The sequence below is a fragment of the Crocuta crocuta genome, unplaced genomic scaffold (assembly GCF_008692635.1).
Source record: "Crocuta crocuta isolate KB4526 unplaced genomic scaffold, BGI_CrCroc_1.0 scaffold264, whole genome shotgun sequence".
NCBI lineage: Eukaryota > Metazoa > Chordata > Mammalia > Carnivora > Hyaenidae > Crocuta > Crocuta crocuta.
Genome location: NW_027529597.1, coordinates 2587961 through 2732139, shown reverse-complemented (window position 1 = coordinate 2732139; position 144179 = coordinate 2587961).

Genomic DNA, 144179 nt, shown 5'->3' with positions numbered 1-144179 from the left:
GTTTCGGGGTGAAAATGGGTAAGAACTGCCATAGATTTGGGGTGCCTGGGTGGCTCAGTCAGTGAAGCATCAGACTTTGGCTCAGGTCATGATTTCACAGCTCGTGGGTTTGAGCCCCATGTCAGGTTCATGCTGACAGCTAAGAGTCTGGAGCCTGCTTTGGATTCTGTGTCTCCCTCTCTCTCTGCTCCTCCCCTGCTCACACTCCGTCTCTCTCTGTCTCTCAAAGATGAATAAATGTTAAAAAAAATTTTAAAAAGAACTGCCATTGATATATTACTCATAAAATAAACATAGAATGAAAAATATAGAAAAATCCTTAAGAAAGATCTCGGTTCTGGAACCCAGAACATAGTAGAAGGAAAATAATGAGGTTGCTCAGAAAACATCTATAGAGATGACTTAGTGGCTAAAAGACAAAGCAAATGTTTAGAAAAGAGCGGAAATGAAAAAAATGGGGATTTGTATTGAATTTTGCTGTGTAACATTTAATATAAATTCTCTTTTTCCTTTCAATGAAATCTTGAGCAAAATGCACATTTCTCACTAAAGGCTTGCCGGAGTGAATTTGTTTTTTATGGCTACATGAGGCACTGAATTCTGCTAAAACACTGAAAGGTTAGCTCAGGATATAACCAGTGGCCGCTCCAGACAGGATCTGCGTTATTCGTATTCCAACATTCCATTTTTATGAAGTTTACTTTGTTGAATTGGAAGGAGTTTTCAGTGCAGTTAGAGAAAGACATTCAACTCCCAAACTCATGTCTTAGATTCCTAATGACCAGAAATGTCTCATTCCCATTTGCCAAGCTTGGGCTAGAATGTTGGCATCACTCTTGCCTTCTAAGTCCAGACCCACGGACACTGGGAGCACTAGATCCTCAGTGAAGACCCAGAGCTTCCCTCCAGCATCTGAACTCTTAGAAAATAAGTCTGTCATTACACATTTCACGGAATCATGTTACCCCAGACATTGGACTTTCTTCTTCATGAATCAGACTTCTTTGCTAATCTTTTTGAAACTTACACCATCAAAATGAATATATGCTGTCTCTCCTTCTTGAAAGATACTGACAGGAAAGGAACAGGGCTCTAGTTATAGACCAGAAATAGGAAATTAATTGAAGAACTGAGGAGGGAAGCAGAGAAGAGAAGACAACAGAAAAGAAGAGGAGCAAAGAAAAGAACCAGAGTGATTGAAACCTATGAGGAAGAAAAGAGACGTGAGAATTGAAAATAACTCATGCCGAAAAGTTGCAAAACTCTGGAATCTCCATGTAGAGAGGTGTGCCTTGGCCATGGTTTTCTGGAAGGGTATATGGTATAGAGGGCTATGTGGAGTCTATAAGATTAAAAAAATTATCTAGACTTGTTGGAAGTTAGTTGTATAGAAGACTATTTCTAATATTTCAGTACTCATTGAGAATCATTAAAAGAGGTTATGATTTTGTTATGCATATTATTCTTATTTTCATAGTCTTCATTTTTATAATATTTTTTCTGATAAATACATAACTATTTCTAAGATTAAAAATTAATGTTACTTATTTTATCATAATTATATTGATACAAAATATCTGTGACCTATAGGTAGTTTATTGCTTTAGTAAGCCAATAGGCCAAATGTAGTAGGAGTGTGTGTGTGTGTGTGTGTGTGTGTGTGTGTGTTCTAGAGCATTTCAAAATGTAAAAAATATACTCTGAATTTAATGTTTTATGATTGAATTGATCAACATAGCTCTCATAGAATATATTGATTCCAGTATGCCGAATTCAAATAAAGAAATGGAAACAATTAACCGACGTAGGATATATTTTGCTAATGACACACATACAGCTTTTACTAAAGAAACATCATTGGTGTCAGTGTGTGATCATAATTGATATCTGCCGTTTAGTACTTTAAAATCACTTACTTAAATTTTTACTTTTGTTATTCTTTCCTAGGGGTACAACAACAACAAGAATACAGAATCAGTTGATTTTCTTTTATGTATCAAGGTCAGTATAAAACATTCACTATGTGGGGTCTAGTCTCTCCAAATTTAAATCAGCAATTCTTGCATCTGTACAGGATATATCAGGTTGAGATTTCCTGATGCTCCCCTTTCCCTAAATCCTTCCACATCTTTTTTCTGTACCCACATTCCTTCATCTGTAGTTAGTTGAAAACAAAGGTTAATTGAGAAATACCAACTTCATGCTATTTATCTATCAAAGTCGAATATTGAATGAAACACACATGTACAAACAATAGTGCCCTTTTCCTTGTGTAGTATAGGATGTGGTCAATCATTTGGCAATTCCATTTTGGCATACCATGAACTATTTATTTGTTAAGTCCAGTACTCTGGGCTGCAAAAGCTTAGAGAGATTTTTTCCCCCTTTAACAGGAAACTATTAAATTTGCAGGACCTAATGTTTATTTCACAGTCAAACTTGTACTATTGTATTGATAAATATTTAATGTCATTGAGCTCAGTGGTTATTGTCTTGTACATTTCATTTAAATGATGTTTTATTGCTGTCAAAATGTGGTGTGGTCCACGGAGGAAGGAAAAGAAGGGAGAAAAATATTTCTGACCAGAGATGACATAGAACTCAATTTCAATTTGGAGCAGAGAGAGGAAAAGGAAAAACAACCAACCAAATATTTTTTGAGGTCCCGGTAGATTATGGTTTTACAAAGTTTCCATTCAGAAAAAACATCTGGAAAACTCTATGAAAAATTTCAGAATTGTTTAAGCTAAAAGACTCTTACAATGCCACAGATTCTAAATTATTTCGAAAGAGAAATATAGACAGATGATGATGTAAATTCTGACTTGTCTACAAATAAGCTTGCCTTAGTTTATTCAGTGGGACATGGGTGGGGTAGGAGAGAAAGAAATGTCAAATGAGAAGTGACTTCTGTAATAGAGAAAGTGGGTATTTGGGTAAATGAATAAAATGAAAGAGCAATCTCTGAATGAAAAAAAACCCTCTGGATTCTCTCATAAATGAGATTGAGCTTATAAATAAAAAAAAAATACATCCCACAGTAAAATAAAAACAGATCTTGCTTTTGCAGCTCATAGCTTTACAGTTCAGTACAGTAGTTTACACATTTTCATGTATGAGGACCTCTTTTAGATGCCAAAAAGATTTTAGAGATCCATGATGTGTTAACATCCTGTCAGTTTTCGATAAAATGACTAAAAGCTATTGTAAACGCATTACTACTTTAAAACATTAAGTGCACACGTACACACACACGCACACACACACACACATTATCAATTAATATAATAAGCAAGCAAACAAACAAAACAAAGAGCGGTACAAATTAAACAGGCATGCCAGATACTGACCAGAGTGCAAATCTATAAAAATAACTAAAATATTATTGAAATCAATGAAAACAGTTTGCCAGTTAACTCAGGTTAAGATTGATATGTCAAAACCTCGTTGAAATGTAAATCAGTCCTACTTCTCGGCTTGATGCAGATAGACCCTCAAGCGTAAATTTTGTAACTAATTTCAAGGGCCCAAGGCCCCACTTAAACTAAATAGATACTGAATAATTGATAAAATAAAGGCTTGAAGAGGTGTTAAACCCTAGGCTCCCCAGGGACATCAATTGCTGCTTCCAGTAGAACTATATGAGTTAAATATGGTAATGCTTTTCAGACTGCAGTACATTGTATGCATATAGATTCAAAGATGCTTTATACTTAAGCCTTTGTTCACTTCTGATGGACCTGCAGTCCACAGATCAGGAATAAACTTAATTAGCCAATAGACATTTAGAATTAGAATGGCCCTCAAGAATTCATCCACCCGTCTTGACGTCAAAACTTCTCTTGGTCTCGTTTGACATGAGATCTAGTTATGACCTAGTATTTAGCTTCAGATTCTCAATGACTTCATACTGACATCTTGTAACAAATCATTCTGTTCATCAGGTAGCTTGAATTGGCCTTGGATCTGCTCCGAAGGAGACTTAACTCAGTCAGTCTCTATGGTTCTTCATACACAGAGCCATTCCCTTAGCAAACTATAACGTGAGTTCTATGCTTGTGCCCAGTTACATAGTATTCAGCGTTTAGTTACCCAATTAAATTTTGGCTACCATATTCAATCCAGAAATCAGAAGCTACTTTTCTGTCTTTTACTTGTTTGTCTCTAATCTCAAATCGACTTTTATCAAAATTGAATTTATTTTCTGTCTTTCAAATCATGTGGATTGACTTCCCCTCTTATGAATTTCTGAAAGCAAAAGTAAGTGTTCTAGTATGTTGTCATTTAAGAGTATATATGTTAGGGTCTCCTGGGTGGCTCAGTTAGTTCAGTGTCTGACTTCAGCTCAGGTCATGATCTTGTGGTACATGAGTTTGATCCCCACATTAGGCTTGCTGTTGTCAGTGCAGAGCCTGCTTCAGATCCTCTGTCCCCGTCTCTCTCTGCCCCTCCTCTGCTCACACACTCTCTTTCTCAAAAAGTGAATAAACATTAGAAAAAAGAGTACCTATGTTAGTCTAAACATATTTATGGGGACTGTAATACACATTAGTCAAGACAGGTTTCTGGCTTAAGGCCTCAGCAGACTATCAGTCTTATAAAGAGTGTCCTCATTTTGCCATTGCTTTATAGGCACTAATGTTTTAGTTGCTAAATGTTATCATTTGTGTGTAGAAATGCAGCAAAATAGTAAATTCAGAGAATGGTGTGAAGATGAAATGATACATAGATTATTAGTCCCTGGCCTTTCCAATTAGCCTGGCTATATTTTATAGTTCCTGGACAACAAAAGAGTTGGAACTCTGAATGTTAATTGGCAACATTTTCAGAAGAGAGTCAAAACATGTGAAAGGATTTTTTTCCTTCAAAATTAGAAAAGAGATTTAGGAAAATTAACTATTCTAAGTGTATATACCTCAAAATTCATATAACAAAATTGATGGTACAAAGGGGGAATAAGGATAAATCTGCAATCCTAGTTTGAGATATTAATACTCTCTCAGTATTTGAAATAACACCCAGACAAAAGCATATATATATTTGGATTTGAATAACACTGCCAAACAACTTGAAATATTTAATATTTATAACATATTCACTCCAATAACTGAAGAATACATATCCATTACAAATTTTACATGGAACATCGACCAAGATAGATCATACACCTTTGTATTAAAAAATATCTCGGGGATCCCTAACGTTGGGANTCAACTTCGGCTCAGGTCATGATCTCATGGTTGGTGAGTTTGAGCCACATTCAGCACTGTGTTAACACCTCAGAGCCTAAAGCCTGCTCCAGATTCTGTGTCTCATTTGCTCTCTGCTCCTCCCCCTCTTGTGCTCTGTTTCTCTCTCTCAAAAATAAACACTAAAAATATTCTTTAAAAAATCTCAATACCCTTCAAAAGATTAAAATTTTGTGAACTATGCTTTCCTATCAAAGAGGAATTAAATTAGAAATCAATATGTAAGATATACAGAAAAGTAAAATATATTTGGAAATTAAACCAGTCACTTATAAATATTTGATGAACAAAAAATTACAAGAACTCATATATAGTAATGAATTATAATTTAAATGTAGCATATCACAATTTATGAGATGCATATAAAAGCATAAAGAAAGTGCAACCTGAAAGCTATATCCAATCAGCTGCCTGTTTTTATAAAGTTTTATTGAAACACAGCCTCATCATTCGCTTATGTATTGTCTATGATTCTTTTTATACTATAGCAGCAGAGTTGAGTAGTGGTGACAGAACGTATGGCTTATAAAGCCCAAAATATTTTCTATCTGAATCTCTACTGAAAATGTTAACTGGACTTTGATATAAAGCAATGTTTAAGGGAAACAGTCTTAGGGACTTTAGAAAGAAGACTCCAAAAAGTTATCGATCAAAGTATCTTCTTAAGTTAGAAAAAATAAAGAGAAAATTAAATCCAAAATAAAGAAGGAATGAAATGAAGATAAAAGTAGATCAATGAAGGAAAAAAATCAAAATAAAATTATAAAGTCTCATTGCTGCTGAAAACGATAATAAAATTAATAAACAGGTTAAATAAAATAACAGTATGTAGTTTCAGTAAATATAAGTACAAAATTTATTTATACATAATATATAAAATGATGTATAAAGTATATTATATTATTACATAATATATAGTATACTAATAATATAACAATAACCTCATAGCTAGGAAATAGAAAACACACAAATCATCAGAAAGAAACTGCAAATAATAGATGAATTTAGTAAGATAGTGTTGTACATTATCACTATTCAAAATTCAAATTATTTCTACATGCTAGCTGGAAATAATTAGGAAGAAGAAATAAAATGTTCACATTATCAGGAACATAAAATACCTATAAACATATTCATCAAGATATGTATAACCTCTATTTTGAAGCTATGTAACGTTGCATAGAATAATTTTAAAAAGCCAAAATATAGGAAGAAACATGTTGTGTTCTTGGATTAGAAGATTTACTACAGTTTAGACAGTATTCCTCCTAAATTGATTTACACATCCAATATAATTCAAATAATATTCTCCAAAATTTAATTTTGTAGAAACCAAGAAGAGAACCCTAGTCAGATCGGGCTGGGCCTGAAATCCTCCAAATGTCAAGATGGCGTCTACATTATTTGTCTGATGCATCAGCTAGTATGAAAGGAACACCTTCCTAATGGCTGGACATCTCACTGAACATATGGCATGCCCCCCTGGCTAGTCTGGCTTTTCTCATAGCCTGGTTTTCTCATGGTAGTCAAATTTCTGAAGTCATATAAGTGATCCAGAAAAATACAGGTGGAAGATGCATGCTTCATATGAACTAGACTTAGAAAGAATACTGTGTTATCATTGCCGAGCTCAATTGGTTAAAAAAGAAAAAAAGTGTATCACCAGTCCAGCCAAAAAACAAAAGGAGGGGCTATGTAGGCATAAGGAGCCTGAAAGGAGTGGCTCATGGGGCAGGGGAGAATTTTATAGCTGGCTCCCACATTTATAAAGCTAAAAATAGGAGAACTAGAGTTTTAACTTTGAACTGATGACTTCCAAAGTTGATACTTCTAACCAGTGTATTTTACTTATTGGTTTCTTTTTAAAAGTTTTATTTCTATTACATTAATATTAAGAAATGTGTCCATCTTGTCTAATTGCATTTTGGGTGGGTATGATGGCTAGTTTTATGTACCAATTTGGTTAAGATATAATACACTGTTATTTCATTAAACATCAATCTAGGTGCTCCTATGAAGGTATTTTATAGATGTTGTAAAGATCCACAATCCGTTAACATTAGAGAAAGGTTACCTTACATATTGTGGGTGGGTCTTATCCACTCAGTTGAAAAATCTGAAAAGCAAAATCTGAAGTTTCCCAGAGAAGAAATTTCCTCAAGACTGAATTATCAAATTCTGAATTTCAGTCCCTACAATCATGTGGGTCAATTCCTTAAAATGAATTTCTTTATATATACACACAATAATTATATATGTATATGTCATATATAATACATATTATCATCTATAAAGTATATTATAAAAACACATGCATGTGTATCCCTACACATTATACATATAGACACACAAATGTTTATATATAATGTAAATATACATGTTATAAAATAACATATTATATTATGTAAGTGTACATATATATGATACTTGCATGTATGTGTATGTATAGATAGATATAGACACAGATATCCTACTGATTATATTCTCTGGAGAACTCTGACTGATACACAGGGTTTATAGGTCACCTATAAGGGAATAGCATTTAGTTTGGGACCACATAAAAGAGGTTTAGCTTTGTGGGTCTAACCTGACAGTAGTTTGTAAATTTTACTGTTTCAGAGGACTCTATCTGTGTATGTAGTCTTTCAAGTGCTTTTATTCTCTGAGGCCAAGTCTGTTTAAAACTTAGAAAATAAAAGAAGATTATATGCTATTGATACAAAAGACCATTTGAATGTGGTGATATCTTTATTAAACCAAAGCATCCAAAATTCCATTGTGTGTATAGCAAGTTGAACAAACAGAAATGATACACAACAAAACGCAAAATATGTGCAATTTGGCATTTAAGAAAACATGCATGCATGGCAGCATCATATCATATCTGTCTAAAACTGCTTTTATGCATAAGGATGCAGCCATGGCAATATCGTATCTGTCTAAAACTGCCTTTGTTGGTTTAGGCAAACCCATTCAAAAGCTTAACCTAAATAGAATGTATATTTGTATGGCTTTTTGGTGAAATGCACTAGAGGGAAGAGAGGGTACTGCTAGAGCTATGGGGCTTTTGTATTAAGCTCCAGCTGGGGCCAGCAGACACTGTCCAAAAGAGGACCTCCAAATAATTAAATGATTTCTATATGTTTTCTCATGTATACTCTTCTAATTCAGGTTTTGCCATCTCTTTCAAGCCCACAGCTTCTGACTGCTGGCTGGTACTTAGAAGAGACACACAATTAGAAACCATTAAATATCCTACAATTCGATGATTTAAAAATATATATAAAACTACAACAGTCAGTTCTTTTCATTTGATCTTCAAAATGGAACCCTTCCTAAGTATGATACCATTAGATTGATTTTACGTTAGAGAAATCTCATTTGGTTTGAGGGTTTGGGGAAGCAGTTTAAAATAAAATTGAAAAAAAAAATTGGCACTTCATAGAAAACTAAGGGGAAGTAAAAGAAGCTTTCTACTGTTCAAAAAAAGCTTAGGTATGCACTGGCTCTTCATAGTAAAATACATTTTCTACTTTGAGCATACTCAACATTAAATCTGAACATCTTATTTGAAATTTCTTCAAATAGAGAATGAATGATTATGTTTTCAATCAGCATTTATTGCATGACTAGATAGACTTTAATAAAAAATATAATAGATTTGTTGAAACATATGGTAAGAAATGCTGTATCAAAGAGGTTGCAAATCAGAGCTTTTATCTATAAAGGATATGAATGTTATATGATCATCCAAAAATTTATGTACCTTACTCTCCCACTACCTCTTGCCTATTTTGTGCTGTGACTCTTTTTCAAAGTCTACCTACAGTCAGTTTAAGAACCATGATCTCTCCTTCCTTTATGTCAGTGATTGACAAACTAAGGCCCAGGGACAAACTTCACCTGCCACTTAATTTTATAAATAAAATATCTGTGGAACATAGCCATGTCCATTTGTTTATGCATTGTCTTTGGCTGCTTCTGCTCTACAACACAGTTAACAGTTGTGACAGACATGGTATGGCCTGCAAGGCAGAAAGAACTATTTACTATCTGATCCTTTACAGAAAAAGTTTGCCAACTCTTGCTTTATATGGATGAAATAATAAATGGAGGATCACATAATTCAATCTGCATATTTATTCATTCTATAAACACTTATTGACCATTTATTATGTCTCAAGAATATGTTATACAATACTTTTACAAAAATGAACATGACACCAAAACTGACCCTAAGGATCATATGTTCCATGGATATATAGTCATGAAAGTAAACAATTACAACAGAGTGTAATGGATACTACAAAAGGCACGTTTAAATTTTGCATGAGAGAGAATGGGGCAGGGAAGTAATGATAGGTATAGGAGCTGGGAAGTAATAATATTTGATGAGCATTTAATATAGGAACGTTCATTCACAAAGTTGGGTGAGAATGATATTCAGACTGAAAGTAATACCTGTGTCAAGCCCTAGAAATCTTGCCATGTGGAGAGGGAATATCACCTATAAAAGAGCTGTGACCTGAGAGGCAGTAACAGCAAATAGGGCTATGTATACAGACCGGGGTCTTATTCAATATGAAAGAAGTCATTGAAAGGTTATGGGAAGATACTGAAGCCTTTTAGGAAAGGAAACAACATGATCACATTTATATCTCAAAACAGCTCAGGCAAGCATTTAAGAAATGACAGGAGTGAAGAACAGAAAAGAATAAAATGAAAATACACACCAAGAGAAGGTATTAATATTATTTTATCAGGAAATTATAGAAATCCATCTTGAATTGACTTAATCAGGCTTATTTATTTGGAATGCCATCCACAGATCTAGATCTGTATTTCTCCAGCTCAATGTCCTCAGTAATGGAAAACTTCTGCTTCCCAATTGTTCTAGTAAAATTAACCTAACTCGTTTGCCAGGCTTTGACCTCATGCCACATCTAAACCAACCACCATGTGCTGACCTGAAGGAAAACAGAAATTATTTTCCCATAATTTAGTTTGAAGTAATAATATTAACATAAATTAACTCTGTAAAGTTTAATGAATGTGTATTTGAGTTCAGCCTGATTCTCTGCTTATTCATTCATTGAGCATATATTGTTTGAATGTTACTCGGGGCCAGGCATTGAGTAGGTGGAAATGCAGGGATAGAGACGCTGCCTCGACCTTTAAGGATATTTTCATCTAGTAAGTGAGAGAAAAATCCAGTGAAAAAAAGAGAAATAGTAGATGAAATAAGAGATAGGTAAGCTTGGGGTGCTATGGGAACACAGAGAATCAAATAGGGGAGAAAGGATTTAAGAGGGCCGTCCATCAATAAAACTGTCCAAAGTGAGGCTTGCAGGGGTATAGAACCCAGGCTGGGTAGAAAAAAGAAGTGAGTTGTGAATAGACAAAATGAAAATGTACAAATCCTTGGCAATCAGGCCAATTCAAGGGGGAGGGTAGACATGAAGAGAGATGGAATCCAAGGCATTAGCCAAAGTCAGGCCATGAATGTTAGAGACACCATGATAAAGAACTTGATTTTGAGGGAAATTTGGATCAAGTGAATAATTTTAAGTTGGGAGAGTATCATGAATCATTTTACTCTTTAGAAAAAAACCACTTTCTATCTAGAGGTTGGATAGTGTCTCTTGGCCTCTCATTTCAAGTGAACAATAGCCATGTAAAGAGCTAGACTGTTTAATTTCAACTTAAAGAATGGCTAGATTCGGAACAAGCACAGTACAGCTGTTCCTTCTCTCATACTGCAACCACTCTGAAACTCAGTTGCTTTCCCTTGTATCAGAGGAATAATAATATTTCCTGCTTTATAGGATTGTCATGGAAACAAGTGAGATAACATAGTGCAAAAAACTCTACAATAAAGCCAATTGCATAGGCCTTGCTCAACAAGCTGCCACTATTTTTATCATTATTATTATTATGAGTAGTGGTTCAATGAAGCTCATAGGCACTCTATCTCATAAAGTTAGACAGACACTGAGATCGTGTATAAGAGGGACAGGGGACAGACTGAGAAAGAGCAAAGGTAAGAGCAATAATGAGAGCGATGTTGGTCCATCTCAGAGAATGGGGGGATTTTATCTCAGTTGATACTATGATCTTTACAAATTGTATCATAAATAAACATTACTCTTACAGTTGGCAAAATGTAGCAACCTCTAGGGTGAAATGAAACAGCTGCTTAGCAGAGCACAGCTCTCAGCAGGGGAAAGACTACTTTAGTCAAACGAAACCATAGGTACTGGTGTTAATCAAAACGTGTTTCAGGTAAAGATCATAATGTGTGTTTTCACAGCATTAATTAAGAAAGCAAACTATTATCTTGAGGCAAATTAAAATGAGGAAGCTGTTCTATTAAAAATTCTATGGAGCAACCATTACCCAAAACTAGTCTCATAGACTCAAGAAGGAAATAAGGGGTAAGAGAAAAGCAGATCATATATACCTTCAGGGACACAAGCTTGCATAGTTTATAATTTCCACTAATGAGAAAAGAGCCACTTGGTTTTATAAAGCAAATCAGGGAAGCGTATGGATCATGCAAGTTGTTTCCCAGTCCCCGAAGTTTCTAGCAAATATTATTTTGGTTTAACAAGACTTCTTTAAGACACAAATGGTTTTAGTCAAAAGATTCCTTTCTTGTCATTCCTGCTTGTGTCTGTATGGATAAGTGAAGAGACTTCCCCCTTTAAACGAGATGCCCAAAGACCTGTACAGATGTGTGGCTGGTCTCACCTGAAACAAATGGGGGAAGTGGTGTGTGTAGTGATTTAAAATATGTCACAATCCCTTAAATACACTGAAATCCCTCTATTTTGGTGGGTTACACAATGAATAGTTTCAAGGATTCTTTTCTTTTCCCTTTCCTTAAAAAAATGGTAGGGGTGTACCTAGATGGTATAGTAGGTTAAGCGTCCGATTTCAGCTCAGGTCAGGATCTCACAGTTTATAGGTTTGATCCCTGCATTGGGCTCTGGGCTGACAGCTCAGAGCTTGGAGCCTACTTCAGATTCTGTGTCTCCCTCTCTCTCTGCCCCTTCCTTGTTCGCGCTCTGTCTGTCTCTCTCTCAAAAATACATAAACATTAAAAAATAAAGATGTTTCCAGGAATATCATGGAATAATATATAATTATCCCTGGAAGAAAAGTTAATAAAAAATTTCATAGGGCAATTTTATTGGTTAATCTCTCTCTCTCTCTCTCTCTTTTCAGAAAAGACTGTGGGTAGTAGTGGGCATATAGACAAAGGAAGAAATCAAATTAGATGAAAGACCCAGAATGAGGAAGCAGAGTTTTTGGGAAAGAGGCACTAATAGCTCCTTCTCTACAGTTAGAGATGCCTGACAGGACTCTTATGAAAGCACAATTGAAGATGAAAGAAAGAGCAGGCAACAATACGACTTGTTTCTTGCCCATGCCTGTCAAGGGATTTTATAAATTTTATAAATTTTATAAATCTCCACTGGGGTGGAGATTTGAGAGAAAACTCTTAACTTCAGATATCCCAAGGGGACTCTCAGTCTGCTCATTAATGCTTAATTTACTCATTCTTTCTGGTTACTTGTCTTGGAAAGTAAATTTGTCTTTGTTTCTTTTATATTATCCTTTACCACACCAAAGAAACTCTTAAATTATTATTAATACCCTTACTATGTTTGATAACTCCCACATATTTCATGTGAATTTCTCCTTGACTTTAATTCTTCTGTGTTATTCCATGTCATTACCAGCTCCCACTTTGATTAATGTTCTCTCCAGTGGTCACATGAGAACAGAAGTCAGAGGTGACCACCATCCTCACAAGGAATAATCTAACTTTAGATTTCTCTCATCGCTTTAAACAAATGCAACTGGCCAAGTCGTTTACAAACTTAAAGACTTGCACCATCCTCTTGTATCATGAAGCATGACACATTTACAAATATAAATGAAGGAATACACAAAGAACCTAGAAATAGTGTCTAGCTCCACTTGGTGCTTTTCAGCTGGTTAGAAAAAAGAACAAAGGCTTCCGGTTCCTAGGGTACTTGTCTTAACTAATACACACAACTACATTAATACATAATGCAGATGAAAACAATAGGAAGAAAGGTCAATATAGCCACCCTTCCTTCTCTGGTTCTGACACTTGGACTGGGCACGGATCCACCTGCACCACCATATGTCGGCACAGCAGAGAGCTGAAAAGCTCTTCTCTTTGACCTCCTGGGATTTCTACATCAGATGGGATTGAGCTGAAGGCAACAGCTGGCTTGCAGATGTGCACGATTACCCACATCTAACCAGCTGGGGCAGAGGCAGAGATATCTTTGAGTGTGTACCCAATTCCATGTGGTCAATCATCAGCCTTTGGTCTATTTGGATGTCTCAGGAACCTGTGTCTTTCCTTTGCTTACAGGCCGATGGAAAAAGACTGAGGGGGATTTTACATGTGGTGGAGGTGAAGTGAGGGTTTGATACTGAGTCAGTACATAGAATCAAGACAGATGGATAATGGGTGGTGTGATGGTCCTGGAGGGTGAGCTTAGACTGCTATTTTACAAACATACTTATAAAGGCATAATCTCATTGAAAGAAAATGAGACAAGACCTGACTCATGTGGCTGGAAATTGCTATGAACTAAGAATTACATAACACAGGAGGCAAAGCTACACACCTCACAATTGCTGGAGAATGAACAGAGTCTTTTTTTTAATGTATGCACATAACTTAGTCCATATTGTCTTACAGCACACATGGCAAAAAGTACATTGTGTTGATCTTTTCTGGAATCCTATTGCCTGACCTAGACATGGGCAGGCTCACCAGACAGAAAGTTGAAATCCAATATTAGAAACAGGCCACTTTCAGTTTGTATATACATTAGGATTTGGATTTAAGTTACCAGAAAGTGATAGTTTTTAACTTTTCAAACTAATTTCACTAAGATGGATTCAGAAGCGACTTGGAGCACAAGTGAGTGCAGTGCTAGATAGTGCTGTATGCCATGTTCCAGCATCTGTGTGCTTGATGCCAGTCTCTGGTCAGCAGTTGACCAGTCACATCAACCCCAACATTGGTGAGAGATTTGATTTAGCCCAACAAGTACTTAGGGGGACTGACAGGCTCTCCCAGGTGCTTAGGAAAGGATGGTTCTGAGCTGCTCTCTAATCTTGAAAGCAATTAGTTACACAGCCCTCAAGGGTGACTTATAATCCCGACTTTAATACTTTGCAGTTGAAGACAGAAATTCCATAAAAGTGAAAAAGCTATTTTCAATTTGTTCTCTTAATTTCTATTAATGACCCCCTAAAATTGTTACTCTTCTACAAGAAAAATTTAAAACATATAGCTTGTTGTTAAGTATGAAAAATCCTAAAAAGTAGTTTTATTTAAAATTTTCAAAACAAATGTATTAATTTGAAAAAATCCATAAGATACATGCATTCCAAAATATTTTTTAAAATACTTATACAAGGAACCCACTTTTCTGTACAGCGGGCTCCAAAATTGGAGGCAAATACGATTTGGGAAAACATACAAAACGGGAAATTTACATTGGAAAACATAACAAAATGGCTAATGCCATTGCTATACTAAATATTCATGAAATACCGTAAAGATAAAAATATATTACACAATTCAATCTCATGGTGATGCCTATGAGGTATCTTTACACATTGCAGACTTATAATAATTTGTTTTTGTCTAATTAGATGCCTGCAAATCTTTGAAAGATCTACTAATGCTTTTCATGGAAACTACAATACCATTCTCTCACGTTGTCCTTACCCATGCCTCAAGATATCCAAAGCATCTCAAAAACAACACAAAGAGAAATGGAATTGCACAGCATGACAGGTCCTTTCTATGCATGGCTGGTTCCCACTTGAGTGAAGGGAAAGAATACATAGCAATGTAAGTCTACACGTACAACTTCTGATTTGGCCCATGAATTATAGATGGACTTCTGAGGGGCCTTTTCCCTTATGGTTTCTAATGCAAAAACAGTCTGTAAATTTCTAATGCTCTTGACCCAATATGTAAATCAGTCAGTAAGGCAGACACCCATGTCCTCGGTGCTAAGTTTAATTAATGGCATATATAACCATACAGTTCCCTTCTCCTCCCCTTAAACACTACATAATGGGATACATTCTCCCACAAGGGCCCGGAAGTTTATGTTTTCTAGTCATGAAGTTTTGCTCACTATTGTAAGGTCAGCACATTCGTTTCTCAGTACTCTCAGTTCCCAACTGCTATTTAAGCTGTTAGTTCATTGAGTTCATCTGTCATGGGCCTATTTTAACAAGCTTGCCAAAGGCTCTGAGAACTGTTTCCATCCTGCGATTTCTTTGTGCTAATGAATCACTTTGAACTAGTCAGATATATCCTCACCATTGAATGGAATCCCTTATGTGGGTTCAGTGTAACAAGACCAGGCCAAATGCCTGCACCTGCTCACTCTGCTATGTCATCTACTCATCTGTGACATGTCAAGGTATCTACAAGTCTGGAAGAGAAGCCTTCTTGCTTTGTCCACATGATGAGATATGACACAAGGCCTGTGTGTAAAAGTGCCAAAATACATGGGGTGCCTCAGTGACTCAGTCAGTTAAGCGTCCAACTTTGGCTCAGGTCATGGTCTCTCATTTCATGGGCCCGAGCCTCATGTCGGGCTCTGTGCTGACAGCTCAGAGCCCAGAGCCTGCTTTGCATTCTGTGTCTCCCTCCCTCTCTGCCCTCCCCCACTCATGCTATGTCTCTCTTCCTTTCAAAAATATATAAACATAATTTTTTTAAAAGCGCCAAGGTGCATTCACAAAATGCGTAGAAACAAGAACTTACATATTTTTATATCTATTCATGGTTCTCAATGGATACATCAAACTTGGCTTTTGAAATTAAATACTCTCTTTAAAATAATTAAAATTCTGATCATTATGATTATGAACCATTTAGCATTAGAATTCTCTAGAGTTCTCTATCTAAATGGAGGTAGCTCTGGTCCAGATAAGATTTGTCATGTCCATGGTCATGTCATTTAGGAGCTTAAAAACAGTATTTCTGTTTACTTGGTTATTACAGGAAGCAACTTACTGTCATGTTTCTGCGTAATTAGAAAATCTGTTGTTATTTAAAGTTTCAAACAACAAGTGTGTATTCCCACAAAAAGCGGTCTGTATGCCTGTCCAGACTCAATAAAAGGAAAGACCCAGAAGTTATATAGAAAATATATTACTTGTAGCTATATTATGTTTAGCTTAAGCTAATTACTAAAATCATAGCCAGGATTTTGCCTAGCTTCCAGAAGATGTGACAATTCTTTACAACAAGTGAATCACACAAATCTCAGTCACTTTGACTTAAGTCACAAGATAAAGGTTCTGGATTTTGTTCTATATTCTCAGTGCAATCAGGACATGCTCCTTTGACTATGAGAATGAAGGTCTGGCAGACAGTTTTTTGCTGCCTGCTTCCATAGTAGCTACCCTTTTATAGCTTCCTCTATGAGACACTGTCTCCAAAGGTAGAAGGGATAAAGCCTTTGGCCTGGGAAGTGCACGCAATATCTTGGTAAACACTGACTGATCTCACTAGAACCACCTGTGGCAGCCTGGTTCTAGCCAGAGAGTGCAGGCAGGTGCAGTGATGACACACGTGTGAGCTCTATAACGTACACAGATAGCACTGGGCCACCTATGTGTATTTGTTCATGCATTCATCACTTTTCAGCACCTACTCTGTAATAGGTGTTACAAAAAACACTGGGAAGCAATCAATGAATAAGACAGCCCCAATCTTCAAGGGGCTCCAATCTAGTAGTGGTCATCTGCTCAGTAGTGAAGAAGATGGCATTGCTTTTTCCATTTTCATCCACTATGCATCATGTTGATTTTTTTCCATTTCAGTTTCATTTCATTATAGAAAGATTGACAGCAGGAAATTTAATCCAACAGACATCTATACCTATTGGAAGCAAAGCACTCTGTTAGGTGCTGTAGGGGTTGCAAACATGGCTGGGACGCTATGGGTGCATTACAGAGTGAAAGAGGAAAAGGAAATGCATATAGAAGAGTGAAAATAAACAGAGCATGGTGGGGGCAAAGTCTATCGCCTTAGCAGTGGCTGTCACAGGAACAGGAATATGATGGAATCTTTTAAAAATATTTTAATATCAGAACCTTTGTGAAGAAAAGGGTAACTAAAGGAAAAGGCAGAGTAGGGATTATTGAGTTAACTCCTGAGACTGGAAAAGAAAGTTCAAAGAAGAGTTTCCGGAAAGATAAGGGAAGTTACAGAATACCATAAAATGTGTAGTAAATACAGAGAGAAGCTTAATGTGATATATATCCTTAGGGCGCCTTTATCTTTGAAATTTCCCATCTGAAGAATGTTCTCAGATTTTAAAGTGTCCTCATCATTCAAGGTCCGTGTGAAGCCTTACTTGCTCCACTTAACTTCCCCCAACTGCTGAACCAAGATTGTTCTCTCTCTCTCTTCTTGGAATGCATTTAACGCATTTGCCTTCTAAAACAATCATATGAATATAGCTACAAGAGGGTTTGTTTTGTCTCCCCAGATGGTGACTTGAAGGTAGTCGTCTCCTTGATCTTCTGTCCTGCCTTCCATGGTATATACCAAGGCACATAATGATGTCTAAAAAAATAATTGTTGCTGTGACTAGACCATATGTCTTTGAGCTATAAAAATCTCTTTCAAATCCATATCAGCAATGAGTTTTGTTAACTTATGATTTTAATATTTGTATATGTTTATTTGAATGGGAGAGGGGGAGAGAGAGTGAGAGAGAGAGAGAGAGGGAGAGAGAGAGAGAATCTCAAACAGGCTCCACACTGCCAGTGCAGAGCCCAAAGCAGGGCTCAAACTCACGAACATTGAGATCATGACCTAAATAAAAACCAAGAATCAGACACTTAAATGACTGGGCTGTCCAGGTGCCCATGATCTTAAGATTCTTAATAAAATTTCTTACCTAGTATTTATTCACTATATATGTATGCAGAGTACTATAAAATAGATAGAACACTGACATAACCCTGACCTTTAGGGATGTGACTCAAGATCATTCCAAGCAAGGTTTTGGCTCTGAGTGCCAGACATAAGCCTTGTTTCTTGCTCCAATAAGTTACTTGTACCTTCTCTTATTCAGAAATAAGTGCAATGTATATTTGGGAGTTTCTTTCTTGGGAGAAAAAAAATGTGCCCACTGGATGATTTTTCATTTTTGAAATGTAAGTGTCTGAATTTGAAGGATAAGTCTACTGTTCAGCATCCCTAATTATCCCAACCTCACAACCCATACTTTAAGATAAGGCTCTTAACCAATCACCCAAGCAAGCAACGAGGGCATGTATTTTAAAGAAACATTAAGTATTATCTTCATATGCAAACTGCTCACGATCTTTCTGTTTAAGTGAAAAAAAAAAAAAAACACAGATTTTTTCCCTTGACCACCAAAATAACCGTGCAAATTAGCATTTGAAAATGCTAAAATAATTATCCCATCGTTTGAATGTAGAGAGAATCCAACACTTCTTTTTTTCCTGACAGAATGACAGTGTATTATAAATTCCAACAATTTATATTTTAAGGCCCCAACTTCCCAGGCCTGCCAGCCATGTCATAGCCTTGAGGAATTATGGCCATTTAATCAGGGTTGAGCATTTCCATGCTCAACCTTCAGGCAGTGATGCTGTGCCCATGCTTTCACCAGTGATAGATGAAGCCACTTACTCCACCGCCTCCTGCATGACAATACTTCAGGAGCCCTGCTAAAGTTCACGTTTCTCAATATATCAAACTTTAGCAGCACAATGACCTTCTAATATTTGTTTTCAACTGTTTATAACCAACAGTTCATTACCTTGCCACGATGGAGAGGAAGGAAGCTGGCCAGTGCTCTCTTACAGAGCAGGTAGTGCAGCCAGGACTAGGCTTGGAAATCCAATTGTAAGGAATCCCATAAAGGAAAGTCTAGGAGAATGTTAGCCTCTTAAGCTGCTGAGGTGATGAGAGGCAGTCAGAATTACAACAGCCTTATCTGTCTTTTAGTGTGTTGTTTAAAACATGCATGAATCCCTTCCCCGACAGTTTTTTCTCTGTAGGGGAGTTAATCATTATTCTTTGAAATCATCACTCAGCCACTGCTCCCCCTTCCCCCCACTTGGTCACAGCCATTAAATCTAAACCCTCTGGGATAATCCCGACAGGCAATACATATTCTCCAATGCTTGGATTTAGACTTTCCTCGCACTTGAGCTTTCCTGCTCTGGTAAATGGGATATGATCATATGTGAGCTAAGTGGGATTCTTTTTGCCACTCAAGCTTAATGTCTAGGAGGGGTAAAAAAAAAAAAAAGAATAACAGACTTTTTTTTGGGGGGGAGACTGGTTTTTGCTTTTGAGTTTTGCTTTTTGGGTTTGTTTTATATATCTTTTTAAAGTTCATTTAGTGAAAGAAAGAGAGAAGAGAGAGAATGAGAAGGGGTGGAGCAGAGAGATGGAGAGAAAGCTAGAATCCCAAGCAAGGTCTGCACTGTTAACATGGAGCCCAACTTGGGGCTCAAACTCACAACCCGCGAGATCATGGCCTGAGCCAAAACCAAGAGTCAGATGCTTAACTGACTTAGCCACCCAGGTGCCCCTCCCTATGCTCTGATTAGTCCTTCTTGGTCTCAATATTCTAATGTAGAAGAGAAGCACAAGTAAGTATACTTGCATTAATTAATAATCACTAGCATTCATGTGACAGACATTATACATTATTTCAGTTAATCCACTCAATATATCAATAAAGAAGCTAGCATTATCACTTTCATTTCACAGGTGAGGACATGTCTACCTGAACCATGTGAGCTTATCCATCCACACTCTCAAAGGTACAGAACATGGATATGACCCTTGCAGTCGGACTTCAGAACCTGTCTCTTGATCACCACCTTATATAAGAATGTACAAGTATTTCTCACCAAGATTTATCAGAAGACTTGCCTAAACCATCCACAAAATACTTCCCTAACTCAAGACCCACTTTGAGCTTGATAACCTTCTAAGAATGTATGCTTGTACTTTTAAGACAACTGACCCCAAATGGCACATAGGCTCACACCTATCTTACACATCAGGTACCCTCAGATATGCCTCAAAGGTCATTCCCAAGGAAGAACTGGCTTTTTCGCCTGTTTGTTTCACTGAAGGAGACAGGGATAAATGGTGCCTGCCTCAGGGTGGCAGGGAGATTTCATCAGCCACAGCAACTCCATTGGCTGAATTTGGTTACATGGAGGGATATGCTGGTACAAGTTGTGAGATAGTGTTAGGCCTCTGCTGAAAACTGTTGTTACCTATAAAGCTGGGACCTGGGGGTGTGAAAAAAGACACAAGTGCTAGCTATTTTCCATCCATGCCATAAATCCTTGACATATAATTAGAATGTCTTCTCAAGAGTTGAGTGAAGAAGGGAGATACTAAAAGTTATTCTTGGAACTGTGGCTGGATGGCTCAGTAGGTTCAACATCCAACTCTTGATCTTGGCTCAAGTCATGATCTCATGGTTCATGGGGCTGAGCTTTGTGTCAGTCTCTGCACTGACAACATGGAGTCTGCTTGGGATTTGCTCTTTCCCTCTCTCTGTCTGCCCCTCCCCTGCTCTTATGTGCTCTCTCTCTCTCTCTCTCTCAAAATAAATAAATAAACTTAAACAAAAGTTATTCTTGAACAATTCATTTTTCAACTCTTTCCATAATATATTTTACTCTTTCTCCCTTTCTTACGTCTACTTTACATTTAATTAAGTTTGGAAGTACAGGAATAGAAAAAAGGCACAGGTAATTTCCATTTGTAATCAAGACTCTTGAAGAAGTCACACAAACTTTTGTAATGTCATTCTCTCCTGTATGTGACCTTTTAAACTGTAGTGATCATAAGAATCAACTGAGGACCTTGTTTCAAATGCTGGCTCTGAGTTTCATCCCCAAGAGATTCTGATTAGAACCTTAAGGCAGATACCACAGATCTGCATCTAATAGACACTCAAAGTAACTAGGAGCCCAGGGGTCCTCTGGGCCACAGTTTGAGCAAAACTGCCCTAAACCTGGCTAAGACCCCCTCTTACCTGTAAGATGGGAGCTGAATTAATGCCAGCATTTTTTTTTTTTGCCACTTCCAGCCCACTTGGTACTCTCCCACCAAAGTCATTGAGATATGTTTTAATAGGAGCCACAATCTTATGTTTCAAAATGAAATTGGAGAGACCCTTTTCCTGGGCTCAGTACCCTACTGTCTGCTCTCCATTCTTTCTGTCCCTGGTTTATCCCTTTTATTATTTATCTATGTGGAGTTCCCTCTCTTCATCCCCATACAATTATGCATTATACTGAGAATGGATTTGTGTCTTACTCTTCTTTATATTACTTAGATAGAGTAAGCTTACATAATAAGCATTCATCAATGTTCTTTAAAGGGAATAAAACAGATCAAACCCTTCACTGATTCAATTGTCTTCAACAGCCAGTCCATTCATGGCTCAAGATGTCTATTTATCATGGTTATTTGTGATATTGATGAAGATAGCAGCAATAACCATTAACTGGGCTCCCTTACCAGATGCATAATATTGTGTTGTGCTGACTTTCACCTTTGTTCTTCGCTTCATTCCTCTTAGCAATCCAGGGAGGGTGTCCAAGGAGGCAGACCGGAAGAAGGTGGGCAGAGCTTTAATATACAAGGTCCTTTTTCATCTTGTGGAAAACAATGGCTGTTGAACCCACAACCAATCGAACCATATCCTCCGGAGCTGCTGAGTGTAAAGACTTGGCTCCTGGGCATTAATCATTTCCATACATGAATGAGGAACTTGTGTGGAAAGGTAGTTATGTTTATAAGCAGGCACACACACTGAATCCCACTTCCCCCACACATACACACAAGCATTGAACTTTCTAAAACACAAGGCTGTCTTTCAATTTATCCTTTTTTTAAAAACCTGTGTGGATATAAGGATTACAGGTTTCCTGCCTGTCCAGGGAGAGTGATAGCTCTGCTCTCTAAGAACTTAACTCCCAGGCTTAATTATTATGCAAGTGTACCAGTGTAGTAAACATGTAGGCCAAAAGCAATTTAATCTATGTCACATTGACTTTCAAATCATTTCATTTCTAATTCAGACACATGCTTTTGTTCAGGCATTTATCACTTTTACATAATCAACCAGACTGTCCCATGGCTATCATCCCTCAAAAGCCCCCAGCCCCGCCAGGTCTACATCAGTAACAATAATTGACATTTCATACCCTTCTATGTTGAGTCAGGCTCAGAGGCTCCTCCCCAAGTGCCTCACTTCATCTTTCAATGTAGCTCTTACTCACAGAAAATTTATCAAGCAGTGCAGACCTTGTCAGCAAGGCTGTTTGTTCTTAATTACCAAGCCATTGTGGGGTTCTTGGAAAGGTGGACACTGTTTGTTCCACAAACACACTCTGAATTCCTTGAAATTACTCAAATGGCTTTTGTCAGATCAGTAAATCAGATTTATTACTTCCTCAAATGTGTCAAAAAAATTTTTTAAAACTTAACAAATACAAACAGTCTACAGCGTTAGAACATGAGAAATCAACGGATCACCAAAGAATGCTAAAGTCATACCTAATGTTAATAACCTATTCCTTGCATACATAAGTCCACTGAGGTATATACAAAGAGCCTCAAAGGAGTAATAGTCAGTCCTCCCCCATCCAGATCTCCAAACTGCAAGGAAGAATGTTCCCACCATGCATGTCACATATTAAATCTGAACACTTTTGGAGCAAAGGGATAGAGTCAGAGATAGAGAAGGAAAAAATTCCTGGAAAATAAGTGAAATCAGGAGGCATCCCAAAGGGGACCAGGCTAATGTGGATGATGTTTCTGATTAGCTTGATGACTAAGGTTTCTTTTCATCAAAGGAACTTTAGATCAAGGAAAAGCATTGTAGATTTATAATAAAAGATGACTGTCAATGTACTGAAGGAAGCAGGTTGACCCCTTACTATCAGAAAGGGGACCGTGATCCCTGAATAATAGCATTTTCTGGAGCATCAGCCACAAAAGTATACATGACACTGTTTGGTAGAACTGTAAAGTAGCATGTTCATTATTGTGGATAGTATTATTTTTTTAACTTAGTGCTTAAATAAGCAATTTGGTCTATGAAAATTTTAATGTTTTTATCAGGTTTAAACAAAACTAACCCTAGTCAGTTAAGTGTCCCACTTTGGCTCAGGTCTTGATCTCACATTTTGTGAATTCCAGCCCCATGTCAGGCTGTGTGGACAGCTTTGAGCCTGGAGCCTGCTTCAGATTCAGTCTCTCTCTCTCTCTCTCCCTCCCTCTCTGTCCCTCCCCTACTCATGCTCTGTGTGTGTGTGTCTCTCTCTCAAAAATATACATTAATTAAAAAAAAAAAAAACTAGGGGCGCCTGAGTGGCTCAGTCAGTTAAGCATCTGACTTCGGCTCAGGTCATGATCTCACGGTTCATGGGTTTGAGCCCCGCATTGGGCTCTGTGCTGACAGCTCAGAGCCTGGAGCCTGCTTCAGATTGTCTGTCTCCCTCTCTCTCTGCCCCTCTCTTGCTCATGTTCTGTCTCTGTCTCAAAAAGAAATAAACATTTAAAAAAAAATTAAATGTTTTTAAAATTAAACAAAGCTAACCCTATTAAAAGATTTAATTTTAGCTTAAGAGAATACACACACACACACACACACACACACACACACACAGAAAGAGAGAGAGAGAGATAAACATTAATTCTATATTTCAACTATTTTACTAAAAAGGTGTTGTTTGTTTTTATTTTATAAAAGAGAGGACACTCATAAATACCTGTGACATTGCATCCTCTCTCTCCGACTTTCACATCCCTAAAGATGGGATGGAAAACTATGCAATCACTTCCAGTCAACAGCTGAAGAAAAATCTGTGATCTGTGCTCTAATTTGGGATGACCCTCTCTGTTCTGATTTGTCTTGAGTGCTGCCAAGGAAACCTACATGCCTCTTCTCACTGCACGATACCCAAGGTAGCTGGAAAAAATTCGTCAATAAGCATACTTGGGTTTAAGCCCATCAATTAAACTAAAGAAATAAAAGGCATGAAAAGTAGACTATATGATTTAAGGGTAATGTGAATAACAAAAGAGTTTTGTGTGTAGCTAATGGAAGCTTGGCCAGTTCCTCCTTGCTAATGAGTAATATTCTGACAAGTTGAGAGCTAAATATTTGGGTGAAAGTTTAGCGATTCCAGGAATCTTGAAATTAATTAAGATATAAATATGAAGGATCCTGAAAAACACAAGGATGGACCTGGAGAGACGAAGGCCCCAGCAAGATGGCAGCACTATTCAATGAATAGCCTTCAGTGAGATGGGACATCCAAATGGAATTGGGCACCTGGAAGACAAGAAAGAAATTTCAAGAGTGTTCATGGGAACTAAGGAAGAGGAAATTTGTATTTTTGTGCATTTTTAGCTTGCGATCTTTATGTTGATTGACGTATATCAAGGAAACTAGAATAAGTCAGGTTGATATGAGAAAAAATAAAAGCAACTTTCAATGGCATGGGAGGGGGCGAAGTGGGGCCCAGGAGAAAGACCGTTTGTGGTCCCTCCTGAGACAGCAAATAAGACAAGAAGCCCCAAGAGTGTTAATAAAGCCTGGAGCGCGGTGTGCGGACGATGAGTGTGCTCATGCTCAGAGATTTGCTTTTGTGTTCCATCTGAAACCAATCAGTGAGTGAAAACGCAGAAAGCTCTCTTGGCATCTATTTCACATTGATAGTGGGGGAAGGGAAGAGGATTTACACATAGAGACCCCCATTAACACTAATAAAAAGTAGGCGGGTAAATCCCTTGTGCATGAGGAGCAAACACTGCTCTTTGTGTGGGGGTAATTAAGAGCCAAAGAAGCTTGCCTTGCTCAGAACTGCACACATACTCTTGGTGAAAGCCTCTTCACAGCAGCCTTGCAATTGCTTTCTTCAGTTTCAATGGCTGAAACCTAACAGTTGTTAACCACCTCTCGCCCTAGTTACCCCATAGACAAATGAAAGGGAATGATGTACTGGAAATAACATTATTTGACACTATTGGCAGAGGGCCTTTCAAGGAGAAAGTACAGGCAAACAAGCAGAGAAACTGAAAAGGAATCTAAAATTAAGCAGAATAGGATAGTAAGTGGATCAAGGGAAATAACCCTATACTCCTAAGGTCCTTGCCAGCACCCAGTCCTCAGGAACTATGGCAGAAAGAGAAGCCATGAATGGACCGCGAATATTAAATACGAGTGAGCATGGCGCCTGAGGTTCAGAGCCATAAATCCAGGAAGGAAATGCTCTAATAATTGCAGGAATGGAGAAGTAAAAGCAAGAGTTACCAAGTCTTCCCCTTCTTACCCCTCTGCTCAAGGCCTGGCAATGCATTTTGGCACATTCATTCCGAGTTCCAGAAATATCTGAGAGCAATAAAAGTACGTATCTCTTCCCAGGACATGTCTGAGCCTCTAATCCAATCCCTGATCTTAATTCCACAGGTTGGACCTATGTAAACAAACAACACAATGAAATTTTAGAGGCATGAAATTCATGCAGTCTGTTATTTATTAATTTCACTGCTAGAATGTGGGAAAGTTCTGACTGAGCAACAGGTTATAAAGACATGTTTCTTGACTGCAAATTCAAGAAGAATTCAGAGCCTATTCACCTTTGATTACTCCAGCTTTCTGCCCATGGCCTATCTCATAATATAATCTCAGCCTAATTACTGACTGAATAAATAAATGAGGTTGTTAGAAAAGCTAATTCACAACTGAACTGCCTTCTTACCTTGAGAGGAATCAGTCTACTCTATGATTCTCAGTTCAAATGAAGAGGGGTCTTTTCCATTCTAAGCAACAACATTTCAGAGAAACAGTGACAAAGCAGGGCTCCTGGAAGGTGAGGAGTCTATGAAAAATGTTGTATGAAACCCAGTTGAAGGAAACTATCTAGAATAGAACACACTTAGGACAAACAATCCAGCAGCTTTTGCATACTAAAGGGTTGCCTCAGAGAACAAAGACCTGCTGTGGATGAGGTAGTTCCCTTGTTAGAATACAGGTTCAGTTGCGGCAACAGAGAGACCCAACTTCACAGACCATGAACTAAGCATTTCAGGCCTGATACGGCACCTTCAAGGTTTGGGGTCTTTTTATCTTGCTTCTCCATGTGTCACAAAACGTTGCTGTCTATCTCTTGGTCTAAAATTACTACCCTAGGTCCCCCTTCATAGCTGCAATCCAGTCAGCAGAAAGCAAGGAAACAGTGAGTGAAAAGTATACTCCTTCTCTTTTGAGATTAAGACCTAAGAGTTTCAAGCATACCACTCACTTCCATTGACTAAAATTTAGGTAAATGGCCATAACAAACTGCAAAGAAGGATGAAAACATGTGAAGATTTAGGCCTCTATCACTATATGTGGAAAAAGAGACCAGATATTAGGAGGAAACAGGCTATTTCTTCCACAGGCACATGCTCAGTATGAACATGGAACATTAGTTTATGAGGATGATTTCAGGCAGGTAGACAGGTCACTTAACATCTCTATTTTGACTAATTTTGAGCAAGTATTTCTAGCAATTGGACACAGTCTGTTATATAAAATAAAATATGCATGTCCCATATAAAATATAAGCATATAATATACATAATGTGTATAAAATGATAAATATTACACTTTATGTGAATATATAGGGGACATGTAACCTATATCTATATATGAAGCATGTTAAGTAAGTGATCATCAGAATAATAAAAATAATAAAAAATAAGAATAATTATTATTATTGGCTCTTTCATGTTTCCACATATGTGATCTGATCCCAGAGGTCCTGCTCAGATACAAGTCCTCTCCTTCCTGATTTGAAGACCCTGCCTTCCTAGTTCGGCCAGGGGGACTCACATCTCTCTTCTCACTGCACTACACCCAGGCTACAGAGAAGACACTCACCAATAATTCGACTTAAGAAGTTTAGGTCTAACCGAATAGCAGTATGATTATTATCATCAATAAAATGGAAACAATCAAGATGCCTCTGTCTCTATTTTGCAAGGTTGATGGAAGGAAGAACAGAACTGTTGTGGCATCAGATTAAATAAGTGTAACATGAAAGGAAAACCTAAGAAACTTTATATGCTATATTTACTGTGTTTACATATAGTATATTAATAATTATGTTGTTACATCTTATGTATGAAAAACACTTCTATTTGATATGCAATACATATATTAACTTATGTTATATAGCATACTATAGTTACTTAAAATACTTACTTAAATGTAGATATAATTTCAAATATCACTTTCTGAAATATATCCTAAGTAGATCAATGAATTAATCAAATCAGCACATGAAAACATGCTAAACAACATTACTTATCAGGAGAATGTCTATCAAAACTATAATGAGATACCACTTAGCATTCACTAGGATGGCTCTGACAAGTGCTGGCGAAAAAAGGAGAAATTGAAATGCTCACACATTGTTGGTGGGAATGTAAAATGGTGCAACCATTTTTGAAAACAGTATGGTGGCTCCTCAAAAGGTTTAACACAGAGCGACCATCTGATTGAGAAGTAGATATTAATCTACTCCTTGATATCTAGCCAAAAGAAATACAAATATATGTCTATGCAAATACTTGCACATGAATGTTCATAGGAATATTATTCGTAAAAGCCCAAACTGGAAACAACTCAAATGCCCAACTAATTAACCAACCAACTAATAAATGGTAATGAAATGTGAAGTATTTATAAGGGGTGCCTAGGTGGATCAGTTGGGTAAGTGTCTGATTCTTGATTCTGGCTCATGATCTCACAGGTTTGTGAGACCTAGCTCCATGTCGGGCTCTGTGCTAAGCATGGAGCCTACTTGGGATTCTCTCTCTCTCCTTCTCTCTCTCTCTCTGTCTCTCTCTCTCTCTCAGCTCTTCCCCTGNCTTGGGATTCTCTCTCTCTCTCTCTCTCTCTCTCTCTCTCTCTCAGCTCTTCCCCCACTCATGCTGCCTCTCCCTGTGTCTCAAAATAAATACATAAACATTTTAAATGAGATATTATTCAGTGATAGAAAAGAAATGAAGTACTGACACATGCTAAAACATGAACCTTGAAAATATTGTGCTGAAGAGCCCAATCACAAAAGACTACATGTTTTATGATTTCCTAGTGTTTGCTTTAGGCTGTGGAGGAGTTGGAGGGAAATGGAGTGAATGAGATTGTTCTAAAATGGATTATGGTGATGGTTGTACAAGTCTCTGAATATACCAAAGTCTATCACATTGTACACTTTAAATGAGTGAATGCATGGTATATGAATTTATTTCAATAAAACTATTTTTAGTAAAAAGTAAACAAAAATGCTAATGTTTTATACCAGGATTCTTCTTTTTTTTGAGAGAGAGATAGAGAGCAGGGAAGGGCAGAGGGAGGAGAGAGAGAGAATCCCAAGCGGATCCATACTGACAGTGCACCTGACCTGGGGCTGGCACTCACAAACCATGAGACCTGAGCCAAAATCAAGAGTCGGACGGACACTTAACTGACTGAGCCACTCAGGTGCCCCAACCAAACCAGAAGTCTTTAGGATACAGTTTGACCTTGTGTGGACTCTATCTCAACACTGCACATAGATAAATATTTTTAATTAATTTGCTTACATATATGAACCATCTGGTTATAAGAAATATGAAGATTTGGCCGAAACATGGAAAATGCGAGCTCATTTGCCATCAATCGACATTTGAAATGAAAGGTGTATAAGGGTGTGTGTGTGGGGGGGTATGAAAGATACAGAAAGAGTATATTATGCCCAGTTTATTTATCTTTTTATCTGTCTATTCAATTATAATAAGACTAGCAATTTTGGGAGAGACATGTACCAAGAATTATTTCAAATATATTACCCCATTTAACCTTCACAGCAATCTCAGGAGACTACAGATTTGAAGACTAAAGAAGCTATACTTCTTATACAATGTTCTTTAGGTAGCAGATTATACAGCTGGGACTTACACCCAGATTCCCTTGAGTTTAAATTTTTATCAACATGAAATATCACCTCATCCAACTTCCATACTTCATAGTGGGCAGCAGACAAGAATTACCCACCCCGACATCCTGCACCAGAGTAGTACATTTGTTAATGTCCATGAACCAACATCATCATTATCAACCAGTGTCCACAGTTTACATTAGAGTTACTTTTTGTGTTGCATAGTCTCTGAGTTGTGGCAAACATGTAAGGACAAGAAACTACCATTATACAAAATTGCTTTACTACTCTAAGAAATCCTCTGTTCTCTACCGACCCATACGTCCCTCCCTCCCCCTCAATCCATGGAAACCACTGATCTTTTTACTGTCTCCATAGTTTTGCCATTCCCAGAATCTCATAGTTGTAATCACACAATATCTATCCTTTTCAGATTGGTTGACTTCACCTAGCAATATGCATTAAAGATTCTTCCAGGTCTTTTCAGTGCTTCATAGTTCATTTCTTTCTTTAGTTCTGAGTAATAATTCATCATCTGGATGAGGCACTTTTTATCCTTTCACCTACCAATGGACATCTTGGTTACTTAAAAGTTTTGACAATTATAAATAATGCTGCTATAAACAATTGTGGGCAGGTTTTGTGTGGACACACATTTCAGTAAATGACAAGGAACATGATTACTACATTGCATTTAAGATTATGTTTCATTTTGTAAGAAACTGCCAAACTATCTTACAAAGAGGCTGTACCATTTTGCACCCCCATTAATAATGAATGATACTTCCTCTGGCTCCACATCCTCACCAGCAATTGACTTTGTCAGTGCTTTGAATTTTCACCATTCTAATGGTGGTTAGTGGTTTCTCATTGTTTTAATTTGAAGTTCCCAATGGCATATGACAATGAGTATCTTTTAATATTCTTATTTTCCTTTTGCATCTTCTTTGGTGAGATGTCTGTACAGATATTTTGCTCATTTTTTAATTGGGTGGTTTGTTTTATCCTAACACTTTTTTTATTTAAATGAGAAGCACAATTTGTTAGACTCTTCCTTAACTCATGAGACCTTGGGTCAGACAGGGAGTTTAAATATTAATTCTTTGGGGTACTTGGGTGGCTCATTCAGTTGAGTGGCTGACTCTTGATTTCAGCTCAGGTCATGGTCCCAGGGTTGTGAGGTCAAATCCCATATTGGGCTCCACACTGAGTATGCAGCCTGTTTAAGATATTCTCTCTCTTCCTTCTGCTTCCCGCCACCCCCGCTTGCACTCTCTATCTTTATCTCTCTAGAATAAAATAAATAAATGAATAAATAAGAATATTAATTCATTTCAAAAAGAAAATGTTTAAGATTTTTAATAGAAATTATATTGCTTATATGGATTGACAAGGTGGTAAATGGAAACTACACTGATTTAATTTTCTTTGGCAAACTCCCAGACTTAACAGAGTAGCAGATGTGAAGGCAAGCCAATTATCATAAACCTGCCCTATCAAAATAACTTTGTCATGAGTAATAATTAAATTTAAGCTGTGATAACCAAGACAATATAGTGTCTCTTGAATTTTACTAGTAATCAGGGGCCTTTTTTACTCTCAAGATGAGCTCTTAAGGGCTCAGAGCACACCTATTTTCTTTGAGCACAAAAACCATATTAAAATGCCTATATAGTCATCTGTCTATTCCAAGGAGTTCACGCAGGTCTTGTCCTTATACTCTGTCCTGAACATTCATAGTAATTAATTTGAAGCAGCTCATTTTGCTCTATTTGTATATTATAAATATGCTTCAAAGAATTTACCTCAGAAACACTGACTTGGAAACCCTTCATAATATTTTGCCACTTTTAATTTTTTCTAGCACATGCCATGAGCAGCTCAGCTTTGAATCATGCCCAGCTTAAATTCTAGGCCATGGTACCATTGCTGGGTCCAACAGCTTCCAATTATGATTAAGAATTAATCAGTGATGAGCCTGAGTCATGGGATATACTATTCATGCTATTAACTTTTTTTAATTAAAGATTTTATTTTTATGTAATCTCTACACCTGACATGGGGCTCAAACTTACAACCTTGAAATTAAGACTTGCATGTCCTACTGACTGAGCCATGCTATTAACTTTCAATAATCAGTATTCACTTTTGGAGAATAAGTTATTTTTTTTATTAACTCCTAAAGTTGAGCCACCATTAAAAACATCAACTTGAGAGTCAGAGTTTAGGTATGGCCTTATGGGAAGCATTCACTACTTTTAGAATAACTCTGATATTTAAATACTGGCATTGTCATTGACTTGATCAAAACTGATCAATGATTAATATTAGATCTATAACTGTTATTGTTATAAATATACATTTAATGTCTCTTGTGGGCCTACTCATGATTTCCTGCAAGAAACTCAAACTTTTTAATAACTAAAAAGCTGTACCCTCTCCTTATTGTCAACAAAAATTCACATTCTTGTACCTATATTAAAGTGCAGTAGCTCAGCCAACTAGGAAAGCACTTCCCTTATCCCCATTGGTGCAATATGAAGTTCGCCCCCTGGTGGCAACACAAGACTGAATTATTACCATTTGCCAGGTACTACTCACTTTCTACTATTCAAAACACAAAAACTTAGTTATAAAAACCTTGGATGTCCAAAATTTCAGTAGTCTTTGCCCTAATACAATGCAAAATATGTCCATCTTGCTTTCTACTCTCTGATTTAAGAGATTCTACTACAAGAATGTATAGGAAATCTCCTGAATAATTGTTCTAATCTTCCTGTTATTATTTCCTGCAGTTTTTATTCCTTTTCTTTATGATTTTAATTAACCTCTCCTGTCTTTAAAAAATAGTTAAAACCTTTAATATTTTTTATTCTTTCCATAGCTACAGTTTCCCAAGCACTATTTTGTCAGATACAAATGCATAATACAGAGAGTAGTTAGTCAAAACACAATACCTTGTGAAACAAGTGAAAAACTCCTTTAACGATGTATCTTCTGTGAAGGTTTTGATGTGTTACCTTCAGGTCATCCAGATAATTCATAATTCTTCCAGACACTCTTTTAATACTAAACACTTTCCTTTGGCTTTTCCTTAATCTATTCTGTGCAATCTGTCTCCCTAAATGTTTCTGTTATTCAACTCTCCTGATATATAAACTTCTGTTCTTAATTATTAGAGAAAATATTAAAAATCATCAAAGATCTCGGTGATCCTGTTCTTATTAGGCAAATCTTTAGCCAGATTCCCTCATCATGATTTCATTCACATTTCAACAGAGGTTAATTTTGCATCTGCCATACCAGCTCATTTGGGGTCTATTCCTTGAATCAATATCAATCATTTAAATGTGGTGTGATCCTGTGGGATTTGAATTAGTCCAAATGATAATTGAGCTGCTCTAGTCCCAGAATTTGGTACCCCCAATTTTGCCTTTCCTCATCAGAGCAGAGACATAGCAATATCAATGATAAAGAGCAATGACTATCCATGCAGGCAGTTATAGGCCAATAGTGGTAAAGTGATACTATATTTTAACAAACGTTTTCCAATAACTACTTGCTGCCTTATCAAGTTAGGCAGTAATTACCGGTAACAGAAAGAAAGCATGCTTGGATTCAAACCTTTATTAAATAAGAATTTGTTTTCCCTTCTCCCTTTATACTTAAACAAATTAACCTATTTATATCTACTTACTATTTCTTGTTCTGGACTCCCTTGTTAGAGATATATGAACATTTACTAATAGACAAACAATGACAATTGTTTTTTTATACTGAAACTGCCTGAAAAACATTTCATATTGAAAAGAAAGATCATGGGGCGCCTGGGTGGCTTAGTCGGTTAAGCGTCCGACTTTCGCTTAAGGTCATGATCTCGCAGTTCGTGGGTTCGAGCCCCGCTTCGGGCTTTGTGCTGACAGCCAGCTCAGAGCCTGGAGCCTGTTTGAGTCTGTGACTCCCTCTCTCTCTGACCCTCCCCTGCTCACGCTGTCTCTCTCTCTCTCCTAGAAATAAATAAAACATTAAAAAATATTAAAAAAAAAAGAAAAGAAAGATCACATTTGCTGATAAGGAAAATACATATTCACAAAAATAATTTTGTGCATGGGACTTCTTGTGTCATGAACATTTAGCATCTTCTGAGAATCATCTAGTCCATGTCTTCATGCACAAGGAAAAAAGAACACATGAGCAGTGGCCTAGTACTGCTGTAGTAAACACTTTTGGCCCCTCATGACCAGCAGGAAGAATCATCTGATAGGGTTGTGGTGGTGACAGGGGTTTTAAGCTGTCAAATAACAAGGTAATGTGAACACAGTCCCCCCAAAATAGCATTTTCCATACAGTGTATGTTTGTTGAAATTGTGACATTTAATGGGCTACTGTCCAGGGTTTTGCAGAGATATTCTAATTAACTTCCATTCCCCCAGTGATTCTATCATTCCAGGAAGAAGTCAGATTTCATAGACTACTACGCCACTCTGTAGCCAGACGTTGAGAAATCTAGACATACGTTAAACCTTCAGTTCACTATTCATGCAACTACAAAGATACTAAGGCAGGTGGTAAAATGACATCAGTGTCTTTGCCTGCTTAGCTACCACCATGTTCTATTGCTTCTTTTCGCATTCCTTGGGGGAATAAATGAACTGATTTGAATCAACTGGACTTCCAGAGCTAAGACCAACCTTGAAACCATAATGATTTAATTTACCCTTCTCATTAGGATATTGGGACTATTAAATGAGATAGTATGTATAAAATGCTCAGAGTAATGTAGACCCAATGAAAACTGTAAGAAAATCTGTTTTATAGATGAGGAAACAGTCTCAGATATGTTAGTGTTTTCCCAAAGCCACACAAGTTAGTTACCAAAATCACTGAACCCAGAGCTCAGGGGTCTTGTCCTCTGGGAATGTTCTTTCCACCACATCATAGAGGGATATGTAGAATCTTCCACTTAGTTTCATATATAACAAAACAAAAATTCTTATTGAAAAAGCTATTGGCATAGAGTCCTTTGAATTTTTTTAGCTTAATAAAATTAGTGTGACTCCAATCAGTTTGACAAGTCTTTTGATCATTAGACAAAAAATTAAATCTTACAAACGTTTCAGATTCTATCATTATGAATGCCCATATTTCAGCTTTCCCAGATATTTTTAAATAAATTACTTATCCTTATTTCTTTTTAAAAAATATTCTTATTTCCTTTTTAATTTTTTAGTTGGTTAGCCATTTATTTTCAGTCAGAGGGGGAGGGGGAGAGAGAGAGACAGAAAGAGAGAGAGAGAGAGATAGAACGAGGAGGGTTACAGAGAGAGTGAGAGAGAAAATCCCAAACAGGCTCTGTGCTGTCAGCACAGAGCCCAATGCAAGGTTTGAACTCACAATCTGAGAGATCATCACCGGAGCCAAGATCAAGAGTCAAGTGCTTAACAGACTGAGCCACCCAGGTGACCCTACTTATCCTTATATCTAAAGCAAACAGAATTTTGCTTATAATTGTTTAAAGTATTTATTTAGTATAAATTTAAGTAAATTAATCAGCAAATAATTCAGGAACACAATGCACAGTTATTAATCAATGTTTGGATATTTACTGAGTGCCTACATATGCTCTACTTGGCCCTCTAGACATCGTAGGAGCCGGGAGGTTCTCTCTTGCTAAATTAGGGGAATTTGGTATCTAAGGCAAACTGAATAGATGGTCAGTTAATCAAAGGGTAGGGTTCAGAATAATCTCTGGGCTCAAAACCAGGGTTCAAAAAAGACTGTATGTACTTACAACCAAAATCTCTAGTTTAGCCATCTCCACAATAATCCTTGAATATTCATCAAATTGAGTCACATAGTGTCCCTTGCTTTGTGAAGCACATGCTATGAGTGGGTTGTTTTCACAGTAAAAGCCTCACCTCAATACTAAGATCACAACACTCTGTAGTTGTTTGGAAATCAAAAGTGGGTTTCCTGTAACTCTCCTTTTAACACCCCTGTGATACCTTTAACACAACCAGGAAAATTCTCTACAACAAGCCCTAGATACCACCCCATGCCTGTTCTTGGGTCCCTCAGTTCACCTCTTAACTGATTGCACTGCCCCATAGTTTACCTCTAAGTTTTCTAATCCAGTCACTAGCATGGCAATGAGTACCTCAAACACCGCCAAGAAGCCATTGCTCAGTATAAAATAATTTACCTCCAACATAAATAGACTAATGTGACAACTACTCGTTAGGTACATTTGACTCTAGCATTCACTATGAGCTGGCTTTCTGGTTTGCTCTGATCTCACACTCCCCTCATCTCTCAAGTGCTCACACTACTCCAGACTCATAGATCTTTTTGTGTTTCTTGAACATGCCAGGCACAAGGAACTGTGCACATTTCTGTCTTTTTTTTTCTTTCTTTCTTTTTACCTGCTTGGAATTTCTTGACCAGAATATCCATATGACTACATCTTCAGACCTTCCTTAAACATCACCTCTTCAGTAAAATCTTTCCTGACTACTCTACCTCCTCAGTTCCTGCTTTAACACCCTCTTCTCTGCTTCGGTCTTCAAGTACCTACATACGATTAACATATTCCATATTTTACTTCTGTGTTTCAACAATGGATCAATTTGCTTATTTATCATCCCACATACCCCATGCTCAGAGAATAACCTCCAGGAGGTTGCATTATTTTCTGCTCATATAACTGCTAACTGCCCCCCCCCATATGTGGATCATACTAGACATTCAATACATTTTCAATACATTTTTAAAAGAGAGGTTTCTCCCTCTAGGCTTCTCTTATTTCCATACTGTTCATTCCTTAGTTGATATTCAGATCAGCAGATGACACTTCCTGTTGACTCCAACTCATAAGTAAACTTCTCTACTCACAAAACACTCTCCAACCCACTTCCATTTATCATGCTCAGATCCAAGGTTGCCAACAATGTGAAAACAGGAACTATAATATTATCATGTGTAGCATAAACTGGCTTGAGATATATTATCCCTCATATCTTTTATCTATCTATCTATCTATCTATCTATCTATCTATCTATCTATCTATCTATCATTTCCTGGGCCTCTTCTCCACCCCAAACCTAACACATTAGAAGTGAGATTCATGAGAGCAGGCACCTAGTTTGTTTTGTTCACCAACAAATATTCAGTAAAGTGCATACATATGCTGATTTTTCAAGGAATATAGGCTTATCTCTCTGGAATCTAGAAAGAGGTATGGGTAGGTGGTGAGATTCTGGGACTAGATTTGTCATTTTGTGCCATTACTTCTCTAGACAAATTCTATGCTCGGAACAAGTTGATCTTTTCTGAATATAATTCATAATTTTCACTCTGGTGATTCTGCTTATGCCATTCTGCTTTCCTGCAAAATTACAGCCTGACCTTGTAGTAGCTTATACTGTATTTCATATATTTTCTAATCATACCTCCAACATGAACCTTTTTTTTAAATCACCTCCTTATTTAGCATCCCTTGTCTTTTTACTATCGAAACAAGTAGCACTTAAGTAACTCAATGTCTTAAAAGAAGAGATACTAGAGGTTGTATTGGTACAAAAGTGTGAAAATCATGGTAATAACAAAGGAAATGTATGTCCCGTTCATCAACTGATCCCCAGGAGTTCACAGTCTGTCACTCACTGCAATCTGATGTGTGCATTTTTATAAGATCAACAAGTATGCACTGACAATATATTTGCCAAATTGATAACTTCTAATAAGCACCATCAGCAAATAAATGGACTCACAGAGGGAACAGGAGCCAAGTAGTGGCTCCTTCTCACATAGTGGTGGTGGGTGTCCTCTTGAAACATAAACCAGGGCTCATCTGAACAAACTGTACTTTGATTCTCTCATTTCAATTTTCTTCCTGCTTTTACTACACAATGTAAGGATGTTCCAGATGAAGAATTACAATGTCCCCAACAATCTGAATGAATTGTCTTTCTCCAAATCTTGTTCTCTTCTGAAAGCTTCTAAGTTGCTGCTTTATAGTCCCACAGGAGATAGGGACTGCAGGAATTTAGAAGTTTCATACTGGCCCATCATGAGGAATATTTACACTAAGTGATTTCAAAATAAAAGAATTCATTGATTCATGTGGGAAAAAAAAAAAAAAAAAAAAAAAAAAAGTGAGAAGAGTTCAAAAGGCAGAAAGGATATAGACATTCTTTGTTCTACCTTGAGCAGTAGAACCAAATATAAGGTGTAGGAAAAATACATGAGATTGCTTTAAAAACAGAATACAGGGGCACCTGGGTGGCTCAGTCGGTTAAGCATCCGACTTCAGCTCATGTCATGAACTTGTGGTTCCTGAGTTCAAGCCCCATGTTGGGTTCTGTGCTGACAGCTTGGAGCCTTGAGCCTGCTTCTGATTCTGTGTCTCCTTCTCTCTCTGTTCTTCCCCTGCTTGCACTCTGTCTCTCTCTCACTCTCAAACATAAGTAAATATTTAAAAAATTAAAAAAATAATTAAAAATACAAAATACAAAATAAAAACAGAATACATTTACACTTATTCTACTTTGGTAGGGAGACCCAATAGCTTAATCTATGACCCCATTATTATTGATGATTGTATGTATAATACAAAATGTTCATTTAAGTGAATAGATGTATACCAACCCCACTGTGTAGGAGGATGAAAAGATCATACACTAGTAATTATATTGTGCACATACATCTGTAAACATATTCACACACTTGTAGCACTAATACCACTTATATAATTCTCATTGTTTATGATTTCATACTCTAGTTCTTTACAGTCATTAGCTTTGAAATTTCTTGGTGAACAGGACAATGTTTTACACTCCTTTGACTTCTCATTGAACTTAGAAGCTTTTGTAGGTAAATAAATAGATATTGGGTCAGTGAGCAGTTGAATAAGTAGGTTAAAGTAAGGGAAGAAAGAAGCCTTTGGAATTTGACTTTCACAACTGTGTTTGCAAATTTTTCTTGTGCCTCATAGCTGGTTTCAGGAAGGGTCAGAGAATGATTTTCAGACTCTGCTTTTCTTTTCTGATTAAATCTATTATTTTTCATTTAAATTAGAGACATGTTACTCTCTCAATAAGCACTCTGATGAAAGCATAAGAACAACATATCTCTAAAGGTAAGAATTCAGAGAAAATAAAATTTGGATCACATACATTTGCAGAGTACAACAGCCACTTTGACAAACCAATATTTTTTAAGTTCAGTGCAGGACTCCTTGGGCTGTTGACCATACAATGAAATCCTCCACCCTAGAGGAATGTTATATTGTACACATGTGTAATACCCTCAAAGGGCTTCAGCCAAGTGACATTTCTAATACAAGCCACAGGCAACATCTAGCAATGTGTGCAGAATTGCTTTGTGTCTAGAATTTCAGGAAAATCAAATGAGTTAACATTCTCTGACCATAGAAATCTCATCAGTTTTGCTTTTGCTATTTCTCCACTCCATTTTCAATTAAATATAATTGAAGGCTGAACTAAAGTAGCCAGCAGTTATTCAGGACTTCAAAGTTTTTTTTAGAAACCCTTAGGAAAGACATGAACCCGGAATAATTTAATATCATACTAGTATATTTAGAGACATCTGCTCGTTTCTCCTTTCAACTTATTATCTGCCATAATAAACAGTTTTGCTCTATAGCAAACAAATCAAAACCAAGGAAAGAAAAGAGTTCTAAGAGAATCAAACTGAATTGACTTTCATGCAAGAGTAGCTCTTCAAGATTTCCATTTGCATGTGGATGACACTGTGGTGATGAGTTTGGAGACATGTCTCCTACTAAAATCCATCTAAGGGCAATTTGGTGCAGCAAGTAGTATCTTTTAAATGATATGATCATACCCAAATTGTATGGACTAGAGGTCAGTTGCTTTTACAACATGCTTTTAAAATTAAAGACACTGGCCATTTAGCTTTGATCCATAATTTCAGTTTCATAAGAGTGAAGGTTGAAGAACTATAAAACCTAATAATAAAATCACTTCACAAGCTTATTTTTGGCATTAAGTGAAAACCAATTTTGGTTTTGTTTAAACCTTTCAACACCATCCCAGAAACCCACTGGTTCTATGTTCATGCTAAACATAAGAAAATTAAAATCTGAAACTAATAGAGTAAAAGACTACCTACACTGAAAAAGACCTGAGTGTTTTTACTGACCAAACAGAATGAAATGCAAAGAGTCGGCAAAATGAAGGATAAAAAGTAAATGGATTATTTGATTCTGTTCAGTTTTGAGGAGCCTAAACGGCTGTTGGCATCACAGTGAGAAGGCAAGATAGAGTTCCTACAAGATCCTTAGCTGACCATCTGTCCTCCAAGGTCATGGACCACAAATGTTGGCTCCTATTTCTAGAACTCTATAAGGATTGCAAATGGGAAGGAATGTGCAACAAAATAATAAACTGTGTTTTAAGCTGTTTAGAAACTAGATATTCTTGAAGATGTTAGTAAGTTAAAGTTTATAGTTATAGTTGGTTTTTTTACATAACTGTTGAATGCAATCAAAAGAACTATATACGGGACATTAACTCTTATCCAATAGCTGGGAAATCAAAATATATATTCAGCTGGTTGCAGCACATGCATGAGATGGCTGATCAAAGATTTTTTTCATGTAAGCCAAGTTAACCGTTAGAATCTATAAGAATAAAATAACAGTATTCAAAATGCAATGAATTTTCAGTTACGTGCTTTAAGATAATATACTGTTTACAAAACAGTTTCACCTTGTTTCCCTGTATTTAGGAAATGAAAACATTTTAATATAAGCCCTAGCAAAATGCTACCTAAAAGTTAAATGAATATTTAAATATATTTAAAGCTAAATATTTTTAAAAATCTGTAATGATATTAACAAATTGAAACTGCTGCTGCTTCTCTCCTTCATTAGCTCAAACAATTGAAATTTAACCCTCCTATGTTGTTTTAGATGTGTAGAAACTATGCATTATATTTCTTCAAAAGACATCTTCAACCACATGTCTGTGAGGTCATTCTACCCCTGATTTTTGTAAACTGACTTGCATATTTCAACCCCATAGCCTTTGTCACACCTCATGTCCTTCACAAAATACCATGTGATTTGCTGTTTTCTTGCCTTTCTCTTTGCTCTACTCTTCACCAAGCCATGTGTGCAACTCAGCCCTACTCTCTGATGTTCCTCAAAAGCAAAATATCTGTGTGTTGAACAGCCTTGTTCCAAGTTTACTGTTGTAACAAGGTATGTTATCACAAAACCCAAACAGATTAAAATTAAATAATAGCTATTTTGAATCTGAAATGGCTTTGGCCACCTACCTAAATTGCTTGGCCCCTTCTCTATAAAGCTCCTGTACCACATGCACCCCCCCACCCCCGGCTCCTCCTTCCTTCATTTTGCTCATCTACTTAGCTTACTATTGCTTAGGCTACTGAGTCCACCTTTACTTTTCCACTATGATTTGAATAAAGCTCATTTCTAAAATTCTAATAACAGACTTAATTAGAATAATGAGCCTACTGAATAATGAGCCTTTTCTTTCTACTATTCACCAGAGTCTTTTTACAAAATAATATAAAACTATTTTCCAATGAAAGAAATTTGTGACATCTTCCCCTCCTTTTAAAAGGCAGAAAATGTCAGAGGCACATGGGTAGCTCAGTTGGTTAAGCATCCTACTCTTGATTTTGGGTTCAGGTTGTGATCTACCAGTTCATGAGTTCCAGCCCTGTGTCTAGCTTGGCACTGATGGTTCAAAGCCTGCTTAGGATTCTCTTTCTCTCGCCCTCCCTTCCTCTCTCTGCCCCTAACTTGCTCATGCATGCACACATTCTTTCGCTCTCTCTCAAAATAAATAAAGAAGCTTCATTTTAAAAAGGCAGAAAATGGGGCACCTGGGTGGCTTAGTCGGTTAAGCGTATGACTTTCACTTAGGTCATGATCTCGCGGTTCATGGGTACGAGCCCCGCGTCGGGCTCTGTGCTGACTGCCAGCTCAGAGTCTGGAGCCTGTTTCAGTCTGTGACTCCCTCTCTCTCTGACTCTCCCCTGCTCACGCTGTCTCTCTCTCTCTCCTAGAAATAAATAAAACTTAAAAAAAATAAAAATAAAAAGACAGAAAATATCACAGAGAGTTTTAAATGAAAATGAATCTTATTCTGTTACACATATATTCAAAGACAATTGAAGGACATTTAGAATTTGTAGGATGAGTTGTTATCTATGAAGATGGCTGATAGCACTCAGAGCATAAGGGAACATCTTGGATCACAGTCTTCTATCTCACCTATCCACTACTCATTTGCCACAAAGTGTCCTACTTGTGATTATAAATCCCCCATGCTCATGCCAACTAGTCCTAAAATCCCTCAGACATTAAAATTTAGTGTAGCTGTCTCTCCTTACAGGGGACCATTCTTTATTACCAAGTTTGGATTGACTGTTCTCCCTGAACACTTCTATATTCTGTGCATATTTTTCTCTTGGTCTTTGTCACAACTTATTTTAATTACCCTGTTTACTTATTGTCTGTCATTTCTCTTTGAAATTAGATGTTGGCTGGTACTTAACTCATACTCAAAATAGTGGCTGCAGGAGTGAATAAATAAAGATATAAAACTAGGACATGAGAATGATACAATAAAGCTTGCAATATGTAAAATAACCAAGAATAAAATGCACATTGATCATTATTCATTATCTAGCATAGATAGCATAATTCAAGTAATCATTGACTATTCCCTTAGACAGATTGTGTCATACCTCTGTCTTTCCAAAAATGTTATCACTCCACTGTTTGAACTCTTTCAGCAGGTGAATCAGAAGTAGACAGGGAACGGAAAGTTTGTTTGCTTTAACTAGAATATCCACATCAAGTAATTTCAGCCAGCTTCATCTCTCCATACCATCTTTATGCACTAAGTAACTGAAAATCTTGTCTATTTTACAATAGGGTCTATCATGAGACTATTAAATTGCTGTACAAAGATATTTTTAAAGTAACTTTCTGAAAAATATTCATGTACAGAAACTAATGGTCAAGACCATCTGAAATATGTCCAAAAGCTACAATGAAAAAAGTATATAATTGAGAAAAACATTGCAGTGAAATATTAAGGTCTGTCAAGTTTCCCATTAGAGCACCAGGTGAAATGCTCCCTTGGGCATCACTTGGCATGAAAGAAATCAAACAAGGAGGGAAGCTAAACATTCAAATTGGTTCATAGCTTTGTGAGTTAGAGAAATAAATTAAAAGAAAAAAGATATGGAAAATTGTAATTCTTCTTGTTTAAATCAAATTCCTATTATTTCAGGGAGTTTATTTTGATACAAGACGTGAATCCAATCTACTGGCGGACATCACAAGACTGTGTATGGTTCGATGTGTTGGGTAAAAATAAAACCAGAGACTTGGATGGCTTGGGTTTTGAGACCACCATGACTTAAGAACTACAAAGCCATGTTGGAAAATCAACAAAAGCTTTTAAAAATATTTGTGACAGAATTAAGTGTGGGGAGAACAATAAAATAAAAGGTGTTTCACAAACACACCTGAAGGAATGTGATTTATAGATTATTTTGAACCAAATGCAGAATTGAACATAACCTGGTGAGTTCTTTGAAGACTCTCTCTCAGTCTGGAACTAAAATCACAATTCTAGCTGTCAAAAGTGAATGTAGCAGAAGTACTTTGACAAAATTGCCATCTATCCAATTCATTGAAAGGAACAACAGTGACATCTCTTCTCTGGAGATTATTGACATTGTTTTCTATGCTTTAGGGTTTCAACGTTTAAATGAAACATTTTATTTTATTTTACTTTCAAGGTTTCAGAACCATCTACTAGTTGATAATCTCTTTTGCATATTATGTTAGTATCGTTGGTATAATTTTGAATTCATCTAATGTCTCTGGTTTGGTTACACGGATTTCTCTGCATGTCTCCCTCTTATAGTACTTTGATTTCATTCCCTTATTGATTTTCATTCCCCTTATTTCATTCATTATTAGAAAAATAAAAGTGCTACAAACCATTAAATATGTGCAGTATTACTTTTAATCATAATGGCCAAATTCTTCAAATATGTAGGGATGTATTGACAGGCTAAACATGTACATATAAATAATGTTTTGGAAACACTGGCTAAATATGAAGTGCAAGGTAATAAAATCCAAATTGTCTCACATCTCAGTTCCATTGCTGAATTTATCTTTGAGTGCTTTGGAATACACTCACATTTTTTTGCCTCAAGTTCCTACCTACAAACCAGTTCCTTTGAAAGGCCAATCAGCCTGCTGCTTTATTACTGGCTGTTTAGAAGGAGAAAATACAGCCTCTCTTTGAACTGTATGTGCCGCAGGACGCATGGATGATAGCTCAAATGTAAATATCAAGTCTTCTTTCCAAACTTCAGCCCCATCTGACTAGTTTCTGCTGACAACGAATGGCAACATGACACTAACACCTGCTAGCTGAGAATTTGGAGAATTTTGAATTCCGAAACATCACAAACTTTCAACTCACAGAAATCAGAACAGCACACTTTTTGTTTGGGGGTGTGGAGAATGGATAAATAATCTTTATTCCCCCTCTCCCTGTGCCTTGTCTGTCAGCACGTGTTTTTTTCCCCAGTTTTGCCTATTGGTCTGGACAAGAGGAGGAAGGCAAACTCCAGATGTGGAAATGCAAAGAGATCTATTTTTTTCAGATGGTATTCTACAATTGTGTAAGCTCTGAGAGTCAGGAAAAAGGCCATCACAATATGAATTCTGAGCTATGAGCTGCAATTAGTACCAGATGCAAAAGGACAAGGAAGGACATGTCCTCACAAAGGAATGAAGAAGAAAATTACCTACAGACCCTGTACCTATGGTTTACCTTGTATCCTGCTGGTCAAAACTCACAAAATCCAGACTCACCAGGCAGGAGTTTTTATTCTCATTTTGAAGGCTGGAGAGTTTCAACATTTATGTCATGTCGCATGGCCAGCATCAAAGCACGTTAGAGAGTCAGAGGTATTTCTGAGTAGAAAGACTTTATTTACTCAAATATACCCTATTTCCCTGTTCCTGTAAGGTTTTCATATTTGTCTTGAGCTTTCATTAATCATTCACTTAAATCATGTGTATTTAAGGCACGTATTGACAATGTTCTACCTAGATGCTTGGAGAAAGAATACAGATAGAGCCCTGTCCTCAATGAGCTTATACTTCAATGGGAGAAGAAAGAAACTACACATATTAGAAAATAAATAAGACTATATCTCTTTTTCTCCCCATGCTCTCAAATGAATTGAGATGGATTCTTTCAATTATAGCAAGCCAGGTGGCAGCAGTAATGTTCTGTCATTGCCTATGCCTGGGAGAATCTGGCTGTTACTCCTGATGGCACTGAAGGCCAACCTCAACCCCTTGTCATTTCAATACATGGATCACCAAAGACCATTTAAAGAAGGAATATGAATCCTAGTTGGCATCTTAAATCCTTTCATTGACATCTTTTGGGAAGATTTAGAAAGCACCATTATCAGGGTGCCTGGGTGGCTCAGTCAGTTGAGTATCTGACTCTTGATTGTGGCTCAGGTCATGATCTCACAATCATGAGATTGAGCCTTGCATAGGATTTGCACCAAATATAGAGCCTACATAAGATTCTATCTCTCCTTCTGCTCCTAACCTGCTCATGTGCTCTCTCTCTCTCAAAAAATAAAAGCACCATTATCAAAACTGTATTAACACCTTCAAAAAAATCCCAGAGACAAGGGTGAAATGTTTTTTGTTGTTGGTGTCATTGTTGTTCTTCTTTTAAGAAATAAATGTGATTATATAGTAGCACAAAGAGAATGCTGTTGTTTGGAAAAGGATAGACATGTTTATGTTACTTACATGATAAAGTATCAAACTGGAGAGGTTTTGAAAATAAATACTTAAAAACCTAAATGCAGCAATATAATTGGTAATTTTTATATTATAAATATAACACATACACAAAATAAGGAAATGTCTCATAGCTGAAGAAGTTATAGATCCAGTGAAATATTCAAACAATTTCAGTTGGTGATAAGTACACTGATGATGAAATACCAGGTGAGGAAGAGTGTGGAAGGTGAGGCTGTGTGTCAGGGAGGAGTTATTTCTGCTGGAACAGACAAGAGTCTGTTCTGCTGGAACAGTAAGAGTCTTTACTGCACTTGGAGAAGCCTCCCTAAAATACCACTGATGGGGCCTGAACCTAAAGCAAGTGAGCTACAACCTGCCAATAACTGTATTTGTGTTGTGTTTGATTCTCTGATGCTATGACTCATATCTGACATTTTTTAGTGGTGTTTAAAGTGTTAAAACCCAGTATTTGCTCCTAAGACAATGAGAGGGGTGTTTTTACTGGGCAACAAATCACTATTTTGCACATAAGAACTACTTGATCATAAATTAATTGCAGAATTGTCTCCCTGTAGAAATTACATGAACAAAAACTTAGAGAAAACCAAGTCAAACAAATCTTTTACCATTGCTTCCTGGTGCATTACCACTTTGCCTTGTTCTTTTCCATATAGAGTGCTAGATGAGATGTCTGCATATTTTATATGCAATAACTTCTTGAAGAACTGTATTTGCCTATGCAGACCATACATAGAGTGTATACATGACACAGTAGTCTGCACATAAGAGTGATCTGGTAACTATCATTTATGCATTTTCAAGGATTTTCCTGTTGCTTTGGGAATGACATTCTTTAAACTAAATTCTCTTGTCTAGCCACTTCTTACCCAACTTCTTATTTTCTGCATTGGCCTCAGCATTTAGAAGAAGTATTGTGACATAGAGGGAAACTTATGGACAACTGGGTCAAATCTCAGAGCTGACCACCACAAACTAGGAATTTTAGTAAACAGTAAAGGCACAATAGGTAGAAAAGTGATTACTACTGTGCACGGGCCATAAAAGATACTCAAATATAGATTTTATTAGTAGTAACAACAAGAAACCAATAAGTATTTTAAGAAGACAAAGACAAACACAGAGACCATTATGCTTTCACAATTCTTTTAGAGCGATGATTTCATTTGAGTAAATCTGTCCTTAGAGTAAATCTGTCGCCATCAGAACAAATGTTATTGCCCCCACTTAACAGAGAAGAAAACTGACACACACGGGAGGAGGTGACAACTCAGAGAGATGTTTCTACCAAGTGGCAGAGTAAAAATCTCCTACTGCATTAATTTCCCTAAAAGCAGTTCCCAATCTGTGTTCCTGGATTCTCAAAACCCACTGATGGAGTTCACAACGTTAAAAACAATTCTGTAAAAGTATGTAGACATTATCTGTTTTTTTTCACTGTGTTGACATTTGTGCTGGTGTCACAGAAACAAAGGTGGATTACAGTGCTGGCACTTTCCCACAAATTAGGGCTGTGACACCAACAATAGTAGTAGGTCTTGCATTCTTCTCCACTACACAGATAGAGTAAAAATTAAAGCAAGTTTCACTTTAAAATACAGTAAAACTTGGGACACCGGGGTGGCTCAGTCGGTGAAACATCTGACTTTGGCTCATGTCATGATCTCATGGAATGTGGGTTCAAGCCCTGCGTGGGGCTCTGTGCTGATGGCTCAGAGCTTGGAACATGCTTTGGATTCTGTGTCTCCCTGTCTCTCTGCCCCTCCTCTGCACACACACACTCTCTCTCTCAAAAATTAAAAAAAAATTAAAAATTATAGTAAAACTTGATACTATTAACTTTGAACCTTCCACCCCTGCCCTTTTTATATTCTGTGTGACAAAATGGGAAGTGTGAGTAGAGCACTTCCATGGCATACCCAGGCATGATGGTTATTTGAAGAGAGAATATTTGTGTAATTCTTTGAATTGCCAGCTAAACTAGCCTCTTTTTCCTTGGTATGTAACTTTCATTTAAAAATGACTGAAAGAGCATACTCATTCAGACTTAGCTCTTAGGAAGATATTTCCTCAAAAATGAATGAGGCATCATCCTGTCATTGCAAGGAAATCAATTAGTAGAATATTTGTTGTCAATGATAATGTTTGAGTTTTAAGTGAAATTATTACAAGTTGTATTACAACTTGTATCAGTCACTGTGAGCTGGACAGCTTATAAAAAGACTGATGGTGATAATAAATATTATCTGAGTCTTGTACAATGAAATGCATCAAAATTTGTAATATTTGAATAATTCAGGGATCCATTGTTTCCCAATTAACAATGCATCATGGTAAAAAGAAAATCATGTATAAGTAAAAATCCATTCAAAATTCAGGATAGCCAATGGCTTAAAATCTAAAAGAGTAAAAATATGAATATGACATCAGATTACATATTGCCATTAACTTATAAGAAACAACCAGCTACTGAATTTTAGTATAACTTCAAATAAGAATATCCACAATTTATTGAAAGGGTTGTTAAAGTCATTCTATTTTGTCCAACTACATATTTGTGAGAGGCCAGATATTCTTCAAGTACCTCAACCCAAACAATATACTGCAACACAATCAATACAAAAGCAGATATGAGAATCCAGCCATCTTCTATTAAACTAGATATTAATGATTTTAATCTTTAATATTATTTGCAAAAGTAAAAAAAAAGTCCCTTTTTTCACATTTTTGAAAACATAGTTATCTTTCATGAAAATATTTAATGAATGGGTTTGTTATTGCCATTTTCAAGGCTGGCTTCGTGGGTATGTGGCCTCAGCCGTGACACAGAGTCCTGTACTCAGAAGGGTTCCATTCAGGGGGTACCTGGTTGGTTCAGTCGGTTAAGCATCAGACCCAGGTTTTGGCTCTAGTCATGGTCTCACATTTCGTGACTTCGAGCCCCATGTCAAGCCCCATATTGGTTCCACCCTGTCAGCTCTGGGCCTGCTTGGGATTCTCTCTCCCTCTCTCTCTCTCTCTCTCTCTGTCTGTCTGTCCCTCCCCCGCTCACACTTTTGTGCATGCTCTCTCTTTCAAAATAAAGAAGCTTAAAAAAAAGAAAGAAAGAAAGAAAGGGTCCATAATTGGTTTAATGCTCTGCTGTCACTGCCTAAAATTCTTTCTTTTATATTTGAAGTTCAATGGGACAATGCAGTATGTGCTTGAGCAGAAGAGACACATTCATGGCTACCTTTCCTTGCCACCCCATTAGTATAGAGCACTCCCAATGCCACATACACACAAAATTCAAGGAGGCTCACAATGCATGGAAGTTCAGCAAGATTCAAAGCAAGTGTGAAGTAGGCACATTACACCTAAGATTGAAATAGAGGAGGATTATCAGCCAGCAGCTGACACCTGAGAAGATATGTTTTCTCTTTGAACCTGAATTGATTATAAATGCAGGCAAAAGGCAATGGCATTTTAGGAAACACTAATAGCCAAAGAATGCCATCATATCTTTTCACACTTGTATTATTTCCCTATAGTATCCAGAAAATCACACTGAAATGCCATAGAAGGAGAAGGAAAGTTGAAGGGACCCATCCATATAGCTAACAGACACATGAAAGGATGTTCAACATCACTCATCATTAGGCAAATGCAAATCAAAACCATGATGAAATTCCACCTCATACCTGTCAGAATGGCTAAAATGAACAACACAGGAAACAACAGGTGTTGGTGAGGAAGCAGAGAACGGGGAACCCTCTTGTACTGTTGATGAGAATGCAAAATGATGCAGTCTCTCTGGAGAACAGTATGGAGGTTTCTCCAAAAACTAAAAATAGAACTATGCTACAACCCAGCAATTGTACTATTAGGTATTTACCCAAAGGATAAAAAAAAAAAAAAGATTTGAAGGGGTACATGTACCCTGATGTTTATAGTAGCATTATCAAAAAGAGTCAAATGTCCATCAACTGATGAATGGATAAAGAAGATGCGGTATATATAACAATGGAATATTACTTAGCCATCAAAAGGAAATCTTGCCATTTGCAATGACCTGGGTGGAGCTAGAATGTATTATGCTAAGTGACATAAGTTGGGCAGAAAAAGACAAAAACATTATAACTCCACTCATATGTGAAATTTAAGATATAAAACAGATAAACATATGGAAAGGAAGGAAAAGGAGAAAAAGGGAAACAAACCATAAAAGACTTTTTATCATAGAGAACAAAGTGAGGGTTGATGGAGGGGAGGTGGGAGAGGGGATAGGCTAAATGGGTGATAGGTACTAAGGAGGACACTTATTGTAGTGAGCACTGGGTATTATATGTAAGTGATAAATCACTAAATTCCACTCCTGAAAATAATATTACACTATATATTTTTTTAATTTTTTTTTATTTTTTATTTATTTCTGAGAGAGAGAGAGACAGCATGAGCAGGGGAGGGTCAAAGAAGAGGGAGACACAGAATCTGAAGCAGGGTCCAGGCCCTGAGCTGTCAGCACATAGCTTGACGTGGGGCTCCAACCCACAAATGGTGAGCCACAAGCTGAGCCGAAGTCAGATCCTTAACCACTGAGCCACCCAGGTGCCCCTTATTAAACTATATCTTAACTAACTAGAATTTAAATAAAGTTTTTTGGGGAAAAAAAGAATGTAAAAGTGTCCTTGTGAACAAAAACTATGAGGTCATAGTTTTATATACCATATTATAAAAATAATTTTTAATGTTCATTTTTGAGAGAGAAAAAGAAAGAGAGAGCATGAGCAGGTGAGGGACAGAGAGAGGCAGACACAGAATCCGAAGCAGGCTCCAGATTCTGAGCTGTCAGCACAGAGTCCAACGTGGGGCTCAAACTCACAAACTGTGAGATTATGACCTGAGCCAAAGTCAGAGACTTAACCGACTATGCCACCCAGGTTCCCCTATATACCACATTTTTTAAACTGTATCAGATTTGTCAGTCATTTATTTCTTCATATTCTAAATCATGTAGCATTTCAGGGTCAAACAGGGAAATTGTTACTTTCTTTTTATTTCAATATGTAATTCCCAACATATGTCTTCGACTACTCCAAAATACACACATGTGTGCGCACACACACACACACACACACACACACACACGCCTGCATGCGTGGACATTTTCCCTTCTAAAAATGTGCTTACCAGCAGGTAAGACGGCACACGTTCACTGCAGGAGTAAGGAGGGTGAGATAAGGAAAATAGGCCCTTTATTAGGCAAAAGTCTTCTTACATAGTGACACTCATGTAAATACTTAGTGATTCATACCTTTTCAGCCTTTAACACCTGTGTCATTCAGGTAAATACCTCCAAACTGAATAGCAGGTCATAAATTCTATGTGTTTCGAACTCGATGCAAGAACCACTTTGTCAAAGTTTTACAATGAGTGTCTACACATAATGACTTCTTTTGCTACTCAATGTAATAATATTAATCACTCAGAGTCTTTTCATTTTTATAGCTTTGCTTTGAAATTAATTACCAAATTTAGTGCCATTCTTGATAAAAAATGGAGGCCCTGTATATTTTTAGTAATGTACTTAAACCATACAGATGACGTCAGAGCCAACAGATTCCCCTCCACATGTACATCTGTAAAATGTAAAAATCTGTGTAATCTATACACTTTAAAAAAATAGATGAAAATTGGGGGAAATGTACCATGGTTTTCAATTGCTTTCAATTACCATTAAACCTTTCGGAGAACGATTTGCATAATGTTTCATAAACATGTAGGCAGATTAACCTTTTTTAGTTAATTTATTCATTAGCAGTAAAAATTCAAAGCACCTCTTATGAGAAAATAATGTCTTGCTGTTAAATTACATGGAAACAAAGCAATTGGGACAGACTTGCCTAAGTTCGCACTGTGTCAGAGCACAAAAAAAGTAAAGAAGAAAAAAAAACTTTGCCTGTTAGCAGAGTGTTGATTAAATTGCTGGTTTGTGAACAATTAGTGGTATTACTAGAAGATTAGGTGAAGTATTAATTAGACGTAGGCCAAATGGCTTCTAAGGGGTAAAGATTCCTCCTACATCTGCACGGAAGGTAACGCAAGGTGGCTGCAGTGCAGGGAGCCCGTCCCTGGGCCTTCTCAGGTGGGCATGGGGATTGCTGGACCCCAGCTCAGGGCTGGAGTCAGTATATATATTTATGCTTTTTGAAAAGCTTGGTTTTTTTTGTCATCATGCCTCAAAAATCACAAAAAATATATTTTATACCATCTGACTCATTGGAGGTCAGAACTCAGCCCTGAAATTGGTTAAATTTGGAATCAAAGGTGGACCAAGCACATCTATGTTTCAAAAAGGCTGTAGGAGGCCAGTGGGAGTTCTAAGGGTTGCTTACCAAAACAATATTGGAAAAGATAAAAAAGAATTTGCCCATACGCATGGGGCGTATCTGAACGATCCATTGACCACATAAAGGTAAATCCAGGCAAGGCAAAGGGAATGTGCTTCCTACCCAGGGAATGGTGACTGGGGCCTCTCTCACATAAGAGCCGGGTATGGAATTCTGGCCCCAGGGTTTCATGCCCAGGGACCTGCTGATTCCAGGAGGAACTTCTGAAAGTCAGAGGGTACTTAGGTGGCTCACTGGGTTCAGCGCCCAGCTATTTGTTTTGGCTCAGGACATGATCTCAAGTTCGAGCCCCAGGTTAGGTTCTGTACTGCCAGCGTGGAGCCCACTTAGGATTCTCTCTCCCCACCTCTCTCTGACCCTCCCCTGCTCTTGCTGTCTCTCTCAAAATAAATTAAAACTTGAAACAAACAAACAAACAAAAAAAACAGTCCTGTCTCAAATGTAGACCACAATAATAAGTAACAACACCAAAAGAACCACTGTAAGATCAGATCTCCTCTTGTTTCCTGACTCCCCCTCTACCTTTTATTCCCCTAGTTACGCTTTCTTCCTTTCTTCCCTGCTTGCCTCCCTTTCTTTCAAAAGCATTCATTGCAGGTCTGTAATAATAAAGACCTGCGTGTCAAGCAGAATTGGTCTGAAATTTCATATCTTCCATTCGCATAGAAACCAGAAGGGTTTTTTCGTATGTCATTTGCCGAGTCAGAAGTCTGTTTAATCATTATGCAACCCGATGTTTGTATTTTGTTCAGAGAACATCTTCCTTCCTCGCACTGCACTCCAGCAAACTCCCTGAGGAGAGGTTAAGTTCCTGGAAGAGTGAGTTTTTGTTTTATTCAAATTGGTGTCTTCATATGTCGATCAGGGTGTTTTACACAGTTGTGTTTAATATATGCTTGTTAAAGTAGATTTTCAAAAAACTAACAGGCTCAGACATCATATATCCTGTATCTGTTGAGAGAAGGAAATTAACTTCAGCAAAAAAGTTTTGTTTTTAAATAAATCTGTAACTCTAGCTAGCTAAGTAAAATAACCACAGTACTGGGATAGGCCAGTTGTTTCTTCAGACAATGTGTGACTTATTATTTTAGTTAGTTCTATGTAACATCAATTTGGCCTTCAGTGAGTATCCATGTCTTTGTAACAAGGAATACATATTTACATATGTGTATTGCAGGTATATATTGCATATATGTATACATGTATATGTATATATGTAACATATATATGGTATAATTATATTGTATAATATATATAATATATCTATTTCTTTGTTGCAAAGACATCGATACTTACTGAAAGCAAAATTGAGGTAGGGTATGAATAAAAGAAAAATATCCCATAAATCAAAGTGATTTAAAGAACAGTTGAAGTTATTCTGAAAATGTAAAGGTAAAGGTGGGTAGATTCCAAAGCTGAGCAATGTTTTTAAAGGTGTGTTTGGTGAGGCAATAACAAACCCATAGAGAGACATGACATACAGTCTTAGTTACAAAAGAAAGATACTCCCATATATCTTAGATATACATATTTTTTTAAGTTAGGTATCATCTAACTTGTATAAGCTTTAAAATTAATTCTGAGTAGGGTTCTGACAGTTAATTTCTGGAGAAGGAGATGGATATGACAGTGGACAGCTTTTGAATATCTATAATGATGTACGTTAAGGACCAGAAAACTTGTGTTGCCTGCATCATATCCAATACTATTTTTACTTGGAAAATATAAATATGTCGATATTTATATCTATAGCTATCTCTACATACACATATTTTTCTATATCAGTGTATACGTATATATACATGTATATGTGCACATACATGCAAATTGTGTATATATTTCCATATATATGCAAATACATATAGGAGGCTGATGAAAATCATGAATCATAATAGCGCTAACCAACAACCTTGAAGGGTGAGACCCACTGACCTTTGAGATGGGATCATCAAACCCACAATACAAGAAAATCAAACTCCAGTTAGGGTATGGTTAGATTTTGTGAACACTCCAGGTCTGGCCTTCCACAGATACTGACATCTGCGAGGTGGCTCTCTAGATATTCTAAAATCATCACCTGTCTTGAAGAACAAGGAAGAGACCTTAAAACTGGGCACTTACAATATTGAGAAAGGCTGCTTCTTTGCACACTACTTTTTAAAAAATACAAAAGAAATGTGGATCATTCCCCACAGATGGACTTTTAACCCCCGACACAATTTTCTCTTAACCACATCTATATGAATTCACAACACATGCCTGTAAATTCAACCATTTAATCAGTCACGTATAATTTTCCTAACCTAGAGACAAATTTTAGATATGAAAAAAAACTCCATAATTCCTGATTTATACATCAACTATGTACTAATCAATGCCCTGGCTTACATATAGTAATATCTTTATTTTACAGATAAGGAACTGAAGCAAACAGAGATTAGATAAATTTCATATGATCACAAAGCTAATAACAGCACAGAGAGGATTTGAACCTAGTACATTTGGCTCAAAAGTCCACACATAAGGGGTCCCTGGTTGGCTCAGACCATTAAGCATCTGACTCTTGGATTCCATTCAAGTCATGATCTCACAGTTTCAAGAGTTCAAGTCCTGCGTTGGGCTCTGCACTGGCAGCACAGAGCCTGCTTGGGATTCTCTCTCCCTCTCCCTCTGCCCCTCCCCCACTTGTACTGTCTCTGTCTCTCTCAAAATAAACTTAAAAAAAAAAAAGCCCATGCTGTAAAGCGTTATAAAACATACTACCCACCATAGTCTTAGAGAGGTAACCTAGCAAGGTGGATATTCGCAGGCATGTCTGAGTATATCTCCTTGGGTTTTCATCTCAAATGCACCACTGACAGTGTGACCATTGGACAAATTAATTATTCACTTGCTCTCTGCCTCAGCTGCCTCATCTCTGAAATGGCAATTATAATATCAACAATTTTATAGAATTGTTTTGAGAAGTAAATAAAGTAAACTTTGTAAAGTGCTTAGAAGAGCTCCTGGCATAGCAAATTCTATGGAATAATCTTACTAAATAAATATAGAGCCTGACCTCACGGAAAGCACTTATCAGTTCAAAAGATCACTTCAACAAAGTTGCTGAATTCGGTGTTTAAAAAAATCTAACTGCCTGAACATTGTGTTCTGATAGAGTTATAGTCTAACAGATCACACTATATCAGTGTGGTAAGAGAATCCCATTAAATGTGCTCTCTAAATGACAGGTCAGTGTGTTCCAAACTTTGAGATTGTCACCAGTGTTCCTCAAGTTTTCCTCAAAAGGTGTTTCGAGTTGCACCAATTCAAGGGGTACTGTTTTGGTTACAAACTTTACTGTCTTGGGAGAAATATATTTCATCAATAATGGGTTAAATGAAAATTACCTACAGTCTATACATTAGACAAAACAACACTAAAGTGATTTGTAATCGAGAAACAGCAAACCACATAAAACTTAGCATTCACCTTTCTGAGGAACACTCTAATACCTTCACAAACCTACTGTGAGCATCTTTTATTAGCTCAACAACTTTAGGCTGCATTTTAATAAATTAAGCAAGTGTTAAGCACAGGAGAGTAATTTATTTTCCAGAACAAGCATAACTTAAAGTGGAGACATTTAACGGGATAAATGCTTTCAGATCAGAGGTAATTCCATGCCTTAAAAACTATTCAGTGAAAGCAATCATGCATTTTAAGATAGTTTTATATGTGGCAAATAGAAATATTTATTCAAAAACTTTCTTAAATAAGAGCTATTCCAAGGATGGCAGGGAGGAAAAAAAAAAACAGAAAACCATTTAAAACTTGCTTTAAATGGTATACAGGGAGTTTCAAAGATGAAAGGTAGGTAGATAGATGATGATAGATAGATAGATAGATAGATAGATAGATAGATAGATGATAGATAGATGATAGATAGATAGATAGATAGATAGATAGATAGATAGATAGATAGATGATAGATAGAGATAATAAAGACTCGATACACACATGCAGATTAAACATTTTTAATTTTTTTAACTTTATTTATTTATTTGAGAGAGAAAAAGACAGAGAGGACAGAAAGGGAAGAAGACAGAGAGAATCCCTAGCAGGCTCCACACTGGCAGCACAGAGCCTAATGTGGAGCTCAAACCCGTGTATCTTGAGATTACGACCTGAGCCAAAACCAAGAGTCAGACGCTTAACCAACTGAGCCACCAAGCACCCCCTAAAAAACAACTTGATCACTATTTAAAGCAAAAATTTTTAAAAAATAGGTAAAACTCCTACTCAGGCAGCTTCAAATTTGTTTTTACTTTGATGAAGGAAAACACTCAAACATTTATTCTTCTAGCCCAAAATGTAAAATCGTGACACTAAAAGGAGTTGATAAATCTTACTTCTACTGCAAGTTCTGAGATTCCGGAGGGCCTATGAGCAACAGATTAAAAATCATCTTGCCTTATTTTCGCATTTTTGAAGTTAGATACATTTAAAGCATTCCAAACCTTCAATTATTGCGTCTCAAATTGAAATACAAAAATATGTACAACTTCTTATGACTGAAAATAAATTACAAACTGTGTTCAGTGAAAAAGACTTAATGGAGTAACAGTCAGATTTGAACAGACACTTAGAGTAGGTTAGATACACGTTTCCCACCAACTCCCATCATCTCCAGGAGAGATGATTTTTGTTTCATTTGTTACAATAGATCAGCTATCCCTGCTGCGTTCCCTCAGCCTCCACTTCATAGCAACACTTCAAAATACAGTGAAACCTTGGTTTGCAAGAATAATTCATTCTGGAAGCATGTTTGTAAAAGCACTTGTGTATCAAAGTGAATTTCCCCATAAGAAATAATGGAAACTCAGATGATTCATTCCACAGTGCAAAGATATTCATACAAAAATTATTACAATATTGTAATATAATGCAAAATAATAAAGAAAATACAAAATATGAAGAAAAAATAAACAAAATGTCCTGCACTTACTTTTGAAAACCTCCATGGCTGCTGTGAGGGAGACAAGAGAAAGGATAGTTACTGTGTGGGATGACTTTCACTATCATTAATGGAATCACTGCTTCTATTGGCTCAATGGAATCTTTTTCTTTTCATGCAACTTTAACAAGGAGCCTCTCCAACGATTTTGCCTCCTTTTGAGGATTTTGCAGAAATGTGATACTGTATTGACAATCACCCACAAACCATCAGAGAGAGAGAGAGAAGAACCATTGGCTCATTTGTAATCATGTGACATTTGGCATCACATACTACCCATATTGCAAGACATCACTCATTTATCAAGTTAAAATTTATTTGAAATGTTTGCTTATCTTCTGGAACACTTGCAGAACAAGTTACTCATAATCCAAGGTTTTACTGTATTTTGTCATCATCTCCAATTCCTCACCTCCTGTACTCCTAATAATGTTCAATTAGGTTTCCATCCCTCCCCCTGCCATTTTTTCTTTTTTTTGCCTAAATTCACTTGAGTTAGTCATATTGCCATTGAAATTATTCATTTCTGTAGTCAGTTTCCAGCTCTCACCCCAGCCTATCCATCAGCAGTGTAACATAGTCTGTCATTCACTCCTCCTTAAAATACTTTCTCCACTCAACTTCTGGAACACCATTCCAGTCCTAATTTTCCTCTGAACTCTTGGCTTTGATCTCCTTTGCCAGATCCCATAATTTCTTGATGTGTAGATGTTCGCATGACTCAGAACTTGGCTCTTTCATACTGACTTCCAGGGTGATTTCATATAGTCTCATGGCTTTAAATGCCATCAATATCTTGGTGGCTTATGAATACCTGTCTTCCTCCTCAATCTCTCCTTTGACTTTGGCTCACATTCTGTTGCCTCTATGATGTCTTATTTTGAATATCTAGATTCTGTCTCAAACTCAACAACGCCTGCACACAACTCTGGATACCCTGGCTGTACTGCCTCTACACCAATGGCACTTACATTTACTCATCCATTCAGGCCCCAAAAAGTGAGGTCCCTTCATAACTCACTCCTTTCTTTCTTTCACACCCATATTCAATACATAGCAAATCTTGTTAGTCAAAACTCCATAATATATATTACAGCTGTATATACCTGCAGGGGATACGTTCCAAGACCTCAAGCAGGTGCCTGAAACTGCAGATAGCAGGGAACACAACATATACTATATTTTTACCAATATATGCATGCTGATGATAAAGTTTAATTTATCAATTAGGCACAGAGATTAACAATAATAGCTAATAATAAAATGGAATAATTATAACAATATACTGTAATAAAAGTCATCGCTGATTTTAGCAACCTGAGTCTATGATATTTTTTTCCTTTTCTTAATAAGTTGAGAACTTACCATTTTTCACTTTAAGGAAGCACCTTATGGCTTCTCTGTGGCATATCTGAATTGCCATCATCATTACTCCTGCACCTTAGGGCCATTATTAAGTAAAATAAGAGTTACACAAGAGTTGAACACAAGCACTGTGATACTGTGACAGTGGATCTGATACTCAAGACAGACTACTAAGTCACTAGCAGGCTGGCCAGCTGGATGTGCTGGGCGAACAGGTGACTCACATATCCAGTGGGACAGAGTGGGACTGCTCAAGATTTCATCATGCTACTCAAAGTGATGCACAATTTAAATTTTATTGTTGGGTTCTGGAGTTTTCCACTTAATATCTTTGGATCACAGTTGACCACTGGTAGCTGACATGGTGAAAAGTGAAAGCTCAGATAAGCGGGAGAAAATGCTATATAGTCTAGCACTTATTACCACCTGCCCTGCATCACCTTGATCCCAACTGTGATGGTCTCTCATGTGCGCTGTGAGAGCCTCCTAACTGATCTCCCTGCTTCTACCTCTGCCCTTTTTGGTTTAGTCTCAATCCTGCAGTGGAGTGACACTTTCAAAAAATAGACCAAATCATGTCACTTTCCTACTTTCAACCATCCAATTATTCCCCATTATACCTGGCATGGCTTATCATCCTGGAAGAAAGTTTGATGTAGGGAATATGCTTGTTACAGCTGCATCCTTGTCGCAATAGGTGGATGCACCAGGATTAATTTCTATGCTATTAATGTCTATCCGTTACTGTATTTAGGAGCTATTCATTCGTTTACTATTCTTTCATTTACTCTGAACCCAAGGCTTCTTTTGGTTTACATGATTACTTCCACAGATCCTGCAGATTATTTGTTTTATCATCAGAATCTGTATATTCCCAGGATAGCAAAGCAGGGAAGAGAGTGCAATAACAAGCGGTATCAATGATTTGACAATTCAGGTGTCAAATAACATGGCTAAATTCCTCACATTAAGGTCAAAATGCTATAATATAATTTCCCATGTTATTATAATACTGTAACATAATATATGTAATATAATATGTATAATATAATAATAATAATATAATTTCCCATGTTAATAAGAAATAGAAAAGTGCTACATAATTCTGTGGCTGGAAGAGCTGCCTGAGAATCTCAAAATTACTAACAGGAAAAATAGTCTGAATATTAACGTGAAAAGCCCCACAACTTGGAAGCTATAAATGTTGGATGCAAGTTTAGTATTTCTAATGGAATAGGGGGTAGAAGAAAAGAACAATGTATCACAGAGAGTGAGGAAATATTGGGCACACTTTAAGAATCAGTGTTCAATACATAATTATATTAAGATCCTGGGTTACTAATACTGAACATAATCTTCATAGAGGCATGAACAAATTTTCTTTTGAGTAGTATTTTTTTCAAACATTTATGTCTGTACCATAATTTACTAAGCTGAGGCATTGACTCACATGTATGTCTCTGCACCTCTTTATTTATTTGATCATATGTTTAATCTCATGTAAAGAAGTCAGATAATCATAAAGTTTCTCTATGTCAGAATCCTCTTCAAAAATATCTATTTTTAAATTTATTTAAAAAAATTTGTCTGTTTATTTATTTTGAGAGAGACAGAGACAGCGCAAGCAGGAGAGAGGCAGAGAGAGAGGGTCCTAAGCAGACTCCACACTGCCACCACAGAGCCTGACACAGGGCTAGAACTCACGAAACAGTGAAATCATGACCTGAGCTGGAACCCTTAATGCATAACCCTTAACACTTAACTGACTGAGTCACCCAAGTGCCCCTCCAGCCCTTCATTTTAAAGGAGAAAAGGGACAGTGAACTAACATTTGCAGTCCATCTGTTATGTGTTCAGCAATTTGCTAAGAAAATGAAGTGTGTTATTTTATTTAATCCTCTCAAAAATGAAAGAGAGGATTATGACCTCCATTTTACATGGAAGAAATGGAATCTAAGAGAGAATAACTGACCTACCATAAGTCGGCTAGCCTTGCTGAGGCACAGAACAGGCCATTGAGTCATGGTAGCTCAGCGTCTGCTCCATCACACGAAGGCAGTCCTCCTACAAGAGAAAAGAAACATCATCGTATGATTCAAAGGTCTCAATTCAATCTCCGCTAGCCTTTAATTATTCTATTGAGAAATTTCAATTAATACAAAATTTCATGAACATGCCATTCCTTCAAAAGAAACATGACACAAAATGACAATTAATTTCCTAAGCTTTTTGCTGAAATTACATTCTAACATTAAAATATTTAAGTCAATATATATGTCGTTACATTAATTTGGTCGATAATATATATAAAATACATTATGCCCATTGGCCAATGAGAAATTCCTCTTCCTACCACAACTCGCCTTATTTCAACTTAAAATTGTTACGAGACTTTTAATCCATACCTGGGGGGAAAAAGGGGTTCATTCATTATCGTTTTAGGTTTGCTGAAGGCCCTGGAAACAGGGGGATGTCCTAGTTGACCTTTAAAGATCCCTTCTAGTCCTATGACTCTGAAATAAATTAAAGTTTTATGACCACATTATGCATAAGCATCAGTGGATCTGGAAGACAATGAGGATGAAGTCTGTGCTCAGACTCTCCCTCCTAGTATTTATGCTTCCTATTCATTTCATGCATAACTAATTTCATATAGCAATTGGTAATCGCATCTTGGTAATGACACCACAGGCATCACAAAACAATTGCAATCATGGCTGCAATTCATTGTAACTACAGCTAAATGCCAGCAGTGCTGCTGAAATACCTCTCTGACCCACCCAGAAGTAAAGGATGGGAAGAGCAAAATATACCTTTGAAATGGTCACCTTCACTAACCAGCTTTCAGTTCTCAGTAGTCTGGGTTCCTACTTTTTTCACTTTTTTCTCTTGCATTTTCAAGGACATAATGATTTATGGAGACAATGAAGCCTGGAAGTTACCCCTACGTTCCAAAAACAAGAAGACAAACATTCTTTACTTATGTCACTTTACCAATGTCACTGTGTTCGTTCAAAACTCATTATTTTAGAGACTTCTGATGTTTATGTGTAATGCAGTCATGAATAAAAAGGTATGGGCTTTTCTACCATGTGTTCCATTGAATCAATAAAAACAAATTCAAGGATAAGAAGTGAATATCACAAAGATGTCCAAAGAGCAAAATCAGTGTCCTTTCTTCCTGGAATTTAAAGTCATCATCTACTAGCGATATCTTGTTAGTTTATTTGGAATGTGCCAAAATACAAACATAATTAATAGCATGTCTTTTATGGTACTTTTAAATCTCACAAAACACATTCAATTCTATTATTTTATTTTATGTTCACTAATATCCCATTAAGTAGATGAAACTAGTATTTATTATTTCAAAGTCACAAATGAAGAATCGTAAGCCTGAAGATTTAAATAACATTCTTATAATCCAAGTTAATTCCCTGTTACTATGAAATTGAATAACGTCTTTTACATAGTATGGAACAATTCAGAAGCCCACCTGCACCAGCCGGGGAAGCCAGTCAGACCTGGACTATCAGTGGTTGGGACCCTGAGCCTAGCAATTATGTTTTCCTGGTCAAGGGGAGCTATTGCTACCACAAAGTCAGTTGCCTGGGATTCTACAAAAAAAGAGTATGTTAAAAGAGTAAAGAATGGTCATTGTTTGTGACTGCATTTACAATTTTACTAACTAATAGTAAAGACACTGGTCTTTGTTAAACCAGAATTTAGTGTCTTGAATAGCTTCAAGGAGTCACTGCTTGAATTTTTCTTTAATCTTGAGAACTGTTAGGTGAGGCAGGCTTAATTTACCCTGATCCTTCATTTACTAGTCACCATGAGAAGACAGACTGGTAGACTTCAGCATATATTGCTAGTATTCTCAATGTTTAAATGGTACTTATTCACATTTCATTACACATGGCTACATTTGGAGTTATTAATTAATTAATTCATTCTGTGAGTGAACTTGATTAAATTTTCTCAATTATTAAATGACATGTATTATACTCTTAAAATAGCAATCATTTTTATTTATGGACTCTAATTATTATATTTATCTGAAAAATTGTTTCAATTGTCTTTTTCCAAATACATACCAAATCTACATTTTAAAAAAATCAGAAATATATTATCTTCAATGTTCAAACTGACTTCAAATGTTTCAGGAGTATCTGTTTTATGTTAAATAATAGTGAACTAATAGATCAATGAGTAAATGTATTTGTTACCATGCTCGTTGGAATCATGCTTGGGTTCCTGATAAAGTCAAAGGAATTAGGCCACGTGAGTAACTGTCCACCAGCAACTTACCACTGATCATCTTTTAGCCTCAGCAATCAAAAAACACAAAGAATAAAAGGCATCTAAATTGGCCAGGAGGAGTTCAAACTTTCACTCTTCACAGATGACATGATATTCTATATGGAAAACCCAAAAGATTCCACCAAAAAACTGCTGGAACTGATCCATGAATTCAGCAAAGATCAGGATATGAAATCAATACACAGAAATTGGATGCATTCCTATACACCAACAATGAAGCAACAGAAAGAAAAATCAAGGAATTGATCCCATTTACAGGTGCACCAAAAAACATAAAATACCTAGGAATAAATATACACAAAGAGGTGAAAAATCTATACACTGAAAACTACAGAAAGCTTATGAAAGAAATTGAGCAAGACACAAAAAAATGGAAAAATATTCCATGCTCCTGGATAGGAAGAAAAAATGTTGTTAAAATGTCAATACTACCCAAAGCAATCTACATATTCAATGCAATTCCTATCAAAATAACACCAGCATTCTTCACAGAGCTAGAACAAACAATCCTAAAATTTGTAAGGAACCAGAAAAGACCCTGAATAGCCAAAGCAATCTTGAAAAAGAAAACCAAAGCTGGAGGCATCACAGTCCCGGACGTCAAGCTGTATTACAAAGCTGATATCATAAAGACAGTATGGTACTGACACAAAAACAGACACTTAGATCAATGGAACAGAATAGAAAACCCAGAAGTGAGCCCATAAATGTATGGCCAACTAATCTTTGACAAAGCAGGAAAGAATATCCGTTGGAAAAAAGACAGTATCTTCAGCAAATGGTGTAGGGAAATCTGGACAGTGACATGCAGAAGAACAAACAAAAAGACTGCTTTTTTTTACACATGTACAAAAATAAACTCAAAATGGATGAAAGAACTAAATGTGAGACAGGAAAGCATCACAATCTTAGAAGAAAAAGCAAGCAATAACTTCTTTGACGATAGCTGCAGCAACTTCTTACTCAACACGTCTCTAGAGGCAAGGAAAACAAAAGCAAAAATGAACCATTGGGACCTCATCAATATAAAAGGCTTCTGCACAGCAAAAGAAGCAATCAGCAAAATTAAAAGGCAACTGGCAGAATGGGAGAAGATATTTGCAAATGACATATCAGGTTAAGGGTTAATATTCAAACTCTCTAAAGAACTTACCAAATTCCAACACCCAAAAAACCAGTGAAGAAATATGCAAAAGACATGAATAGACACTTCTCCAAAGAAGACATCCTGATGGCCAACTGACATATTAAAAATGCTCAATATCGCTCATCATCAGGGAATTACAAATCCAAACCACAATGAGATACCACTTTTCACCTGTCAGAATGGCTAACATTAACAACTCAGGCAACAACAGATGTTGGCAAGTATGTGGACAAAGAGGATCTCTTTTGCACTGCTGGTGGGAATGTAAACTGGTGTCTCCCTCTGGAAGACAGTGTGGAGGTTCCTCAAAAAAATAAACATAAAACTATGCTATGACCCAATAATTACAATACTAGGTACTTATCCAAGGGATACAGGTATACTGTTTCGAAGGGGCACATGTACCCCAGTGTTTATTACAGTACTATCCACAATAGCCAAAGGATGGAAAGAGCCCAAATGTCCAACAATAGATGAATGGGTAAAGAAGATGTGGCATATATATACGATTTGATTACTCGGCAATCAAAAAAGAATGAAATCCTGCCATCAGCAGCTACGTGGATGGAACTAGAGGGTATTGTGCTAGCGAAATTAGTCACTCAGAGAAAGACAAATATCATATGACTTCACTCATATGAGGACTTTAAGACACACAACAGATGAACATAAGCAAAAGGAAGCAAAAATAATGAAAAACAGTGAGGGGGACAAAACATAAAAGAGTCTTAAATATGGAGAACAGAGACAGGGTTACAGGATGGGTTGTGGGAGGGAGGACGGGCTAAATGGGTGAGGGGCATTGAGTAATCTACTGAAATCATTGTTGCACAACATGCTAACTTGGATATAAAATTTTAAAAATAAATAAAATAAATAAATAAAAAGAATTTGGCACAGAAAAAAATGTAATATGTTGGTATTTGACCCTTATGTTCCTATACGAAAATAAGTCTTCCATGATGAGCTGTCACAGGATCATCCCTATAAAAAGAAATTTTCTGAACAGAAATAGTGTAGGAGTTACAATTACAATCTCTGGAGCCAGGAAAAAAAAAAAAAAAAGAGGTTTCCTGAAAAAGTCACTTCTCACAGATCCAATAGAATAAGGCTCATAAAGGGAAATAGGGGATTATGATTTTAGAGATAAGCTAGAGAATTCAGACCCACTTTATTTTCTCAAAGAAAAGGAAGAGAGAGGCAGGCTCTAAATAAAAAGGAAAGAGCACTTGGGCTCTTGAGCTATCAGAACACTAACCACATATGTTACAAAATTACATGGTACAGAAGGTTGATTTTTGAAGAAAAAGTAAAGCTGAGAACTGTGGTCATACTAAGGATTCTAAAGCAACAGAATCATGTTCCATTCACTGCTAAAAATAAGAGCAAAATTAAAAATAAATAAAAGTTGGAAAAAGAGTTGGAAAAAAGGTTGGGAAAGCCCATTAAAGGAGGATCACTGGGGTAGCCTGGGTGGCTTAGTCGGTTGAGCCTCTGACTTCAGCTCATGGTCCCACTTGGGCTCAGATTATTATCTCACAGTTCAGTTCCTGAGTTCAAGCCCCACATAGGGCTCGTTGCTGTCAGTGCTCAGAGCCCACATGAGATCCTCTGTTTTCCCTTCCCTTCATCCCTCTCTCATTCGCGATCTCTCTCTCTCTCAAAAGTAAACATTTAAAAACAAAAAGGAGGATCACCATATAAATCTGAGTTGACACATGTTAAATTATTAATGTTTTAATTAACACATGTTAAATTGCTAATCTCTATTTTGCTGTCATTTTTATGCTTGATATACAGTTTATTGGATCTTGTATCTATGTAGTTTCAGTTATATTATTTTACAAACATAACAATGTTTTACTGCTACCTACAAAACAATATTTTTAGAGAAGAAAACTTGGCCTTAGTTTCCATTCCAAAGAATAGCGCCTCTTTTAAGATCACACAAGTTAGAGTTCACTGGTCATTTATTCTAACTCAAGCTTTGAATTTAATAACAATTCATCAATATTCAACCTGAAAATCTTATGATTCTGGAAAACGTATGGAAAATACATGTAAATGTGTCTGGACTTTGGTATAAAGCACATTTTAGGTGGAGAAGAATTTCTTTAATTCTTAAATCCCCCTCACTTTATATGAACCATGAAGTTTCAGCAATAATCCTTTGGAAACAAGGCTGTTGCCCAGTTCTTAAAAGAAATAACATGAACACTTCAGACTTTCCCTGACATTTTAATTTCAATAAAGGATAAAATAAATCTGCCAATCCATTCGTTCATGGGAAAATGAGTCCATGCATTTTTGCAGGATTTATAACTAAATACTCAATGTATATTTCCAGAGAGACACTTGGAGCTCTCTTTCTTCCATTTGCAGGGTTGGTCTCAAGAATAAGCTTGAGGGACATTGTCTTTTTAGATGTAAATGCAGTGTTCTGTGGAAAATTCAGCAAATGCCCCAAAAGTTTACTGAAATGAATTCACAAATTTTAGATAATCATTAAATTTGGTAAAGCAAGTTTTCTTCCTTGTACTCATTATAGTGATTGCAGTATAAAGCTTCTTTATGCACACACACACGTGCACACACAGAGAAACACCAATTGTAGGTGGGGAGATGTATTGGATGAATTTCTGAAGCAGTCTATTTAATCTGCATAATGGTAGACACTGGTCATTACTCTTCCCTTCCTTTGATTTGAAAACCAGAGGTTACAGGGAGCATTTAGAGCTGATTTCAAGTAGTCATTTGTTGCAATTAGACTTTAATAATGTTTAAGAGGCACTATGCTCTCACTAGGAAGATCAGTGACTAACGAACAAAGTTGAGTATGTAACTCAAACTTTGTTGGTAATATGACTTATTCTTCCTATCACACTGTTTATTTCTGAAACTGTAGGAAGATAGAGTCTCCCTCACATGGATACGGACACCCTCCCCTCCTTCTACAGAAATGCCAATATCCTTTATTTCATTTGTTCCACAATACAGCCTTCAGTCTGCTGTGCTCAAATGACATTATGGCATAGTTCCATTTTTCATATCAGAAAGTAATCAACACAGAATCAATAGGAAGCCATGTTTACTCAATAATTAATTAAGTTTCCTAGAGAAAATGGATGGGCAATAACTTAGCAACCTGTGCTCCAAAGTGATCCTTTTTTTCTTATTTTGGTCAAGGCTGTCATTGCCAATTTCAAAAGGATCAGACTGAAAATATGGGAAACCACTGGAAAAGTAGCACAGGAAACACACAATGGAGAAATAAAGGCAAATGTTTTTTCTTTGGAATGTGTCCAAAAATACTTTAGCAAGGATGATAAAAAGTAGTATTCAAAAGAAGGTAACAACAAAATCTGGAGTTACGTTCATTGAAACCCTTCCCCAGGAGTGTCTATCTATCTAGGTTCAGACTAATGTTACCTGAGTTCAGGATCTAAAGTCATGAACTCTTTAAACTATAAAACAGTCATGTTAAAATTTCATCAAAACTAAAGATTTTAAAGTTTTTAATTTACAGGGAAAAGGCAAATAGAGCATTGGCTAAGAATATGGGCTCTGGAGATTGGATTCATTGGGGATAAAATCATGATTCTGCCAATTACTAGCTGTCTAACCCTGAATGTTACCTTTCCTATGCCTCAGTTTCCTCATTTGTAAAGTAAGAACAATAATAGCATCCCTATCATAATGTTGTTGTGAACATTTAAATTAATGCATGAAAGTTCATGGCACCGAGTGAAATGCTCAAATGCTTTACTATGAAATATGAAGCAAAATATCTGTCCCCTACGTGTGAATGGGACCTCTTTATACTTTCTGCTTAATTTTACTGTGAAACTGAAATTGCTCTAAAAAATAAAATCTATCTTAAAAATCAAGGGTACACTCTCTATTTCTTGTAAGAAGAGAAATTCATTTCCCTTAACCTTCCCATTTCCACATGGAGAAATTTCCATTGGAAAAATACTCCTATCCTCTCTCTGCCCACTTACTCTCCTGGGAAAGAATTCCTTTTCTTTTCTGACTAATGTATTTGGGAAAAGGAGCTGATGATGCTCAAATTAACCAGTTTGTCTCTCCTATTTTCACATGTGCATCTTTGGGAGAAGGATCCATTCTGATCTTAGTCTAGCTATAGGCCAGGTGCTGTAGGTATGGCCTACTTGTTGGCCAGAGTTGCCAGGGACTGGCTGGAAAAATCTAATTCTGACAGAAAGAATTAGCAAGTGCAGCAGGGTGACACATCTAAAGCCAGGTCCTCCAATTGAGCTCTTTAGGTTACAAACCTGGCATTTTGTTTGCCATCTGTCTGACCCTTATGGTTTTCTCATAATTCATTTTGTCCTGGGATTGGGAAGTCGGGTGCTATTTATTGACCCTCGAAAATCTCAGCATCCTTCTTGGAGTTTCACGGTGCACACTGATTTGTACTACAAGCTGGGTTAGCATTGCTTACCTTCAAATTGCCAAATGTATTTAACCAAGGATTCTTAGGTGCTTGTGTGTATACACCCACGGATATGTATGACCTTGTTTTGTGTGTGTGTGTACATGTGAGTGTCTATGCATAATACTAACCTGCATGGAATGGAGTCTTACCAGAATACAATGTGGACTGCCCTGGGGATGGAAGGAATTGTTTGCATTTCTAAACAGCCACTTCCAGAAGATGTTACCTCAGATAATCTATTTATTTAATCTGAACCTTAGTTTTCATTTGTTTATTTTGCATTTAAAATGGGGATAATAGCATCAATATGAGTGGCTGATAGTGAGGAACAAATGAGAGAGTGTATGGAAAGCCTGTGGCACACAATAATATTTCCAATGAATGCTGATGTCCTTCTCATATGAAACTTTTAGAAGCATAGACTAAAATATCTCAAAACACAGAGCCTCATTTCAATAAAATGCAGTTTTCCTGAGTTTTATGTTGTATGGCACAGCACAGAAAATTCTCATGCTTACTCTTGGCCTCGTTAACTCCTACTTCCTGTTTCCTTCAAAATGCCAACTTCCTCAAGGACTTCTTTACTGGTGAAAATTACATCTCCCCCATTACACTTTCTCCTGCTCCTCTGTGCTTCTGTACACTGTTTACAATTTTAATGTCATACATGTTTTAGTAATTCTCTGCATAAAGTTTATTCCCAACAAGAATACCAACTTCGCAAGGAAAGGATCTCAATCTATTCAATTCAGCACTGCATATTAAGGTCTAGCACAGAAGAGGCACCAAATATCTGTTAAATGAGTAAGTTAAAGGAAAACTAAAAAATAATAATAATACTAAAATGCAATTCAGTCGTATTAGTCCAATTCAACTGAAAATCATACAAAATATTAACACAACTCCATCTGACAATTTAATCTTGCAGCTCACGTGTCAGCTGAGGATGGGGTGAGCAAGGATTCTTAGTGCATTCTTTCACTTCAAATATCAAGGTGTGATGTAGGGTTATGCTTTTGTTTTTTGAGAAACATCATAACCACAGCTGAACAATATCTCATATGGCAAGCTTCGTTCTTTTAAAATCAATAAGTATGTTTCAAAAGTGAATTAGAAAGGTTGCAGTTGAAATGGATGCCATCAAGCTGTTGTTAGAGTCCTGAGGGCCATGAATGTCCTCCCACACATACCCGGTCATGCCTTGCATTATGAGGCCTCTATATCTGCTACTCAAGGAGAACAGTCAATATTTATATTCAGCTTGGATCTCCCAAACATTATTTCCTTTCCCAGAGAGACTGCATTTGGCCCATGCATTTTCCCAGGAGCATCTGTGGTAAAACATGGCTGTGGCACTCAAGGGAGGGCCATTCATTGCAATATATATGATTTGCCTGTGTCAGAGAACAATCTCTCTAATGACATGATTCATATATACACAGTCCTTCCTTTACTCTTCCAAATGCTCTATAAAGAAGCAGCAGTGAAATTTAAAAGGTACTTACTTAAAATACAGATTGTTTGCAAAGTATATTAGCTAAAATTCAGCCAAGCCAAACTCAAATAAACTAAGGCCATAAAAGTAATACAATGCTTTATTATATCTTAAGGCTGGTAGCGTCCTGTGTTAGAAAGCCACCCCAAATAGCCAATCTTTCTGTCTTTCTCTTTAATAACTAGTAATAAGGAAGGCTCAGGAAAGTCATGCATCAACTACTTTTCTATGGATGGTTGGAAGGGACAGAGGAACTGTTCTTTGATTTATTGACGTTGTATCTGCTTTAGTGCATCAAGGGACAATTAGCATTACAGAAAGCTCACTCTTTATTCTCAGGATTTAAAAGCAGATGTATCAGATACAACAAGCTTTACCTTCTTCAACAGCTCAGAAAGGGGCTTGTCACTGCCAGATCCTTATCAAGATGACATATATTTCTATACAAATATTATGGAAGTCAAGTCAGCTTGACTATATATAGCATAAAGTGCATAGACTTTGGATCTAGACAGAGCTGGGTTTAAGTCCTGGTATCTATTCACACAGTGTTGCCTTAGGCAATTTATTTATAGCACTATGAGACTCAGTCCCATCTATAAGTTGGGTAAATGCTTTTGACTTGAATGGCTGTTTCTCAAGCACAGATATTGTATAAAACATGTAATGGTGCCTAGACCATAGGGCATAGTCAGTTTTATTTATGGTCAATACTGTGTTGATCACAGAGCATAATGTAGGGCAGGACAGGTAATGTACATAAATGAAGCTGGTCTCGTATGAAAATGAGATTGGTGGAGACCATCAGAAAAGGAAAAAGCTACACGGTTAATACAATGCTAACTGTCATAGATGCTTTATTTTTAAAGTTTATTTATTTATTTTTGAGGGGGTGGGGAAGGAGGGGCAGAGAGAGAGAATCCCAAGCCGACTCCACACTGTCAGCTCAGAGCTCAAGGCAGGGCTTGAACTCACAAACTGTGAGATCATGACCTGAGCCGAAATCAAGCATTGGATGCTGCTTAACCTGCTGAGTCACCTAGGCACCCTCCCCACCCCGTCACAGATTCTTTCTGATGCTGTTTCTCCAGCCCTTCCAAATGTTATTTTTTAACATATATTTTTAGAGTCTTATACAATGCACGTTCACTCCTTCCATTTATGCTTTATTTTATTTTTTAATGTTTTTATTTTTAAGANAAAAAAAAAAAAAAAAAAAAAAAAAAAAAAAAAAAAAAAATTAAATAAATAAAATAAAAATAAAGAATAACAAACAAACAGCCATTTCTTGATCCCATCTCTTCTAGTTAAACCCCCCAACCATGCCATCTTTCTTATGCAAACACCTTGAAAGAACAGATTTTATCCAGTTCCACTATTCCACTTAACCACTTCCTCACTTTCAACCTTTAAGCTGACTTCCACTCCCACAACTCAAGCAAAATCGAGGTCACTTAAGTCGCCAACAACTTCTTAGCTGTCAAACCCAATGGGTATCTCCCAGGCCCTATCTTTCACGGCTCCATTCTCTGCTTCATCTGTCAACAGATTCTTTCTTTAAAACCCTCAGCTTCTCATCTTGCCTCTACCCTACAACTGTCTCTCTCTTTATGGATGCCTGCCCTCCACTCCTCACTCACTCCAGTAAATGCTGTGGTTCTTTAGGTTTCTACCCTCAGCCTGTTGCTCTTCTGATTCCGAAGGCTGCACTTTCAAGTCACCTCTAAGCCCTCACAGTTTCTGAGACAAGCCTATGCTAAGGATTCTAAAACATCTATCTCTGCTGGACCAGGAAGTCAACCTCAAACTTTTGTATCAAAATACCTGCCGGATTTCTGTGGAGTTCATCTAACATCTTGAGCTCACCATGTCTAATACTCACTGAAATTATACTTCCTCTGTAGTCTCATGTTTGAGAGCCCTGAACCTACACAGTTGGCCCAGCTGTTGTGCAGGGAGACTTTGGCCACTCTCTCCCTCCATTAGCCACCTTTACACATTATCCATCCATTGCCAAGGCCCACAAGTATTTTCTCAAAACTGTTCTCTCTCTCCTGTGTCTCATACCTTTCTTCTCTAGACAACTACAGCTGTGTTCTAACTGCTTCTTCCTGGCAAACTGCCTTCACATAAACTGCCAGAATTTTCTATTTAAATGTAGCCCTGCTTCTGTCATTCACTTCATAAAACCCTTCTTCAACCACCTGTTAGTTACATAGGAAATCAAACCATCTTGTTCCTACCAGGCTCTGCCCACCTGCCCAGGCTCATCCCTCAGATTTCAGACTTCCCAGGTATTGTTTGGCACCAACTGAACTGCATGCACGATGAAAGCTGAATATGCCCAGAACATCTGAAGCAGCAAGTCAACACCTACTACATATGTAAGTAGAGACAAACACGTTCTCCAAAAGAAAAGTTCATATCAGCACATAATCACACTATCCCCAAACTGCATCTACTCATGCACCCATACAATGGATACAAAAATTGTATTCTTTCACTGTCGTCCTATAAAGTGATGTGAATGCATGAACCACTTCCTACAATACTACAGATGAAAGTAGCACGCATGATAATGAGCCAAAAAGCCAGAAACAAAAGAACACATCCTACATAATTCCAATTGTATGGAGTGTAAACATAAGCAAAACATAAAAATTAAGTGTTAATATTACAATAATGATTTTCGAAGGAGGGAAATTAACACATACCCAAAACTCCAGAGGTTTCTCACTTTCCTCAGAGTAGAAACCATAGTTTTTAACATCAAGGTTACATGAGCTGCTCTCTTACTTCTACTGCTCTGACACATCTCCTCTCCTACTAGTCTTCTCCTTACTGAGTCCTCCTGCAGCACTGATTTTTTTTATTTTTTTAAAAACTTTTTATAGATTATTGTCAAGTTGGTTTCCATATAACACCCAGTGCTCATCCCAACAAGTGCCCTCCTCCATGCCCATCCCCCCTCTTCCCCTCTCCCTCACCTCCCTCAGTCCTCAGTTTGTTCTCAGCATTCAAGAGTCTCTCATGGTTTGCCTCCCTCCCTCTCCCTAATTATTTTTCCCCTTCTTCTCCCACTTCGTCCTCCATTAACTTCCTCCCAATCCACCTATATGTGCAAACATATGGTATCTGTCCTTCTCTGCCTGACTTATTTCGCTCAGCATAACACCCTCAAGGTCCATCCATGTTGCTACACATGGCCAGATTTCATTCTTTCTCATTGCCATGTAGTATTCCATCGTATAGATAAACCACATCTTCTTGATCCATTCATCCGTTGATGGACACTTAGGCTCTTTCCATGTTTTGGCTATTGTGGAGAGTGCTGCTATGAACATTGGGGTACACGTGCTCCTATGCCTCAGCATTTCTGTATCCCTTGGGTAAATTCCTAGCAGTGCTATTGCTGGGTCATAGGGGAGTTCTATTGTTAGTTTCCTGAGGAACCTCCACACTGTTTTCCAGAGGGGCTGTACCAGTTTACATTCCCACCAACAGTATAGGAGGGTGCCCATTTCTCTACATCCTTGCCAGCATCTTGAGTCTCCTGATTTGTTCATTTTAGACATGAGGTGGTATCTCAGTGTAGTTTTGATTTGTACTTCCCTGATGATGAGGGACGCTAAGCATTGATTTTTTAAATGTATTTTATTTATTTATTCATTCATTCATTCATTCATTCATTTACTTGTTTATTTCTGAGAGAGAGAGAGAGAGAGCAGGGGAGTCAGAGAGAGAGAGACAGTGTGAGCAGGGGAGTCAGAGAGAGAGGGAGATACAGAATCTGAAACAGGCTCCAGGCTCTGAGCTGGTTGTCAGCACAGAGCCCAATGCGGGGCTCAAACCCATGAACCATGAGATCATGACCTGAGCCAAAGTCGGACACTTAACCTACTGAGCAACCCAGGCACCCCATTCTTTTTCTACTTCTATGAGACGTAAAGTTAGGTTGTTTACTTAAAGTCTTGTTTTCCAATCTTTCTTTTTTCTTTTTGTTTCTTTAATAGGATAATTTCAATTGACCTGCTTTAAAAAATATATTTATTTTGAAGTAGAGAGAGAGGGTGAGCTGGGGAGAGAGCAGAGAGACAGAATCCCAAGCAGGCCCTTGTGCTGTCAGTGCAGGGCCCAACATGGGGCTTGAATCCACAAAACATGAGATGATGACCAGAGCTGAAGTCAAGAGTCAGGTGCTCAACTGACTAAGCCACCCAGGCATCCCAATGATCTGCCTTTTAATTCACTTATTCATTCTCCCACTTGGTTAAATCTACTGTTAAATCTCTACTGAATTCTTCAATTCAGCCACTGTTTTCCTTAGCTCCAAAAATTTTTGTTTTTTTCTATGTTTTCTGGTTTTATGTATACTGAACTTCTCCTTTGTTTTTGTGTTATTTTCATGAAATCATTAAATTATTTATCTGTGTTCTCTTGTAGCTCTCTGAGCATCTCTAGAAAAATTATTTTGGGAGCATCTAAGTGGTTCAGTTGGTTAGGTGTCAGAATCTTGATTTCAAGTCAGGTAATGATCTCACAGTCTGTGAGTTCAAGCCCCACATCAGGCTCTGCACTGAAAGTGTGGAACCTGCTTGAGATTCCCTCTCTCCCTCTCTCTTTGACCCTTCCCTGTTTGTGTTCTCTCTCTGAAAATTAATAAATAACCTTTTAAAAATAAAAATTATTTTGCGTTATTTGTTAGGTAATTCCTAGTTATACATTTTTTGGGGCCAGTTACCTAAGGTTTACTGATTCCTTTGGTGGATTTGCCTTTTCCTTTTTTCTTTGTGATCCCTATTGGCTTTCATACATATCCACACATTTGAAGAAATATTCACTTCTTCCATAATTAATGAACTGCTTTCAGTAAGAGAAGACTTTCACCTACAGAAAGGGGCACACTGAAGTGTATTATGACCTCAGAACTAACAACACAGGACACAAAGTGTGAAGGCATATGGTGGCCCTTGAGGGGTGTGATGCCTCTTTGGTTTTTGCCATTAGGGTACAGTATCAACAACTGTGTAGTCCATGGTGGGTGTTTGTAAGGGACTTCCAACGGGGTTTGCAAGGGCTGCTGGTGTCCTCAACAGCACCTCCAAGTCCAGTATGTAGAAACCAGGGCATGCAGCAGTGGTGACCAGAGTGTCATATGCATACACTCAACTAGGGATCAGCTTCGGGTACTTGGGTAATGGCAGGGGTCCGTTGCATACTATAAGGGTCAGAGCACGAAGCAAAGGCCATGGCCAACTACAGGCACGTTGGTAGCTGCAGGGGTCCTGGCTACCAGCACATACTACCATGGTAGTTAAGTCTCATCATTGGCACATGGCAGTGATGCAGGCCAGTGATAGTAGACAGGGCCTGATACATGCCCACAAATCGCTGTGGGGCCCTGGCTGGCAGGTATGCTCTCCTGAGGCTGTGCGGTTTTCCCCCAGGTGTGCTTATCTGGTGAAAGCTGGTGACAAGTATCAGGCCAGCAACACGCAAATGCACACCTGGAAGGGCTAGCTCCAAACAGGCGTACAGCAGTGGAGTTCAGCTCCAAGAGTCTAGACTGGTATTTTGCCACAGGAGCCAGACCTGGATGTTGGTACAGGGTTCCTGGGCTCAGACTGGAGTGTTGAGGAGCAGGCACTCAGCCACCTCACATCAGACCTAAAGCTAGTGAAGTCTTCAAGGGGTCTGTATCAGCTGTACCAGCCAGCAGTTCCTTCTTCGGTTGAAAAAAAAAAAAAAAAAAAGCAGTTTGGTTTGTCTGCCAAGCAGGTCTCTCTGAATCGTGATGTCTCCTGCTGTGTGACTGCAATTGGTAGTCCTTGCTTTTCTTCCTTTTATTTCTGTGTCTCTTTGTCTCACACTTGATGGTCTGAGTGGAATGAGTTCAAAGTGAGACCTCGGTGCAATCCCCTCCAAAAGTTGGATGAGCTGATGGCTCATCCATACTTTCTTTCCCAGCAAGGGAAACTCTTTCTAGCTTGGGAGATCACTTCTGGCACTGAAAATGGCAGCTTGAAGGATGAGACAATGCAGGCAAATGAAGTTCTCTCACTTCTTTTTCTGTACAGTCATTTTCAGACTTTTCGTTTCACTGTGTTGAAGTTTCTTAAGTAGACTCCAGAGCTCTCCAAGAGCTGTTTTTATTAATGGATAGCTGCCCAATCACTGATCTTTGTGGAGAANAATCTCCTTGTCCTGCTTCATTTTTCTCTTCAGCACTTTTAACATCTCAAATATTACATATTGTAATAATTCACCTTGTTTGTTGTCTTTCCCTCTAAAATATAAAATCCACTGGACAGAGATTTTTTTTCTGTTTTATATACTCTTCTATTTCCAGTACCCAAGAGACTATGTAGAATAATATGGCTCAGTAAATTCTTCTTGAATAAATGAAAGAAGCAGTAATATGACCTAATCCTGAAGCCTTATTGAGCCAACCCAGTAACAGCCTTCATTTATTTTCTTAGAGTAGAAATTAAAAGGTGTGGACAGGACAGGAGCCTTAAGGATGAGAGGCATGTGAATGTACTTGTGTGGAAAGGGGAAGTGGGTGAAAATGGATTGACTTCTGCTCAGAAGTTATACATGTGTGTTTGCCTTATTGTTATTGAAAACTTTGTTAGAACGGGAAATTCTAAAGAGAACAAAGCATGGCTCATTATTCCATTAGGCACTGGGGGTCACAAAGTAGGCTGCTTCTGAATACACAGGTAGGACAAAGCAGGGCCTAATGTATCAGTACTAATGCCAAGCTGACTTTAATACTGTAAGGTTGATAAGCTGAACTAGTGGAGTAAGTCAAGTTTCAACATATGGATTTTTAAGCAATCACTATCCTTCCTGAAAAATGGAGGTTGAGAATTTGGACATTCAGATATAAGAATATTTGGTAAAATAACTTGAACCCAAATTCATTTTCAACCATTTCTACATACACTTACTTCTAACACTATTATCTTCATATCTTTACATAAATATCTCATTGGATGAATGATGTATCTAAAATGATATCCATAATGCACCACATTATAGTAGTTATTAACAGTTAAACAAAATATTTTCTGTATGCCCTATTTATACGCGTATTTAAGGTGTATTTCAGTTGGCCCTTTTTTGGGAAACCCCTCCTGGAATCTCTCATTGAAGATTATGTCTTTGTCCTAATAACTTCCGATGCACTTTATCTCGAAGTCTTTATAAGACTTTATATCATAGAGTATGGGTAACTATTTTTTAAGACTGTAAGCTACTTGAGCACAGCATATATATCTTATAAATCTTTGTATCTCTCACATTTCCTACTATAGCTGTCAATATACATTTGTTGAATAAATGTATGGCTAAATGTAAAAAAAAAAAAAAAAGTATTGACCCAAGACATAATCTTTTGTTCCTTTTTATCAGTCATTCTTTGGGATCACATTTACTGTGTTCCATTGGTTTGGGTCTATGCCAGTGCTTGTCAACATAAGCGGCTGGGTAGAAGCACCTGGAAAGATTATTAAAAATAGCACTAATGCCCAGATCCCACTGCCAGAGATTCTGATGTAATTGGTCCAGGGCCTATATTGAGCATCAGGGTTTTTTAAGTTCCCAGGTGATTTAGTTAAGGTTCAGAACTATTATCTATATATTCACCATTTTAATTTGTGAAATGTATACCTATTTAGAACTACAAGATATTTACTCCCTTTTTTAATATTCATTACTTTACCTTTTCATTCTACAAGTATTGAATACCAGCTCAGTACATGGGCTAGACAGCATGCTAGTGGCTGGACATATACCGGTAAGTAGGACTGGTGTAGACTTTCCATATTAACCACCATCGTCACCTACAGTAGATTCTGTTACATAAAATGGCACTGTCATCTCCTTGTGTGACAACTCAGACAGAATCATCTCTTTGAGTGACTGGAAGTCGCCTTTACCCATGAAGACAGCTATTTCTAAACTGAAATCATGGGATGCTAGGATGCTACTAACAATGACGAGGGATCCCTCTCTTGGATATTTTTTCATGTGCCTTCCCCCTAAAGAGCCATAGGATCTTTCTTTATTTCACTTTCTTCATTCCTTCTTTCTATCTCTCCCAAGGAATTTTTCTTTGTGACCCAGATATGCTCTCACTGTTAAATTGTTAGGGTTTGAAATGCTCACCCAGAGTAACACTTAAACCTGAAGAATTTCTGTCCATGCACTAAGTTAAATTAGCTGACCCTGTAAAATATTGCATGTGATTTCAATTCTTACTATTCCATTACTTTAAAAGAGGAGCAGGAAAACTATATGCAAATGTAATTAAATGTAAACTCTTAGTAGTTTTGTGTCTATGGCTAACATTTGATGCAAGAGTATATCAATACAACCTGCTATGACTAACAACAATAGTTAACATTTATTGAGCTTATTATTATTTTCAGTCAGACACTTTTCTAAGTACTTTACATGAATTAACTTATTTCATCCTCAAGGGAAAAATGAAATGATGTGTATGATTATGATTTCTATATTTTTAAGGAAACTGAAGATCAGAGAATTACTATCTATGATGTCCTTTCTTGAATTAAACAAATAAGTATGGACAAGCGGCCCTTTACAATTTAAATACATATTCAAAATGCCCTCATATTTGAGCTGCAAAATCGCATATCACCATACTTCTTTGTTTTATAAAAAAATGGCCTTGTTTTCCAGTTGATGTTGTCATGAGTCAGGTCGTTCATGAGTTTCAATTCAGCAAAATTTTCAGAGTAGAATGCTTTTATAATGTCTTATATAAAGGTGAGGATGTCAAAATCTAATCCATGGTATCAGAGTTTTGCCAGAATGTTGCTCGGACTGAAATGAAAAACAGGATCTCCCACGGGGCTCTCTTCCATAATGAAATCACTGAGATACGAAAGGTCCCCGGAGGAGGACTTTCAAAGTTCTAGCCATTGGCAAATAAGAAACCAATTGAGATTTGTTTTTAAAAGAAGATGGCGTAATATTCCTATAGTTTGATATTAGGAGGGGAGCCAAAAACCTAAATTGTGGACCATCTGGAGAAGAAATATAATGAAGAAAGCCAACAAAAATATAATTACAACAACTGGCTTAGCAATAACAACTGCATTTATTAAGAACAGTCTAAGTAGGTATGTCAAGAGCAAAATCTGAGTTAAATTTCTATTTCTGCTTGGCTGTGGGAATAGAAGGAAATGCTCTTGTGTGGAGACTCAACCCCATGAGCATGAGATAGGAGAATTTGATTAAATTTCAAATGTAAAAAGCCCACACTTAAATCTCTGTCCTTGGCTTTTCTTAAAACAAATAAGTAATTGAAGAGCAAAAACTGTATGTGATAATCTATGCTTGGTGTTACCTGGGAGTATGGAGATGAGGGGAACAGACTTTTCTTCCAGAAGCTTAAATCTGACCATGTGCATCAAGCACAGTGTCCATACAAATGGTTCAAAAATAAAATGATTAATGGGGTGCCTGGGTAGCTCAGTCGGTTAAGTGTCTGACTTCTGCTCAGGTCATGATCTCACAGTTTGTGGGCTCAAGCTCCGCATCAAACTCTGTGCTGACAGCTAGCTCAGAGCCTGGAGCCTGTTTTGGATTCTGTGTCTCCCTCTCTCTCTGACCCTCCCCTGCTCATGCTGTCTCTCTCTCTCTCAAAAATAAATTAAAAACATCAAATTTTTTTAAATGATTAAAATAGGCTTACATGTAGTCATTCAAAAATGATCCATAGTACATAAATCAGACCTTCTCTACTCCCTATCGTAAAATAGCAATCTGTTGAATGGCTAATAATGAAGAACAATTTTTGTAATATATGCATACATGATTCATTCATTCAAGTTGTAGCCATCACTCTAGGCATGGATACTGAAATAAATATAAAAATATGTACTTCTCATGCCATCACAGATTTGCAGAGAGAGAATTTTTTTGAATGATTAACATGCAATACATAAAGAATAAATATAGGAGTATACCTCTGCTGTCAAGGAGAAAAGGGATTATTGAAAGGCTTACTTACACTGAAGTGTGGCTAAGTATTTCTTAGGAAGACAAAGCAAGGCAGATGAGAAGACATATGCACAAAGGCTCAGTGTCCTACCTAAAAGGAAAGCTGGCCCACTGAGAAAACATCCAGTTCTTGGTATGAGTAGAATAAAGAGTGGGTAGAAGATGATTCAAGAGCAGTACACAGGAATCTTATTATTAGGGGCACATATGCCAAGCCAAAGACAGAGACAGAGACAGAGATGGAGAGACAGACAGACAGAGGTGGGATTTTTACTTTAATACATGCTGGAGAATCAATAATTGATCGTCTTAGTGGAAGTGGCACAGACTGATTGCCTTTATATAACAAGCTAAATCTCAAACTTGATTACAGAGTAAATTAACCAAATCTAGTCATTCAGATTTGGGATCCAGAGCAACAGGAGTATAAAACATATGGGGGCACCAGGGTGAAGCGTCCCACTTCGGCTCAGGTCATGGTCTCATGGCTTGTGAGTTTGAGCCCCACATCAGGCTCTGTGCTGTCAGCTAGCTGAGAGCCTGGAGACTGCCTCAGATTCTGATTCCTTTTCTCTTTCTGTCCCTCCACTGCTCGCTAGCACTACCCCTCCCCCTCAAAAATAAACATTAAGAAAATGTTAAATATATTATGGATGATGCATGTGAATCTGCCTGTTTTCTTCTTTAACAGCCTTTGGAATACAAGTAATGGTCACTCAGAACAGATCCTAATTTTTTTACCTACTGGGAAGTGTTGGGGCTTTTATTATCTATCGCTTCTGAACATATCCTACATACATATCCCTTCAGCTGCATCCCTGGTCTTGAGGACCATCTTGTACTTGCTGAAATTCACCCCTCTACCCTCTCCTTGCTCCGGAATAGTCACTGGCCCTCCACTGGCCTCCTCCATGGTCCTTCTCATCTTCAGGCCTCTGCACATGTTCTCCCTGTTGCCTGGCATGGTCTTTCCTCCTGGCAGGTCTTTAGAATTCTTTCAGAGAAGTGTTCCCTGACCTCTCTATCTAGTAAATGCCCACTCAAAACTAGAAGAGACTCCCCTCCATAGTACCTTTGTCATGTGCAGATTTGTGTTTTGGACAATGAGTGACTTGTCTCTGAATTGTAATGTCTGAGAGACACAGGGCCAGCCGGGGTGGGGCGGTGGGTGGCTAAGTCTTTGACTGCAGTTCTTCTAAGGGAGAGACTGAATGCACTCTCATTGCAACCAGTCTGGTGAGGGAAGTGCCTCTCGCCCTCATGATTCCTGCCAAGTAAAGCCTTTGCTGTAGCTTGGGATGGACATATCACCTGTAGGTTGGGGGGGGACTTGGTTGTTTGTGTTTTAACAGAGAACTTTCCAAAATATATGTATTTTAACCTATTTTTTCCTTCACAACGTTTCAGGGTTTGTGTGTGTGTGTGTGTGTGTGTGTGTGTGTGTGTAACATTCACAGGGTCATATAAAAGGCTATAGCTATACATATATATTTTTTCTCCTGGTAGTTTTATGATATTGTTGACTATTTTAAAATTATAATCACTTTATTTTAAATTTTTTTAATGTTTTATTTATTTCTAGGAGAGAGAGAGAGACAGCGTGAGCAGGGGAGGGTCAGAGAGAGAGGGAGTCACAGACTGAAACAGGCTCCAGGCTCTGAGCTGGCAGTCAGCACAGAGCCCGACGCGGGGCTCGATCCCACGAACCGCGAGATTATGACCTAAGTTAAAGTCGGATGCCCAACTGACTAAGCCACCCAGGCTCCCCTATAATCACTTTAGAATTATGATCAATTTGGTATATGATCCAAAGCCTAACATATTTTTTTCTTTCAAAAGTATATCCCAATAGTTTTATAACCTATAGAGAGGTTGAGTGAAGGGTTTACAGTACTTTCTGTACATTTTTTGCAACATCCTATGAATCTCTAACTGTCTCAAAATAGAAGTTCTTTTAAGGGGTGCAGGGGGGAATTAGCCAATTGTCACAACTGTGAGCTACATACATTAGAGTTTCAGATACCTAACTAAATGAGTATGTTTTCCTCCAGGTGAGTTTGTATAGGATGAGAACTTATTGAGAATCTCATTACCTCTTGCCTGACTTTTGGAAGGCTAATCATTGGCCTTCTGGTTTCCAGAACCTCTTCTAAATCACAAATCAAATCACGCTATTGATTTCCTTTACAATCAAAACGTAGGATGCCTCCATTTGAAATAAGACATACCCGTGACCAGCGTCATCGATGACAACATCTTCCTTCCTTAGGTCATTTATCTCTATCTTCTCTGATAACTCCAGACCTACCAAGCCTGTTTTATAGCATGCACAATCATTCAGGTCTTCTCTTCAGGGCATTTATTATCACATGTTGTTCAGAAAATCTAAATCCTACCAATCCTTGTACTTGATCATGAAATACAAAATTATTATGACAACTCTTTAAAAGTTTATTTTTAAATTTGTAGTGTGGAAAGAATATGAGTACAGAGTTACAAAGCCCTGGGACTACTTATTATCGTTTTAGGTAAAAAAGTAGTTTTCTTTTCCATAAATGGAGATCACCTTGCTTCCATCATTAGGTTGCTATGATAATAAAAACAGCTAGTAGATATGTACTGCCTCAGGTACTGCAGGTAGTAAATATGATCTCCCCAACCCTCACCTCCCATGCTGCTTCCTGTTAGTAAATTCTGATGAATAAGCTCATTCAAATGTGAAGCCAAGGAATATCAGGATTCTTGATAGAGAAAATTTTGAGAACCAAAATCAATTCACAGCTAAATTTGTAGGTAATACAAGAAAAGCACAATCAGGACTAAAACTCAGGACTCTTCACACCCAACCGAAGGTTGTATCACTATGTCTGGCATATGGTGAGACCATGTGTGAATTCCATACATTAAATGGAACTTTAAAATGTAGGTCATGGAAATTAGAGCCATGAGGTATCTTGACCCCCTGAGTTCTGATATTGGCCTCACTAGTGTTTTTGATGGAATGGATAGCGACTGTGTTTGATTTCCATCAGCGTGAAAATACAAACTCTGACATTCTTGGCAAATGAACGTGCTTGGGTCTCCCAGGAGACTAGTAGTGATGAAAAGTTAGAGGGAATTGGATTCCCATTAATGATAAGGATAATTGGATTGGGGGTACAGGTCCATGCTCTGTCTGGGGCACAAACTCACCACTGAGATGAGAGGTCTCAGCTCAGTGCAGGCATTGCAAAATGTACACAGTGGTTGCTCAGACTTTCCCCCTCCTCTGTGACATGAACTCAGGCTTCAGAATCCAGCATATAGTCCCTAAGCCACCTGAGGTCCCTGACAGCTAGAGGTGTCTGTAATCAAATCCGATTATAACTCAGAAGGGACGCTTCTATTTCAACACAGCAAGGACCACTACAAGAATGTTTACTTTCACTGATACCATAATGGTTTTGCTAAAAATTAGCAACTCTGCTTAATACATTTAGTCTATTTAAACTAAGCAAGGTAATTGGTAAGAAAGGAAACATTTCTTTATGAACTAATGTGGACAAAATGTTTCAGCTATTACTGCTATCTACTTTTACATAATCTATGAAATATATTCATGAAATAATAACTAGAGATAATTAACATTTCTCTAAGGACTAAAGTGGAATAGAAAATAAAGTTTGCACATATGGCATTGGCATTCTTGATCTATCCAACTGAAATTATTAAATTTTCTTTTTCATTTTTTTTCATTTGAGTAAAGGGACCTTGGTATTATGTGATCATTAAGATTTTTCTAAAATTTAAAAGTACAAATGTTTAAGCCATTGCAGAGATACAGAGGATATTTTAATAAACTTGAGAAAAGCAAGGAAACCGTCACCTAGAAAGCCTACATGGGATTTTGCCATTCTTTAACTTGGTCAATTTATCTCAGACCAGTATCTGGCCCTGAAACTTGCAGGCTATGAATTTTATTTGCTCAGCACACCAAGAACGCATTCATCAACCAAGACTGATCTATAACTGAAAAAAAAAATCTATTATTTTATAATGAGAAATAAGACTATCTCTAAGTCTGGAATATGCACATCAGCAGATCAGTGTATTTCATCCTCATAAATTACTCAGAGAGAAAAATCTTACTTAGATACTTCTTGTTGAGCATGAAGTCGGATCTAGAGTTGCCAGGTGGCCTGGCTAGAAGGGTTTGATTAAATTGTGTCACCTGGAGGCAGCATGTTGCCCCTTAGAACCACTGAATATAGCATCTGCCCTCTTGTAGAGCTTTGTTGGAACCTGTATACATTGCCTGTACAATTTCCTTTTCTATGTTTCCTGGCTGTCCAATTCCATTTTTGATGAGCATATTTCTCTTTAGACATCTTAATATATTTGTTTGAGCTACAGGTAAGCCTTAAGGTCCAGAAATGATACATCTCTTTAAATTGCTATTTTTAAATTATTGGCATGATTTCTTTTTAAATATAATTTACTGTCAGAGCACCTGGGTGGCTCAGTCAGTTAGGCATCCCACTTCAGCTCAGGTCATGATCTTGTGATGAGTTCGAGCCCCCCATCAGTCTCTGTGCTGACAGCTCAGAGCCTGGAGCCTGCTTTGGATTCTGCGTCTCCCTCTCTCTCTGCCCCTCACCCTCACATTGTCTGTCTATTGTCTGTCTGTCTGTCTGTCTCTCTTTCTCTCAAAAATAACCATTAAAAAAAGAGTTCCACCTTTAAGAAATACATAATTTATTATCAAGTTAGCTAACATAAAGTGTATACAGTGTGCTCTTGGCTTTGGGAGTAGATTCCCATGATTCACTGCTTACATACAACACCCAGTGCTCATCCCAACAAGTGCTCTCTTCAATTCCCATCACCCATTTTTCCCTCCTCCAGCCCCCACCCCCCACACATCAACCCTCAGTTTGTTCTCTATATTTAAGTGTCTCTTGTGGTTTGCCTCCCTCTCTGTTTGAAACTATTTTTTCCTTTCCCTATGGTCTTCTGTTAAGTTTCTCAAATTCCACACATGAGTGAAAACATATAATATACATCTTTCTCTGACTGATTTATTTCACATTGCATAATATCCTGCAGTTCCATCCACACTGCTGCAAGTGACAAGATTTCATTCTTTCTCATTGACAAGTAGTATTCCCTTGTATATATAAATCACATTTTCTTTATCCATTCATCCATCAGTTGATGGATATTTGGGCTCTTTCCATAATCTGGCTATTGTTGAAAGCGCTGCTATAAACATTGGGGTACATGTGCCCCTATGAACCAGCTCTCCTGTATCCTTTGGATAAATTCCTGGTAGTGTTATTGTTCGGTCATAGGATAATTCTATTTTTAATATTTTGAGGAGCTTCTACACCAATGTTTCAGAGCAGCTGTACCAGTTTGCATTCCCGCCAACATCATAAGAGGGATCCCGTTTCTCCACATCCTCGCCAATATTTGCTTTTTCTTGACTTGTTAGTTTTAGCCAGTCTGACCAGTGTGTGGTGGTATCTCAATGAGGTTTTCATCTGTATTTCTCTGATGATGAGTGATGTTGAGCATCTTTTTATATGTCTGTTGGCCATCTGGATCTTTTTTGGAAAATTATCTATTCATGTCTTCTGCCCATTTCTTCACTGGATTATTTGGTTTTGGGGGGTTGAGTTTGGTAAGTTCTTTATAGATTTTGGATACTAACCCTTTATCAGTTATAGCAACATTGTTTATGTTTTAAAAGTTTAACTTTCAAAGAGCAATCTTATTGTCTTCTTTGTATAGTTTTACATATGCTTCCATAGTCTCCCTAAAAACAACCACAGTTTAAAAAAACCCAAACAAATAGAAATGATTTTCCATTGCTATAACTGCTGGCCAGCACTAAGAAAAGCAGACTCTATTAATTGCTTAAAGTCTTTTCCATTAATAGTACAAACACCAGTGGGGAGCGCCTGGGTGGCTCAGTCGGTTGAGCGACCGATTTCAGCTCAGGTCATGAGCTCACGGTTCGTGGGTTCGAGCCCCGCATGAGGTTCTGTGCTGACACCTAGTTCAGAGCATGGAGCCTATTTCAGGTATTGTTTCTCCCTCTCTCTCTGACCCTCCCCTGCTCACGCTGTCTCTCTCTCTCTCAGAAATAAATAAATAAAACCTTAATAAAAATATTAAAAAAATAGTACAAACACCGGTGGATCTTGACATCCTCTTTGTTTTGCTGGGGCCTATCCTGTGGGCTCCCTTAATGTCTGTTTACATCAGCCCGGGAGATACGTGCACATTGGTTATTCTAGTAGGTCCAGGTCCTGATACATAAAATTTTAAGTATGTTTATTTTGTATTGCAATCTTTTTCTAATATTTTTTCTTAACTTTTCCAGCAATGGGATTAAAAATCATAGGATTTACACATTTAAATTTGAAAAGAGGTGTCAACATACATAAACAGTCAAACCTTAAGTTACCCTAAAATTCTGTGATAAAGTTTGAGGATAATTCCCTGGTTTATGTCTCTCTTCTGCAATAGACAATTGTGTATGTTAATCCTTGATCTCTTTCCTTTTGTCCCAAGAAAAGATTTTTAATATGAATTTATGTCATTAAAAATAGAGCTAAATATAATTTTTTCCTTGATCCTTAATTATGTTTCTAGGCCAGTGAAAAAGCAATTTTGGTATTTGATACTCCCAAATCTTAATTCATATGTGGCTCAGAAAGAAACTGTCCAAAAATTTGTATTCCCTTTTCACAGCGTAGCATCACTGACAGGAAGCAACTACCTTGTCAGGACCTGTGTTTCTCAGTAGTAGTGGCATCTGCATATGTCACGCGATTAGTTACTGATAATAGATTTTAGGGGGAAGCAGTGTATACTATCTCTGTTCTGCTCGCCTACCTTCTACCTAAATGCAGAGTAGTAGAATGCCCTAAGGGTAAGTGAGTCACAAGATGGAAGGAATCTGGTAACTCCCATCACCACAAGAAAGGCTGACTGCTGAACATCCATACTGCATTTTCGTATAAGCAAAAGATTAATGTCATTTATCTGTACAACATGTAGCATTACCTCTAATAATCACTGAACATCATAGAATCATAAATTCTATAAATTCAATGTTAAAATACACATTAGAAATCATTTAATATATCCCCACCCAGGAACAATCCAAGATATTAATCCCTCAGGGGATATATTTGGGTTTGAGGAAGGAAAGAATGTAACTAATAAATGTATCCTCCAAAGCTGACATACCAAGTCTGGTAAATTCATTTATCTTTTCTTCACTTATCCAGCTGATTTCATAGACCCTCAAAATTTATACTTGGCTCTGAAGTAGAGAAAGAAATACGGAATAAGGAGAAGGAAAAGAAATGCTACTTTTCTCCTGATTGAATAGAAACTCAGACTAATGAATGAAAAATAATTTTATTTCTAGGCAATTCAACCACCCACATGACGTCGAGTGATTCAGGGTCCTATGCTTAACTGAGGGAAAAATAAATAAAGAGTGTGGGATCAATGGAGAATAACTGATACTAAGTGGACAAAAACATCCTAAAATGGAAAAATAAAAGTTGAAGAACGGCTGAGGAGAAGGCAAAGGAAATGGGCCAAATCATGTAAATAAACGGGAGCAGAGATCAAATGCTAAACCCACATGCCTCAGTTTTCTTCCATTTATATTGGCTTTCTGTCCAATCAAGCTAATGTACTTGAATATTCATTGTTTTAAATGTTTTTTTGGATTGTGTACAGCATCCACTGTGAAAATCTGAGAGTGTATCTAAGTAGTAAAATATTTTTTGTCAGATTCTTTACATGTTCCTTAATTGTTTAAAACTGCACCAAAAACTCTATACCAATCTACTTCCAACTTTTACTTCAGTGGGATTGGTTGCATATATGAAAAAATAGGACGCATAGATGAGATCCTCATGGCCAAACAGGGATAGAGTAACCTGTGCCAATGTATGTTTTCTCATTGGGAGGTAACATTTTTGTGCCTATTGGGCAAGCTGATAAGGATGTTTCCTCACCAAAGACCATGTACATCTTTGGGCAGCTCAAGGAAATGCCAATTCAATACCTGAGTAGATAAAAACGCCAGGTTTCTGCTAAGCTGGTTCTACTTAATGTGGAGATAGGAGCACTGAGTAGGATTTTATTCCATGGTGTTACTATGAAGATTAAATACCAGAATTCATGAAATGTATTAAGTACAGTACATGGTATAGAGTAATAAATAAAGTAATAACTAGTTTTTGATTATTACACATTGAGTCTATCTTAGTTTTCCCATCTTCCTTAACTCAGTCCCCTGTAGACTAACAGTTCAGTGCCCTCCCTTTAACACATCTGAGGACACTTGTTGCATAACTTGCCACATTTCCACTTGACACCCTTCTTTGCCATTTAATTTTCTATGCATCTCACTCCTCTCAGACCTGCCAATATCCTGCATACAGCTACTGCTCAGGCTCATCTAATGTGGTCCAAAACTTGAGGCCACAGTCTCTCCTTTCATTTACTGGTAAACAGACCGATAGAAGTCAACAAATATTATTGCGAACAGTTTACTACAGAGAATCACATGGGAAACAACAACTATTTATAGTGTATCCATGCACTGGGTCCCCAATTCCCTAGCCTAGCTCCCTCTTGCTTATACTCACTCTTATTAAGGGGTATAGCCTAAACCAACCTAATTGGAGAAGAGAAATGTATAAGGATTCATGGAAATAGAATGTGTAAAATCATAGAACAGGAGAATATGGATGATCATCGAGAATCCACAGAATGTAGGAAAGAATGTAGGAAAGAAAAGCAGACTGCAATCTTGCCTCACTAGGTGAGATGACCCAAGAACACAGCTCAGGCCATATCCAAACTGAACCAAATGTAGGTGGGTCTCCATTGCCCACAGCCTACAGCTGATACTAGAATTTAAGATACAGATACATGTGACCATCCAGCTCCACTTTAGGGGAAAGCCTCGAAGGAATTTTGACAAGGTTTAGTATAGGAAACAATGATGTTACAAAGGAAATACATTTAAATGAGTAAGGAGATGTTGAGGTTTAAGAGAGTCATGGCTACCTCAGAGCCACTGCAATCAGCTGACCTTAGAGCCAGTTAATATAAATGATGAACCACATAGTTCCTGGACGCATAGCTCCTTACCTGTTAGAAGTCAACACTACCAGAAAGGAAACCTTTCTAGCTCCCTCCATCCCCAAAGCCAGTTGAACTCAAGTCTTTAGGACTCTCCCAGAAAGGTGATTGGTCAGTTACGTTCAAATCACTTCCAGAGACATTGCTCACCCTAACGAAAAAAACAGTAGACCTGATTTTTTTCCCCAAAGCAGTTTATACATTGTCTGTTTAATTTTCCCCATCCTGAACTTTGCCTTTCATTTAGCTCTTTATTCAGCAAATATTTATTGATATCGCCACTTTTCTGGTGACTGAGCACGTCACAATACATAAGCCAGACGCAATCCCTGCCCTCAGGGTGTTGATATCGCAGAAAGGGAGACAGGTAAAATCAAGTGACAAATGTATAATAATAGGTATTAATAACCACTATTGAGAATAATAACGTAGGGACAAGGGACAGAGGGAGCTAGGGAAGCAAGGTTGGGCATTATTTTGTATAAGACAATTAAGAAAGGCTTCTCCAGGGGCACCTGGGTGGCTCAGTCAGTTGGGCGTCCAACTTCGGCTCAGGTCATGATCTCGCGCGGTTCGTGGGTTCAAGCCTCGCGTCGGGCTCTGTGCTGACAGCCAGCTCAGAGCCTGGAGCCTGTTTTGGATTTTGTGTCTCCCTCTCTCTCGAACCCTTCCCTGCTCATTCTCTCTCTCTCTCTCAGAAATAAATAAAACATTAAAAAGAAAATTAAAAAAAAAGAAGAAGAAGAAAGGCTTCTCCAAGGAGGTGTCACTTGAACAGTGACCAGCAAGAAATACCTATATCTCGGGGATTGGTGCTCTAAGCAAAGAGAAAAATAATTGTTAAAGGCCTGGCCCTTGAGCATGATTGGGGTTCTTATCCTTTCATATACAAAATGTTCCTTAGATATGTTTTTCCCTAAACAAAAGGACCTTCTCTACAAAATTGAGAATGTACTGGCACCTGGGGGATACAGATACTGTCATGGCGCTGTAACACTCTCTATAGCCCCACTGCAGTGCATTATAATAGTGATCAGATCATGTCATCATCATCGTTCTTATTAACTATAGACCAACACTAACCCCAAAATGGATCCTGTAGGAAAGCAGACAAAAGGGGAGCATCAAGGGAAGGAAGTTTCATAGCTTAAAGTACTCATCAACCAACATGATCCTGAACCGTGTCTCCTCAATTTGCCTTCAGTTTATATCAGAAGGATGCTCTGTAGTATTGTGCATCTATGACTTAAACATGTGACCCTTTTCACATGTAAATAAGCTTAAATCACCCCTCATTAACATGCAATTGCCAAGACTAGGTGGTCAGAAATATCCCACACATAATTAGAGATAAGGCGTTGAGTCTTCACTTTATATTTTGAGATATTTACAATCTGGCTTAGGACACAAAATTTGTGCTGAGTATCAAGTAGAAATTTACCATTCTGGCTTAGGACACAAAATTTGTGCTGAGTATCAAGTAGAAATTTACCATTCTGGCTTAGGACACAAAATTTGTGCTGAGTATCAAGTAGAAATTTACCATTCTGGCTTAGGACACAAAATTTGTGCTGAGTATCAAGTAGAAATTTACCATTTGACGTAGCATTGTGAACAACAACCATTTGTTGGATGAAGGGATACACCAGTTGAATCTTGCTATGAAGGTCATTTAGAAAAAAAGTCACTCAGAAATGACAGCTCTGAGTGATTAGAAGTAACAGATGAGGAGAGAGTGCCATCAAATCTTCATGCCATGCATTGTTTAGTGCCTGGGGGCATCCCCTTATATTCCAACCCCTAGACATACACAACAGACATTTCCCCAACCCCACTCCTTCAGCCTTCTCCAGCTAAAAAAGTGGCAATCCATCTTCCAGCTGGTAAAGCCTGAAATTTTGGAGTCATCATCTTGTTGTTCTTAAGCCACACATCTAGCCCATCAGTTTATTCTATTTGCTATGCTTTCAAAATATATCCAGAATCTGATCATTTCCCTAAACCTCCACCATAGCCATTCCTGTCCAAGTGCCAACATGTCTCACCTGAATTACTGCACAAGCCAAATCACTCACTTCCCTGCTTCCACACATTCCCCTCAGGAATCTATTCTCAACAGAACAGCCAGACAGACCTCTTCAAAAGTTAAGTTAATACAATGCGATGGCAACAAAACCAAAAATAAACAACTACGTAGGGCTCTACCAAATTAAAAGTTTCTGGGGCTTCTGGGTGGCTCAGTCAGTTAAGCGTCCTACTCTTGACCTCAGCTAAGGTCATGATCTCACTTTCTTGAATTTGAGCCCTGCATCAGACTCTGCTTACAGCACAGACCCTGCTTGGGACTCTGTCTCTTTCTTTCTCTCTCTCTCTCTTCTCTGCCCCTTCCTCACTTGCTCTCTCTCTCTCTCTTAAAAATTAAAAAAAAAAAAAATAAACTTTAAAAAGTTTCTGTACAGCAAGAGAAACCAGCAAAATATAAAGGCAAGCTGCCAAAATATAAAGATAAGAAAAGATATCTGCAAATTGTGTATCTAATAACAGGGTTAGTATCCAAAATATATAAAGAACTCATCAACTCAACATCAAAAACATAAACAACTGGATTTTTAAAAAATGGGCAAAGGATCAAAACAGACATTTTCCCAAATAACATACAGATGGCCAACAGACACATAAAAAGATGTTCAACATCACTGATCAGCAGGGAAATGCAAATGAAAACCACAGTGAGATACCATTTCACACCTGTCAGAATGGGTATAATCAAACAGACAAGGAATAAATAACCAACGTTGGCAAGGATGTGGAGAAAAGGGAACCCGGGTGCACTGTTGGTGGGGATGTAAATTGGAGCAGCACTGTAGAAAACAGTATGGAGGTCCCTCAAAAACTGAAAATAGAGATACCATAATCCATAAATTTCACTTCTGGGTATTTATCTGCAGAAAATGAAAACACTAATTCAAAAAGATATATGCACCTTCATGGTCATTGCAGTGTTTACAATAGCTGAGATATGGAAACAACCAAAGTGTCCACTGACGGATTAACTGAATATATATATATATATATTCATATATATATATATATATATATTCATATGTATGTATACATACATATATATGAATACTACTCAGCCATAAAGAAGAATGAAATCTTTCCATTTGAGATGACATGAATAGACCTTAAGGATATTATGTTAAGTAAAATAAGTCAGGCAGAGAAAAATACATATGTATTATTTCACTTATCTGTGGAATCTCAAAAATAAACAAAACAAAACTCATAGACACAGAGGATAAATTATGGTTTCTAGAGAGCAGGGGTGTTAGAAGTTGGACAAAATAGGAGAAAGGGGGCAGAAGGTATAAATTTCCAGTCATTAAGTAAGTCGTCGGGAGGTAATGTATACAGTATGGTGATTTTTGTCAATAATATTGTATTACACATTATGTATCTTTATATGGTGAGGGGGAAAACTAGACTTACTATCTAGTTATTAGACTTATTATCTAGACTTACTAATCACTTTGCAATATATACAACTATCAAATCATCATGTTGTATACTTGAAACTAACATAATGGTATATGTCAATTTTACCTCAGGAAAAAAAAAGTTAGGTCATATCATTTTTCTGCTCAAAGTCCTGCAATAACTACCCAGTGTACTCAAATTAAAATCTCAAATCCATACAATCATCTGGAACATTCAGGTGTCTAATCTCTTTCTGTCTCTGTGAACCCTGGCCCCACCAGTCTCCATCCTTGCCCACTCAGCTCCAGCCATCTGGTCTCCTTGACACTCTTCAGGCATAAGTATTGTCCCATATTTTACTTGCTATTCCCTCTGCATGGAATTTCCTTCCTCATGTACTACAGGGCTCATTCTCTACATCCTTCACAGCTCCATGTCCCTGATCAACCATTACCTTCATAGAGCAGACTCTAGCCTCCCCTCCCATGCCTCCCCTAGTTCTCTCTATCTGTATCCTGAACTTCCCATACATCATATATGTACATAATATATAGATAGATAGAGATGGATGTAGGTATAGGTATAGATATAAGTAGAGATAGATGGATAGATAGAGAGACAGAGAGATAACATTATATTAGTTTCAGGTATATGAGATATTGATTCAATATTTGCATACATTGTGAAATAGTCACTACAATAAGTCTAGTTACTCTCTGTCACCATTTTTTGAGTGATGAGAATTTTTAAGATTTATTGTCTTAGCAGTTTTTGAAATGCAATACAATATTATTGACAGTAGCTATCATGCTATGGATTATGTCCCTGTGACTAATTTATTTTGTAACTGGAAGTTTGTGTATATTTTTGTTTATTTTCAGCTCCCTATTCCCATCTCCAGCCCCACAATAGAGTAAGCTCCATGGTAGTGGAGGGTGTGATGCGGCTTTCCCGACATCTGTAATAATGGACAGCACTGAAAACTGACTCTGGAGAAAAACTCAGGTTGACACATTCAAAACTCACATTATATTGATCCTGACACATGAAATAAAATGGGCAAACACATATTCTTTTTTTCTTCTTTTTTTTTTCTTCCCTTAAGTATGAAATTTGTCTGACTTCTAATGTTTTGACATCTTTTAACAATATTTTACTGGGAAGGTATTTGTCCAAATAACACAGTACTTGCAGAGGATGCAAGCTAGGTATGATTTCATTGGTAGGAATGGGAGCTTTCTGTTTCTATAAAATTTACACTTAACATTATGAAAGTACTACACTTAATATTCCATGTATTTTAGTTTTTATCTAACCTAAAATTGACATTTCTTTAAATATTTCCTTATAAGCATGGGTATGCACTCTTTTTCTTTCTCCTTTTAAAATTTACCTGCTCTCCATCTTCAATTTTTAACTGTTTAATCTTCCTGACCACCTGGCTCTTAAGAATGTTTTAACATCAAATGTAACACTGATATAAAATTAAAGTCACNGAAAAGAAAAGAAAAAAGAAAAGAAAAGAAAGAAAAGAAAAGAAAAGAGAAAAGAAAAGAAAAGGAAGGAAAGAAAAGAAAAGAAGAAAGGATAGGATGGAGGACTTAACTCTATTAATTGCATTAAAACATGCAACTGAGCCTCTATTTTAAAACAAACAAAACACTGATATGGTTCTAAGGAGTTAACAATTGCTTTTACATAGTGATAGTTTTTGCTGCCAAAAGCCAGACAAGGCAGAAATTTTACTGAGGCTCAGAGAAATTAAGTGATTTACCTAATGTCACAGAGCTTATACTTGTCAGAGTCACACCCTTAGCACATTTCCAACATTAAATGCTGGGCAAACAAAATATTGTTCAGGCCATAAATCCTGAGCTATTAAAATGCCGTGCAATTTAAAGTTTTCCTGAGGTCCTTACACTGTGGTTGAGAATATAAGATGCATGTGCAAGAAATAAGGTACAGAGAAAGTTGATGTTTCACATTGACTTAAAAGCTTCCCATTACATGTCTGTACTTGATTTTCACTACAACCCTACAAGGGTAATACAAGGGTAATCGAGTGTGCCTTAGCATCTTTATCAAGGAGAATAGACAGTTATGCTGTAATAACAAACAACCCTCACATCCTAGTGACTGTCCACACCGACACTGATTTTTTCCTCACTCTACATAACCTTGCAAAGCAGCTGTGGTTACGTAGTCTGTATTTGGGATCCTTCAGTTTCCCAGAAAAGAGAAAGTGGAGATATGGTGAACCACCACATCCCAGATGTGGCACAACTCAATCCTGGCCATATTTTACTGGGCAAATTTCTGAGGGGTGAGAGAGGATTTAACTTTCCACAAGAAGGGGCACAGCAAAGTCCCAAGGCCAAGCTCAGTGTCAGTGACACTGGAAATTGCAATTTTCCCTTAGGGGTTATGTTTAAGGTATAACACAATCTACTGCACAACCAAGATTATTCAGATGAGGAAACTGGAATTAGAAAAGTGTAGGTAGTAATTGGCCAGAATGTGGAATTCAGCTCAAAGTCATGGTACGAGTATGTACATCTCCACCTCTGATCCTACCAAGTACAGCATCTGAGGAATTTGGCCATCTCTGAGAACCTCTAGGCCTCCAGAAAGGCCAAGTCTGACAATAAGCATTCTTGTTTGAGTTCCATGATCCTCGGTTTTTACAATAGTCAAGAGCAGTTGAAAAACAGCTCTCTGAGTTCCTTCACAACTATAATAATCAGTGTGAGCAAGATTTCCTTGGCCTCATACAACTGACAGAGCATCACTCCTTTTCCAGAATGCTCTTTTAAGATATCAACATAAAGGAAAATGTTTTTGTTTGTGTTTTTTTTTAACAGAGAGAAATAAGGCATATACCTAGTTTGAGGTAAATAATCTCCCTATTTTTGCTATTTAAAACAAAGAGTCTTCTAAAAGCAAGCAATTTTACCCAGTAGTTTTTTTTACAATATAACTCAGGAAATCAAAACCAGTGTTCAAGTCATTCTTGGCAAAATCCAGATTGTGGGAATTCTACATTACAAGTGACCTGGATTCTTCAACAAAGTACAGAGAAACAATTTATACATTTAAAAAACTGTCTTAAAAGCATATGAACTAAGTGTCATTCTTTCTGATTTGAGAAAACTCATTGTAAAAATTTTATGTGCTAATCAGGGGTATTTGGAAATTATGTATTTAAATTATAGAATAGTTGTTATTGTTTCCAATTTTGTAATATTGGATCTTTTAGAGATGCATACTGCAATATTTACAGATGAAATTAATCTGGGCAAATATATTTCAGCATAAAGCTATGGGGCTGATGGAGGTGGACAGAAATATAGACAAAATGAGCATGTCTGCAAAGTGATAGTCATTAAAGCTGGTGCTAGTGAGAAGATTAGCGTTCATTATATTCCTCTTTCTCTTTTTGTAGGTTTGAAATTTACTATATTAAAAAATTTATGGCAATATATGGTAGCAGTCCCTGTCCAATATTTAAGACCACAACGCCAACTCTGTTGTAACTTTTTAAATTTATGAAGCTTCATTCATCTGTTAAACCTGATCATACTAATTATGGATTTATAAGTTGAAATCAGAAGACTGAAAAGTGAGGTCAGGCCCCAACCTTCTATGATATGACAGGTTATTGGAGACATAGACACTCATCAAAGCCACCCTATTTCTCAGACTGCAGCCAGATTAAACCTAAATTAACATTTTTCTATTTAGAGTGTGACTTTTTCGGACAGAGGGTTAACTGCATTTCAATTTTTCCCCACTGACATTGGAAACAATTTCCCTGGTATTTGAAACACACAAAAGAAACATTTCTCTAGCTTCATATCTCAGCTATTTCACCTTCTATTTGCAATGATGCAACACAACGATTTGGATGTGAAGAAGAATATCTTCCTGCTTAATACCTTCATCAATCATGTTATGAGAAGACTCAAGAGCACAGTAACTCCATTTTTTTTCCTTGCTAACTCCAAGAAGCTCACTCATAGAACATATGTTGGCAGCCTCAGCTTGACTTTGGTTTGGGACGTCAACATGAGGTTCCTTCTAGTCAGCAGTACATCCTGCAAATTCTGTACCACAGTTTGTGAATTCTATTTTTAATGCAGCACTCACATATCTGGGATGTCAGCTTGCCAGCCCAGATCCAATATGAGACCTTTGAATATATTGAATTTTGAGTCGCTTGTGGCTGACACAGTAAACATGCAGTGCTGGGGTGTTTAATACGGTCTTAGACAAGATGCTGTATTGTGCTCGGAGGCAGCTCAGTCAGATGCTGGAGAAATCCAGCACCCTGCACTGTGGATTTGTGTGCTCTTACCAGCTCTGGTAACAGGAGAGGGTTGTATGTTTTGTGCAAGTACATGGTCTTTGTGTGTGTGGTATTTTATGATTGTCTGCTGCTTGTGGTGTCTGTGTATAAGTCTGACCGCAGAAAAGGTGCACACTGGGCGTGGGAGGAACCCTGGGATGAGGAATGTTTATTGCAGAATTTTAAGCCACAGAGCAGAGTTGCACGCAGGTTAACATGGTGAAACAATGCCGAAGTCAGAAGCACTCGGTTCAGATTTCCTTGGTTTCACTAGATCAGAACGAAGATAGATTCAAATTGCTTTCTCAGAATCTCCTCAAATTTCATCCACTTTTCCTTTCTGTATTATTTTTCCCTTTCCTTCCGGGACCTACCCACAACATTATTCCCTTAAGATTTCATAGAGAGAATAAATCATTTTCAACAAAATTAAGTAGCCCGATTCTCTTCCATATAACAAAGCACAGTTGTTAAGACTGGTCCTGAACCCACTTTGCCTTGGTTTTTATCGCTGACTTGCTATGTGACCTGGCACAAATAACTTCTTTAGGCCTCACTTTCCTTATCTGTAAAGTGTAACAAAGGATAGAACTTACTGTGTGAAGTTATTATGAAGTTTCAGCTATAATTAATGAAAATGTCCACTTCTGTGACTGGTGCCTAATAGAAGCTCAGAAACTTTCAGCGAGATAGAAAAGACAGAAAAGAAGGAACGTTCTTAGTTTGGTTCAACAAAAATACATCATGAAAGATGGGAGGATGAGAGTGAAAAGAAGAAAAGGAAAGTATAGATTAAAAAAAAAAGGTTAAAATGCAGAGAGAAAAATGTATACCATGCCCTAGGTGAAAGATGATGATTCAGGAAAGGCAGCAAGGAGAAACATGTTCATAAGGACAAGCAAGCTCTCCACTTTGAATCTTTTCAATTCAGTTCCATCTTCAAATGTCTACTGTGTAATAGATACTAAATGCAACTCTGGATTTGAATAAACATTGTAATTATCACAATAATGAGATGAGATGCTACTAACCTGCAGGAGAGCCCAGTCCAGTGCAGAGGCAGGTAAGAAAAGCAGCCACTACATCAATAAGCAGTAAGTAGCTTCTCAAGGGGCAGGCATGGTACCTAGTGGAGCTCAAGAAATGGCGAGCAGGGCCAGAGAAATTCAGAGGAGTTTTTGCTGGTAGCATTTGACTGGAGTGTAATGAAAAACTAGGATTTTGCCTGTTGAAGTAGGATGAAAGGTTGGTCCCAGCAAGTGCTAAACCAAGTAGACTTGCAGAAGGGTATTACTGAAAATTCCAAAGACCTCCTATGAGAAGGAGCCCAACATACAGATCAAGAAAGTGGTTAGAGAGAAGACCAAGCCATAAGGAGCTTTCCATTTGGATTTTGTTATAAAAACAATAATAGGCTTTTGTTATAAAAACAATGGTAGCCCATACGAAGCAAAGGGTCATAATCAAATTTGCTGGGGGTGGGGGTCCGCTAGGAGAAGGATAGGTTTTTATGAAGATGTCAGTCTAGATTTTTAGACATTCTAGACTTCCAGACTTCTGACTTGGTGACATGGAGAATTGTGAAGCTATTTGCTGAGAGAGAAATTACAAAAGAAGGGACTGATGAGAGCAGATAGAAAGTTTGGTTTTGTTCTGCATTTGAAATCCATGTCCAACCTTGAGATATATTCATGCAATGTGTTGAACATCACTAGATGATGATTACTGAGAATAAATACATTTAAGTTTTAGTATATCAAGATTGACTGACCCTGTTTGTCTTTGTGCTGCTATTTTTTCCCAGCCAGTGTGTCTGATTTCTCCAATGACACTTAAACCATTCAATACTGAAGGTAACATCATATATTTCTCCCTTACCCCACTGTACCCTCAGCATAGTGCTGGCTATGTAAGATACGTATAATAAATACCTGGAGAAACAAAGATGAATTTTGGAAAATAGAAATAGTTCTTGAGCAACAAAATTTCTTGTTACTTGTTAGTCAATTGAAATGCTAAAATAATATACAAATATATAATAATATAAATATAAGATTAGTTTATATATTTATAATATATATTAAAATATAATATATAAATATGTATTATGCAATATACATTATATATCATAAATTAGATTAAAATATAAAATATATAAATTAAGGGAGTGCTTAATATATGCTCTTGACTTTAAAAGGCCTTTAGTTTGAGTTCTAAGAGTTGGCTAGTTTCCCTGAAAGCACAGTATATAACCTATATGCCTTAAAGATAAAAATTACTTATATTTTTATATTATTTCATCTTAATCCCAAGTTAACGTCCCTTTATTTAACTTCCTTTTCTAACTATTGTCCCCCCCCATTTATTAAAGTGTATCACCTGACAAAGAGGTCTCAAATCCCTCAAGTTCATTGTTTGCTAAACATCTCCCTTTGGACATCTTCCCAGGCTCTCAGAATCCTCATGTCCTGATTTGAACTCATCCTCCAACACGGAGTATCTCTGCCAGTGACATATCCTTTCCCAACTATCCAGGTTCAAAAACCCTGAGACACCCGGTGGCTTAGTTGGTTAAGCATCCAACTCTTGGTTTAGGTTCAGGTCATGATCCCGGCTCATATCATGATCTTGTGGTTTCATGAGTTTGAGCCCTGCATCAGGCTCTGTGCTGGTAGCACAAAGCCTGGTTGGGATTTTCTCTCCCTCCCTCTCTCTATGCCCTCCCCCACTTGTGCTGTCTCTGTCTCTCTCTCTAAAATAAATAAATGAACTTAAAAAAAAAGAAAACGCCAAAAACCTGAAGCAACCAGACTTCCAAGTCCCTCCTGTCTCACGCCCCGTCATTTGCCAAGTCCTGACATTTCTTCTCCCCTTTTAGCCCTTGACTACTACTTTTTCCTTTTGTTTTGCTTTCCTTTTCTGCTCTTCCCACCAACACACTTGCCTTGGCATTGTTTCATGTCTTGTCAATCTTTTATCCATTACAGATTTGTTTGTACAAGTGTCCACATTTATATATTCAAAATGCATGAGCTAATTTTATCCCACAAGAAGAAACTATTGAGAGGAAGGATTATCAACACAAAATGGGACATACAGTTATTCTTCAAGGCTTCTTCTAACTCCAGTGTCAGGCACCATATGAGATGAGAAATCTAGAGATCACCAAATGAAATTATAATGTGGAACCCTGGGTGTCAGCCTGTCTTGAAACTCCAACGCTTCAGCACGTGAAAATTGTCTGGATGGAGGAAAGACCACTCAGAATGCAGTAAGCCAGGGAGAGGCTCTGTAACCATCTGCACTTGTTTTGCATTAGCAGGTATTTTTAGAGGATTAAAGTAGAAAACTGGCTGTAATGCACAGCACTCAACAGGATCTTCTTATAGACCACGGGGGATCCCCCTTTTATTTTCATAAGTTGGGAACTAGTGAAATGAAGAACACACCTACTCATAAACAAAACAACAACAATAGCAACAACAAACCCACAAAGGCGTCTTCTGACTTGTTTTGTTTGGAGGGACCTGGTGCAGGAAGGGAGTCCTGGAGAATCACAAAAGCTTTGAGCTAAATGAGGCCATAGAGATCGTACCTTCCAAAGACCTCAAATTACAGATGAGGAAACAGACGAAGGGGTGTGCCATTTTCCCAAGGTCACAGCTAGTTAACTTTTCAGCAGGGACTAGAATTTGAGTCTCTTAAATCCCAGTCCAGCCTCTTAAATCCTAAGAAAAGGTGGGAAAGAAGTGCTATTTCCCAAGGAATCACTTATCTTCTTGTGAAAGGAGCCTTCGCCTACCTGAAAAAGACACAGTCTGTGTTACCATATGGTTTAAAATATGAAGCAGTTATCCTGACAATTCTTCTGGAAAGTTCTTTCAGGCAACTTCAGTATCTTCCTGCTGGGTTTCCTGGCTGTCCTGAGAAACTTATCCCAGGGCCCATAGTTACTTCTACAGACTTTGCATACAAGACACTAAACCCGTGGCTTCTGAATTATGATCCCTGAGCTATTGGGGTTTGGCACGCCTTGCAGTTTAGCAGAGAAGTAAATTTTCAATTTCCAGGGAGTGAATTTGGGATGGGGGAGAAAAAGAACTGTTTTAACTGAAAAGTGAAACACACACTGTAGATTTTACTGTGAAAAGTAGACAGTGACTTCATTGTATACACACACACACACGGAGGGAGACAAAGAGAAGACTAGAAAGACCATAAATGATCACAACAAATAAACTGTAAAAACCCAACAGTGCCTCTGTGAGCTAGCTGGAGGAGTCCATACACCACTTGCTAAAATTCTCAGAGCTTTGACAGAAGGCCACTGGGATGAAAGAAAACCTCATCTGTATACAGAAAAATGCAGTCTCTTTTCTGAAATGACTATGAAATAATTATTCTCAAAGATCTTGTGGCCTTTGCCCCCATTCCTTGCAGCAGAATAAGAAAAAGCATAATAGCAGTGACTAGGGAGAAACCCTATATGTCCCTGGCAGTGTGTTGGAACATACCAGAGAAAATTAACAGCTTCAAGTCAGATAGGTTCCTGGATCATAGAAACCTCCTGTTGAGCATTCATCATTTAAGCTCAGTTTTTTTTTCGACTGGCCAAATTTCCAATCAGATACACGCGCATACTACTAACAGTCATGCATGCATATACACCCCATGTGCACATGCACACACACATACACATACACACTCATGCATGCGCACACACACACACACACACACACAGCCCTAAAGTCGACACATGGCTACAATTTTCTTATTGTCCCAAATTGAATTTGAATATACAGTAAGCCAGCTGGATGATGATAGTTTTACAAGGTCTGGAGATAATTTATCAATTGAACTTCAAAGGTCTCTCAGCCTTTCTGCACTGGTCATTATTAAGTAGGAAAATATGTAATCATTTGGAAAGAAAAATATTTGATTTAAAGTAAGGTCAACTAGTCTTGAATCAAGGTACGTTTCCAATGTATCATCCACCCCCATCTTGTTTTCCTAACCTGCCATTCCCTTGCACACGGCCATCACCTCCCTAATGTCTTCAGATCTGGGCTGGAGAAGTCTATGGAGACAAAGAAGAAATTAACGACATTTAACAAGATATCCCTCTCCTTAGGTTCACATGGTAGAAAAGAGTTGATAGTTTGAAAATCTTTGCTGACAATCCTCAGGCAAAATGCATCTAAAATTTAGAAATGTGCAGGATTGAAAAACATGGGTTAGGCACAGAAGAATCTGAATATTTAGCTGTGCTTCAAAAGCCTTAGAGGCAACTGAATTCTCATGGAGCCCTGGATATAGATGGGCAGTGTGTGAAGCACATTGCCAGCACGTGAGCATTTAATCTTCAGAACATCCTGGGAAACAGGAACTCTTTCAACCTCCATTTTACATATGAAAACAATGATCTTCGGTGGTTAATTAATTTTAGTTAACAGCCAGTGAAGCTGGCACACTGGTACAGGTCAGTTTGACCCACAGGTGCCTCCTTTTACTAGCCTGCTATGATTGAGACACCACGGGAATCTTAGAGCTAGTCTTTTCAAAGTAACAACAAATGCTGTCTTTGACAGATGCTCCACTTGTAGCTCAGAACTATAGTACAAACAGAAAGGAACACGGATATATGATGAGTTCAGTAATGGTTCAGAACTGCTCTTGGTTTTATTAACAATTTACAGATCAGTTGACTTCCAATTGTCAAATACTATTTAACACCTGTATTCCCAAAGAACTCTTTTGTGATATTCAGAAACACAAGAGATTTTTTAAAAGATAAGATAATAGTTTCTTCCTGTTGTCATCATTAACAATTTAATAGCAAATGTAAGACAGGTACCGAAATAAATTCAGGACAAGCCAGATGAACATCATATTCTAATGGGAGCATTAAAAATATTCCCAAGAGAGATGATCTTTTAATTGAGAACTAAAAAATAGATAGAGTTTGAGAAGCTGAGATGGGAACAAAATTTTCTCAGGAGAAGAAATGCTAACAGCAAAGGTGTAAGGCATAAAATCTTGGGCCCAATTCAAAGGTCATCTGGTATATCACTCTGACTAGCTGATAGAGTTGAACTGTGTGGGAACAGAGATAGAATACAAGAGAAACTGAGGAATAGTAAGATTGAGTCCATGTTGTAGACAAAATTACATTTGTTTGGATTTTGTTTTGTTTTGGCTTTTGTGTTTTGCCAAGTTGGTTGTTTATAATAGTGTTGTGTAGGAGGACCCTAAACCTCCTTGCCAACAATCGCTAGAACTGGATATCTCCATGAAAATAGTCTATTGATGAATTTCATCCGGACACCTTTAGCGACTCCCAGCATTACTCAAGACTTAAAAACCCCAAAGGAATATCAATATTAAAACTTTGTTTTAGCATTCTTTGCAAATCAATATAGAGTACCTGAGACTGTTTCTTTTTTAAACACTCAATATTTCACAACTATCTGATGATATTCCCACAACCTATCAAGAAAATTCAAGGCAGTAACTCGCTGGGATGATTACTGCAAATGTCTCACCAAAACAACCCAGAAGAGTTTATTTTGTTTCCACTTGGCTGTACAGATGCAGACACATCACACTAAATTAACTGCATGCAGTATGCCAAGGGGCCCAAACCTACTAAAGTCCTCAAATCTTGCAAATCTCATTCATAAGTTGTTGTTGCTATTGCTTTAATCAGTGTGCTTGGAATGGGGAAATAAAAAGATAGAAATGGAGTTCGGCCTTGGATTTATCACTAAATTATCATCTTTATTTCCATAAGTGTTACATTTTAAAGCCCTTTACAATTTCTGGTTACTTGCCTGTTCCCATGTGGCATACCACTTAAATTTAACCATCAGGAAAGTCAAGGCATTGAAATATCAAGTTGTCTCCAATGTTAAAGGTAGCAGATTCTAGGATACAAAAAGCTACTTGGAAGTAAAAAAGGTTGAAAAAGCTGCATTAAAAGTTGCAGTTGTTTAAAGAAGGGAATTTAAAGCTCCCAGAAAGTGTAATAGTTAAGGGCCCAAAGGGTAAAATAAAACAGATCTCACAAACCAGTGATTTGCCCCTAAAAACAAATTTCTGGTTTGTGAATCAGGCAGTGAACTACGATGCAAACGCATGATCTAAATCTCAGTTCTTGGCTTGATTTAGCATGTGACTAAACTCTCGGGATGAGTAGAATCAATACAAAGAGCTTCAGACTGATGAACATGAAAAGATAGGCTCACCTTCAACTTCTCTGGTATTTCAGATACATTCATGGAAAGATTGTTTTTCTTTTAAATGGCACCTCTGATATTTGCATTAAAGTTAATCAAAAACAGAATTTTTCATAGGAATTTTCTTCATATCAGACTTACCTAAAAATACCTTTATGATAGGTGATACTACTAAGTTAAATTCTTAAAAGTGGGAGGTTCAATTTAATGTTCAGTTTAAATTTGACTGTCATCGGACCCAAACCCTCAATAGTGCATATAGTAACCTTTAAACTCCTTTCTACATTTAGACCTTCTGTTTTCCTTCATATTCATATTTTAATTTTTTATAGTTTATTTATTTCTGAGACAGAGACAGAGCATGAGTGGGGGAGGGGCAGAGAGAGAGGGAGACAAGAATCCAAAACAGGTTCCAGGCTCTTAGCTGTCAGCACAGAGCCTGATGCGGGGCTCGAACCCACGAACCGTGAGACCTGACCTGAGCTGAAGTTGGACGCTTCACCGACTGAGCCACCCAGGGGCCCCTTTAATATTTATATTTTATACTTTGCTGTATCAGTGGAACAAATATCATTGCCAATTATGATTGTCCAAATATCTCCTACCCAGAAAGATAAATGTTTTATTTCTCTTCTATCAAGTCTAAATTCCAAAATCCTTGAGTGAATTTGAAAGCCTGTCTTAAACTAATCCTTTGTTACCTAGGCAAGCTTGCTATATCCAAACAAAACATCTCCACCTCTTACTTATCATTTCATGCCTCTTCTTCATACATACAAGCCCACTTCTACCACTTTGTCTTTGTATATGTTTCCTTCCTTTCCATGAAATCTATTGCTTCTCTCAATTCAACAAATCCTTCAAGGTTCAGCTTAATATCTCTCCCAGCCCATCATGGACAGTGACTTTAGTGATAAGAAATTGCATTTACAGACCGCATGATAAAATTTAGCATACCTGAAAGTATAATATCTTATGTTTCTCTTGTCTTGTGAAAAGTAATTATCACATTACTGTGAGCCCAGTATAAGTCCTTTATAAATATTGATTGATTGATGCTTCCACAGTTAATTTCCCTCATTATCTCTGTAAAGATAGAGACAATACATTTTAAGAAGTCACTATGTGTTCTACCTTGTATGACTGTGAATAAGTCACCTGGCATTTGTATTCAGTTGTTTCAAAGCCTCACGATACTATTAAAGCATCATTACACATCAAAAAAAAAAAAAGGCCACAGTTTCAGATTAAAAGTGACTCACCATTGCAAACTACAGCTTAATTAGATGTATTATGGACTATAATGATCACATGTATCAAGATCCTTCTACTGTGGTTTCTTAAAAACTGGAACTCAGGCCAAATCGAGTCAATTATTGTAAATAAAACATAATTCCAGTGACACAAGCTTTGCTGAAGCATTGTTGACGCACATTCACTGATGTTCTGTGGAGCTGAAGAGTGAATGATAAAATATTACCATTCCCAAAGGTTGCCATTTTACAGGGTAAACTACTGTTATACCTCTGTATTTTGGAGCAAATACCTCACAGACCAGATACTTCCAATATGTGATAGGTTTACTCCTAAAGAGTTGTGTGTATATGTGTGTTTGGTACATGTTCTTGAAAATTAAGCTCTTTCCCCCATTGAATGACAGCAGATTTATATTTCAGATTTTTAATTCTTTTTTTCCCCTCAAGAAACTCTACCTCCAAATTTTAAATTTTTCTGCCTGGCCTTCAACATTTTTAAGCTTATTCCATGATCATTCCAAAGCCTATATATTTCAAAAGTCTGGTAGTAAATATTTCACAATAGTTGTTTTTTTTTTTGTTTTTTTTTTACTGACTTATGGGCTTTGTCACTTAATCTGTATTTTTCTCAAGTGCTCAAACACTTGGTCAAGTTTTCTTTTTCCTGGACGCTGTTTTCACCACCTCTTTCCTTCTCTCAATCATGCTTTCTTGTTTGTCTAGAGTTTAGAGAGTCAAAGGAAAGAGTAAACTTGCTCAAATTCCTCAAATAATTGTAAGGTTTAGATCACTTATTATAACTAACAGAAAGGAAAAGAGGAACATTTGTGTTCTTTACCATTGTTTTTGCTTTACAGCCTCTTTAAAATTGAATAAAATTATTGTTTTAATAGCAGAAACCTGTGGAGATTGACAGAGAAGGAGTTTATGCATAGTAGGCAGACATGAATTCCCCAGTGCACAATGCCTATCAGTATGAACTTGTTGGATCAGGTGAAACACTGATAATATGGCAGTTATCAGCATGCAGCCATTTTTGTCATTGTGACTGAAGGAAAGACTTGAGCATTTGCCAAAAATAATTTTCTGCAATGTCTCCTCAGCACATGTTTTTCTGAATATCAAAATAAGCCAAAACGTTTTCCATACTTATATGGCATAACTGTGGGGACAAAAACTTAAAGTTGAATTAGGGCTAAACAAGAAGAGCTGGTGTAAATCCTCATGGGGCAGAATGATAAGGACCCAGAGACAGAAATCTTCTCCCTGGTTCCCTAGAATCAGAGATATAAGGATGCTACAAATTTGAGCTTCAAATGGTCATTTCTGCAATCAAACATATAAGAAACCAGGTGGAGGAGGAGGAGGAGGAGGAGGAGGAGAAGAAGAAGCAGAAGCAGAAGCAGCAGCAGCAGCAGCTGGAGGAGGAGGAAGAGGGGAGGAGGGGGAGGTGAAAAGAAAGAGACCAGTAGATCAAACTTGATGACCTTATTTGAACATTTAGATTGAGACATGCCTAAAATCACTGTACCTCCTTGGACTTCACAATTTTATGAGCCAATAAATTAACTCCTATTGTTTAAATATATGCGAACTTTCTATCACATAAAATTCTCATTTTCCCCTCAAATAAACAAAAGTGATCATATGCTCATGGGCTGGACATGGCTCATTGCTGTCTCCTAGTCAAATAGCTGTCTTTCAGATGCTGATGGACATGCAGTATTGGCATGATGTTGAAATTAGAGAGACTTTCAACAGGATGGCTCCAAAGAATTGGTCCTGCCATATTTTTCCTCTGGTTAAGTGTGTGATTTCTGCCTAGGATATAAAAGAGCAACCTGTGCCTCTTGTGATGGATTGCACTGAGAATCCACAACAGTATAACTAAAACATTTGACTCAAATGCTTTCCCTGAGTCACATTACCAAAGTGTCCAAAATGTGCTTTTGTGCTTTCCCTCCAGCCTCAACCTTTACATCAGAGTGCCCTTTGGGTGACTTCCCTTTGCCTCCACTAAGGCATATTTTTGAAGGGACTTGTTCTCAGTTGACTATCAATCTGAACCATTCTAGATGTTGAAGAATCTCTCTTTCATAATGATAGTAAGGTACCATGGCACACAATGAAAGCAAGAATCTGGTATGTGGGGATCACTGAGTATCCTTGAAATTGCATCCTGTGGTGAACCTGCTATTCTATCCTTTCTGAGGTCTGCTTATTTTAGAGGAGGAAGAATTCTCCTTAGAAAGAGGATCCAGTAGGCATGTAAACCCATGGGGTTTTACCATTTTGTATTATAAGCAACTTCTTAGCACCTAAGACTAATGTTTTGTTCTAACCATCGGGCTCAAAAATCTGTCGAAGTGTTTTAGTTTTTGAAAAAGAAAAAAAAGACATCTAATTTTTGGCCTTGCATGGGTTTTTATAGATGGTATTGATTTACATTCCTCAACTAGAGGTAGTCTTTAAAGTCTCACTTCATTTGGTGAACAACAGGGAATATTTCTCTTCTGCAGGTTTTCCTTTCATTTTGATAAATGGTGTTTCTTTTAAGAAAGTATTCCAATCCAGGGAATGAAAGACTAGATAATTGAATGATTACACTGTCTAATCCTAAATCTCTTACAAAACTCATTTACACATGCACACACACACACACACACACACACACTCACATATTTCCCCAAATCCTAAATAAATAACAAGGAATAAAATCCTACCAAGGAAAAGGAAACGGACCTCTCCTGGCTTAAACGGTTTTGAGAATATGCCTGTTAAATAAATTTTACACGTGATCTCAAGTGTGAGCCAAGTAAGTACATATGGTGAAACTTTAGCAAATACTTACTGGGGGAGTAACCCACAAAGGAATTAAAGATCCTAGCCACATATTTAATTTTTTCACCCAAACTGTTAAAAGTTATGTCATTTTTCACTGGAGAATGTAGGTTGGCTAATGGATTTAACACTACCATTTGGTCTAATTTCCTGGTGTCTGCTCCAATCATTGTATAAGCCTCTTTACAGAAGAAAAAAATCTTAGAGCTTTATCTTTTGTGTTCTCACACAAGCACTCTGTTATTTTTTACTCACAGAAAGCTGACGTTGATTGAAAAGGAAACGATACAAGATAGAGATGAGTTTTAATGTGTTATACCTATCCCTGAAACCAAAATGACTAAGATAAAAACATTTTCCAACATAAACCATACTTTGCAGGTCACGATGGAAAATCTGGAAGAAAGAAAACGTGCTTTACTCTACTTATATAAAGCATGTTTTCTGGTTTTAATAATTTTCATTTTTCCTATCTGAATGTAGTTGTATCTTCTCAATTTTATGTTGTTACTCCTAACAAAACCTCTATGTCGATGATCATTTTAGCAACAAAATTATCCTCTACATGGTTGGGCTGTCCCATTTTCTTTTCCATTCCCAGATGAGAGAGCCCCATATTTGAAGTAGATGTGTTTGTCTAGCAAAGGTTTTTAACTAAGGCTTTGAGGGGCACCTGGGTAGCTCATTCGGTTAAGCATCTGACTTTGATTTCAGCTCAGGTCACAATCTCCCAGTTTGTGGGTTCAAACCCCACATATGGCTCTGTGCTAACAGCGCCAAGTCTGTTTGGGTTTCTTTCTCCCTCTTTCATTGACCCTACCCTGCTCTTTCTCAAAAATAAGTTAAAAAAACATTTTTAAAAATATAAGGCTTTGAAGCTCCTTTTTAGAAGATTTGGGATTCTGCTCTTCTGCAGGCTGTATACAAACCTAGCAATTTCATTAAAATATTTCTACAATTTATTACTAATCCAGTCACTGGAGATAAATGAAAGTTTCGAAAAGACAAATGAAAGTTTAGAGGCAAAACCTTAGTTCCAATCACAGCAGTGCTATTTATGAGCTATGTGACCTCAGACTATTTCCATAACTTTTCTTTTCTTTTTTTTTTAATGTTTATTTATTTTTGAGAGAGAGACAGAGCATGACCAAGGGAGGGGCAGAGAGAGATGGAGACACAGAATCTGAAGCAGGCTCCAGGCTCTGAGCTGTCAACACAGAGCCAGACGCGGGACTCAAACCCATGAACCGCGAGATCATTACCTTAGCTGAAGTTGGACGCCTAACCAACTGAGCCACCTAGGCTCCCCCATAATTCTTCTAACTTTACCTTCTTATCTAAAATAGAGATAGAAATTGCTTCCACTGCAGATTGTTATGTATCTAAGTAACATAATGCACAGTTTCAGTAGAATGTTTAATAAATAATGAGTGCTTAAAATGAAATAAATCAATGATTCAATTATTGTTATTATTAATGAGCTATTAAAATTGTCATTCAGTGCTAGTCCCCTCATATCACTGAAACTTGAGACGTAGAAAAATACTTGGGTATGGCCATGATTGAACTGTTCTTCATAGACTGTAAATGCATCATCATATACTTTCATAAAAATAGGCAAATCCTCTGTTTTAGAGTTTCAATTATTTTATTATTATGTTGTTTGCACCAAAACATATGCCGCCCTAAGTGCGGTGCTTAGCTACAAGCTCATGTTTATATTTCTTATTTATAAATATTTAGAAGGGAATGCTAGACTTTATACATCTCACAGTGAAGCCAGTTCTAGCAAAGCCTGACAAAGTAAATATAACTTCAATGTTAGTATATTTATTTCCTTGTTTTTAAAATTTATTATTTATTCTCTACTATGTTCCAAAAGAACTTGCTAGATAAATGAATAATCATGCATAAAGTGGGAACAAGATTATTGAATCACAGTCTTAGGGTAGTGATTCCTGAAACATAGTCCTTTTATTTTGTTTGATATTTCCTAGAAGTAGAGGGTAAGAGGAATCAAGAGAAACTATGAGGCTACAACAAAATTTGAACATGCAATGAGCTTAGTTAAATGGCATCAATAAAAATGTACTGGGTGCTCAAAACTGCTAGATACTTCAGTCAATTCTCATAGCAACTTTTGGAAATATGTGTCATTGTGCCCATTTTAGAAATAGACAATGGGTGGTCATAGCAACCCTGAGACCAACTGACAGACACGAGATGCACACTCCAAGCTCCCTAAATTCACTTCTTCGTATTTCGAGATGAGCTGTAAAATAATTCCAGGAGAGTTACATAGACCCTGTATTCTTTTGTTCAAGTGCAAATCACAGAAAGATAGAAATAAGTAGTACTTGCGATGATCATAATTTTTGACTCACTATAGTCCATTCTCAGAGAAGAAAAGGTGATCGAAATTATTTACAAATTAATATTAGCAAATCCCACTCACTAAAATTGATTTGTAACCCCAAATCTATATTTACAGTGTTCTCACGATTATTCATGAACCTATGCAGAGCGGTGAAAAACTGACTCACAACTGCCTGATGTGCATGTTCCCATTCAAGGTCGAGTAAGGTCATGCCCTGATTTCTTGTTTCAGCCTTAATTCTGTAAACACCTGTCCTTTTCATGGTCTATTTGGAGCTAGATTTCACTATTTTTTTAAAGTTTTGTGCTTTTGTTGGAGATTTTGCGATTTAAAATGCCCCCCAAGTATGGTACTGAGTGCTGTCTACTGTTCCTCAGAGCAAGATGGCTGCGAGGTGCCTTACAGAGAAAACACATGGATTAGAGAAACTTCCTTCAGACATGAGCTATAGTGCTGTTGGCCATGATTTCAATGTAAATGAATTAACAATACATATTAAATAAGGAGTCTATAAAGATAAACACACATAAGATAAGATTATGCATTAATTGATCTTTGACAATATTCTTTATTTTTTTAATATTTTATTTTCTTTCTTTTTTTTTAAATGTTTTTTATTTAATTTTGAGAGAGAGAGACAGTATGAGCAGGGGAGGGTCAGAGAGAGAGGGAGGTAAAGAATCTGAAGCAGGCTCCAGGCTCTGAGCTAGCCATCAGCACAGAGCCTGCCACGGGGCTTGAACCCACGAACCATGAGATCATGACCTGAGCCGAAGTCGGATGCTTAACCGACTGAGCCACCCAGGTGCCCCTATTTTATTTTCTTCCTGAGAGTGAGAGAGACAGCATGAGCAGGGGAGGGTCAGAGAGAGAGAGGGAGACACAGAATCTGAAGCAGGCTCCAGACTCTGAGCTAGCTGTCAGCACAGAGCCCAATGCGGAGCTCAAACCCACGAACCATGAGATCATGACTTGAGCAGAAGTCGGATGCTCAACCAACTGAGCCACCCAGGCACCCTGACAATACTCTGACCAGAGGCTTACAGGTATCTAGTGGCAATGGGTCCAGATTTGTTAGTTTGGTATTCACAGTAACTTTATAGAACCTAAGTACTGTGAATAACAGGAATCAATTGTGTAACATTTAAAGAAGTCATGGTCCAGGCAGGATATTTAAACAATATTCTCCTCTTCCTCATACATTTACATCTAGATGGGTAGCAGAGTTGATATTTTGAATCTGACTTACAAAAACTCTTATTAAACTCCTTACCCTCTAGTTTGTCTTCAATGTTTTTGTTCTGTTTTGTTTTGTTTCAAAGTAATCTCTACACTCAACATCGAGCTAGAACTCGCGACCCTGAGATCAAGAGTCACATGCTCTACCAACCAAGCTAGCCATGTGTCCCCTTTACCCTCCTCTTTTGGTAACAAACCAGCTCTGGAGTTGATCTAACATGTTTTCCTGAATACACTCACTCATACAAACAGTTCTGTACCCAAGTGTTGGATTACCAATCCTCTCTCAACTCACTTTACAAAGAGCCACAGTCCTGACTTAGCCTCACAAGTCCTCTCTTCTCTACTCCAGCACACCCCTGAGTGAAATCAGTTGCTCTTTGAGTTTTGATACCTTTTGCAAGTCAGTCTGTATGTGTAGCTTTTGTGGTTCCTGTCCTTGCCTGGAAAATGTTAGAAGGTGGGACGTCTGGGTGGCTCAATCAGTTAACTTTCTGACTCTTGACACTCTTTTGGCTCAGGTCATGGTCTCACAGTTCATGGGATCAAGCTCTGACAGAACAGAACTTGCTTGGGTTTATCTATTTCCCCCTCTCTCTCTCTGCTCCTCCCCAACCCCCAAATTAATTAATTAATTAAAAACGCAAAAATTTGGGAGAGATACTGTGAAGGAGCAGGCAAAGGGGTTGGAGGAAGGATATGAATTCCACATAAGAAAACCAAAGCTTCTGGAAAAGGTGAAAGCTTACTGCTCAGTGAGCAGACAAACTGATTCCAGGTCTGCTCACTCGTTTTCTCTCTCTCTCTCTCTCTCTCTCTCTCTCTCCTCTTCAGAGGAAGGGCACAAAGCAGAAGATGACTCATTTATTGGATCTGCTTAGGAAGGGTCACACCACCACAACTCCACCTCATCTCTAGGCCTCGTGTCTTTCCTTCATTCCCTCCTAACCCCAACAGACATTTTATACTTTTGTCTAAAGGGAATTGCTATGCCAATGAGAGCTTTTATGTTTGCATCTACTCTTTGGGAGACACCTCAATACAAATTGGAGCTTTGTACCATTCAAGCTGGACAGGTGTGTTTGATATATATGCAATCCAACACTTCTCACTCTCTCCACTGCTACCTCCTTGGTTCAAGCGACTCTTTAAATACCACAGGCCGGCCTCAAGCAGAAATTCTTCTGCACAGAGCTTCGGAAGAATCCTTTCAAAATCTAAATCTGGGGGCGCCTGGGTGGCTTAGTCGGTTAAGCGCCCGACTTTCGCTTAGGTCATGATCTCGCGGTTCGTGGGTTCGAGCCCCGCGTCGGGCTCTGTGCTGACTGCCAGCTCAGAGCCTGGAGCCTGTTTCAGTCTGTGACTCCCTCTCTCTCTGACCCTCCCCTGCTCACGCTGTCTCTCTCTCTCTCTTTCTCCTAGAAATAAATAAAACATTTAAAAAAAAAATCTAAATCTGATCTCTCCTGCACTCAAATTCTCTAAGGGCTTTCTTCTCATGAAGACTAAAGTTCAAAACCCCTCACCAACTAAGGCCTGAAGGTCCTGGTCCTTATTCCTCTGATATCATCTCCTGTCTTATTCCTCCTCACTGTAGCCACACTTGTCTGCAGCTGCTTCTTGAATACTCAGGACATTGCCATTTCTTCCTTGTCCAGATATCCACAGAACTCATGTTCTTTGTTCGGATCTCCATTCAAACATGACCTCTTTAGAGATACGTCACATAATATGCCTCCCTCTCCCATTAGTGCCATCTTTACTTCTTTATCATAAGCCAACACCCACTGAAATATGAAGTCCATGAAAACAGAACTTTTTGTTTTGCTCTTTGCCATGTATCCAGAGTTTAAAATAGCACCTGGTGTAGAGAAGATGTTCAATGAATATTTTTGAACAAATAAGTTTGCAAGACTAAAATATGTTGATTTGATTAAATTGATTCCATAACAAAGGAACGCTGAGAACCACCTTCTCTAGTTTCTATTTTGTTTCCAGCTCAAGTGACTCAAATGCAAGAGCACAGTAGTCACTAATTTATTCATTTTAGTGTATCTATAAAGGTGGCGGGGGGGGCGGCAGAGTGTGTTATTGCTCACATATTCTTGATTAAAGAAAATGTTAAAAATTCAAGTAAAAAAATCCAAACCTGATTTTCTAAACAGTTTGTATTTCCTCTCTTTATATTTATCTTTCTGTATCATTCTCATATGCAGGCAGCCCGTGTGTGATGGTTAATTTTAGGTCAGCCTGGCTAGGCTATGATGCCTAGTTGTTTGCTTAAATGTCAGTCTCAATGTTGTCATGATGTTTTTTACATATGATTAATCAAATCAGTCAACTTTGAGTAAAAAAGATTCCTCCCCATGATGTCGGGGCCTCATCCAATCAACTGAAGGCCTTATAAGCACAGACTGATGTTTCCTGAGTGAGAAACAATGTCCAATGTGGCCTTCAGACAGCACAATCCTGCCTGAGTTTTCAGTCAGCTCACATCGAACTCAAGAGTTGACTTCAGCTCTTACATGAATTTCCATCCTGCCAGGCTTCTCTCTAGATTTCAGGTTTGCCAGCTCCCATAACTGTGGAAGCCAATTCCACGAAACAAATCTCTCTCGTTATACATATATCCTGTTGATTGTATTTCTCTGGAGAATCCTGATAAACCCAGAATGTGAGGATTGAGTTGATCAGCAATATTAAACACGAGACTTCTTAAAAGGCCACCTCAGGGCTGCGGCACCGCAGACAACAGCTAGTCTAGCAGCAATGTCCACAGAAGGCAGCCATATGCAATCCACAGAAGGCTGAATCACAAATGCATGACACTAGATGGCCAGAATACTGCTGTACCCTCGTAAATCCCTTCACTTATCTGATGTGAGAAAGAAGTTGCAGCTATTTTAGAAAGGCAGCTATCCATACACATCGGCTTCCAAAATTCAGAGATCCATACCTGAGCTAATTTAGTATTCAGTGATCCTTGCTGCCACTGAGATCTTAGTAAAGAACTTAGAATTTAGCAAACCTAAGAGCTGTTTCTAAAATACTTCCTGGGTCCTTACAGTCTTGCAGCCACCCCCGGTTTCTTGGGCTTCCTGTCATCATCCATCCTCTCCATGGCCCCTATAAAGTTCCAGAGCAGAATACAGGATTCACGTAAAATCTCACCTTTATCACTGGGCAGTCATCACAAGCCTTGTGTTTATATAACTCAAAACAAGAGTCTTTTAAAGATGTCTTTGTGGCAATCTCTCCTTAGAATATGTGGGAAAACACCAAGTCTGACTCATTTTAAACTGTAAGGCCTAAGATAGCAAAAGCCACAAATACAACTCTTGTATTTCCCACCAAGATAAGATTTTGTTTTAAACAAACGAACAAAATCTCTTATTTTAGCAGCCCATACAAACTGCCACACTTAGCATATTTTAGGATAAATAAGCGAATGATAAGTAAACCCAACAGCAAATGTGGGAGAAACAAAGTGGTTAATAGCATCCTGAGCTTCTAAAGGGAGAAACAGAGAGGAGATAAAGCTAACAGCCTGTAGCCTAAAACAGGAAGCCGTCAGAAATACTGATTCTTTCCTGACTTGAGATCCAAAATACAGATGAGGTACTGATTAAATGTGCTTCTTTGTCCACTCCCCCCAACATGCAGGCCCTCTGTGTTTCCATCCATGTGTGTGTGTGTGGGTGTGCCTGTGTGTTTGTGTTTGTTCCATAAGTCTTCACTTTGATGAGCTTAGGTGAGTGGGTTTCAAAAGATTGAGGCACACTATCTTCTAGAGCCAGTTTCCCGTAGGTGAATCAGAAGTCTTCTGGAACCATTTCTCCTTTCCCTTCAAGCCATACCCACAGTCGCCTCTGCAGTATTGACTAGATCCCTATTGTGAAGCCACATGATATAGTATAAGGAGCTTAGATTCAGTGAAGAGCAGCTAGGTATCCTTAGGGAAATTATTCAACCTCTCAAAAGTAAACATTCATCTTCCGAGGAGTAGAGAAAATGGCAGTACCTACCTTCTCGGATTGTTCCTAGGATTAAATAAATCAATTCATTCTAGACACAGAGTAAGAAATCAATTTGCATTCATTATGCTTAGTAAGGTCTGACCAGGGGGAGAATGGCAACAAACGACTGGCTGATGTGTGCTTGAATGGTCAGAAATGTCCTCATGGCAGAAACTTTTCCTTGCAAGTGGTATAGTTTGGAGAGTTAGATGAGAAATGTGAGGGATTGTGAGGTGAGGGAAGTCATATATTCAAAGAAAAAATAGAAATGACCAGAGTGTGTGCCAGCATCTACCCATACTGATAGAGGTGAATACAGCAGGGAGATGTGGATAAACCAACATGGTGGTTAAGTAGAGGCCAGATATCACCAATTCCTTTTCTAACATAAAATCACAAAATTTCCTTAGTGATATTGAAAGTTTATAACACAGTCTACTTATTCATTTCATGTTTCGATGATATTTTTCAAAGTATTCAAAATAGTGGTTTGAAAGTCTCAAAAAGTAAACCTGTTTTCTAATCCATGTATTGATCGTTTGCAGTTAGAAGAAAGAAGGAAGAGAAAAAAAATCCTGCATCCTGCATACCACATCCATTTGAAAGAGATAAAATAAATCCAATAATACTGTGTGAAGTAATCATGAGATTTATTAAAGACGAGATTACTTTGACCAAGTGTTGATTTGGATTTAAAATTACTTTGACAGCTTAGCCAAATGCATCATAGGCTTTAATTAATGTGAAATGTTGAAAAAAAAATGTTTGGGATCAAAATATGTCTTAATTTCCCAGCCTTAGTCCGGTGTTTACCAAATCTGAAAATAATAAGTAAGTTTCTAGGATTTATTTATTCATAAGTAAATAGCGTGACAATTGAAATATTCCTGGCTCATCAAGCTTAAGCAACATTTCCTCATAAAAAAATGTGGACAGGCAGCAGGTGTCAAAGGAAAATTTTATCAGACACTAGCATGACCTACATGCCTTCCCTGATCCTCTGTACACCCACAAAATATATTGGAAAAATTAATCTTGTACCAGATTGCAGGACCCAACGATGACCTTAGCCAAGTTTCATAACTTCTCAAAACACAAACAATGCCATCATCGTGTAAGAATGTCTTGGGTCAGAGTGCCATTTCACTCTCTGAATCGGAGAGAAGGAATTGCTGCATTGTTAACTATGCTCCCTAGATAAACACACTCTATACAGAAATATGCTTTCTTTGATTATTTTCTTGAAGTGTTAGGTATTCTGTTGTGTTTAATCAGAAAGATAATATTCACCCTGGGACGATGTTTAGTAAAGTAATACAGGAAACTACTCTCTCTAATTAGCTGCTCAAGCATTTAAAACAATTTTAATAGTGTTATCAAAATGTATTTGACATTAATTACTACTTTGCCAAGATGGGGTCAAAGGTTCAGGCTCTGTTACAAATTTTTGAGGCAACAGATAATAGAGCTAATGCTTCAGTAGTTAACCGATCAAAAGGCTGCATTAGCAAGGTATAAACTAGGTAAGCTGAGTGCAAGGAAAACATCCAAAAATATTCTGTAACACAATACTGTGAATATTTTTAATCTTAGGGTAAAGAGATGCTAAGGCAGATTTGAATTAATTTGATTGCTAGAGCATTTCAGCCCTGCTACAAATTTGACAGTAAATAGGTTATAAAAACTGAGTTTGCAGATTTTTGTGAGTCATGTCAGAGCAGAGTGCTGGTTTTCTTAATGCAGAATTAACCCAAATGCACCAAATACCACTCTGGCCAAACGTTTTATAGCTAAACTTCAGTAAGTGTCCCTGTCACATCACCAAATGCAAAGAATTCTAACATAACTAGTAACTCAGAGCTTCAGTATCCGGGAAGCCCCTTAACTGAGATTAGAGGTGAAGACATTGTTATATGGGGACGACATGATTTTTCTCATCTCATGCTTCTCTCATTTGGACAGTCCTGAAAATATTGCAGACATAATTTTCTGTCTTTTTAAAAAAATTTTTAAAAATGTTGTATTTATTTCTGAGAGAGAGAGAGAGAGAGAGAATGTGAGAAGGGGAGGGTCAGAGAGAGAGGGAGATACAGAATCTGAAACAGGCTCCAGACTCTAGGCTGGCTGTCAGCACAGAGCCCGATGCAGGGCTTCAACCCACCAACCACAAGATCATGACCTGAGCCAAACTCAGACGCTTAACTGACTGAGCCAACCAGGAGTCTCTGCAGACATAATTTTCAAATGCTTTCTGTATTCCTTATGATTGGACTAGAGTGGCAAAAACTGGAGCATAGGGAAGGGATGATCCTTCAGACTTTTAGAAAAGAGAATCTGAGGAAGTCATCCTATCAACCAACCCTGAAACAAAAGAAGTATCTCCAAGGTCAGGGCACTACCTTGAAGAGAAATTTCACACTAAGCAACGAAACAGCCATTTAGGAAGGGAAATAGCCATTTGGAGGATGGCCTGAAACTTAGCAAGAATATCCTTGAACCATTGATAGATAAATGATGATGGGAAATTGCTATTTTTAAGGATCAAAAAATTTCTCTATGTCTTTAAAGGAAGGTTTAGATTCCTTAGGCTAGATTTATTCTTAATTGGATTATTTTTGCCGATTCAAAATGTCTTTTTTTAAAAAGTAACCAGTACCAGCAGGAAGATTCCAAGTTAGTTAAGGTTGCCAGATGCCTGGTAAAGAACAAATAATTTTTACACAAATAAAAAGTATACATAGCACTTTTGTTGCTAAGTCTGACAGTTCTAATTATAGTGAATTAATTTTATAAGCATAAAAATGTAAAATATCTTCATGAAGGGTTATGCTTTATCTCTACAAATTATAATTATGTTGACTGGAAAATGTATTGATAATTGGGAGCAAGAAATAAACAGCTTTGTTCTTTTTCCTTCCTTTTGCTTGGTTTCAAAGAGGATTGTGAAGGCACAGATAGATTTGGCATAGTAAAGGCAAGATCAGAGCATCCCCACTGATGGAAGATGACCCCTGCAGCATGTGGGATGGAAGTCCAGGACACAAGAAAACAGGTGGTTAGCTGGAGTTACTTTGGGAATATCATAGCCTATAGACATAAGAGCTGGGACAAGTGACAAACAGGAAGAATTTGTAAACACATAAACGTTATTCAGAATCACCCAGAAATCCTTGGGGTGTGGAATCTTACAAAAGACTGAAAACCTTGTGGTCAAGCAAGATGGGGTTTAGACTACTGTCTAGGGTCATTTTAAAGAGAACTAGATCTCTGAAGGTTAAAACACTAACACATTTGTTTAGTCGAACACCCCCAAATTAATGCCACTACACCACCCCAACCTGTATGTGACAGAAATATTCACAACTATGTTTCAATGACTCAGTGTCTGGGTTACATGTAGACATAGAAAAAACACATTTCAGATTTTCAAAATTAAAACATTTAATTGCCCATCGTTTGTCTAAGTGATTCCCAAAAAAGCCCTATCCTTAAATTTGCTGCCAATGTATAATATGTTGATATAAGCCAGACCAATTCCTCCAAAAGACTAATTCTATAAAGATCAGTAGGAAAATTCCTTCTAACCTAAAGCCATTTTTATGAGTAGCTTTAGATACTGCATTATAAGTATTTGTACCTCACAAACAAACGAGTGACCAAAAATTGATTTCCCAAGCCCCTAAAAATAGTTCTTATGGTACAGTAAATTAATTTCCATCTCTTCTTCCTATATGAACTTAATTTACTTTATTAATAAGCAATTTCAAAATATAACAATAAAACATCACACTGCTATTAGCCACCTTTTAATGTTTTCAAGCACTTTCTCATAGTCTGTTTTTGAAAGATGCTTGTGACTTTTGTATCGATTTATACTTATACGGTATTACAAAAATAAATGCCTTGTATATGTAGCTACTTAGAGAATTCTGTGAAAGACTTAATTGTTGAGGAGTACTACTACTATCTTTTGAGCTCCTTGAGGCATTTTCCACCCTTTAACTGTGTTTAAAACAGTGAATGAACGAATGAATGAATGAAGAATGAATGAATGAATGAATGACAGAAGTGAATGACTGATAAATGGATAGATAGATAGACAGACCGATGATAGATTTTAAAACTCATATTAAACTACAGTGAAAATTAATTAAGAAAGTGTTCTGTAACATAAATAAATCTTTTAAAGAATTACTTTTCCAGATGACTATCAATAAGTTTAGAAAGGAAAGAAATTAGATTAAAAATAAACATGTGAACATTAACTACACAGACATTCTTTGTGGAAAAGTCATGATCCCCCTACAAAGAGTGTTCTATTGCATTTTCTTCAACTAAAAGAGAACAAATTGTTTGCTTTGGTTATTTCTTCCCATACTTTCCATAAAGGTACGATGCCAGAGGATACTGTTAGCTCAGAGAAAATGGTAGAACTATTCTCTATTTTTATGTGCTTGTACAAGTTTGAGAAGTAAAGAGAAAGAGATGCTAACAAGCATTTTGTGCTAATGAAATTGTTCCACACACATGACATTTCCATCTCAGATTCCCTAACATTGGGTCATCTGCATGTCCAGAATCTTGTGGTCTTGAGTTGATGTAGGCTTTTCCAGCTGGTCTTTTTTTTTATGCTGACAGCAAGAAGAATAAATCCATAAAGTGCTGCAACCACAAAGCATAAAGACTGATGGTAAAGCTATTGCTTAGCTTAGGGTTTAATAATACTATTTAAAGTCAGTTTACCTCAACATTGACAAAACAAATCTACTTTAATAAGGTTAAAGAACAAGAATTATTGCCTTGTGATAGCTGCTCATAAGCTAGGTTTGGGCTCTGTCTCTAAAAAGAACATAAACTGGTTAAAAAACTCAAAATTTTTGTCAAGCAACCACTTGTTTTCCTTACCACAAAGTCAAACATATTGTTTAAATGACTCCTAAAATAAATCCAAAGAAAGTAGTTATCAATCAAAGGTGGACAACAATAATTCCAAATAAAACATTTCTTCTTCATTAATCAGGAAGAAAACCAGCTGCATTAAGCAGTTACCCTGAAAAAATCATTAGAATGTGGGCCAGGAGGGATGAAGTGGAATATAAGATACAGCCCTTTTACTCAAGTCTCTGTAATATAATGATAGGAAGTAAAATGTTTAAGAAAGTTCTAAAGATTTGGTTGACGAGGTTCTAATGTAGTCATTCTAAAATATTTTGGGCCATCCCCTACAGTAAGAAAGTTTATGCATTAACTAGTACACATAGAACACTCACCAACACAGACACATAAAACATACAAAACAGGTAATCCTTACACTTACTACATATAAAGAATTCTGACATTTTCCATTTTATTTTTTTTTTAATTTAAGTGATGACTTATGGTCTACAATTTCAAAAATATTGGTCTAGAGCACAAGACTGTGACATCCTTAAAAGCAGAAAGCTTCTCTTCTATCTTTCTGTTCTAAAGAACTAGTTCAGTGTCTAGGGGTGGATAAATGCATACTACATTTTTAGTGAATAACTGAATGAATAAAGTATACAGGCATCATATTAAAAATAAGGACTGGAACTTTTGGAAGTTGTTATTACAATTTATTCAATAGTGTACCCAACTATCATTAGCAAAGTAGGTAAATTTGATAGATGGGAAGATAGATAGATGATAGGAAGATAGATAGATGATGATGATAGATAGATAGATAGATAGATAGATAGATAGATAGATCATAGATCATAGATCATAGATAGATAGAAAGAGATAAAAGATAGATACATAGATACATAGATAGATACATAGATAGATGATAGATAGATAGATAGATAGATAGATAGATAGATAGATAGATAGTTAATTGATAGAGTGAGCTCAAGCAAGTTTTCCCTACTAACTAAACACATTTTACAGTCTTTCATCTCTCTCTAGATTGAAGTTTCCAACTAATAAATACTATATTATTGTATTTGGTTAAGATCATGGATTATGGAGCCAGACTAGCTGGATTTCAATCCCTAGTTCTGTTAATTTCTTTGTGACCCACACCTTGTATAAGTTGCCTCATTTGTAAAATGCAGACAGTTCTGGATCTAGCTTCATAAGCTTGAAAAAAGTATTAAATTATTAGATATATGGAAAGCACTTAAAGTTCTTCCTTATACCAAAGGACCATTAAATAAATATCACACAGACTACCTTGGTCAGTCCAGAGTAGCAGACATCTTTCTGGTCCAAGCTCATTCTCAAACACAAAACCTGAGACCTACAGATCAAAATCTTGTCAACAATCAAAACATGTGACTTGGGCAAGTTGTAGTAAGTTTCCCATGACAGAAAATACTCAAAGACATTCTAGTTCTACACTAAAAAATGTGGATGTTACACATGGTCTTTGTAGAAGACAATGTAATTTTTCCCATTGAACCGCAACAGTGTTGACTGAATAAGATTAACTCCAGCCCCAACACAGAGATAGGTCAGAGGCACACACAGGTAAGTACCATATGCTACTTACTGTACCATTGATTCAAACATATGGACATTTAATCCTGGATTATCTCTCAGGTTAAGCCATTATTTTGGCCAGAAGGGATGAGTATATGATCTCAAGTGGTGGTATCCAAGGAAAGGAGGGGCACTTGTTTTATATGTATGTAGCAATTCTCACACTTTAGATGGTGAAATACATCATTTAGGACAGTCATTTTGTTACCCTGAGTGAAGTCAGCATGAGGGTGAAACCCACATAAGGAGTATGGTGGATTTTAGAAGATTCTTGATTAGTTCAGCTCATCAACCACTTGATACCTACTCTACCTCTGGACGTCTCAGTTATGTGAGTGTATAAGTTGTCTGTATTTCATAAGTCAGTTTGAGTTGAATTCCCTGTTGAATTAAGTTTCAAGCATCTGATGAGGGGATCATCTAGAAGACTTACAACATCATGTCCAAAGTGCCAAATAAATTGGGTTCCCTTTTTCTTCAAACATGCAGAAAGGTTTTTGCTAATGGGTTCATTTTATTTAAATATTATTTTTAAATAAAAAAATACACTAAGGATTTTTAAAAATAGAGTGAGTGCTCACAATGTGACAATAACAGTGCTAAGAAATTTGCAAACATTATTTCATTTTAATTTCATGCCAAACCAGCCAAACCAACGAGGCTGAAATTACAACTATTATCTATTTCAGATGAAGATTAGGCTACTAGAAATTACTAAAGTTGCATTTAAGTCACATAATTAGTCAATTAAGAACTCACATCCAAATATAATTTTATCTAGCTCTTAAGTTCTTAACCATTATACTCTGTGGCTTTAAATGAATTATATAACAGGTGCTGTGTAAATAGGTGCTGGAAACACAACTCAGTATGGCTCAACAAAAATTTTTGAGAGTATATTACGTACTAGGCAAGATATACAAATGAATAATTAAATCCTATGATCTGAGAAAGGCACAATCAGAATTTTCTTTTTCCTCCTCACCAATGCCTTCAAATACAGTCTGAAATATTTCCATTTTATGTCACTGGGCTAGAGTGGGCAGATTATGGTAAACTTTAGCTCTAAGGACAGTCAACTTTCACATATTAAAAAATCTAGACCATCCAAACTCCCAGCATATAAAACTTCAAGAATAAATTCTAAAGTAAACTATGAATTTGGGGGAGGATTATGGTGTACCAATATATATTCATCAACTGTAACACATATAACACTCTGGTGGAAAATGTTAATAATGGAGGAGACTATGCACATATAGGGGCAGGGAGTATATGGGAAGTCTCTATACATTTCTCTCGATTTTGCTGCAAGACTAAAATTGCTCTAAAAAATTAAGTCCTGGGGCACCTGGGTGGCTCAGTCAGTTAAGTGTCCAACATCAGCTCAGGTCATGATCTCATGGTTCGTGGGTTCAAGCCCCACATCAGGCTCTGTGCTGACAGCGCAGAGCCTAGAGCCTGCTTCAGGTTCTGTGTCTCCTGCATTCTCTGCCCCTCCCCTGCTCACACTCTGTCTTTGTCTCAAAAATAAATAAACACACATTAATTAATTAATTAGTTAATTAATTAAAAAGATAAATATTAAGTTCTTAAACAAAACATTTAAAATTTTAAAAAGTATATATAAACCAGAGGTTTCTGCTTTTAAGCATATTGTAGTATGCTTAAAACCTAGATGTTCACTTTCCAACCTTAAACAACTAGAAAACAAAAATAAAAATATTTTTAAAAGGTGGTTTGCAGATATTAAATAAAAACCCATGCAGGACATGATACTTCATGAAAGGAAAAGAAAAAAAAATGAGGCAAACCTACAACAGTCCTAGTGTGCAGACTGGAAGGAATTATTAGCAGGAAGGGAAAATCCAAACAGAAACCTAAAGTCCTGCTGAGTTCAGAAGAGCAAGGTCAGAATTTGAGGATGCTAAAGCAGGTGAAATCTGTGTAGCAGAATTCATAAGTAGAGGGAGCCACACAGGAAATGAGCTCAATTTACAAAGACATCCCTTTCAGGTTTTGTTAAGTATTTCAAATTAGCCAGGGTTAAACTAGAGAAGCAGAATGAGTAGGATGGAAATATACATACTAATATATTACGTTATGTTATATTATATTATATTATATTATATTATATTATATTATATATTAATGTAAAGGCAGATAAGTTTAAGTATATATATGTATATATGTATTTGTATAGATAAAGATATAGAATTATTAAGATAAATTGGATGGGGCACCTGGACGGCTTAGACTGTGAAGTGTCTGACTTCAGCTCAGGTCATGATCTCATGGTTCACAAGTTCAAGCCCCACACTGGACTTTCCACTGTCCGTGCAGAAACCGCTTCAGATACTCTGTCTCCCTCTCTCTCTCTGTTCCTTCCCTACTCATTCGCACTCTCTGTCTCTCTCTCTCTCTCTCTCTCAAAAATAAAGAAACATAATAAATAAATTGATTTATGCTATTTTGGGGCTGGGGAGATGAGGCTGTATCAAGGCGTATATATGGATATGTAGATCTAACATATACATATGTTTAATTAATATAATAATATGTATGTGTGATTAATTAATTACATATAATTATTATCAGGAATTGGCTTAAGAAATTTAAGGGGCTGGTCAAGTTAGCCTGAAGCAAGGCAGGCAGTTAGGAAGTGAAGATCATGAGCAGGCTAGAACTCTATGAGCTTGATAAGCTTGAATCCATAGGTGGACAGTTAGGAAGAGGAAAGCCAGGGGAATGGGAAAGAACTGTCAGGTCTACCTACTGTTTGGAGTCCCTCTCCTCAGGGAAAACCTACACCTTCTTCTAAAGGCTTCTATTTCAGGGGTGCCTGGGTGGTTCAGTTGTCTGAGCTCTTGATTTCACCTCCATCATGATTCCAGGAACAGGGGATCAAGCTCCAGCTCAGACTCTGCACTGAGTATGTAACCTGCTTGGGATTCTCTCTCTCTCTCTCTCTCTCTCTCTCTCTCTCTCTCTCTCTCTCAGATAAAAACTAAAATTAAAATCTTTAAAAAATACATAAATAAAAAATAAAGACATCTATCTGATTAAATCAGGTCTAAGATGGCCATCTTTTGATTAACTCAAAGTTAGCTGATTATGATTTTAATCCCATCTGGAGAATATCTTTACAACATCACCCAGTTTACCTTTAAACAGTAAACTGGGAGAAGATGGGTTCATCCTGCAAGCTGGCTGCTGCCTCCCTTTCTTACCCATCCTAACTGGAAACACACTAGAAAGGGAATTCTGAAGAGTCTTGTTTAGTCTAGAAAAATTGGCACATCAGAAAGTGATCACAGATGTGAAAAGTAAAACTTCAAAAGACAGGCAAGAAGGAGTAGAAAGTCATAGACTGAGCAGTGCTCTATATTAACATCAGAAGGGGAAATATTTGAGTTCCCACAAGCCAGAGCAGAGAAACCAGAGTCTATCTCTGGATAAAAAACTACTCTTGCCATGTCCTAAGTTTCAAAATAGGATTAAAGGGATTAAATTGATCTTCCAGTAACATGACTGGCTGCCAAAACTAACCTCAATGACCTTAAAGAAAAAAAAATCCAAACACTCAACATAATGTCAAAATGTCTAACAAGTATCCAAAAATTAATAGACATGCAAAAAAAGGAAAATCTTCTCCATGACCAGAAGAAATATGAATCAGTTTGGGTTATTTTTTTAAGAGTGGGTTTCATAGTATTTGGGAACAACTATGGTCAATTTTCATTAATGTGGAAGTTGACTGATTAATGTTAAAAATCAATGGGTAGAATAAACCCAGTACTCATACTCGACATTGTAGTTTGCTTTTAGTTCCAAAATTTTTAGCATTTCTTCCCCGAAAACATCCAAGGCAGAAGGATCCATTTCACTTGCCTATTTCACCTCTAAGTACCATGATGTTGTTGGTAACCTACTGCAATAACACATAATGAGAGAGATGATGGAATTAGCCAACAAGAACATTAAAACAATATTATAACTCTACTCAAGTATTCAAAGGAAAATATGAACATAGTGAGGATGTAAGTGAAAAATATAAAAAATATATCAGCTGGAATTTCTAGGTATGAAAATTAAAATATCAGAAATGAAAATGTCACTGAATGGGATAACTGTATATTAAACACTGCAAAAGAAGATTCTAGTGATATTAAAAACATAGCAATAGAAATTATTAATAATGAGCACAGTAAGGAAAAAACTGAAAGAAAATAAACATAATCTAAATGATTATTAGAAACATATCAAGTAGCCTAAGATAGGTGCACTTATGTTTCCAAATTAAAAAAAAAAAAGAGAGAGAGAGACCGATGAATGATAAAAACAACTACAATAATAACAACAGGAAATAACAGCAAAATAGCCCAATGTAGGTCAGGAAATAATAAACATTTTTCAAATTTGATTTAAAATGCCCACACACATACGTCAAAGAAGCTCAAGGAACCCAGAGCAGAAAAAATACAGACACAGATCCACACATTCAAAAGTATATCAAAAGTAAGTTATTAAAAATCAGTGACAAGGAAAAAATTATAAAGGCAACCAGGAAAAAGAAAAGGAACAAGGAACATATGGAAAAAGAAAGATAGCATAATCACAAACTTCTCATCAGAAACTATCCAAACCAAAATAAATATTATGACATCTCTAAAATGATGAAAGACGAAGACTATGAAACTAGAATTTTTTAGCAAGCAAAAATATCATTCACTAGCGTGGATAAATTAAATAATTTTTTGGAAAAACCAATGTTGAGAAAATTTATCATCAACTGTTTGACAGTACAAAAATTATTAGAGAAGTTCTTCAGGTGAAGGATAAATGACATAAGATGAATATTTGTACACACAATGGGATGAAGAATGCTAACTTGGTAAGTATGTTGCTAAATTTAAAAATATATATTTTTAAATGTTTATTTTTGGGAGACAGAGAGAGAGAGAGAAAGACATCGTGAGCAGGGGTGGGGCAGAGAGAGAGACAAAGACACAGAATTGGAAGCACAGAGCCCAAAGCAGGGCTTTAACTCAGGAACTGAGAGATCATGACCTGAGCCAAAGTCGGAAACTTAACCGACTGAGCCACCCAGGTGCCCACTCCCCAATTTTTTTAATGTTTATTATTTTTGAGAGAGAGGGAGAGGCAGAGAGAGACAGAAAGAGACAGAGAGACAGAGGAAGAGGAAGAGAGGGGCAGAGAGAGAGGGAGACCAGAATCGGAAACAGGCTCCAGGCTCTGAGCTGTCAGCACAGAGCCCAACACGGGGCTTGATCTCACGAACCCCAAGATCTTGAGCTGAGCCAAAATCCCATGCTTAACTGACTGAGCTACCCTGGCGCCCCAATATGTGGGAAATTTAAAAGTGTCTGCTCATGTTACATTTTTCTGGAAGATCGTTTACTGTTTAAAACAAAAATAATCGAGATGCATTTGAGAGATTACTACACATGCATAATCATATAAAATATAGGAAAAAGGAAGAGAGGAAATGGAGGCATTTGGTTAAGATCTATTAAGTTACATGAAATGGTAAAATTTAATATCAAAATCAAGTGCACTAAGTTAAATGAAGTATTATAAACCTGAGGACACCTATGGGAAAACACAAGGAAATAGCTAAGAAGTAAATGGTGGAAATAACACTGAATGGTAAAATGCACTTAATGAATCCAAAAAAATCAGGTAAATGGAAAAAGGGAATAAAAAATGGATGGTATCAATGGAAAACAACAAGCAATGTGACAGATTTAAGTATAATCTTCTTGATAATTATATCAAATGCAAATGTTGTACACACACAGTTAAAATACAAAGATTGCCAGTATAAATAAAATTGCAAAGTGTTGCCTATAGAAATAATTTTATGGAATTTTTTAAAGTTTATTTACTTATTTTGAGAGAGAGAGAGAGAGAGTCAGCAGGGGCAGGAAGAAAGACAAGAGAGAGAATCCCAAGCAGGCTCTGTACTTTCAGAACAGAGCCAGATGCAGGGCTTGAACTCTCAAGCTGTGAAATTATGAGCTGAGCCAAAACTGAGTTGGATGCTTAACTGATTGAGCCACTCTGACGCCCCCAAGAAAGTCATTTTAAATATGAAGACACAGAATGGTTAAAATTACAGCATAGAAAAATAATCATGCAAATTCTAAGCATATGAGAGCTGGTGTTCTTGTCTTAATATGGTACTAAGGTTCAAAAGAGGTGATATTATTAGAAATAAAGGTAAGCATTTCATAATAAGAACATCAATTCATAAAGAAGGCATACCAATAATAAAATGTATGTATCTTAAAACAGAGCTTCAAAATACAAATAGAAAATTAATAGACTGAAAACAGACTAACTTGAAATTGAATATCCACTCCTCTCTTAATAATTAGTACAATAAGTAGTTAGAAAATGAGTAAGGAGATGAAATATCAAATAGTATCAATCAACATGACCCAACTGACATTTCCATAACACATTCATAGATGCACATGGAATTTCCAACAAGATAGTAAATATTAGAACTGCAGAATGTTTTATAACTGCAAAAAAAATTACAGGAGAAGTTGATAACAGACAGGCACTTGGAAATTCCCCCAAATACTTGGAAATTCAAACAGTATATGTCCAATGCACAAACATGGGTTAAAAAAAATCACAATCAAGGGGCACCTGGGTGGCTCAGTCGGTTGAGCCACCTACTTTAGCTCGGGTCACCATCTCACGTTTCCTGAGTTCAGTCACCATATTGGGCCCTCAGCTGTGAGTACAGAGCCCATATAGGATCATGTCCCCTGTCTCTACCCCTCCCCCAATTACGCTCTCTCTCAAAAATAAATAGACATTTAAAAAATCATATACAAAATCAGAAAATATTTTAAAACATGTACAGTGAAAACCACAGCATATCAAAATTGTGGACTGTAATTAAATCCCTGATGAAAGGAAGACTCACTCATTACCTTTAAAGATTTATGCCAAAAAAGAAGAAACACTTAAAACCAATGACATGGATTCCACCTTAAAAAAGCGATTATTAAATCCAAAGTATTAAAAAAAAGAAGAAATGATGACGATAAGAGCAGAAACTGATGAAATAGAAACTTGAAAAAAAGCAATAGCCAAAAACAATGAAATAGAAACCAAAAATCAAAAATGAGAAAACTTAAGCTGGGCAGATCAAGAAAGAAACAACCTACAAATACCAAGAAGGAAAGGGGCAAACTTACCAGACATCAAACACCGAAAAGATAAGAAGGAATATTACAAATAGTAGTAAGCCATTAATTTCAAAATTTTAGTTTACATGGAAAAGCCCCTTAAAAATCCCGATTGCTAAATGAACGAAAGAATAAATAGAATATAGAATTACCTTTATGTCTACTAAATAAATGAAAATCATAATCAAGGTCTTCACTGTTGGTTTGCAAACTCAGAGCTTCCTCCCTGACATCTGAAATTAGCCCCAGTTCTGGAAGGGCAAGGAGACAAGGAAAAATTAAAGGTGGGGGNACAAGGTAACTTACATAGCAGGCTTGTCTTCATGCCTACAAGCCGAGGAGCAGATTTCCGCACCTGCCCGCCAGAATCTTAGAAGTTCTTGTCAAAGCCTTACCTGGGCTTTGTCACCGAGTAGATTGTTCTGATGGTCTCAGCAAACACACTGCTTTCTGGAGGCTGCATTCTTGGAAACAATGGCTCCCACCATGGGAACTAATGTGCCAAGTGCTCCTTCAGGGTGAGTGTGAGGTGAGGGGTGGGAGGGAAGGAGCTTCTGATTCCCTGGGTGGAGCTCCCAGGGCAACTGGGGGTCATGTCCTCTGGATGAACTCCTCTAACATTTCACCCCTCGTGATTGGCCCTTAGGCGCATCTTCTGCAATGTGCCCTGAGCACACTGAGTCACACTAGCTGGCTTGGCCGCTGTCTGGCTGCGCTGGAGGCTGGTACCACTGCCACAATAGAGGCACATGCAGGAGAAAACACAGATCGAGGTAATGATTTTTAAAATAAGGGGCGCCTTATTTTATCAGTTAAGCATCCAACCTCAGATCAGGTCATGATCTCTCAGTTTGTGGGTTCGAGCCCCTCCCAGGCCCTGTGCTGACAGCTCAGAGTCTGGAGCCTGTTTCAGATTCTGTGCGTCCCTGCTCTCTGCCTTTCTCCCATTCACACTCTGTCTCATTCTCTCTCTCTCAAAAATAAATGTTTTTAATAAATAAATAAATAAATTAATTAATTAAATTTAATAAGTAACAATTTTTTCAAACCAAGAGCTGTGTCTCCCCGCTCTCACCCCTTCTCCCATTCATACTCTGTCTCATTCTCTCTCTCTCAAGAATAAATGTTTTTAATAAATAAATAAAATAAAATAAAATAAGTAGCAATTTTTTTTCTATCAAGAGCTCCATGATCCAAACCACTGATTAAAGTCTCCTAGGCTGGGGTGGGATAACTCGGGGTATTCCCAGGTGTACTCATATGATTTAATACAGTGGCTATATTAGCAGACTCATCAGGTATGAACATCATACAACACTCTGAATAAAAAGACTTTGGGTGCCGGGGCACCTAGGTGGCTCAGTAGACTAAGTGTCCCACTTCAGCTCATGTCATGATCTCATGGTTCATGGTTTGATTCCCACATCAGGTTCTGTGCTGACAGCTAGGAGCCTGGACCATGCTTCAGATTCTGTGTCTTCCTCCCTCTCTCCCCAACCTTAAAAATAAATAAACATTAAAATAAAAATTTTAAAAAAGACATGGTGCCTCCTAACAAGGCAGCAATAATGTTCAAGGCCATTCTGTTATGGAGAACAGCCTTTCTCCTTAGAGACATTTTATTGTTCAGTACAGACAAGTTCTGCTGGCTATCATTTAGGCCTGTTGGGTGAATTTAGTAAGGGCTTCTATGCATGCTATAATGTCCTCCAGGCCAACAGAGGGGACAGACATGGCAGTCAAATGATCACACCACTGGAAACAACATGCCTATCTGGCCTTGAGGAGAGGGAGGCTAGAAATGGTTATTACTATAGGACAGATGCTCTATGCCAGGGAAAACCCAGGGCCTAACCACCCATGGACAAAGATTTGTGCCATACATTGGGTCACATTTGGGGCCACCCAGTCAGTGCCAAACCAGCTGCTATCGTTTAGTAGGACAGAATGACTTCTTGGTTCTGGTGATATCCATTCTGTACCCTTGGTACAACTGGGTTGATTCTGTTTAGAGTGAGTTTTCTTTTTCTTTTTCTTAAAATTTTTAATGTTTTTTTTAATGTGTTTTTTTTTTTTTTTTCTGAGAGATAGAGAGAGACAATGTGAGCAGGGGAGGGTCAGAGAGAGAGAGGGAGATACAGAATCTGAAGCAGGCTCCAGGCTCTGAGCTGGCTGTCAGCACAGAGCAAGACGTGGGGCTTGAACCCACAAACTATGAGATCATGACCTGAGCTGAAGCTGGATGCTCAACCAACTAAGCCACCCAGGCGCCCCTAGAGAGATTTTTCTGTACCCAGAATAGGGGTGCCCAGGTGCTCAAATGTCCATAACATATGGTGATCCACATGAATGCATTCCAAATCTGAGCATAGCCTCCCATGGCTCTACTGGCGGTAATTTTAGGGTACTTCTTGTCAGTGGATTGATGGACAGCTTGTGTAGGTTGATTGACAGTGAAAGATGCCCATGACCAGTGTTATTGATAGTGTGTGCCGTGGGTCAAGTTTCTGGATCAGTATGGGTAATATCGGATAAATTATGAGTACTAATCCTAACTTATTCTTCCTTACCAGATGGCTTTAGGGCCTTGCAATCCCTACCCTGGTGGGGGTGATGCCCACCATGGCAATTCTGCCTGACAAGCTAGAGAGGTACAGCCACCAATATCTGGACTGGTTTGTGAAGCATGGAAGTGGGCCCACTGCAGAAAGGTATTTCCATCAGGAGCCATCACGGGACAGGACACCACAGGAGCAGGAGACCTTCAAGACCGAAAAGACAGATATTTAGTAGGAACTCATAGGGTAAGTTCTTCTCCTTTTGTAAGAATTGCCCTTGTGGTCTGATCTTTAGATGTTAATGTGGCCGTGACTTTAGGAATTTGACTAGTCATGCATACCATGTGTGTTCGCTGGGGGAGGTAGCACTGTCAGATGTGAGGAGATGGCCTGGGGGCTGATTATGTCAGACCAGGACCCTCATCTTCTCCCCTCTTCAGTGATACGTGCTCCATTCCACATGAATGCATTTGTACAGGTCCTGCTTACAGCAGGACATGGGATCCCAATGAAGACTGAGTAGTTTCCCTTTACTCAAGGTGCAGATTTACTTACCTAATGGTGGAACATCCCATTACAAATTCCTATTGGAATGTAGGAATATATTCCAATATAGGATAATTCCTTTTCCAGGTATTATGGGACTTGTGTGCTCAGCAGCACAGCATGTGATCCATGCTGAAAAGCAGGACAATGAGTGTCCTCTGTGACTTCCATACCATTAAGGGATTGGGTGTTTGGGCAGAGGTGTCCAGTCTGGCATAAGGACAAGCAGAGTCTACTGTTGACCATTCAAATGTATTAAAACCTTGGATAGTACTTTAGTCTACTTGGTCAAGGTGGGTTTACTGGTTCATAATTTAATCTGCTGCTTTAGGGAGAGAGGGATGATGGAACCTTTATTCAATACCACGTTCCATTGCACAGTTTTGCACATCATGACCTTTGATGACCTCCAGTAACTGTCATTCAGTCAGGGTATCTGTACACGGTACTGAGCTTCTCTAATCCCCAAATGGTGGAAGCCTGATTAGATGATGACAGGGGAAAGCTTGAGTTAGGCCAGATATAGTGCCTACACAAACCAAGACATATTTAGAACCCTCACCCAGAGGGAGGAATCCAATATAATCAATTTGCTCAGCCTTCATTGATTAGAAATTCCAGTGGATGGTCCCAGACTCATTTGGAAGTTGCCTTGTTGCATCATTTAAAACACAAACGTTGTTATTTTTACTGTCCATATCAGTGTATTGAAAGTACTCTGAGCAGGGCATACAATATCCATTTGGTGAAGCTCTTTTATGGTGTCTCCAACTTTCTTATGGCCCCAGCCACCACTCTTCTCAGGGATGGGAAACGTAACCTGTGTCCAGTTGGTGTTCTTTCAGCACTGGTTTGATTACTCTAACCCACAGGTGGTATTCATTGATAGAAGCTTGCAGAGTTTGACCTTGTAGGATATGGGTGCCAACATGTTCTCTGGCATTGGAGAGATAATTTAATATTCTCAGAAGCAGGGGAAAATGCGAAAATGCCTAATTTGCAGTTTATCAAAAGAATCTTCCTTACCAAAACCATTTCCCTTTCATAATTATCAAATATGCTGAGGGGCCCAAAAATTTTCTGAGAGCTATCATGTATTAGAATATATTCAGGTTCAGTATCCACCAGAGCTGTCACCTTCATTTATTTCTGAGGGACCAGTGAATAGTCAGCTCAACATGGGCCTTCAGTCATCTCCAACAGCCTCCACCTGGAGGTATCTTGGCTTGGATACTATACCTGGGGCATGAGAGCACTCACCCAGAATAGGATTGTATCCTGAGGCCTCTGCTGGAGCAGGTGGGGCATCAGGGATGGTGGGGACAGGAGAAGCAGGTCTGCACTGTTGTTGAGGTATGAAGGCTTTCCACAGGCTGGGCAACCCAGTGTCAAATTGTAAGTCTGTCTTCTCTGGTGGGGTCTTGGTTGCCATAAAGTCGAACCACATTTGCCTCTGGGTTACTTTTCTTAGTCCTTGGATGGCCAACTGGGGTAGCTTTTGGGCTTCTGAGTTCCCTCTCTGTCTCAGGTCTGTCGTACAGCCTGTACCCATTCCAGGATTTGTCAGTTTCTTCTATATCTCCAATGGATTGTTCAACATCATAAATGATGTGTCCCCTGACTAGACTCAGCATGAATAGCAGTGTCCCATATCAGGTACTTAAGGTAGACGGAACTATCTTGTCTTTCATCCCTGTAATGAATATGACTTGATCAGGGTCTTCAAGCGGCAAAGATAGCCTGTCTTATTCTCAATACCTTAGGATTTGTTGTACTTCTATAGATTTCCAGGTTGCCATGTGCCCAAGAAGATCAAGACAAGTCTTCTTGCAGGCTTGAATGGTCCAGTCTATAAGAAGTGACACGCACCTTGAACCCTGAGCTTGCCTGAGGGCAAGGCTTATGGTGAAGTTGCTTTTTTCCCTGCCTCCTGCCTGGTTAGAGACATGCCAGCCTCTCCACCACCCCATCCCATAGCCACACTAACTAACCATTCCTGGATAGTTACCTGAGCTCTTTCTGGAACTTGGCAGCTATATCAATAAGCTGTAGTCCTGGATGACTTCTCTCATCATTTGTCTCAAACATATAAGAAAGAAAAAATTGCCATTCCTACACCACCTATTTTAAGATATAAAAGAGTTATCATTCCTTAACTCATTTTATATGGCAGTAATACACTGATATTGAATCATAAAGATATTTCAAGAAAAGAAAACTAGAAATTAATATCCTTCATAAACAAAATTCTTAACAAAACATTAGCTGATTAAATCCAATTTTATATAAAGAGAATCTTATACCATGCACAAATGGTATTTATCCCAGGAATGCAGGGATTGTTTTATACTAAAAAATCAATTTAATACACATTAGCTGATGAAAAATAAAATCCACTATGATTAATCAATGGAGAGAAAAGAAACACTTGACGAAACTCAATACCAATTTATGATAATAACTCTCAACAATTAGGAATAGAGAAAGTTCCTCAACCTTTAAAGGAAATCTATGTAGGACTTACAAGTAATATTGTAGATGGGAAACAAGTATTCTTACCACTTTTATTCAACTAGAGGTCCTGCTAGTGAAATGAGTTAAAAAAAAAAAAAAAAGTAAACTGGAGATTACAAACCTGCTTCTATACATTGATGACTTGATGGTCTATGCAGAAAATTCTAAAGAATCTCCAAAAACAACTAGAACTAGTAAGGTCATTGGACATTTGGTCAGTATACAAAATTCCATTGTATTTCTATTTACTAGCAAAAAATATTAGAAATTCATTTTTGCAAACTATTACCATTTACAATAGCTTCAAAACTATGAAATACATAGGGTAAATTTTAATAAAACATGTGTAAGAGCTAGAGAATAAAACTAGAAAATACCAGAGAGAGAAAAACTTTTTTAATTTTCTATTTTATTTTAAAGAGACTGAGGGCATGAGCAGGGCAGAGGGGCAGAGGGAGAGAGAAAATCTTAAGGAGTCTCCACATTTTGCACAGGACCTGTTGCAGGGCTCAGTCCCATAACGCCGGGATCATGACCTGAGCTGAAATTAAGAGCCTGACACTCAACTGACTGAGCCCCCAGGTGCCCAGCAACTGAGAGAAATTTTTAAAAGAGTATTGTTACAGAAAAAAACATTCTCCACAGATGGGTTGGAAGATTCAGTTGATGTCAAGTCTCCAGAAATTGTTTAACACACTCAACATGATCTGAATAAAATGCCTACAGAATTTTTTTGCAGAAATTAGGAACTTGGTTTAAAATGTATATGAAAGTGCAGAAGACAAGGCATTGTCAAATAATTTTGAAAAAGGAGAGCAAAACTGTAGAACTGAGAATACCTGATTACAAAACTTATAAAATCTTACAGGATCCAGGACCCTTTGGTATCTGTATAAGGATAAATGTATATATAGATAGTTCAGAAATAAACCCATTTGTAGTTAATTTATATGTGATATAGGCGCCCAGGTGAGGAAAAGATAGTCTTTCAATTGGCTTGGGAAAAAATATGTATGAACATTTGTTTTACAAAGAATTTGTATTAAATATTTATAAGAACTTCTCACAACTCAGTAATACGATAACACAAGGCAAAAGCTTTGAACATTTATGAAAAGAAAATGCATTAATGGCTATAAACACATACAAAAATTCAAAATTCATCATCAACAGTAAACCAACTATGAAATACCACTACTCACTAACTTAGGTAATGTTGTTGTTGTATTTTTAATTTCAGTGTAGTTAACATACAGTGTTATGTACATTTCAAGTATACAATATTGTGATCCAACACTTCCATATATCACCCAGTGCTCATCCAATAAGTGCACTCCTTAATCCCCATTACCTATTTCACCCATCCCCCACCCATCTTCCCTCTGGTAACCAACCATTGGCTTGTTTTCTGCAGTTAAAAGTCTGTTTCTTGGTTTGTCTGTCTGTCTCTCTAACTTTCTGGTCCTCTGTCTCTCCCTCTTTTTTTCTTTTACTCATTTGTGTTGTTTCTTGACTTCCACATATCAGTGAAATCACATGGTATTTGTCTTTCTCTGACTGACTTATTTCACTTAGTATTATACTCCTTAGCTCCATCTATATCATTGCAAATGGCAAGATTTCATTTTTTATATGGCTGAATATCCCATCATATATATGATATCTATCTATCTATCTATCTATCTATCTATATAACACACACACACACACACATGCACATCACTTGTTCCATATCTATTCATCTATCGATGGGCACTTGGGCTGCTTCCAGATTTTGGCTATTATAAAAAATTCCATTATTAAAATGAAGTCCATGCATCCCTTTGATTTAGTGTCTTTGTGGTTTTTTTGGTACATATCCAGTAGTGTGATTACTGGATCATAAGGTAGGAAACTTCCTACCATTTTCCACAGTGGCTGCACCATTTTGCGTTTCTACCACCAGTGCATGAGAGTTCCTTTTTCTCCATATCCTCACCAACACTTGTTGTTTCTTGTGCATTTTGATTTTTGCCATTCTGACAGGTATGAGGTACTATCTCATTGTATTTCTAATTTGCATTTCTCCAACGATGAATGCTGTTGAACATCTTTTCATGTGTCTATTGACCATTTGTATGTCTTCTTTGGAGAAATGTCTGTTCATGTCTTCTGCCCATTTTTAACTGGGTTACTTGTTTTGGGGGTATTGAGTTGTATAAGTTCTTTATATATTTTGGATACTAACCCTTTTTAGGTAATGTTAAATACACTTACAATATCGACATTTGATAAGGATGTGGCACAAATAGAACTCTCATATGTTTGCTGGTGGTATTGTAAATTGGTACAACTTAGAAAATAGCTTTTCAGTTTCCTATAAGTTAAATGCATATACTTACCACACAATTAAGAAATTCTTAGGTATTTACCAAGGAAAATAAAAACTTAAATTTATACAAAGAATCTACTGTATGTAACAGTTTCATTCAAGATAGCCAAAAACTGGAAACGACCCAGAGGTTCATCAATAGGTGAATGGACAAATTGTGGCCTATCAAAACAATAGAATTCCACTTAATTCTAGAATTAAAAAGGAAGAAACTACTGATACATCAACAGTTTTCATGAATCTCAAAAAAATAAGCTGAATGAAACAAAACACAAAAGCACACACTCTGTCCTCCTAGTTATTTGAAATTAAAAAAAAAAAAAAAACAATCTTAGCAATAGTAAGTAAATCAGTGGTCACCTAGGGCCAAGAGTAGAGACTAGCAAGCAGAAGCCTGTCAAGGGTACCAGGGAACTTCTCAAGGTGATTATCATTGTATTTTGATTTTATGGTAGGTACACAGGAATATACATTCTTCAAAAATCATCAAAATATGCACTTAAAATTAGATGTTTTTGAGTAAAATGTTTAGTACTAATGGATTTTTACATTGGTCTTCCCCCACTCCTGTGACTTTGTCTTCCAATGCCAAGGCTCTTCTAGATTAAGAGTAGAATTACAAGCAAAGGAGTAAAGTCCTGAGCACAAAGCCTTGGGTGATTGGTATGCTCTGCTATGACAGGTGTAAAAATACTGACCCTCGATCATAGAGTTCATGTGGGGTATTTATCCCAGGCACTGCCTACACCACTTCCCCTCCAATGACTGGATTCCACTTTTTCCTGACAAAGGAATGGACTGTGGTTGATGCTGTGTAACTCCCTCACATCCTGAGCCAGATAATGCAACCAGAGCATCTTTCCGCTAAAACCTTTTTGGCCCACTGGGGAATCAAAGCCCAGGTCCCTTCCCAAAGTACCGTTGGTCCCCAGTGAAGAGCGCTTCTTGCTTTTATAAATAGTAAAAATGGCTGTCCGTGTTGCAGATCTTTCCTCACACCCAGCTATCCGGGCTCAGATATCCTTCTTCCTTCTGGCTTTTCCAGGCAAAAAGCAAGCACAAGTCCTTTCACAGATAAACATCAGATTCTGAGAACACTCCCCTGCTTTGCCTGCTGCTGTACCAGTATAGGATCAGCCTACATCTCAGCCAGAGTCTATTTGGGAATGAAGAGGTTGTTTGCCATTTTGGAAAAAAAAAAGATTTCAAGTGCTCATGAGTGTTCTTCTGGCTTTTTCCTTATTTCGCATGGTGGGGGCAGGAGTAGGGGGAGGGAGAAATATCTGGTTCTCTCCTTCACCTTTAGGTGACAGAAAGTACCACAGCCCCTTCTTCTCCTCTGTATTTTCATTTTAAAAAGACAGGAAAAAAAAACACTTTTTAAAAATATTCACCCTTTTCCTATACATAATGGAGGAGGGTAAGTGTATTGGTAGTCAGAGGATCAGTTTGCCCAACTGGTACTAAATCTTACAGAGATGTGGGTAGCAGCTGTCATTCTAGCACAGGGTTTCTTGTCACCTGTTATCTGAAGCTTGGGGTTATTAGATACATTAAGACATGAAGACAAGTTCCACTTGACATTCTGAGACACAAACTGGACTTGGCGATAATAAGCCGGCTAGAAGGCAGACGCACTTCAAGCCCTCCAGAAGATCATAGACAAGTGGAGAATGCGGTCGAGTAAACTAATCATTTCAGTGCAATGTAGTTAAGACCACGGACAGTCACATAGAGATTCCCATCTTGAGGAACCCAGAGTATGATCAGAAAAGCCAGGATTATGGATATTTAGAGAAAAGGGTAGGAGGTTCTATAGGAGAGAAACAACAACAGGTTGGAAGGTTTTTAGAGAATAGAAGCAGAGGAGGAGACCCTAACCCCTTATTATATTCATCCCCACCCCTTTTAAGATTTGTTTTACATAATGTTTACTAGTTGCATTATTTAATTTCAGCCCTTTGTAATTACTTTGTCTCTGTTTTCTGTTCTTTTAAGGGAATCACTAGTTGATGTCTCACTAGAAATTTGATGCACACGTAGTTTTTTGAAAACCCTTATGTTTCTCTATCTAGGGACTGCTGAATTTTGCTAGGACATGATTGACTTAAGTAAAACACTTAGTGCCAGTATTCTATGCAAAGAAATAAATATATACATTTATGTATATATCCATATTTATATATCTATACACAGTGAGTATAATTTCCCAGTGTAATGGAAAGTTCTAAGGATATTTGCTGCCCATAAGTAATTGTAAAAATTAGACCTTCCTACTCTATTTATTCAGGTTAAAGAATATATTATCAGGTTAATATAACTAAACTTCTGTGACTTTAGTACAGAGATTTGTATGAAATATAAATTAGTTGGATGCAATGATACTGAATCATATAATGTATAACATGTCTGTCTTTTCTGTTTTCCTATCTTGCTTATTTGTTCCCTTGCTCCTAACTTTCTCCGCTGAATAGTGAGTCAAATAAAAAGTAATTAGGGCACCTGGGTAGCTTAGTCAGTTAAGTATCTAACTTTGACTTGGGCTATGGTCTCATGGTTCCTTAGCTTGACTTCCGCATTGGGCTCTGTGCTGATGCCTCAGAGCTTGGAGCTTGCTTCAGATTCACTGTCTCTCTATCTCTGTCTCTTTCCCACTTGTGCATGCATATATTCTCTCTCTCTCTCTCTCTCTCTCAAAAATAAATAACTGAAATGTTTTTTAAATAAAAAAGTATATAAAGTAATTGAAATAATACTCAAGGGAAAAATTACAGAATAAATGCATTGGTTAAAATTTACCAAGTATCACTTCAAAGCCATTCGAAAGTATTAGAGTTGTAAAGCAAAATAAATGAAGTGATTTAAAAAGGGAGAGAGAGAGAGAGAGAGAGAGAGAGAGAGAGAGAGTGAATTAAAATCACTGGGCTCTTACCCATTTGAAAGCCTTCTCAGATGAGCCAATCCTGATCAAAGGTATGTGCTTTGATCAACAAAGAACTGGGTTTACGTACATTTGCCCTCTAGTATGGAAACCAAATTATTTCCAAACTCACACACACATTAGTAACTTACTTAAGTTGAGGCAACAAGCTCAAAAGAAAAAAAAAGAATATGGTATTAGAAAAAATGATTCTAATCATTATAATACTATACTAGATACTATTCTAGACAATACATTTTTAAATAATTTTATTTAACAAATATTTCTCCAGTGATTACTAAGTACGGGGCCCTCTTCTAAGCCACTTTATACATATTAGTGTATATAGTGTTCATAACTATGTAGAAGTCACATAATACGGCCTCCACTTTACTGCTGGAGAAACTGAAGATGGCAGAAATGTAGTAAGATTATGATTTAACCCCAAGGCCTTCTGACTTCATTGGGTAACTTTTATCATGAAAGTAGGACAAGCCAAGTTTCCCTTCAGCCACACGCCTTATCTTTGGTCAAATCAGGATTTGAACTTGGTTCTATTTGCTTCTATCCATGTTCATGACCTCTACCACACAATAAATGCAGGGATTCAGATCTATCAAAGAAAAGAAAAGATGCATGAAAAGAGGATGTCCAAAGTCTGAATTTAGGGAAAACTGATGGGTGTCAAGCTCCAACCACAGGTGTACTAGGTTCATGGAGTGCAACAGAGAAAAATGAGAGGCTCCCCAATTTTTCCAGTAGTGAACACAATTACTTACACTTGCTAGGTGTGCAGTAGGTGTTTCCTATGTGAAGAATAAATGGTCAATCAATTTAAAACTTACCTTTCCTCAGATGGGGAGCCTGGGTGGCTCAGTTGGTTATGGTCTGACTTCGGCTTCGGTCACGATCTTGTGGTTCATGAGTTTGAGCCCCACATCGGACTCTGCTGACAGCCCAGAGCCTGGAGCCGGCTTCAGATTCTGTCTCCCTCTCTCTGTGCTCCTCCCCTGCTCACGCTCTGTCATTCTCTGAAAGATAAACATAAAAATATTTTTAAAAAAACTACCTTTCCTCAGAGAACTGAATTTCAGAAAGGAGGACTCAGTAAGGAGAATGAGAATCTAATCTGTCCTGAGCAAGGCCAGAGACAGTGAGTTTAAGAGGGAATGACAATTGATCTGAGATTCAAAATGTAAAAACATGCACAAAAAAAGATAAAACTAAACCACCATTCTAGCATATAAAGGAGTATGCTTCTATTTTTGAATCAAACTTTGTTCAATTATTCCTTTCTAATTAACAAGCATTACCCCAAATTAAAAGCTGAAAACAATAATTTATTACTAGCTTTCATAGTTCTTCAGTTGACAGGTAGTTGGAAAACTTTTCTTGCTCCAAGTATCACCTGCATGATTTTCAGCAAGTAGATAAACTGGTCCAGGGGTTACAAACTACCTCTAGCATCCTCAGAGCCCCACCTTAATAGAGCCATCTCTGCATGATCCAAATGCTAGAACCAGTTGAGAATGTTGGCCTGTAAGCCGACACATAGATGGTATCTTGGTTTGTAAGGCCACAAGTCTAAACGTCTAAACCAAACTGACTCCATGACAGGCTTTAAGTTTCCCCTCTAAACTAGAAGGCCTGAGTAGTTACACATTGCCCAAGGCAGGAGTAACCACCCTTGCAACACCGAATCCAGAAAGGCCAGCGACCACCCTCCACATTATTAAGGGAGAGGCCTGGAGATAGAAACTATAGATAAGACCTTGTTACCTAATGTTAAAGTTAACCTGTTAGTCGCCGAAGAAGACCCTAGGCTCAGTCTGTGATTGGTTGAATTTAAAGGTACTCTAAATGTTGTAATTGGATCCCGCCAAAAGTAAAGAATACTCTAGACAATGTGTATGGTCAAACCCACTGTCAATGATGTTGAATAATTATGATTGGATCACTGTTCCCATGTCACAACTTCTGTAACTCCCCCATCTCAAACCCCATAAAAATCCTACTCTGCCCTTGTTCGGGGCTCTCAGCACAGACCCATGCGCTGGTGAAGTCTGTGAGTCCGAGCTTAAGCCCGTATAAAGCCCTTTGCCTTTGCATGCATGACTCGGTCTCCCTGGTGGTCTCTGGTCAGTGAGGATACTGCGATCTGGGTATAACAGGTTCTGAGTGGGAATTTGTAGAACTTCTTATATGACAGCTCAGGGCTAACAGAGTGAGCATTTCAAGAGACCTGGGAATATTTCAAGAGACCAAATGGCCCAGACTTCTTACACCCTAAACTTGGAATATCCAACTGCCACTTCCTTCACACCCTGTTAATAGAATAAGTCATGTAGGCCAATCCAAGGGGAGTAGAATTAGACTACATCCCTCAGGGTTTGCAACTATTTTTAATCTACCACATTCTTGTAGCACATTGAAATTCAAATCACAGTATGGATACAAATCCAGCAAATGTTCCATGTGCTAAAATTCTGATTAAGGCAGAAGACTTAATACCATCCTGACAAACACCCATGCAAACCCAAGCACAGCCTGAAACAGATCCTATCTCTTCACTTTGATTGATCAGGCAATTGCTACAGATTGCAATTAGCATAACAATGACGATGGTAAAAACAAAGAGGTAGATGGTAGATTCTGTTTCCCAGCCAACCTGAGGTGCCTTTTTCAAGGCCCACTCTGGATGCAGCCCTCATCACATTGAAGCCCAAATGCAGAGACTGGAATTTGATATGAATAAGAAAGATTGCTACATTGGTGCTTTTCTCCTATTAGTAGAATTGGGATGGAAATATGCTGTTCCATTTACATAAGAAAGAATATTCTGAAATATCCCCTCCTCCTTTTTCCCCATTCCTCCCCACCACCTCAAACCCCACTAAATTAAAGCCATATTTATGGATCCTAAAAGGAAACTTCTCATAGTAGCCAATAAATTGTAGTAGGTTCTGATTCTTGTACATGTGCACTGTGCCCTGCTGATACACTTGGCAATGCCAATACACTTCATTTGGCATTGCCGGGGGACTGGTAATGAATTTCCCTGACAGATACATCCCTGGTCAGATCAGATCAGGGAAATGAGCTCTTTGGGGCACAAGCTTGTAGGAATTATAACCGTATGTGTTCACTGACCCCAATTGAAAGAATGTTTCAGTCTAGAACTCTGAAATGGAAACTGATACTCTCTGTTGTTTTCATTGCTTACACTGAACATTATTATGGAGGACTTTATTGTAAATTACCTCTAGTAGTAGCATAGCTTTCCATGAAAAAAATTTAAGCCAAATGATCCATATTTTGCCAGCAGGGCATTGGTTACCTGAGAATAATTTTTTTATGGACTTACTGAAAAGGAAACAAAATTCTTAATTTAAGAAGTGCTAATGGTAATGTTTTCTGTCTGTCTGTCTCTGAAATACATACATCCACACATGTGACCCCAGCCCCCCACCCCACACACATACACATACTTTCTACTGTTTGTCTATGTTTGAATAAAAGTAATAAATTCTCTCAGTGGTCTCTCTGGCCCATCACCTTTGGAAAAAGACAAATCTTAGTTTGGGCAGAATTTGAGTTAACTGTCAGAGATTTCTGCCTGAAGTTGGGTTCTCCTTGAATTTTAATTTCCCTTGGACACAATACTTGCAATCAAAGTAGACTCCAGATCAGAATTCAAGGACTGGCCAGCCTATGCCTGACCTGTTCTACAGATGTTTGTAAATGGAATGGATTACTCTTCCCAACCCAAACTGCGTAATCTTTGGTTGGGGTTGTTTTCTATGCAAATACTAAGACAGGCTGTGGTTTGTGCCACTTGGCGTTGGTAATAGGATATAGACAGAACCCAGGTCACTGACTAAACCCAGCTGAATCAGGAATGATTATTTTTAATCTTGGGATGTAAACTTGATACCTTAGGAAAATTAGTTGATCTGGTCAGCAAGATTTTTCCTTTCTTGCTCAAGCCCAAATTATGATCTGGGAAACTGTGTTTCTAGAAGAAACACAGAAATAACTCAAATCTGATTTGGCCAAAATACTAACTGGCCAGCACAACTACAAATATGTCTCATTGAGTGATGCAGGAGATATAACAAGTTGAGCCCATATGTAGTTATTTAATGGCCATG